The sequence below is a fragment of the Carassius gibelio genome, chromosome A14, assembly GCF_023724105.1.
Source record: "Carassius gibelio isolate Cgi1373 ecotype wild population from Czech Republic chromosome A14, carGib1.2-hapl.c, whole genome shotgun sequence".
In the NCBI taxonomy this organism is placed as follows: Eukaryota; Metazoa; Chordata; class Actinopteri; order Cypriniformes; family Cyprinidae; genus Carassius; species Carassius gibelio.
In genome coordinates, this window is record NC_068384.1 from 6,164,318 (window position 1) to 6,267,083 (window position 102,766).

General features: G+C 38.0%; 4 protein-coding genes across 6 annotated transcripts in view; 2 read left to right on the forward strand and 2 right to left on the reverse strand.

Moving 5' to 3' along the window:
- Positions 1-2,098: 2,098 nt before the first annotated feature.
- tmem216 (transmembrane protein 216) lies at positions 2,099-6,398 on the forward strand. 2 transcript variants are annotated; one of them, XM_052614372.1, is made up of 7 exons: positions 2,099-2,234; positions 2,300-2,949; positions 3,723-3,736; positions 4,491-4,584; positions 4,681-4,773; positions 5,713-5,914; positions 6,111-6,398. In XM_052614372.1, exons 2-7 carry the CDS (start codon positions 2,937-2,939, stop codon positions 6,124-6,126), a joined length of 432 nt encoding a protein of 143 aa, XP_052470332.1. In that variant the 5' UTR covers positions 2,099-2,234; positions 2,300-2,936; the 3' UTR covers positions 6,127-6,398. The 2 variants fall into 2 exon arrangements, with proteins under 2 accessions (XP_052470332.1, XP_052470330.1); XM_052614370.1 differs by lacking the exons at positions 2,099-2,234; positions 2,300-2,949 and adding an exon at positions 2,960-3,158.
- A 718-nt stretch (positions 6,399-7,116) lies between these two features.
- Positions 7,117-21,139, forward strand: pde6a (phosphodiesterase 6A, cGMP-specific, rod, alpha). Its single transcript, XM_052614332.1, has 22 exons — positions 7,117-7,696; positions 9,755-9,907; positions 10,136-10,225; positions 10,317-10,457; positions 10,551-10,625; positions 10,745-10,809; positions 11,587-11,653; positions 11,875-11,922; positions 12,049-12,198; positions 12,599-12,742; positions 12,934-12,999; positions 13,089-13,235; positions 14,312-14,419; positions 15,016-15,125; positions 15,828-15,915; positions 16,064-16,164; positions 16,294-16,401; positions 16,578-16,641; positions 17,176-17,250; positions 17,991-18,074; positions 19,087-19,255; positions 20,746-21,139. Exons 1-22 carry the CDS (start codon positions 7,220-7,222, stop codon positions 20,793-20,795), a joined length of 2,580 nt encoding a protein of 859 aa, XP_052470292.1. The 5' UTR covers positions 7,117-7,219; the 3' UTR covers positions 20,796-21,139.
- A 911-nt stretch (positions 21,140-22,050) lies between these two features.
- On the reverse strand, positions 22,051-70,132 carry ppargc1b (peroxisome proliferator-activated receptor gamma, coactivator 1 beta). The gene is made up of 12 exons (XM_052614890.1): positions 69,711-70,132; positions 40,881-41,072; positions 39,768-39,977; positions 36,716-36,838; positions 32,886-33,759; positions 32,020-32,065; positions 31,519-31,583; positions 30,063-30,519; positions 28,753-28,828; positions 28,495-28,613; positions 28,281-28,411; positions 22,051-25,807 (listed from the first exon to the last, which is right to left on the reverse strand). The coding sequence occupies exons 1-12, from the start codon at positions 69,789-69,791 to the stop codon at positions 25,716-25,718; spliced, it is 2,466 nt and encodes an 821-aa protein (XP_052470850.1). The 5' UTR covers positions 69,792-70,132; the 3' UTR covers positions 22,051-25,715.
- Positions 70,133-99,924: 29,792 nt separating this feature from the next.
- The window catches only part of arhgef37 (Rho guanine nucleotide exchange factor (GEF) 37), a 16,986-nt gene continuing 14,144 nt past the window's right edge, over positions 99,925-102,766 (reverse strand). For both annotated transcript variants that reach the window (XM_052614358.1, XM_052614357.1), the window contains exon 13: positions 99,925-101,573. In XM_052614358.1, coding sequence (XP_052470318.1) covers positions 101,364-101,573 — 210 coding nt within the window. In that variant the 3' untranslated portion in view covers positions 99,925-101,363. The remainder of the gene's footprint in view (positions 101,574-102,766) is intronic.

The following is a 102,766-nucleotide window of genomic DNA, read 5'->3' on the forward strand; positions in this document are numbered from 1 at the left end:
ACTTTTTAAGAAATATCTGTTTTAGGCTTACAATCAGGATTAGGAGATTCTACTCACAGCTATCATTTCCCCCTATTATAAGGACTAAATTATGGGTAGGGTTAGGTTTAGGGGTAGGGATTGATTTAAGTCTATTTTTTTGTACAACAATGTTGATCCAGGATCATCATAAGATGTTGATCCAGGAACATGTCTTGGCAAAATCATTGCAACCCTTTTTCTTCACCCTGAATCTTTTCAAGGTCATCCTGCAGATATACACCTCCCTTGCCACCTGAATTATGGTTTTTCCCTGTTGCATCTCTTTCACTGCTCTGTCCAACTCCACAAGAGCAGTTGAAGCCCTGTCTGTCTTCCGTTTATAAGTGCGTGGCATAATGGTTTTTTGTCTAAAATTAAGAATGCCACATAGTTTAAGTGCTAAAATGCAATAGTGCAATGTACAATTACAAATTAATAATGTGTTGAAAATAATCATAAGTGGGGGTGAGTTGTGCCACTGGCACAACTTAACCCAGGCCCTTTGGCACAAATCACCCCATACCCAAAAATTTGAAAAGCTAGCATGATCCAGCAGTTAAGAGCTAACATCATGCTAACTGTAGACTCATTGTGTAGTCTGGTAAAGCACTAAAACATGTGTGAAATGTTTTCAAACTTTTCTAGAATTGTTCAGACGCTACAATCAAAAAACCTAGATCATAGAAATTTTACTTTTAAAGGAAAAAAAAAACAGTTTGAGCTAAAATGTGATTACCTCTCATGCCTTGTGTCTCTCTTCTTTGGAGGATGAGTAAAATGGATGGCTTTTTAAAATTATGTGGTCACATGACCAATTTCTTCAATGGTTTTCCAGAAACAAGGGGTGGAACTACTTCCCCCCTGGCACAAATCACCCCACTCTCCCCTAAATGAAAGCAATCTGAATCATTCAGAATCAATTTCGAGAAACATACATACATTCATATATATATATATATATATATATATATATATACAAAATCTGAGCGCACGGATTGGAAATTCGTGGGCTAGGAATCCTATTAGGACATTTGAACCAGAAAGCCACAGCTTTGAAATGTTTTTAAAATGTTTTTGTTTATGCTCAACTAAAGTGAAATAATGAGCATATTTCCACTTCCACAGTGCGTCTTCGTGTTTACAGTGGTTGGCATCCACCATAGACAGTAAACTAAATGGACACAGCGACCCCGTTGGATTCAACGGAGAAAAATGAAGTAAATTAGAAGCATGCAATTCTCAGCATAATTTTTATGCATATGTATTTTTACTAAAACATTCTATTAGACGAAAAATGTTGCAAACTGTTTGTTGAATCAGTTTTTAATCTATTCATTAAGGCTTTCTGAACTTATTGCTGATATAGTCTGACTTTATCACTAGGATATTCTTGCAGTTTTACTCTTTATTGTTCATGATATGTTAGGTGCAGATTTTGTCTGTGTGATATATGTAGAATTATGTTAATTATGTTTCTATTGCAGGTGAAGAAGGCATTAATTGAGATGGTGAATGCTGCCAATCCTGAATGCTGCCGATCCTGCAAAACTTAAAGACGAGTGTAAAAGGCAACACATTAAATTAAGGTGGCAGAAACTTAAGGATAACAGTCTCAAAGAAATGCAGCAAATTGAACAAGGGGTAACTTGCATTTAAATTACTACTAATCCTTTTGTGCTTGTGTGGTCTGAAAAACACATTAGATATTTGATTCTTTTTCCAGCAAAGTATTGTCGCTGACTCTGAGACAGAAAAAGTTAAGGAAGATTTTGAAGAGAACAATAATGAGCCTTCAAGCACACTGGCTTCCAGTGAGGAGAGTACAGTAGTGATGGCAGAGACGGACGTCTCTGAAAAAGATGCTGAGGATCAGGAAAGAAAGGAAACCAACATGGACACAATCATGCAAACATCTAGTGATGAGGAGGTCAAATCCAAGGAAAATGATGAAACCAAGACGTGTTTCCAAACAGCGAATGTCAAGGTGGATCATATTCTTTTGGAATATACCAACTGGCTTTGGTCAAAGTTTTCAGATAGTGCTGTGCATTATAACTGATACTATATAAATTACTTTAATTTTAGGAATCCTCGAATTATGTTAACTCAAAGGCAGATGAGAAGCAAGATTCTGCAGCTGATGAAGGAAGCGGAATGAAGGCGGGAAATTCAGACATTGTGTCAGAGATGCAGAAACGTGATGGATCCAGTGGGTAAGAGCATGTAGTAAAGCACTCAAAGTCTTCTGCTCAACTGATCTCTTGTACTTTACCAACAGGTACAGAGTTTGTTCGGCCCCTGTGGTCGGTTATTTCTGCAGCTGCCATATATGCCAGTGAGGAAGAGGCCAAAAGATGAACACTTCAGGACCCCAATGCATCATCAAAAGCTGAAGGCAAACCTTCTAACTCCTAACTTGCATGATTATTTTGCATATCTGTCTTCAGTGTTCGATTAGACTGACATGTGTTCTCATTCCTTTTGTCTTAGGAGCAAAAGGAGCGAAACAGTTCAACATAAACAATGACACAGAACAGAAACAGCATGAACATAGCATACTGTATTGAAGTCACATCATAATATTTGTCAAATGATTAAGTGATTCATTAATAATGCAGGACTTATACTTTTTTCTATTACTATAGCCTCTGTTTTTCGTGTTGTCTTTGTGTTTCAGCAATGGTTTTATCTGGTAATCACTAAACAATTTTTTTAAATATAAAAACATGTATTTTCGTACACTGTATTACACTGGATTTAATTCATAAGTTAAACGAAATGAAGTAAAATAGTTTCTGCTCAAATAAAACACGTGTACAGTTATCAACGAAACGCCTGTTTTCTTCATGCGTGTTTTGATTGGATGGCTGATGGTTGTCTCCGCCCACAGTGTGCCGTTTCCATGACAACCCAACATGGCCGCACACGGTAAGTAGAAAGATGTTTATGATTTGATCCTAACTAGAGTAGATTTTAGCTTGATTTCGTCACACATTTCCCTATATTTTATTGTGAACAGAGCAAATGGCTTTCATGAAGCCGAATAAAACGTTTTGGTAAGGACCAAGCGATCAATTAATGATTCGAATGAAGGAGAAGCATCTTCAAGCTAATGCTAGCCGTTCACAACACTAACGGTACTGTCGTTTTGTCAATAAATATTTATTTACTCGAATTCTGGTGATTGCTTTTGAACCGAACATTTAAAGTAACAAAACTGCTGGACTTTGATGATTGTGCGTCATGGGTCGTTAGGATTTATCGCCAGAATTGTGAAATAAAAGTAGCACATTATTATTATTATTATTATTATTATTATTATTATTATTATTATTATTATTCAGTGACGTAAACTCGTTTCCAAGCTACCAAGTATTGAGGAAAAAAACCAATACATTTATTAATCAAATGCATATATGATTTATTTTCTTATTTAAAAATCAGTGTATTTGTATTTAAAAAGACGGATTTAATGAAAATGTGAATTGCATGTTGTTTACAGATGATGTAATTAGTTTCAGCATCATTTCTTAAAGTTTGCTATGTGATATTAATTACTGACATTGATTGTGGTCTGAGGTAGGTGCATTTGTGAGAGATTTATGACCAAAAACAGAAATAAACAGATAAAGTTACAATAATTCACTCTCCTTACATGCTTACATTGTTCATTAATTCAGTGTTTAATTTTGCTTTTGCAGGAGGACAACCTGTCGTATCCTTCCAATACAGTTTTCTGATTTACAGTGGCATGCGAAAGTTTGGGAACCCCTTGCAAAATCTGTGACAATTTAAATCATTTTAACAAAATAAGAGAGATCATACTAAATGCATGTTATTTTTTTAGTCATGTCCTGAGTAAGATATTGTACATAAAATATTTTTACATTTAGTCCACAAGACAAAAAAAATGCTGAAATTATTAAAATAACCCCACTCAAAAGTTTGGGCACCCTTGGTTCTTAATACTGTGTGCCGTTACCTGATGATCCTCGACTGTCTTTCTGTTTTGTGATGGTTGTGCATGAGTCCCTTGTTTGTTCTGAACAGTTAAACTGAGAACTATTCTTCAGAAAAATCTTTAAGGTCCTGTACATTTTTCAGTTTTCCAGCATCTTTGCATATTTGAACCCTTTCCAGCAGTGACTGTATGGTTTTGAGATCCATCTTTTCAGACGGAGGACAATTGAGGCACTCAAACACAACTATTTAAAAAGGTTCAAAAGTCACTGATGCTTCAGATGCATTAAGGGAAAACCTTTGAACACGATGAAGATGTCCAAAAATTTCTTATTTTGTTGAAATATTTTTTTTCCCCATTTAATTCTGCCCTTCGTAAGCAAAAGAAGATACTTGTATGTTTCCCGGAACACAAATTAAGTACAATTTACCTTGATCTTCAAATTCCAAAAGTTTTCACACCTCTATCTATATATTTGTTTATGTTGCTTCTTAACGAAGTATCTCAGTTGTCCTCCACACCACTGCAGATCCTGTTTCACTTGAACGGCTGGTATTTTGCAGCTTTCTTCATCGCTGAGATTCTTATGTTTATCTACAAAGGTGATGTATGGACTCAATAAATCATTGAATTGTTGAGATGTATGATTTTTATATACATGTGTATGACATAATCAGTGTTTGCTGTGCCATTTGCAGGGGTGATCCTCCCTTACCCACAAGCCAATCTGATATTGGATGTTGTCTTGCTGCTCCTCTTCCTGGGCCTGGAAACCCTCAGACTCTTCTATGGTCAGTGTGTGGGATGTTGTTTAGTGTGTTGATCTAGAAGTAGTTTTTATTTTATCCAGAGGATTAAAATCATCCTCGTTCAGAAGCCAACTCTTTGGAGCAGGGTTGTGCAAAACTGAATTCATAACATTGAATTGAAATGCCAGGAAGAGGAAGCGCATTCCCAATACAAGTTTTGCTAAATAATATTTATAATTACACTGTTCATTTAATACTTTATTCCCAGTCATTCGGCGAGGATGCATTATATTGTTCAAACGTGACAGTAAAGAAATTTAGAATTTTACAAAAGTTTGCTATTTCAAATAAATACAGATCTTTTGATCTTTAGATTCATCAAATGATTCTGAGGGGGAGGGGGGGAGTATTTCCGTTTCCAGCATAACTGTTTTCCACGCTTATATATATTGATTCAAAGAAATTTATTCATAGACATTTCAGAGCACAATTATTTTAAATTATAACGAAATCTCCCAATATCACTGTGTTTACTGTGCTTTTTAAAATAGAGATATCTTTCAAAAACATTGAGAAATCTTATCAACCCCAAACTTTTGAAGGAATGCTGTATTTCTCAGTCATTTAAATACAAATGCCAAAGTGATTATCACAGCATTCATTTTCATTTAATTCAAGAAAGTATGAAGTACGTTAAAAAATAATTAAACATTAATATCACGTTGATGAGTAATTACTATGAACATGGAAATAAATGAAAACCACTTATTTTACAAATTTAATTTGAATGCCTTGAATTTAAATCTGAATTCCAATTCTACATCCAGTTTAAATTCTGTGAAAATTCCGGTAACTGAATTGGAATTTAAAATACTTTCTCTGTTCAGTTCTCACCTGGATGGATGAATGTTGGATGATAATGATTGATTACCTGTTTGTTGTGCACACTTTGTACTGGTAAAAATGCATTCTGCCGTTCAGGCTGGAAGGGGAACCTGTGTCAGCGCTCTCTGGCTCTGTTTGTGAGTGTTGCTGTTCTGGTGCCCTGTGCGGTGCTGAGCGTCTACTACCTGCTGCTGCAGACCTTTGTGTTACGGCTGGAGGTTGTGCTCAATGCTGTGCTGCTCTGCTTCTACAGCTTTGAGCTGATTCTGGGGCTCATAACCCTCTCCGTTTTTTCAAGGTAACTACTTCTGTATTTTCTGTTTTTCAACATATTTATCCCACAGTTGCAAAGAGACATACAGGTTATGAAAAGATGTGCATTGAATAGAATAAATATATGGAAGTGGAAATTTAGCAACATAATTTTCAAGTTATTAGGCCTTTTAAAATACAAGATATTTACACTCAGCAATTCTTTTTCCACTCTCTTTCAGGGCCAACATTTATTAATTCCATCTGCTTTTTTGACGTCTGAATGAAAACACTGAACTGAATAAGCTTGCAGGCTTTCAGATTGAGAACCGTTAAGATCTGCAATACATTTAAATTACATAAAACAGACATTTCATTTGTACAGTTTTTCAAACAAATATAATAAGTTGATCTTGAGATGTTTTAAAGGCTATTTTCAGTGTACTCTGATTTTTTATAAATAATGCATTCTTAATTGCTATGTAAATGTATTTATGTAAATAAAGTTTGCCATTATTAGAGTGAAACAATTGTGTCATCATATACTTACTACACAAACACACACATACACATTTTTGAAAAATAAAACATTAATATCGTGAAATAATATTTGTACAATTTAAAATAATAGTTTTATATTTTTTTATGTAATTTATTTCTTTGATGCGCAGCTGTATTTTCAGCATCATTCCTCCAGTCTTCAGTGTCACGTGATCCTTCAGAAATCATTCTGATGTGCATATTTGCGGTTCAAGAAACATTTCTGATTATTATCAATGGTGAACACCGCTGTGCTGCTTCATATTTTTGTGGAAACTGATGCATTTGTTTTCAGGATTTTTTGATGAATAAAAAGTTACATTTCAATTATTTTTGGTGACATTACAAAAGTGTTTACAGTCACATTTGATCAAGTTTATGTAAGCTATTACGGTATTTTATAAAAATTATTTTCTTTAAAAATCCCACCAATCCCAAACTTTTGAAAGGTGCTTTATCTATTTGCCTTTTCACATACATGATACTGAAAGACAGTATTTTAGGTTTTGTAACATTAAATTAGTGACAATTCAGGCGAGCAGCAACCTCAATGTTAAAAGTAAAGTTCCTAATTTCCCAGATGTCTTAACTGTGTCAGGTTGTGCATGCTGTGACTGCTGTCAGGTGAATATCATAATCCTAATTACTATTGGACACAGGATTATGAGTCTCTTTAAAACAATCTCCAGTAATCCCAAGTGTTTCTCACCATCCTGCTGCCGAGCTGCATTGGACAACACCGAAGCTTTGGGCAGCTCTAACCCTGTATAGAAACCCCTTTCAAGTCCAACACTTCTCTGACAGCTAAGAAATGGCTGCAGTGGACAAAGATGTGGCTGAGAAGTTTTTGGACAGTAATCCAACTTTTGCCAAGCAGTACTATGACTCCAGGTTCCGGGCGAAGGTCGTCTCTGACCTTCTGGCGACCACCAAGAAAACAGAAGTGGACATCAGCTCTTACCACGACCTGAGCTCTATTGAAGAGTGCGAGGTCATTTTCGATATGGTGCGGGACATGCAGGAAAACCTGCAGATGGAGAGGGCCGTGTTCAACCTCATGCGGCATCTCACTTTTATTATGCGAGCCGACCGCATGAGTCTCTTCATGTACCGCCAGAGGAATGGCATAGCTGAACTGGCCACACGAATCTTCAACGTCCATAAAGATGCCACACTGGAGGAGTGTCTGGTGGCACCGGACAGTGAGATCGTGTACCCACTGGACACAGGCATTGTGGGCCATGTGGCCACCACCAAGAAGACCGTCAATGTACCTGATGTCACACAGGTAGGAGAACTACTCCTGATGAGGAACAGATAGTTCAGCTATCCACTCCTGTGTGTTTATGATTATGAAACGAAGTGCAATTCACAATATGACCTGTAGAGAGCAGTGCTGCGCTGCTCGTATCATGAGCAGTCGAAAAGGACTCAATATATGAAAATATCATGTTTATAAGCTCAACAGTTGTGTCTTTTCTGTTTTCATGAATCATATTATAACCAGCAGTTCAAATCAAACAAGCAAATCAAATAAATTATTACATAAGCATCCACACTCTCAGAAAAAAAGTACAATAGCTGTGATCAGGGTGACATCTTTTCAAAAAGCACACCTTTGTACCTTATTTTCTCCTAAAAGGTGCATATTAGTAGCTCCAGTGTAGCTTACATATTAAAACCTAAATAGTACCTTTTTAAAGGATATTACCATTAGTTTTCCCAGTGCTGATAAACGTGAGAAATGTGCAGGAGATGTTGCACAGACAGATATATATGACTCAAATCTCCCTCTCTTTGATTAGAAATTACTAACCATTTTTCAAAGAAACGGGCTGTTGCTTTTTGGTACCAAGTGTGCTTCACTGCTTCTCAGACAGCAATATGCTTTCCTCGGTAGTGCGCATAATATATATTTTTTTTAAATGTTGTTTTTTCAATCTTTGCATTATGTGACCGAAATACCAAGCGGGTCAGTTTGAAACCCTGGATTCGGCAACAGTTTATCTCAGTTTCATATGTCTGACAGATAGCTGAACTATCAGTATATCCACAGATAGACTGTTTGTAAATTGGAAAGGTGTATCAAGCTTCTAAAACAAGTGATTGATTTTGAACATTCTGAGTGAGATCTCTGTAACTCTGTTATTAGTCTGCATAAACGCAGGCCAGCGCGCTCCTGCAGTGAGTTCTGTTAAACTCTTTAATCTGAGCTGAATTAGAGCGATCCGGGATTAAATCTAAAGGTCAGTGTCTAACTCTGTGTTCCTCCAGTCAGCAGAATATCACTGCTTGCATTTCACCTTCCCTTTCTAGTGTCCATGTGAAACAGAATATAAAGGATTTATAATGTTTCAGAGACACCTGAAATGAAAGCAATTCAATAAAATCAGTAATGAATGTCTGATAATTGTCAGTTTAGGTTTTCATATTTGGATTTGGTTTAGTTGCATATTATTATGCATAATTGACTGTTATTGCTATAGTCAGTATAGAAGTGTTACCAAATTTAATTACATTTTATTTAGTCCATTTGTTATCATTAGTTAACTACATCAGTTTACATGGACAAGCAATTGTATTTGATAACTTTAACGAAGATTACACTGAACATTTGGTTACACTTTATTTAAAGATGTCCTTTTTACAGTGTAATAATATATTTAAATACTACTGATTAATTTTAATAACATTAGGATTAGGATTAAGTGCATACAACATACAACAAGGACAATGTGAAGTAGTGTTGCCAAATATGGCAACAAATGATCATTGTTAGTTAAAGTTAATGTGTTTATATTATTGTAAAGTGTTAATGGTGTTTTAATAGGTATTATAAGATTTTGTGCTCTCGTCATTTTGACCTGGAGAGAATAGTCTAGTTTTCTGTTAGCTAGTTAATTTTATTGCATTGGACTAAGATCTATTTACTTTGCTTACACAGGGGTATGATACACTTGTGGTGTTCCTAAAAAAAAAATGAGCAGATTACAATTAAAATGATTATTTATTGAATTTTTTTTTATGCTGTATTATTACGAAATATTAGATTCAGTATTTTAAGCAACTTGTTTTCTTTCAGTTAGCACGTTTTGTATTTCTTTATGGAACTGATTGATCATAGGCCTCAGTGATCTTAGCTAATGCCCCCAATTTATTGTCAAAATTATCCATAAATAATGCTTTTTTTCCATCAAAAACTGAGGTGCATAAACTGAGAAACAGACTTTTTCTCAGAACACAGCCCGCAATAAACAAACCTTTCTTTAAAGCTAAATTAAGCTATTTAACTGTGTATATCGGTGATGTCTTACCACAGTAAATTAAAATGTGCTTCACTCTCCAGGACAGCCACTTCAGTGATTTTGTAGACAACCTCACGGAGTACGAGACCAAGAACGTGCTCGCGACTCCCATCATGAACGGCAAGGACATGGTAGCCGTCATGATGGCGGTCAACAAGATTGGCGCTCCTCATTTCACTGCTCAGGATGAAGAGGTAGCATTCACTTACATCATCCTCTGTGATAGCGAGCATGCTTTGTGTTTATACTCCACAATAAGTCCAATTTGAAACGTAAACAATACCAGAAAGATTAATTATATGCATTGTGCTCCCCATCCATACTTTTAGTCTCAAATCCCCAGTGAAGCATTCTGATTAAACAGACTTCTACAGAACAGATTAAACGCTCTATTGGAGTGAATCGAACTCTGTGTCTTGTAGACGCTGAAGAAATATCTCAACTTCGCCAATCTTGTGCTGCGAGTTTTTCACCTGAGCTACCTGCACAACTGTGAAACCAGAAGAGGACAGGTGGGATTTCTGTCAGGTCGTGATTTAAGACTTTGACCCATAAACACTGCAGCTTCATGATCTTGTCATTTTCATCACATCTACATTGAAGGTGTTGCTCTGGTCTGCCAGCAAAGTGTTCGAGGAGCTGACTGACATTGAACGACAGTTCCACAAGGCCCTCTATACGGTCCGAGCCTTCCTCAACTGCGACCGCTACTCCGTGGGCCTCCTCGACATGACCAAAACTAAAGTGACTGGTTATTTATTCAATGCATGAAATATGCAGCTGGATTTGTAGCTCAAACATTATTGAAATATTGTATTTGTATTCATTTGTCTGCAGGAGTTCTTTGATCTTTGGCCTGTACTGATGGGAGAGGTGCCCCCTTACAGCGGACCAAAGACCCCTGATGGCAGAGTGAGTATTACGCCGAATATATATGTTTGGTTAATCGTGTTAGAGAAACACAAAACTACCCTGGATTAATTATTTTGATGCTGTCACATGTTTGACTTACGGTTTTAATTCTGCTCCAGGAAGTGATTTTCTACAAAGTGATTGATTACATATTGCACGGAAAGGAGGACATCAAAGTAATTCCGTAAGTTGATACATTTTATATTGCCTGTTAAATTTGAGATTCCACTTGGCATTTAATTAAGCCCAGTATTGCCACATGCATTATCATGCATCATACTGCATTACATGCATTGTAATTATTGTACCTTATAAACAGACAGATCAGGGTGTTTGTAAGGGTGTGTCAAACTCATGGATGGGCTCATCTAGGCCCTCCTATTGAACCAGGCCTGAGCAATAATTCATCTTCGAGTACAAATTTTAATATTCCCAGCATAGAGGCACTACCATTGCACTACCAAGAATGCATTTAATTGATCAATAGTAAACAGTAAAGACATTTATAATGTCACAAAAATATCTATTTCAAATAAATGCTGTTCTTTTGAACTTTGTTCATCAATGCACCCTTGGGGTAAAGAACACATATCACTCCACAAAATATTAAGCAGCACAACTCTGATTAACTATAACAATAGTAGGAATAATAATAAATGTTTCTTAAGCATTAAATCAGTTTAATGAGATGATGAGACACTGGAGACTGGGGTAATGATGCTGAAAATACAGCTTTGCACCATCGGAATAAATTACATTTTAAATATATATTTAAATAGAAATCAGTTATTTTAAATTGTAATATTATTTATCTGTATTGCTGTTTTTACTGTAATTAATACAGCCTTGATTTGCATGAGAGACTGTGTTTATTTTGTGTTTATTTTTTTTTACTTAGATGTACAGCCTAGAAAATAAAAATGAGATTTTCTGATCAGACACATGTGTATTTTCGTTACAGTAACCCTCCAGCTGACCACTGGGCATTAGTGAGTGGGCTTCCCACCTACGTCGCAGAAAACGGCCTGGTGAGAGTCTAGACCCTTATTCTCCTCTCCTACAGTAGCCACAGTAGTTGGAAGCTATTATGGTTTATAATGCTCCTGTCATGTGCACAGCGAGGGGGAATAGAATGTGCTCCCACACCGAAATGATGGATAATTGTAATTTTGTGAACCGTAATTAATCAGCAAGCAATGCCCTTTCTCAGTGAGCGTGCCTGCTGCTTTCTCTTCACTCTGTCTTACAGATCTGTAACATCATGAACGCTGCTCAAGACGAGTTCTTTGAATTTCAAGTGAGCTTACTTTAACTTCTCCCTCTGTGAAAGCCCTTAATAATCAATGAAATTAAATAAACAAAAAAGGAAAGCTGTATACCTCAGCTTTTTGTTTATTTACGAAAACCTGATGTATCCTGCCAGAAAGAGCCTCTGGATGAATCTGGATGGACAATAAAGAATGTGCTGTCTTTGCCCATCGTAAACAAGAAAGAGGAAATCGTTGGCGTGGCCACATTCTATAACAGGAAAGATGGGAAGCCTTTTGATGACATGGACGAAACACTAATGGAGGTATCTGAGGCCACAGTATAGATCAGTAGTGTGTCATACCTATATATATATATATATAGTAATGGATAGATCAGCAGACTCTGCATTATGCATCACTGAGAACATTTCATAGTGTGTTTGCTCCTTGAAAGTTCGCCATGTTCTTAATCTATTATGCTGGGCTTGTTGGATTCAACTAAAATGCTAAGCCAAAGTCTTCAAAAAGTACTTTGTACTTATGTGTCCGTTTTATCTTAATGCTACAGTCCACTGAGCCTTTCATTAAAGTTCAGTCATGTGGAGATGTGATGCTTTTTTTTTTTTAATTTCTAATTCATTTCCATCAGAATGGAAAGACTTCTTTTAATCTAAATGTGTGAATCTGAACTTGAATGTAAAAGTAATTCTGTATCTCTTTCAGTCGCTCACTCAGTTCCTGGGCTGGTCAGTGCTGAACACAGACACGTATGACAAGATGAACAAGCTGGAAAATCGCAAGGACATCTTTCAGGACATGGTCATGTACCACGTCAAGTGCAGGAAGGATGAGATTCAGAATATCTTGGTGGGTTCCTCCAACTTTATAGGATGTAGTCCACTAATTAAAGGAATATAAATTACACTACACTGGTAAAGCTGGTTAGAGCACACAGTATATGTGGAGAAGCACTGTTGTCATATATATCACTATGATTGATCATCACAGAAGAAGAGTCTTAGAATATCAGCCTAGTAAAAGTGATGTTTTTTGTTCAGAACACACGTGAGGTGTATGACAAAGAACCTGATGAATGTGACGAGGACGAGCTGGAGGAAATTCTGGTAACACACACACACACACACACACGATCATGGTTTAAAGTCTAGTTGTTTTCTAGCTGTTCAGCTCTGCTGTCTCTCTCTCTCTAAAGTTCGAAACACTGCCAGACTCGGAGGAATCCGAGATCTTTGAGTTTCACTTCTGTGACTTTGAGTTCAGTGAGTTGGATCTGGTGAAGTGTGGGATCAAGATGTACTATGAACTCGGTGTGGTAGACAAGTTCCATATTCCCCGTGAGGTGAGTGATAATGACACATGTTTCGGCCATATGTCTAACTCGATATTTCCAGAGGTTAGGGTTGTTCTGGGTGGACGTTTATTTGGGACATTGTTTGCTTACTGTATAAGACAGATCCACATGTTCGTTTTCTTAAAGTTAAGAATATTTCCAAATAAACATTTCTTAAACATGTTCTCATCTTTTCTTTCAAGATTGTTCTAAAGTCAAAACCTAAGAAGAATTTGAATCTTAAAAATCATTGTGACACTTGGTAATAATCTTATCTGTTTTACAGTTAATTGACGAGTCAAGTCAGATTTATCGCTGGTTTCACAATAAACTTTGCAAAAAAACTTAAAAATATCTTCATGCCTTATCGTCACATTCAGAGCTGAAATTAAAATACAGTTTATTTTTTGTGATGATATCAGAAATCAAGCAGCTAAGAAATGCTAAACAGTATATATCACCAAATGCAGATATAGTCGGACATAATTAGAGCTCCAATTTTATATAAAAAGCTGTTACTTTTGCAGTGAAATTAAATATGCTATATACTGTACTATATATCCTTTTATGTGACTGTACTATATGTAAAGTATGTGGGAAAAGTTGCATATTTTATTTTGATTTATCTTTTATTTAGCCAGGAGAATTCCATTGAGATTTCCCAGTCTCTTCTTCCAGGGAGACCTGGTCTAAATTATGTATACTCTGAAGAAACACCAGTCAGTGATGATATAAACAATGACATCACTTCCTTAGGAAGATTAGGTGAATCTGAACCTGGTCTGAGCCCCCCCTTCAATGTATTTTCACTCATTTAATCATTTTCAAAAGTAGATATAATTCATGTCTATAGCACAAACAGAGCAAATCGGGATATGCACCCAAGTTGAATTTATTTTAAAATAGCATCAGTGATTTATGTGCATTCACGCTATCAAGCAGCACTATTGCTTCTACCAGTCGTCTACAAAATGCACTAAATGTTTCAATGCATTCTCTTCAAGATGTTTTACTGCACATTGTACAATGTAAATACAACATTTGCAGTGCCTTGTAAGACGTAGCTGAAATTGATTTCTCTCTAGGCCCTGGTGCGCTTTGTGTACTCAGTCAGTAAAGGTTACAGGAAGATCACCTACCACAACTGGAGGCATGGCTTCAACGTGGGCCAGACCATGTTTACACTCCTCATGGTAAGAGAAAAACCTCTCAGAATGACATTTCAAATATTACCTAAAAATCTCATCTCAACCCCTCTCCGAATCTGCCCTCTCTTCAGACACAAGACCTCATCTTGCTCAGCAAAGGCTAGTAGTGAGGCCCTAGTTATGAATACATTGACTGTTCTCACCCCGCAAACAAGAAAAACAAACAAACCAGTCATGTTAGCCTTGCAACCGAGCATTTGATAAATTTGCCCCTGTGTTTGGTGGGTGCAAGAATCGTGGGCTTTTTTTATGGAATATGTTTAATGATACGGCCCATTTCCAACACATGTTCTCCGAAATGGCAGACAGCCTCATCTAATTAATCAGTCGAGTGTAAACCTGCTTCTGGTTAAGTCGTGTGTAATCACAGTGAGCTGGCCAGACGTCAGGGAGGATGGAGGGTTTGAGGGAAGGAAGAAACGCAAGCCAGGCTGCTAATGAGCCTTTCTCAGCGCTACTCCCATGCTTCACTAAGCCTAATGAGCCCTCGCTAGTCAGCCTCCTTGCTCTACAAGAGAACGGGATGTGTCTTAAGCAGGCTCCACCTTGAAGCCTATTAAACTTGTTCTATTGTGTCTCAGACAGGTGACCTGAAGCGCTACTACACGGACCTGGAGACGATGGCAATGGTGACCGCTGGGCTCTGTCATGATATTGACCACCGCGGCACTAACAACCTCTACCAGATGAAGTATGTACTCATTACAGCCAATGTCCCACTGCTCTCACCAAAGAAAAGGGTATATGCATTACAGGATTTAGAAATAAAGGTAGAAATAAGGTGTGGAGGTATTCTCATTTTTATATCACCAACACCCACTTTCCAGGGGTTTCATGCACCACTGGGGTAAGATGTGTCTAAAATAAAAACATGTTTAATGTTAAATGAACATCTGCTAAATCAGTACATGTTGTTTTTTTGTTTTGTTTTTGTTTTTTACATTTTTGTTTAGCATGCAAGCGGACAGAGGTTCAAATCTTGACCTAATATGCATTGTTTATTGTTATTTTTTAAGCAAAATTGCAACTTGACAGAGGAATATTCATCATTATCACAATATACAAAAAAGAAAAGCAGCTTGGACATTTTTAAAAAATATTTTATATATATATATATATATATATATATATATATATATATATATATATATATAAATGATCATGCTTACAGAACAATAGTCATGTTGGTCAAAATTGGTCAAAGATACAATTCTGTTTGCATTCAAAATACAGTTCAATCAAAGAATTAAAGAGCCAACATTTACATTTGAATCATGTTAAATTTATGCAGACTGGCATATCACATTGCATTATGGCGATTTGCATTAATTTTTTATCCAAAGTCTGTGACCTTCTAGGTTTTAAGATTCTGTTTCTGTGATGACTTTGCCAGGTCTGGGAATCCACTGGCAAAGCTGCATGGTTCCTCCATTCTGGAGAGGCACCATCTGGAGTTTGGAAAAACTCTGCTTAGAGATGAGGTAATGCTGAAAATGAATTATATTTCTGGGTGTTTTCATCATTAAAATGTTGAACTCTACAGACACATTGAGAATGTGCATCTAGTTGATAAGCCCATAAATAACTGCCAGCAGTTTCCTCAGTGAGTGAAATAAATTGTTTTCCCAGGCCTTAAATATCTACCAGAATCTGAACCGGAGACAGCACGAAACCGTCATCCATTTGATGGACATAGCTATCATTGCAACAGACTTGGCCTTGTATTTCAAGTGAGGATTTTATTTTTCAGCAATGTGGGATGTGCTTGGCTTTTGTGAATCATTTATTCAGAGTTAGTCTTGCAGTCAGAGCTGCACAAACGTGATTAACGTGAAATTAATAATGATGTGCCTCCACAGGAAAAGGACCATGTTTCAAAAGATCGTAGATCAGTCCAAGACCTACGAGAGCTGGGACGCTTGGACCAAATACATGATGTACGAAACAACTCGGAAAGAGATTGTCATGTAAGTGCACAGAGAAAAAAGCCTGTTAAAAAACGAATATCATCTATACTGACTGTTTGCTCTATAACCTGCATTATATCCTCGCAAAAGATCATATGCAGCAGTCTGAATTTGGTGCATTTTAGGGTTCATAAATATGAATTCACAGCATGGTGTTTTGGTTTTCCACACCGCAGGGCTATGATGATGACTGCTTGCGATTTGTCAGCCATTGCCAAGCCATGGGAGATTCAGAGCAAGGTTAGATATTCCTAATGCATAATGCAAAGTCACACGCGAGGCCTGATACTACAACAATGTATTCAAAAATGTAGGGCAGCCAAGGGTGTGACAGCATAAGAAAACGAAATCGCTGGCATAATGAGTCTGAAATCCCATTCATATGATAATGTATCCATGGTTGGGTTGTTTACATTCGTTGTTTAACACTTATTATTTTATGCATTTCACAGCAGACGGCAATGTAGATCATCTCACATGCGTGAGATTATATTCTGCCAGATGTCATGCATTTAAAAAAAATAAACATTCTACTTTTAGATGTTGTTGTTGTTATATTCATGCAAGTAGATCCCAGAAAAATGATAGAGACAATATTTTATGTTTGCAAATGGGACATGTGCCAGGTCTGTCTCAGTGGGAATTGTACTGTAGCGATTTTGAAGTCATTAATGGTCTCTAATGCACATTGAAATCTAGTTACATGCAAAATCCATATTCGCATATTTCCAAATGCATCTATAAAGAGAATGTATTACTGACTCCGTCCTCTAGGTGGCGTTGTCTGTCGCTGCTGAATTCTGGGAGCAGGGTGACCTGGAGAGGACAGTGCTGGAGCAGCAGCCCATTGTGAGAAAGCACCTGGAGTGAAGGGTGTTGGGAAGGGGCTGAGAGAAAGGGAATAAGAATGAAAAGTTCCCATGGGTCATGTCGTGATTTACTTCCTATTATGCGGAGCACTGAATCAGAAAGAGCGGTCACAATGGCCCAGTCAAACAGACCGTTCCCGAACTCGCCATTTTCCTTGGCTGTGATTGGAAATGCAGGAATGTAATATCTTTGAAATTTCTGTATTAGTTGCATGGCTCTTCACCATCACTGTGATTTCAGTTCAGAATCAGCAGTGTTTGAGTAGTAACTAATAATATTACAAAATCAGATTCCAAAAATGTAGCAATTGTAATTAGATTTTATTACATTTTAAAATGCTCATAATCAGATTACAGTTACTTCTTAAGGATTACATGATTACAAGTTATTCGTGCAATGGCATAATGACCATTTAAATGTCATGTAAATTAATTTGCGATTCATGCTTCTGAGTTTGAGGTGAAAAAGCACCTCTGTGAATTTTATCATGTTCATATTTTAATAATTTACCATGCTCACAGTTCTCAGATGTTGATTAATAGTCATGTGCTGGCAATTGCATAAGCATTGTATTTATTCATTTGATTTGACATTTTCATGACTTAATATTATATTTTCATCAACTCATTAACCCTCTAAAATCTACGCAGCCCTGGCAATCTGTAGGTTGTGGGGTTTCTTTTTGATAATGAATTAAGTACATGCTGTTTCTTTTCCAGCCCATGATGGACCGGAACAAAGCGGACGAACTTCCCAAACTGCAGTGTGGTTTTATTGATTTCGTCTGTTCTTTCGTTTACAAGGTGAGGCCCTCCATTTCGATTAGTAAACAAAACAACACATGGGACTTTATTGATCTACACTTCTAAATGTTCACAGGATCCAGACGAGAGTCCATCAAAAAGCAGATACATAATCAGCATAAATGCACAATGCTGGTCATGATCAGATGTCTGTATACTTGAGTTTTATTGACCTTGAATGTCAGAATGCAGGCTTGCTGGAATTAGAGAACTTGATGTGAAGAAGAGTCACAAAAGTACGATTTTGGGGAAAAACTGATTCGCACAGGGTTTATATTTTTTACTAATTAAAATAATTCACAAATGTCAAAACTTGATTTTCTGAATGTTAGTTAAGAATGTAATGTTGTAGGAGCACTTTGTATTTTCTACAACTTTGCACAATCAAACACAAACACGTTTTGAGAGTGCAGTGCTTCAAAGTCAGAACAGAACAGCAGACTTGCTTTGAAACAGAATGAATCGAATAAGCGATTCAGTGATTCCTTCATTAAGACAAGGATATTCTGCCAAACTATTGGTGGCTTCAGTTTCATATTTAAAGTATAATTTTATTTTTTGAACATTAATGTCATAGTATTGTGTATGCTCTTGTAATCAGTGTAACATGCAGTGTAAATGCATTCATGCCACCTCTGAGCTGCATTAAATACGCTTTGTAAATGTATTTAAATCTTCTTCAGATGTAACATCTGTGCCACCTCTGCAGTATCTACACATACTGATTACGTACGATTGGAAACAGCCCAGTAGTGTCTTGATATTCTAATTTAACTAATTCACTAAATGTAATAATTATGCATTTAATAAGTGATCAAATGCTATCATCCACAAATGAAAGACGAAGAAGAAAAACCTTTATCAATACTGTGGACTAACTACCCATATCATAAATCTTTAAGATTAAAATGCAATAATAAAACATCTAGTATGACCTAGAGGATTCGTATTTGCTCAACATTATACCCGCCTACGATCCTCCCTCTCTACTCACGCCCCGTCTCTCTTGCAGGAGTTCTCTCGCTTCCACATAGAGATCACGCCCATGCTAGAGCGTCTGTTGAACAACAGGAAGGAGTGGAACGCTCTGAAGGAAATTCATGAGGCCAAGGTAGCCAAGCTGGAAGAGGCCAAAAAAGCTAAAGAGGAAGTAAACGCTGCCGCCTCAGCTGGCAAACAAGGTAGTGACTCAAACAGTGTCTCGTTAAGAAATAGTTCATCCTAACATGTGGAACACAAATGATGTTTTGAAGAATGTTTGTGCTGCTCTTTTACGTAAAGTGGGTGCATAATGTAACAATAGAATCACAAAAGTCCATGTCTACTGAAGAGGACAAGATCCTTACGAAATTACACTGAGAATGACAAATGTAAATGCTGCAAATGTGCTTACCTTCCCTTATGAAACAAAAATATATTGCAGTATATTGGAAAATATCATGTAAGGTTAGGCATATATTCTTATATATATATCTTTTTTCCAATATATTGCAATATATTGAAAGTATATTTTTCAATATATTATATAATATATGTATCATCAATATATTATTAAATGTATTCAAATATATAATATATTAGAAAATAAAAAGGGGAAATAATATATTACAATATATCACAATATATTTTAAGAAATATATTGGTAAATATATTTTCCTTTCATAAGGGTTCAGGCCACACAAGATTGTTTCTTCATGGGAACAGATTTGGAGAAATGTTGCATTGCATCACTTGTTTAGCAATAGATGCTCTGCAATGAATGGGTGCCGTCAGAACGAGAGCCAAACAGTTGATAAAAACATCACAATAATCCATAAGTAATCCACACCACTCCAGTCCAACAAATAAATATGTATTGAGAAGAGAAAAGCTGTGTGTCTGTTGAACTGCTGCTTCCGGCTAAAATACAAGTCCTCTATCCATGGTATTGCTTTATCCAGTAAAAAAGTAGTTTCTTCTGAATCAGGAGAGAACTATGCAGAGATCAAACTCCGTTTACAAACAAAAACAGTGTTAACAAATATGTCAGTGTATTTTGATGTGAAAGGACAACAAGAAATTGACCTTTTTTCACTGGAGGAAGCGTTATTATTGATTATATTGGACAGAAACAAAAGTGTACAGTTAAAATGACTTTATTATGGATTTGTTTCTTACAAACACTGAGCTTTTCACTTCAAAAGATGCTAACTGATGGACTGGAGTGCTGTGGATTATTGTGATGTTTTTATCAGCTGTTTGTACTCTCATTCTGACGGCACCCATCCACTGCAAAGCATCCATTAGTGAAGTGGTGTGATGCAAAATCTTTCCAAAACTGTTTCAATGAAGAAACAAACTCATCTACATCTTGGATGCTTGGGGTCAAGTGCATTTTCAGTTTTTGGATAAACCATTAATTTTAAACTTGCACAAAGTTATTGTAAGACTTCATATGGGCCACTTCTGTTTAACTTTATTATTATTATTATTAAAAATAAGACAATGAACATTTTTCAAAAATTCACCTTTTGTATTTCACAAAAGAGAGAGAAAAAAAATACAAATTTTTGTAAAGAATTTTCCTAATAAATATTGTTTTAATTTATGAACAGTATGATTAAGGATGCATTTAACAAACAATTGACATGTCATTTATTCTTTTCCATAACCAAGTTCTCTTTCCTCACAGGAAACGCAGTCCAGCCAACATCTCAGTCCAAGACCTGTGTCGTTTCCTAGACGTCAAACTGCATAAAATCAGACAATAAGAATGTATGACAATGTACTGCTTTAATTATTTCTCTCCACAGGATGTTGTGTAACAGTTATTTACACTAGCCATGCATTTATAGGTAAAGGAAACCTTTTAGTGTAAGTAACAGACTAGTGCAGTGTCCCAGTGGCAATATCAGGTTTGTAAAGTTATACTCTAGTGACTATGGCTGAAAATCTACAGAATGGAGCATTCTTACATACCTAATAACAAATACTTGAGAGTATAGTGTGTAAACCGTTGGAAATTCAACATTATGTTTTTTCGGTATTTATATGTAGAAATGTATAAATAAACATCAAATGAGGAATTTCTGAGCTTAAAATTGTCTTTTTTATTATTATTATTTTTTTTTTATCGTGTTGCTGTGCAAAATAAGACTTCTGCCCTAGGATGCATGCATGTGTGTGTGTGTGTGTGTGTGTGTGTGCTAGTGCTAACTGTCCCACTGGGACATACATAACAGTCTTACAAAAGCATTGGATAACACCTAAGGGGTGTAGGCCTCATCGACTCAGAAGGAAGAGAGCTGATTGGCAGGACAGCAAAGAGGCATTTACGTCATGTCACAGACGCAGTCACTGCACGTCAATGGCTATGATGTCACGTCTTCTGCTACATTTACCTCACTCTCACAGCAAAGAGGTGGAGCCGAGAAAATCTGCAACCACTGCAAAAGCCAAAATTAGCTCTGACGTGAGTGCAAATACACACACCTACTCAGATAGATGTGCATCCCCCTCACACACACACACACACACACAGTGCTGTAGGGAATGATTATTCTGACATCTGAAACACAAACCAGCAGAGCGGCAAATTGCCACAAGCTCTCCGAATGGCTGTGTTAACAGTGCTCTCATTCAGCATGTTCTGCTTCATACCCTCAGTGAAAGGAACCGCCACAATTAGCTTCACCACCTAAAAATGTAGGCACTCTGCATGGATACAACACAGAATGCAACTAGCCATTGGCTGCCATTTCAATGCGGCAACCAATCAGAGGGTTTCCGGCTGAACTATTCTGTTTATGCAATGCGTAATGTCATTTGGAACAAGTGGAAAAAAAGTCAGACAAAAACCTCTTTCTCAAATTGCTATTCAGCACTTGTTCCAAGAATAGCATTGAATTCTGTGGACGGTTTTGATGTGGGTTACTGCAGCATCTATTAGGCATAAATAACATAGTAATGCAGTACATGAATGAATCACAAAGTTGAATGTTGTTCATTAAGGATTTTATTTTTTGGAGGCAAAACAATGAATATATGTACTTTTTTTTTTACAGTATATGAGGATCAGTTTCTACAATTTAACAATGTAAACAATCTCGGAAGAGAAATGTGTTCAGTTTAAAAGGAAGCCATCATCATTTTTTTTTTTAATATTTACATGAATTAAAATATAATTTATGACATCAAATAATTCCCACTATATAGATTTGAGCTAGGAAACTAGATTTTAGCAATTTAAAAAATACTGAAACGCATTTGTCTCCACATTCTCAAGATGTAGGAAAATCACACAATACCGAGAAGAAAATAAAACTAATACCATTTCAAGACTTCCAAGCTAAGTGGCATATAAATAAAAAAACAACGACAACTCAAAACATATGTAAAAATATAAAATCTTACTACAAGTATTTACCGAAAACTACATTAAAAAAGGAAAATCATAGCAAATTTGATAGTCATTAGATGTAAATAGTCAAAAAAAAAAAAAAAAAAACAGTTAATGAAGAAAAATGTATGCCCTTTGACTCAAATTTAGTTTCCACAAAAGAAAAGGTCTGGAAGCAGCAATACAATTCAACATGGATGTGTGATTCATTAACTGATGCTCTGGCACCACTTCTTGATAAAAATGATCCAACCTTCCCCGAAAAATAATCACGGCTGATTCAAGAGGAAAATTCTCCTATCTTGCAAGAGCATGTACTTTGTGAGCAACAAATTGCAGGGCCATAGATTAATTAAAATTAAAAATTAAAAGTGACATTTTGTATGAACTAATAAAAAAAAAAAACAGGAAAAAAATCACATGCGCTCTCTCTCTCATACACACACACACACACACACACACACACACAGAGCAGGGCCAAGTCAAACGATCATGACATTCTTGAAATGGATTTGATGTGATACCTCACTTCTCCTGTATCCAAACATCAAATGTACTTTTTGGTCAACTTGTCTAGCGATTGCTAAAATGAGGGCTGGAAAAATGTATTGCATTGAAGAAGGTTCCCTTTGGAAGTTTTTTTTTTTTATTATTATCATTTTTAATTTGAATCTGTACATTCTAGATTGACAGTGTTCGATGTATTGAAGTGTTCTGAAACACTGAATAAAATGGTCTATAACAAATTATATCATCTATATATTTATCTACACAAACACAAATATATATATATGTGTATTTATATAATCATATATATGTATATACCTTTTATAATATGGCTGTATTGAAAAAGTTTACTCAGTGAAGAAAACACATTGGATTGTACATGAGATCAGACAGGACTGATAGCTTTATTTTCCTCGAAGGTTTAAGGCTCTCCCTGTGAGACTATTTCCCTCCAAACGTCTGCCTTCTTTTCGTACGATCTGAGCCGTCTGCAATATACAGTACAGGATTCGATTACCCTTAATACAACCAACCTCTTCAGTAAAGCCTTCTGTTATAAGAAAAGCTTTCTTAGATCTCTCAGCGGTATTGCATCTCAATTGCATAAAAAAGAAAAACTTTTAATCTTAACCTCATTAAATAGAACCATTTCTAAAGGGACACTTTATACAACTGTGTTTGACTTATGAAGCCATATCAATGAACATTTCCCTTCTGGATCTCCCTGTATTGCTTAATGCTGCATCATCGGGTTCACCAACAACCAATCAGAGCCACCCTTTGAAACCACACGTTACCACATCGCTGTACAGCACATATCCATACATCTCATGTTTACACAAGACACAGTGCTATATACACATTATATACTTCTCCATATATATATATATATATCATGTAAACCAGCACATCTCTCACTTACTTTGTAGTATACATACTAAGCACAAACACTCATTCAGTTAAAGATCTTATAGGGCAAATTGGACAAAAGCAGCTGTAATATTCAGAGGTCTTGTCCAAGTAACAGCTCAGTACCGTAAAAGGGAAAGCCAAAAGGCACTTCCTGATAGGATACTTAAATACCAAATAAGGCGTTCTGTACTTAGTGTGCGCTCTAGTAAAAGTCGAAAGAGAATTCAGTCATGTAAACATTCAGGTATTGGGTGTGTTTCTGGGCTAAAGGGGAGAGTTAGGGTGTTAAGAGAGGCTGATGGCTCTCTCTAAACCAGCACACACACACACACACACACACACACACACATGCTCACAACTGCACTAGATTCACAGGATTCGAGGAGACCCCTGCAGAATAAAAGCAACAGGTCCCAGCATATAATAAGGGACGGACCCATCCCTAGACCCCGTAAAAGACACGGACGACACACAGTTATACACTGGTACACGTTTAGACTTCAAAAAACACACACAAAGGACAAAGAGACAAAAAAACCCGCAGATCGTCCCCTGTCAGAAAGGAGAGAGTAAAAAAAGAGTGTTTGAGCTTATAGAGAGAAAGAGTATGAGAGAGTGACATGTAAACAAAGCAGAGATACGACTGTATCTCTAATAAGATTGAGCTCTGGAAAGATCTTCCTCCTAGTTTACCGCCACCCTTCTCTCAGCAAAAGCCTGGAAGTCTGGTAGGGCTATGCTACTGGGAGTCGAAATGCTTAACTGTACTTTCGAATCTAGACCAATAGGATGGGAATTACAATCACATTTGTGATACATTACATTCTTGAAAAACGTTTCCGTCAGATTGGGATTCTGAACCAGATTGGGTCGCATTCTGACAAGTAAAACGGTAACCGCAACTAGAGAATTAAAGAGGAAGTGTGTAGCTCTGCACCAAACATAATGACTGTTTTCAAACAGGTTTCCAATTGGTCAGTCAAACAGAAAGCTCCACCCCTCAACTCACACCATTGGATGTGTCAGGCTGCTCAAACATCAAAAGATGTTTCGAAATTCTTTTTAGGATTTGTGTTTACTTAAACAGTTTTTGGGCTGGGATTGGAGTATTTTAAAGTTAAAAAAATGCCACACTTCAGCTTTAAGGTAGCACAATCGGGTTTGGACTCGGTTGTGTCTGACACCCAGCAGCAAAAGCCCCTTCCACACCAGAGGAGGGCAGAGGCCAGACTAAAGAAGCACTACCTCGTTTGAGTGCATAGATGAAATCAAGGAAGCACTAAAATTACAAAAAGACTACTCTTTTCTTGACTTAATTACTTGATCTGTAAACTCTACCTTGTAGGATTTTTTTGTTTGTCGTTTTTTTTAAATCCACTTTTAATCCATCGTAACACACACACACACACACACAGAGAGTTGAACATCCACAAAGTTTTGCTAATACAAAGCTGTTATTGTTTATATATTTGTACGACAAAACGGTGAAAGCACCTTGCAGGTCTAAGAAGAGTGACAAAGGGGTACAAATAAAAATAAAAAATAAACACACGCACGTCACAACAACCGATGGAAAAGAGTGCGGTTTGCTACAAAGCCCGAGCCGCTCGCAACATCACGAATGGCATCAAACACACACGAGAAGCAGCACTTGTGTCCAGTGTCTCAAAGCTGTTTCTGTTCCTTTGTAATCCTCTCGCCCCAATGACCTCTGATCCTCAGGAGTGACAAGGTCTATTTTTTTATTCCAATGTTCAAAATGTAAACATGAAGAAGTGCCTTGGTTGAGCTGCTGAGGCGAGTCTCGAGCAGGGCGTGACTCTGGAGGCGTGGTAAGGCGCGTGTCAGCGATGCAGGCTCCTCTGAGCCTCTTTCAGCAGAGCGTCAAAGTCCAGTGCATCATACTTGCTCTTCACCGGACCGGGACCCGCCTCATCTGAACGGCAAAAAACTCACAGTTAGTTTGTTACACTAAGGTCATCTGCTTTAAAAATTAAAACATTTATATATGGTGAAAAATATTTCCTGTAACAACAAATCATATAGTTTATCATTTTAAAATAATAAAAGTTTGTGCACATCTCTCTAAATTAATCTCACTAATTATTAAAATAATTTTAGATGTACATTCTATATTATATTATATTATATTATATTATATTATATTATATTATATTATATTATATGTAAATAAAGTAATAAAATACAAAAAGTACTATAATTGGGCTTGGCAAGATACTGGGAAAAAAATAGTTTGTTGTTAATGTCAAACTCAACAATATAATGGTGTAAAATTACCTGTTGTTTGATTTGTGTTACTTTACCATAATTTATATAGAATTATAGTAATTATTCATTTTGTATCTTTTGTTATTATGTTTTTGGTTTTCATGTTAATTCTAATCTAGTCTAGTCTAGTTTTAATTATGCTCGACTTAATTAAGTGCAACTTTTGATATAATAGATCATGATATCCTTATTAAATGTTTAGAGCATGTTCTGGGTCTGAGAGTGACTGTTTTAAAATGGTTTTATTCCTATTTGAAGTGAAGATCCTTTTCAGTGAGAATTGGGGATTTTTTTTTCCTCTTTAGTCTCTATTGATTTGTGGAGTTCCACAGGGCTCCATTTTGGGCCCTGTTCTGTTTTCACTATTTTTTGCTGCCTTTATGCCTTATAAAAAAAAAAAAAAAAAACATAGTATGTCTTATCATCTTTATGCTGATGATGTTCAGATTTATTTGCCTATTAGATCTAGAGGATCAACTTCTCATTCATCTTTGTTATTATGTCTTGAGAAGGTGAAGGGCTGGTTAAATCAAAAACGCCTACAGCTAAATGCGAGTAAATCTGAATTTAGCATTTTTGGCCCAAATAAGGTTGACAGTGACATAAATTATGTTTTAGGTACATGGACAACAAATGCGTAGTCCCAAATCAGGAACTTGGGTATAATTTTTAGCTCAGCTCTAACTTTTGATCATCAGATTAAATGTGTGGTGAAAAGTTGCTTCTTTCAGTTGAGGACTATTGCAAAAATGACATCCTTTTTGTCTGTTGCTGACCTTGAGATAGTGATTCATGCATTAATCTCATCCCGTTTGGACTATTGTAATGCACTTTTTTTGGCAGTAAGCTAATCTCTTATTTCAAAATTGCAATTGGTCCAGAATGCAGCAGCAAGGCTCCTTATTAGCTTAAATATCGGTTTCAGTATAAGGTGTTACTGCACGTTTTTAAAGCTGTCGATGATATGGCCCCAGAATATATTATGGGCTTAGTTCATATGAACTCTGGTAGACCTCGAAGATCATATAACTGCTTACTGTTCCCAGATCCAAAAACTCGCCTGAAAACGAAAGGAGATTTTCGGTCGGTGACCAAAGACTGTGAAATACCCTTCCACCTGACATCAGATCTGCAATCACAGATGATGTCTTTAAATCTCGTGTATGGCTTTTAATTGTTGATTTTTGGAAGATGTTATTTGTTCTGTTTTCTGTTTTTGTTCAATTTTTATTTATTTATAGTGTCCTTGTATTGTTGTGTTGCTGTACAGTCCTTTGGTCTACTTTGTAGTGGAAAGGGCCCTATAACAAAAAAAGTAGACTTGAGACTAGTTTTGCGGTGTGCTTGTCAAGTTTTATTTAATTGACCCTGAATTATATTTATTTGTTTTATTTAACAGTTACAGCACTGCTTTATTATATGGCCATTACTAATCAAACACTTGGCTCAGTGTCTGTAATATATTTTAGGATGATAAATCACACTTGTGCTGTCATTTACAAATTTACTCAATTCACTTCAACAAATCTTGGTTTTTCCATTCAGTTCATGCATTTCATTTTACTAATCTGCATAATGAGCCAGTGCATTTCTTTGAACATTAATATGATTTCAATATTTGATTTACTTTTGTATGAAAAACTATTTTTGAACTGTGTTACGAAGCAAAACCAGCGGAGTATCACTGATCAAGATACCAGCATCAGTCATTTACAAAACACAACATATATGTTGACAGCAGTTTTTTTCTAAACTATATTAAAGCAAACTTTAATATAGGCTAGATAGAACCTGATTCAGCACATTGAATTACACGATGAGTGTGATTTAAAAAATGAGCACATTTTCATTCTCATTGTCTGGAACTGACTTGATGTAATAGCAAGCGCTGCGGTGCACCGGCCTGACTATAATTAAAAATGCACCCTGCTTTTTCAAGCAGGTCAACCAAGAATCAAAAAGTCTTTTTTCCATTTAAATGCAAATGAAGTTGAATTAGGCTGTTTATTAGCTTAGATATGAGAAGACACCTTCCTCTGACTTCATCTGCCTCAGAACAGAGCACCAGACGTCTGATGCAAAGACGACATCAAAGAGAAAGAAGCTCTCTGTTCTCTTACCCAGATCTATGTAACGCTTCCTGCCGAACCGCTGGCTGCTGCTCCCCCCGCTCGGACCGAGCGAGTCCCACCTGTGCCGTGAGGTCTGGCCATCCTGAGACGGTCTCAGTGTGATCACCCCACAGCGCTCCCTGCAAAAACACACAGAAACATCAGCGCTCCATTCTCCCACTCAGGGCATACGCTCAGGGAAGTAGAAACAAATGGAACCCACTCGTTTTTGATGACCACTTTACAGTCCTCCGGACGGCCGAAGGCCTCGAAGCGCTTACGCAGCATGGACTGAGTGACGCTGCTCGGAAGGTTGTGAATGTAGATCACTTGGCACTTGTTCTGTGAATGCACAGCGGATTAGAATAAATACACTCGACGGCACTTAAAGGAAAAACGAATCAGACATCAGATGCATCTACGGCTTTGATAATGAGCTTAATGTTGCGACTAATAAAATGGGTTTGAAAACACGACCTACCACATCATTCTCTTGTCCACACTTTGTCTTGCTCCATTTCTCAGCTGCGCCGTGGCATGTCACAGAGCTCTCATCGCTGAAAGAAGCATGACGGGGCTGAGTTACTCAAAATGACTAATACATTGAAAAAGCATGTAGTTAGTACATTGCTCATTTTCAATTATTAAAGGCAGTGTTTGGTCATCTGCAACACGTCTATAGGACATTTGCAATCAGATGTCAAATACACGTTTAGAAGATGTCTTTAGGATGTAAAACTGACATTTTAAAGACATCTATCAAATCTGGGTATAGATTAACCACCTTAACTTAACCATGGGTTTGTAATAAACTGTAATAAACTTCTTTAATAAAACCATGGTTAATTTTCATAAGGGTGATATCTCTGATTTCCAAACATGGAAGTGTTTCATTCCCTGACACTCAAAATGATGAAAGCATTTCTAGTCTTCAAATTTTTTTTTTTTTTCATATTTAGCATTTTCTGTCTTGTTTTCCATTACAAATATCTAAACATTCTTGAATCAAGATACGTTTACTTGAAAAGAAAAATTACTGAATATATTAAGATACAAAATTCTTAAAATTAGAAAAAGAATTGCCACTGGGGCAAGAAAAAAAATCATGCTTTCCTTCTGAATTAAGAAGATTTTTTTTACCCCACTGGCATTATTTTTATGTTTGTTTTAAATAAAAACGAACCACATTTTGAAAAAAAATAATAAAATAATAATAAATCAGAAAATGACTTAATATCTTAATTTATTTTCTCAAGTAAATGATTCTTGATTTAAGCATGTTTAGATGTTTTTTACTAAAAACAAGAAAAATACTAAACAAAATAAAAATTTTTTTTTGCTGTGATTCTGCAAGTTTACAGTTTTTTTAACATCTAGATCACTGCCAAACATTTCTGATGTGATGTAGGAACTTTAACTCATACTGCGTTCACACCTTGTTGTAATTACTGTAATTACTAATGGCAAGCCTCACAATTATGTTTGCTTCCTCAGAATTATGCATTTCTTTAGCTACACTATTAAAACGAACATGTAATCTGAATAATCAATACACAAAACCAGATTAAAGGCCTGTTCACTGCTAGGATCACTGTAACGAGAACTGTATTAGCGTCTTTGTTTTACTTTCACTGTCTGCCGTTTTAAACACCCAGTTTAGTTGTCGATTAGGGACCCTAAGACATCATACACACACATTTGGGCTTCACATAAGTGGCGATCTATTGCACTTTTCAAAGTCAGAAGTTCAGCAAAATGCAACAGTGGAAAAAGCCCCGGAGTATTCAGTACCTGAAGGGGAGTTTGCAGCCGGGAGACGGGGGCGAACAGGAAACTGGGGACTGGGCGTCCAGCTCTGGGGTGGGAGACCGGACAGGTGAGGGTTGACCGGTCTGCTCTGGACCGGGCGAGGACAACACCACGGGTGAATCAGCCTCAGACCTTTGCTGGCGATCGGTTAGGAGCCTCTCCTCCTGTCTCTCCATCTCCAGTGTCTTGCAACTCTCTCCCAGGCCCAACAGGCAGTAATCGTGGTCCCCGTATGCACGTTGCGCCCCTTCCTTAGCGTCCATGTCGCCCGTTTGGCCCATCCGGCGCAGCTGGGCGTACAGCTCCGTCTGCTCTGGGAGCTTGCGTATGTGCGCCCGTGCCAGGCACGAGCTCTTGGTGCTGAGCTCAACTTTTCCGTCTGGTTTGAAGAGCTCGTCCTCCACTGGTTTATGAGGAGGTGTGGTGGGGGGGGTCAGGCCTGGAAAACACACACTCATTAATCACTACCACACACACATTGAATATCACCAAGCATTCTGTTATTAGCCACAGCACAGAATTAATGAAGCTTACAAAAGGAGTCATACATAATATGAAGCATGTATAATATATGATTACAAAAGATTAACTTGAATCACTTAAAAAGCAATTATCTCCGGTGCTTCTGCACATACTAACCTCTAAAACTAAGCGTTAAACTTCAGAAATCTTACATATGTAAAAACCACTGTTTGAAAAGTTGAGGTTGTTTTTGCTTTTATTCAGTAATGACACATTCAGTTGATTAAAAGTGAGAGTAAACACATTTATGACGTTACTAATGATTTCTATTTCAAATAGATTATGTCCTTTTGATTTATTTATACCGAAAATAAGAATCCTGTATAAATGTATAATAGTTTCCACAAAAATATTATGCAGCACAATTGTAATAAAAATAATAATAATTTTTCTTAAACAGCAATGATTGCTGAAGGATTATGTGACACTGAAGATTGGAGGAATGATGCTGGAAATACAGCTTTGCATCATTTTTTCTATTCAAATAGAAAACAGTTATTTTAAATTGTAATAATATTTTACAATATTACTGTTTTTGCTGTATTTTTGCATCAAATAAATGCAGCCTTGGTGAGCATCTCTTATCAAAAATCTTACTGGCCCCAAACTTTTCAACAGTAGCATTAATATGCAGAAGTCTTTTTTTTTTTTTACATAGATGCTTGAACTTGAGCTTAAATACATTTGTTTGGACAGGGTCCACTAACAGCACAAAGTCCTTTACCATTCAGTTCATTTAGACATTCGCTAGCCTAATTCAGACCCGTCATTGGCTACATTTTAAATCCTGTGCAAATACTGGCAAGCTACTAGCATGTGTGAGAACATATGAGGTGAATCAAGTGCTAATAGCTCACACAATGCCAAAAAACGACACACTTATAAAAAATACCCCTCACTGAGTGTGTAATATTACCTGCTGTGCCACACAGCTCCACAGAGAGAGTCTGCTCAAAGGACTTGTTGGCATACTGCGCGTCTCTGATCAGAGAAATACAGAAAGAGATTGCAGTCTATTAAACCCTTACATGGACAAGAAAAACAGAGATAGAGAGAGAGAGGAAAGGATGCAGTCTCAGCTACATGCATCAGATTTACTGTTGTGGAGGTCTATATTTGTCTACTAATGACATTTGGAGCAGGGTTTGATTGATCTCGGTTGTTTTACTTCACACCACGTCTGAGCTATGCATATGCAGAGAACAACAAATGACTGTAATTGGTAGAAGAACCTCAGGGCTATTTATAGAGAAGTTTTACTGCGTGAGACCTAGTGCTTTGTTATGTAAAAACAGCAACTCTACAAGCCTCCTCTAGGCGATTCAGAAGATGGACGGAGTCCAGCGGTGGTCTTAAACTGTCGGCCTGGAAGTGTTCCAGGGCTCACGAATAGATTAGATATGAATGAAACACACACCCGTTGGATTTGGACGCCAGCGGCAGACAGAGGCAGGAGCGTTTCTCTGCAATCAGAACAACAGACAGATGTTAGAGATCCCAACAGCACACGCAGTGCTCTCTGAATATTAAAATCATGCTTAAAGCTTTATTATAAGGTGTTCACATCAGCATTCGGTTTCTGGGTTCAAAAAAGCTACAGAACAAAAAAGTTCTTTGAGTTAAGATAAAGTTAAAATCTGCTGACAAATATAAACATATAAATGTATATAAATTATTCAATAAATCTATATAAATTATATAAATTAGATAGAACACATGTGTGGATGTGTGTGGGTAAAGGCAACAGTAAACAGATGTTTCTCTAAAAGAACCACTGAACTAAAATGTTAATAAAAGTTAATAAAAATGAATTTTTTTAAATATTAATAATTTATAATTTTTTTAGATTTGTATTTATTTTTAATTAATTTAATATAATGTTATTTTTGCCATGTGAAAAGAAAATATGACATTTGCGTGCACACTTAACCGTGGAAAAGTTTTCTAAATGTTAATGTTTTAATATGCATCTATATATATATATATATATTGGTCATTCAAGGAGACTCAAATTTATTAAACTATTTTTGATATAAATCTAAACTGATATATTTGATTATATTTGATTATTATTATCTATCTATCTATCTATCTATCTATCTATCTATCTATCTATCTATCTATCTATATATATATATATATATATATATATATTTTTTTTTTTTTACTAACAACAGATTCAGATGCACAAAAATAAATAAATAGTGTGTCTTTGTCATGTGAATCTCTAGTTTTAGGAGTGAACTTGCAGTGTTTATTCCTCGTGTGTTGTTCGTGTCTTACCGTCACTGCAGCGTGGGTTATGGGCTTCAGACGTCTTGTGGGAGCTGCTCCTCTGCCTGCTATCAGAAGGAGGCTCGGTGGGAGGATGCTTGACCGTGTTCTCCTCCTCGCTCGATTGTCCAACACTGGCTTCCGACCGGCCGCAGTTCACACGCACTCTCTTAGCGAATCGGCTGGGGAAGGAGGCCAGCCGGCGAGAACGCCTGACCGAGAAGGAGCCTTCTTCCGGCTCGGGGCTCTTGGGGCGCTTTGCGGCCTTGTGCGAGCTCTCGCAGTCCGAGTCTTTAGGTTCGGCTTTGGGCTGAAGGTCAGCAGGGAGGCGAGTCGCAGCCCCTCTGCAGTGGATATAAGGAGGGCTGTGCATCCTGTAAGGCTTGCTCACGTCAAAGGAGCTGACGTCCTCCAGCAGCTCCTTCAGCAGGGAGTGGGCTTTGATTTCCCTGCGGCGGGTGAAGGGAGCCCTCGGCTTGGTCAGAGGAGATGGTTTCTGAGGGATCACGGGAAGGCTGCGGGAGACCTGCGAGCTCTCAGGCTTGGCCTTACGCTCTCTGCGATCCCAGATGGCCTGTTTGCGTATGGGCAGGCAGTACGTGTGCATGTATTTGATGAGCTCCACTACAGAGTGCATCTCCTTCTCCGAGGAGAACTGAGGCTTTGGTGGCTCGACACACACCATGCTCTCGCCCTCGCTGCCGGACGACTCCTCCGAGTCACTGTCCTCTTCATCTTCCTCCTCTTCCTCTTCCTCGGTGTCAGCTGAAGGTGTGTCCTCGGTCTCCTGCGCGGTGGTCAGATGCCGGTGGAGCTCAGTGCAAAGACGACCGGAGGGCCTCGCCGGCCGTGGCTTACGCTCCTGTGTGCTTGATTTGTCCTTCTGCAGAGGGAGGACGAGACGTTTCATTCAATCTTTTGATATTAAATATAATAAAGCAACAAGGCTTAAGAGAATGTCCATTGATTGATTTTATTATGCTTGAGATATGCTGTTAGTCACATATCTGACAATGCTGTTGGGTCAATTTTAATATTTTTTATTCCACAAGGACACATTAAATTGATCAAAAGTGACACTAATTTATAAAGTTAAATGCTGTTATTTAGAATTTTGTTCATCAAAGTATCCTAAAAAATTTATCGCGGATTCCACAAAAAATATGAAGCAGCACAACTGTTTTCAACATTGATAATAGCAGTAAAGCATATTATTCTGATTTCTGAAGATCATGTGACACTGAAGACTGGAGGAATGATGCTGGAAATACAGCTGCGCATCACAGGAATAAAAATATTAAAACATATAAGAAATCAGAAAACAGATACTTTGAGATGTAATCCTATTTTAGTATGTTACTGTTCTTGATCAAATAACTGTAGAGTATATGAGACTCCTTTAAAAACCACTCATACACAAAGAAAAGCTTTTAAACGTAGTGTATAAATATTATACATACAGTATTGTTCAAAATAATAGCAGTACAATGTGACTAACCAGAATAATCAAGGTTTTTAGTACATTTTTTATTGCTACGTGGCAAACAAGTTACCAGTAGGTTCAGTAGATTGTCAGAAAACAAACAAGACCCAGCATTCATGATATGCACGCTCTTAAGGCTGTGCAATTGGGCAATTAGTTGAAAGGGGTGTGTTCAAAAAAATAGCAGTGTCTACCTTTGACTGTACAAACTCAAAACTATTTTGTACAAACATTTTTTTTTCTGGGATTTAGCAATCCTGTGAATCACTAAACTAATATTTAGTTGTATGACCACAGTTTTTTAAAACTGCTTGACATCTGTGTGGCATGGAGTCAACCAACTTGTGGCACCTCTCAGCTGTTATTCCACTCCATGATTCTTTAACAACATTCCACAATTCATTCACATTTCTTGGTTTTGCGTCAGAAACAGCATTTTTGATATCACCCCACAAGTTCTCAATTGGATTAAGGTCTGGAGATTGGGCTGGCCACTCCATAACATTAATTTTGTTGGTTTGGAACCAAGACTTTGCCCGTTTACTAGTGTGTTTTGGGTCATTGTCTTGTTGAAACAACCATTTCAAGGGCATGTCCTCTTCAGCATAGGGCAACATGACCTCTTCAAGTATTTTAACATATGCAAACTGATCCATGATCCCTGGTATGCGATAAATAGGCCCAACACCATAGTAGGAGAAACATGCCCATATCATGATGCTTGCACCTCCATGCTTCACTGTCTTCACTGTGTACTGTGGCTTGAATTCAGAGTTTGGGGGTCGTCTCACAAACTGCCTGTGGCCCTTGGACCCAAAAAGAACAATTTTACTCTCATCAGTCCACAAAATGTTCCTCCATTTCTCTTTAGGCCAGTTGATGTGTTCTTTGGCAAATTGTAACCTCTTCTGCATATGCCTTTTTTTTAACAGAGGGACTTTGCGGGGGATTCTTGAAACTAGATTAGCTTCACACAGACGTCTTCTAACTGTCACAGTACTTACAGGTAACTCCAGACTGTCTTTGATCATCCTGGAGGTGATCATTGGCTGAGCCTTTGCCATTCTGGTTATTCTTCTATCCATTTTGATGGTTGTCTTCCGTTTTCTTCCACGTCTCTCTGGTTTTGCTCTCCATTTTAAGGCATTGGAGATCATTTTAGCTGAACAGCCTATCATTTTTTGCACCTCTTTATAGGTTTTCCCCTCTCTAATCAACTTTTTAATCAAAGTACGCTGTTCTTCTGAACAATGTCTTGAACGACCCATTTTCCTCAGCTTTCAAATGCATGTTCAACAAGTGTTGGCTTCATCCTTAAATAGGGGCCACCTGATTCACACCTGTTTCTTCACAAAATTGATGACCTCAGTGATTGAATGCCACACTGCTATTTTTTTGAACACACCCCTTTCAACTAATTCAACTAATTGCCCAATTGCACAGCCTTAAGAGCGTGCATATCATGAATGCTGGGTCTCATTTGTTTTCTGAGAATCTACTGAACCTACTGGTAACTTGTTTGCCACGTAGCAATAAAAAAATATACGAAAAACCTTGATTATTCTGGTTAGTCACATTGTACTGCTATTATTTTGAACAAAACTGTACATAATTTTGCACTTTTTATATTTTTATATTTATAACTTTATTATAATAGTATATATTACATAATTAAAAAAAAAAGGTAAATCAGCTCCAATCACAATTTACAGAAATCGAATCCGATCTGAATGTTTTACAACGTTTTTAGCACTACAATGACAGAAGTAATAAATCTGAAAAATGACCCTTTTGAAATGGTTATAGTGTTAAGCTTTTGCTCATGGCATTGGTCAGCGCTATGTCGTGAGCTATCTTTTGTAACGCCCTTGTGAAACGAGCAAACACGCGAGGCTTGCAGGGCAGCTGAACCCCTAGAGTCTATTTCAGAGTGCACTTCGCTCTAAGGTTACTGTGACAAATGTGCCAAGGTTAGTCGCAAGATATTCTCTTGGTATCTGAGGAACTAGTGCTTGTTCTTTTAAGTAATCTCAAACCCAGTGAGCATTGCCCTTTAGGCTGTGGCTGTGCTATGACAGATGGCTGCGCTCAACACTAATGCGACAGCGGCCTTAGCCGAAGCCGAGCGAGTGAATGAAGAACCACAGGCTTCACAGGCTTCCAAACTTTGAAGCACAAATCCTCAGTGTGGTTTCTAAAGGCTGGCATACGCTAATGAGGCATTAGCATTGCTGAGGGGTAGTGAGTAGCATGCATGCTAACACTGAGGTTGTTCAATTATGTAAGAGTCTTCTTTGTCTTCTTGCGTCACATGTTTTGAGTTTAAACCACAGTCACAGCTGGAACTTCTTCTCACCTTGTGTACAGGCTTCACGGGTTTGACGTGCTGGCTTCTGCTGCTGTGGCGAAACACGCTGCCGTCTTTGTGCGAATCGAGGCCCGCAGGCACATTAGGGGGCGACAACAGGAGCTTTTTGAGCTGTGGAGGGAATGAGAGGCCAGGGGTTATAATCTGATGACCCATGGTGCATTTATAAATTACACACAAAATCAAGAAAGTTAGCATTCTGCACTTTCAGTACTCAAACACGACAACAAAACAAGCAGTTCTGTGCTGTAGCCACTGTAAAAACAAGACTTTAAAGTTACTAGATATTCGAGAAAATCTGAAATGCGAGTCCTAAATGACCAGCGCAGGCAGAGAAAGCAAAGTGAGAAGCAGCACAGTGTTGTTGAGTCCCTTAAGCGTTTGTTAATGTGCCAACTTGGCAGTTCTGTCCATGTCTCTGAGTGTCCATAGAGGAAACTGAAGAGGCGCCGAGGGTCTCAGCTTCTGTGTACCAAACCGGTTTAGCATGCACTGGCCATCTATGTCATGAAAACATGTGCTCTGCCGTCCCCATTCCTGGTTCTTCAATGCACCCCTTGTTTTGCACACCGACTGGCCTCATTTAGGGGCTGAGGTGTAACCGTGGCCATCACCAGCAGAGGGGGTTCTCCGCTCTTGGGTAAGATACACCCAGACTAAACTCTTACACTGAGACTCCAGGAGAAAAGCGAAGTTACACAAATCATCTAACAGAGAAATGCATCTGTCTAGACTTGTAACTTACAGGCATTTATTTTCTAGAATTAAATATTGTGAAAAGACTAAATAACTGACAGTAACTTAATTAACCATATTTTGTAACTTTACAATAAGGTTCAATGTGTTAACTTTAGTTACTGAAATATAAACATGAAAAACATGAAATAACCATAATACTCTCATAAAATCTATTAATCTTGGTGAATTTTATCTTTTTTATATACACTTCCATTATAAAGATTGTGATCAGTATTTTGTGTGTGTGTGTGTGTGTGTGTGTGTGTGTGTGTGTGTTAATATTTTATGATATAAATATCTTCTGCACACTAAGGTTGCATTCATTTGAACATAAATGCATTAAAAGCAAGAATATTGTGAACTATTATTACAATTTCACTGTTTTCTATTTTAATTATAATTATTATATTTTCAAAATAAAATAATAATAAAATTGAATTTTATACCATTTTAAAATGTAATTTATTCCTGTGATGCAACACAGATTTTTCGGCAGTCATTACTCTTCAGGGTCACATGATCCTTTAGAAACACTACTTTGAACCGTAGTGTATAAATAACATATTTTTAACATGTAAAGTTGTAAAATTTAGTATCAATGTATTATGAACACATTAATTAATGATGAATGATAGTATACAGTATTTATAAACCAATGAAGAATTGTTAATCAGTCTCAGTTAATGTATTAAATATATATATATATATATATATATATATATATATATATATATATAGCACATATAAATGTTTTGTTGCATGATAGTAAATTGTAGTTTTCATAGAAAAACTACAAACTGTTAACAATCTGTATTTACTGGTATTTCCAGCCCTAGTGGCACCATAAAAGTAGTCTTATTCTCAGAAGGATATACATAATTTTCATCAGTTTAAGGATAATTTCCCTCCTTCAGACGTCTCTTACACTCTGTAAGTTGGTCTTTTTTTGGTATCTCTGAGGCTATGATTATCTCAGTAATCATCAGAGTCAAACAATGCAATCCCAGAACAATGTCCGTTCTGAAAGGTATTGAGTGAAATATAAGACAGTAATAACCATAAGTACTACAAGTCTCTATAGCAAAAAAAAAATCACAAAACACAAGACAAACTGGAAAAACAGTTACATTACAATACAGCCATGCCAAGTCATTGTTCAGCGTTACAGGAAAGAGCAGTGAAATAAAGAAGAAAAGCTGTCCAACGGGTAATAACTGTTATAACTGGTTTTACAACGTACACAGATGAAATTGTTGGGGTTTGCGAGCTGAGAGGAACAGATAACAAACACACCAACTTGTTCCAGGAAGCAGTTTCTTTAGAAAGAGATGAGTAAAGAGTAAAGAGAAAGAAAAAAAAAGAGGAAAGAGCACTGTTGAGGATGTCCATCTTGTGACCTGAAGGAATCAAAGATCTGGGACGCAAATATTAGCATTCCCTTAAAAAAAAGAAAAAAGTACCATGGTATTACCATGTTTCTGGACGTTCTCGTGATGGTAATGCCATGGGATTTTCTGAAGTACACCACTGTTTAAAAGTATTTATTTGATCATAAACACAGTAAGGTAAAAAGGTGATATTGTTAAGTATAATTACAATTCTGTTTTCTATTTTAATATATTTTAAAATAGGGATGTGATGATGAACCGTGAGCCGGTTGTTGATCAGTGTATGTGACGATTCAAGACGGTTGAGATGTTAAAACCAATCGGGATTCATTTGGGTTTCCTCTAATTTTAAATGGAAATCGCTCAGGCACTTTCTTCACATGAAGATAATTTCGTCTGAGAAATAATAAAACGACACATCTTTATTTGAAACTAATATCTCATTTTGTTACTTTTTTTGTTTTTGTTGAGAAAGTTATATTGTAAATCGTATTGCATTGTGATTTGACTGAATCGTTATATCCCTATTTTACATATAAATCTTACTGACCCACCGTTTTGAATGGTAGTGTGCGATTTCAATAGCATGCTCTCCATACATTGCCATGGAATATATCGAATAGCATGCTATTGCCATCAGATACTATCACAATACCATGGTATCACCACAGTACTTTCTTATAAGACTCAGAAGAAGAGCAATGGGAGGTGTTGCAAAATGAAAGCCTAGAAAAAGCAGTGTCCATGTTCCACATCCCTGCCTGTGAAGAGGATTCTTGTTAGATCGTTGCTTAAAATGAAACAAAAAGCCCAAAATGAGAAAAATTCAGACCTGTGTTGCCTATCATACCCATGCTGTGGGGTAGTCAGAGGCCCATCCAAATCCACCTTAAACAGGAAGGAAGGGTTCTTACTAGAGATGGGTCTTCTGTCTCTGGGCTCAATGAGCCAGGGAGGGGCTCACTGTCCAAAGGGAGGTCATCTTCCTCCTCCTCCTCCTCCTCCTCCTCGCCCTCCTCAGGGTCGTCCCCCAGCGAAGGGAACACAGACAGACCCCCGACTCCATCCTCAACAATGCCGTCCAGGCTGTCTGTGAGGGCAGCGAGCAGTGCCGCATTTTCTTCCTGAAACAACCAGAAAGAAATGAAGGCAAATGCTCTGAAAAGCAAAGATTAGGAAAACCTACACTTACACAGTTAGTATACGTCTAGTATGTTTTTTCTCTTAAAAAGAAACAGTGGAGAACGACAGAGGTTATTCCTAAAAGAAGGGAAAGGCAGGATTGAAACCGTTGCAGGCTAGACTCAAACCTGCAATACCCATATGGGCACCATGGCTCAAAATAACAATGCCCTGACTTTGACTAACAGTTAGATTTCATCTTACACCACTGTTCTGTCATAATTTGCTCAACCTTCATCTTCGAAACTCAAATGAAATTATATATTCTTAATAATTGAATACTGTCCAGGCAAAAATGTCCATGCATCAAAGGCTACGACATAAAAGGCTTTTATTAACATGTATAGAAACATGGCTGAATGCATGTACATTATTCATGTCAAATGTGGTAAACGATCTATGAGGTTTATTCTGGCATAAAGCAAGAATGTTTGAGCTTCCTATGTCCATTCCTGATGTGCTCTATATCTGTGCATTGATCAATGCTTATATGTGCATAAAAGTCCAAATTAAATCTGTTCATCAAATAATGCAATCAAGTCGCTTCTGAAGACTTTGATTCATACCGATTTCTTTTAAAATGCCTTGTTTTACTTTTTGATGCGTGAAAATTTCACGCAAAAAAATACAAAACCAAGTGAATTATGACGGTATTTAAATTTTTGCATGGACTATCCCTTTAAGACTAATGCCTTTTCCAAACTTGCAGCCCTTCAAGTCCAATCTTGACATAATTCTACATGGATTAATTTCAAGTGCATCATTTGGGACAGAGACTTACTGAAGATTTACAAATACCACTAATCAGCACAATCAAGGCAGATGATTCAGATGATGGTTCCCACCTCGAATAGCTCTGGGTCTCCTCCGCTGTACTGTATGGAGGCAGGGGAGTGATCTGAGTGCCCGTCGCACCAATGCAGCTCACTGAGGCAGTTCACCGAGTCAAAATCACTGGCGTCCAGCTGCGAGAGGTCAAAGTCAGGGAAGTCAGCATCCAGGCGGTCAGCATCTGAGCAGACCTCCTCTTCCCCATACTGAGACCGAAAGGGAGAAAAAAATGATAGGTCAGAAGGCCATCATCAGAGGACACATCTAAAAAGAATGCACTCCGCCGTAAACGCTGGGAAATCAATAGAGATGCAGTGACTGTGAAGATCCTGAGCTCGTAACAGTCATCTGAATTAGTACTAACCCTCCGCACAACTTCATTACAGCTAATGAACTGGCAGTTAAAAGAAGAAGAAAAGCTGACCCTGGATTTAGCAAGGGTTGCACATCGCTGAATTAAAAACCATAGCTATGGGGTTTTGGGGTTGGTGTCAGAGGGAACTGCTAAGGAATAGAAATGACTTTTCTCAAGACCCATGCTTTATGTTTCGCGATGCTGCACTCCATCTAAGTATTTTTGAACATGCAAGCGTCCCTTTGAAACATGCGTCTGATTGGGGTCAGGTGAACCCGAACCACACTATTAATTATAGACCTTCCTTAAAACACATCAGTCCACTAGTTGTTCCTCTAGCTGATCTTAAAAATATGCCGTTTTGCACATCCTTTGCATGTGTGTGTCTGTGTCAGTAAGCACTGTGAGAAGGGAAGTTGTCTAAACCCCAGGGGTACGGCAGAAAACCACACGTGCCTTAATATCTCCATGTGAGCCAAGGAGTCTACATGTTGCACTGGGATCATTTGGCCCCATCCCACCCTTGCCTGTCTGTCTGTGGAGAGGATACCTGGAGGACACCTGGTGTGATGCTGCCTCGGTTTACAGGAGGCCGATGCATCAATATTCTACAAGGTTCGCTGTGATGCATTTTTGATGACTGTTTGCACAAATTCTCCCCTCTCTGTTTCACACAGATGATGATTGTGCTTATTCAGTTCCCTTTATTTTCTTACACTAGGCCTGGAATAGAGGTCACCAAAACGAACAGGCAACTTACAGAGTGCCATTTATGTCACTGTTTTAAAATGCAGTGAACTACAGCAAAGACTTTACGAAGACAGTCTCTAAAGCACATATTACCATCTGCTGAGCTCTGATGAAATGAGGTCACATACTGTAGCCCATACCTCTGCACCGTTTCAGCCCAATCTTATTATATCTGCAGTATTTTAATCTGCCTCACTAAGCTATTGTTGAAACATTCTTGAAACTGTGAGACTAGAGAATGATAGCAGTACATATAGCTAAACCTTGTGAGTTTACATTTTAATTTACATTTTATAAACATTATTATTTCATTGATTAGTTATTTGTATATTATATATATGTGTGTTCCTGTAGCTCAATTGGTAAGGCACTGCCTTATTAAGCACAAGGCTGGGGGTTCGATTCCCTGGGAACACATGACAAGTAAAAATTGATAAAAAATGATTGCACTGTAAGTTGCTTTGGATAAAAGTGTCTGCTAAATGCATAAATGTAATTAAAATTGAATAACAAATATTCAAAAGTTTGTGTTCGCTTCTATTTTTTTTAAAGGTTTTGAAAGAAATCTCTTATGCTCAGAAATGCTGCATTGATTTGATTAAACATACAGGAAAAAACAATAATATTGTTAAATATATATATTTTTTTTTTCAGAATTCTTTGATGAATTGAAAGTTCAAAAGAACAGTATTTATTTGAAACCGAAATCATTTGTAGCATTATAAATGTCATCACTGATCAGTTTGATGAATCAAAACAACAAAAGTATTAATTTCTTTCCAAAAATTGTACTGAGCGCAAACTTCTAAGCAGTAGTGTAATTAGTATGGCATATTAACCATATTTAACAACATCATATTTTATCATCATCATCATCATCATTTTTTCATATCATTCTTCAAATTTTCGCAGTCTAAAAGGTCACAAATTAATTTCCATTTTTACTTGCATACTATTATCCCCCTAATACTGTTCGATGTGCTTATTGAATTCATGCACATTTAAATCACTGTCAAAGGAATCACAGCAGGAAGGATTCTGGCAAAAGTTAAAAATTATAAAATTAATCGGGAATCCATTCCTGCCTGCAGTGTTTTGAATGAACTAGTTCAGATGCCCTGAAGGTGTTGTGCATGTGCACACGTGTGTGTACAGATGCAGGTGTAATAAAGGTGTTCGCCCATCATTCAGCATGCAAACACACACACACACACACACTTACTATCCTTTACACATCCCCTCACATGCCACTGACTCATCTCCTTCCTTTCAGACCCCTCCCCATGAGCACAAGAGCTCGGGCTAATCAATCTTTTTTTTTTTTTTACCAACATTTTTATTCTCTCTTGCTCTCTTTTTCTGTGTTATGGAGAGTCTCAATATCAATCAATAAAAAGCTCCTTGGGCTCTGAAGGTTTAAGGTCACGAGTGCGAGTGTGCATGCTGCAGTGTAGGTAGGGCTGGGCGGTGTGACCGTATATACCATCAAACAGAAGAAGTGACTTTGCATTTTTGGTTATACTATCAGTAAATCCATATGACCATATATTTATATATATCAATTTCAAGTATAAAAACAACATATTGCAATATTTACTGTTACAGTGACATAAAAATACTCATATTGTATTATTTATACCATAAAAATCTGGGTCTTACCACCCATCTCTATGCAACTGGAAGCCATAAAGCTCCACTGCTGCTGACGTTCTGTAATAGCAGCACATGTGACCTCTTATCAGCTGCACACGCTTCGTGAGGGAAAGCAGAAGAGATGCTGTTCACACGTGCTGGAATCATCTGCATAACTCACACGCTGATAAAACCATCGGTTCACCCCATTAACAGAGTACGCTGCACCCAGACCTCTCGGCATGATCATCACACTATTATGAGGCAACAAAATCCAGCCACATTTTCAATGCACCAAAAGAGATACATCCCACCAGTTAGCGCTAGACCGGTGCTATTAAATGAACAAAAGTTAATGAGCGTAGCTGACCTACTCGAGACTAAATCGGTAAAGCGTAATCAGTGATCTGTGTAGTCAAGAATGACCTTTACATTCACTCTCCATTAAAAAAAAAAGTTCCACGAATCTCTAAAAACAAGATCAGGCAGCGAGGGGTGAACTGCGTATGCATTTGACGTATACAAGTATGCATAGTGAGCCTGAGTCCAAGTGTGCATCAAGATAACACTCAAAAACAAGCACATAATAGCATGTAGGTTTAATGCATCAGTGTTAATATACACTGCATGGTACAAACAGCAACCCTAGTCATGTGGCTCAATACACAACCATGCAAGGCTGCTGACCCACTGTTGACTGTGTACTGGCATGTTTTCAAGCTGTATGGTGAATTTTATGAATACATTTAAGGATAATTAGAGGCAGAGCATGTAAAAAGCAAAAGAAAAGACACAAAATGTGACCTTTATAAGCTCGTTGTTGATCATTTCCTACTGCAGGGCGATCGAATGCAGCATCTGAGACTGAACGGCTTCTGGACACCACTGTTATCTGGGATTTCTGTTATGGATGGATAGATAGACTGATTGATTTGAGCACAATTCAGTTATGCCATCATTCTAGTAGAGCTGCAGGTTACTCATTCATTCCTTGCATTTAGGAGCTAATAGGCTCTTATCTGGGTGCCCTGTTCCCTTTGAGCCTACTGCTATCTAAGATATGTTATATATAGCCGTTATCCTCAGTCTCACGACTGGCACTTACACAAGCTGCTTGTGACGGGCCAGGTTTTGAATGCTGCCCATGCCAAATGCAGATGGAGCTAGTGGCTCTCTCCTAACCCTCCTACCCCAGAAACAAAGACGCAGACATGCACGCATGCGGCCCTTTGAGACACATCCTGCCTGGGCTGTTAAATGGATTCCCTCACGACTCAATCCATAAAAAAACTTGGGTGTAGTAGCTAGCCGGCCTCACACAGGAAGGATTTTGTAGCACCATTTCACCAGTAGCAATGGGTTCATGAGGTTCGCGGTACATCCTGTTGACCTCTATTGACCGTCTGACCCTTCGCTCACATGACCGTAAATGAAATAAAGATGATTGACTGTAGTGAAAAGAAATAGAGGAGATTTCCGTCAAGACCCATTCTGCAAATCCAAATTAACAGCGGGCGAACTGAAGTAGGGCAGTTAAAGGAAGATCTGGGCCATTCATGTACAGTTGAATGAACTGCTAAAAGAGAGATGCATGATACCTTAGTCTCAGATCTGGCCTTTCTTTTCTATCCGTCTAGGAATTAACTGTCTGCAGTGTCCACAGCCTCGCTATCCCAGCAGGCCACCTTTATATTCCCAATTCTGAAACCAGCCTAGCCCTTTAAATGTAGAGCTTACTGAACCCATTCTTCCTTCAGACCTTTGCTAACGATCCCCATGTAGTAAATTTCCACACACTCTCTGTTGGAATCCTAGACAAAGTTTCACAATCAAATGTTGAGACATTGGTTGATGCAATCAAAAATGACAAAAAAACGTTTTACCGTAAATTTGGCTGTTTCAATCTTCAACCTCATTGAGTCAGTGGGATTGACAGTGTTACATTTGGGTGTAGACAATTTATGGCCGTTTAGATTGCACTTCTTCAAAATTTCCCTTTTGATTTATCAGATATTCCACTCCTCAAATCCAGCTTAGAAACATTAGCTGTCTACTTCCATCAGAGACACCCAGAAACACTCGCTGTATAGCTTTCATCATAAAACATCTTGAGCTGCTCAGTGAAAAACATTTCAACATCGGCGTTGACAAGTCTCAGGCTGTGTCCTGGAAGTTTTCTGAGAAGCAATCTAACAGCCACAGAGGTCAGTTTTAATCCTGCTTAATTGTTTTCAGATTAGCCATCAGACTCAGTCTACATCTTGTAGGCTGAGACGGGTATCAAGTGCAAACCAAGGACAATGGCACTGGTCCGAGTAAGACGCTATTATGCAGAAAGTCTGAGAGCTAGTGCCCTCGAGCGCAACCCCACTTCAGCCAGGTAGGACAGTAATGGGATCTGATTAGAAAGCGGATTCTGTACTTAGAGACGGGGCTTTGATAGACGGCCAGTTCAGTTGTGAAGCTAGATTCACATGAGAAATGAAAAAAAGCTCCATGTTCAAATCCCAGCTGGACAGAAGACCCATTAAAAGCACTGCTATAAATGTCGATGTTTCCTGAAATTACACCCTTATAAACACATTATGCAAGCAATCAAGATTAAGTTGATATCCATTAATTATCACCAATCTACATGTTCTTTCTGTCACAAGTGTTTTCTAATGCATGACAGTCATTATTTCGGTCTGGCTGTTCTTAACTGACATCACTTGATAATCCATAGACACTAAAAATATGTTTGTTAAGTCCTTAACAAGATTTAGAGGTGTAATAAGAAACGTACGTTAGGAGAGGCCAAACATCACATGGGTTAATAAAAAAAATTGGTTGCAGGACAACAACAAAAAAAGACAATCAATCAGTAAATCTAGAAATATTGAATGAGGTCAAGAAGTTGGTCAAGTATTACCTCTGTGTGTCAATAAAACAGTAATAAGTAAAAAACCTGTTCAGGTATGGTGCATTATAATGCTTTATAAATCTTCATACTGACTCTGTAGTCTCCAGAGTTTGGTGCATGCGGGCCTCAGGTGTTATGTACTTCAGTTGAATGAATGGCCACATTAAGTGTAAACTGATAACATAATATTCATAACATTCTTAATTAAAACGATCCTCTGAGAAGATAAAAGAGGTACTCAAAAAACCAGTGCCTCTTAGACATTAAATATAGTAATTCTGCACCACACCAGTCGTTTGGCTGGAAATGGTATTACAAATATAGAGAATGCATTTATTGTATAATGCATTGGGGGCGGGGGGAGGGTTGGTAAAGCGGCTATAAGTGCATAAAAACTTATTGGCATTTTTTCTGCTTGAATATCAGCACTGATGCCTTTTTCATTCAATCCCACAGATAGGTGTTTTGGTTAGAAGATGATCCTAGTAGGAGAGACTGCTGCCAGCATCTGTTCTTCCATAAAGTCATCTCAGAGAGTGGGCGACTATGGGGAGGGGTGACGTTTGAACACTTAATAGAAAATCACAGCAACTATTATTTAATGTGCAGCTACTCTCATGCTCAGGAAATGTGCTATTCTTATCATGTCAGATCAACACTGTGTCTCAGAATCTCTCAGTGTCCAATAAATGAATCTGTTCTGTAGTCCTGCAATAAAAAAAGCAAAACAGTAGGGATGTGAAAAACTAGACATTTTCAAAAACCGCAAGTTTGGTAAATGTCTAGTCAACTAAACGGTCTTGGAAGCACTGGAAAATTAGGCTGGTTTTGGGTTTGTCTGACCCTGGTCAGATGAGTTCTCCTCCTTAAAAATAGTCTTCTGATGCAGCAATCACCAAAGACATCTGTCCCTATTGTACATGTAAACTGAAAAGACAAAAGAATAAATAAGGCCAAGATGCAAATATGTCGTAATTATGGCTGCTAAATGGATATATTCTCCAATTTAAATATATGACGCCGAGTCTCTCTGAAACCAAAGCTCTCAAGGTCACCCACAGTTCAATATGCACCATATTAAACATGAAAGCATACCCAAGCACTGATGTAAATATAGGCACGGGCGCATACATGAGAAGTCAATGCATGTCTGCAGTACAAGAAAAAAACACGAATGGGAAATCATCAGGAGATCCAGAAGGTAGTCAGCAATTCTTCCTCTGCTTCTAACCTGGATCCATTTCACTGACACAATGAGAGCACTAGTCTTGGGTTTCAGAGCCTTGTATAAGGTTGTTGACTGGTGTCACATTTTCCTGCAACGCAATGCAGAGACTTTGTCACAAGACTGTAGGTGCGCAACCCTTCATTATCTTCAACGGGGGTCCGTCGCTCTTCAGACCGAGGCCATTTTACCTGCAGTCACGACTGTGGGTGAGGGGAGGACAATACAAGCACTGTTTCCAGGCAGAAACCAGACAGCAGTATCTTAGGAAATTCAAACAACCAGAGAGAAATATCAGACTCACATTGATTACAGATTACCAGCTGACTTTGATGAAGATGTGAAAATAAAATAAAATAAAATGCTTGAACTTGTTTATAGATGGAGTTGCTCTCATTGTGTCTAATGTGTTCAATCTGTCCAGCTGACACAGATGGGATGAAGGGAATATGCTCAATTACACCTGAGAGAGAAAGGTAACATAGAAGGTAGATGCAGGGAGGCAAAAATGCAAAATTAGTCTTTTCAAACTCGGGTGGCCACAGACAGATCACGATGCCTGAGGAAGATGGCATCAACCCAACTTGTTTCTAATTCACTGGGAGCAGTCAGTGTCTGAGCTCTTAGTAGATGTGCATGGCGGTAATTAAATCAAAATGTATTTCTTGCTCACTCTGCTCACGCATGAGGGCAGAAGACAGTGTTTCGAAATATAAGTGACCATCTAGAGTGACCATTCCCTGCAATCTTGATAATAAGGTTAATCTGAGGCTGTTCTGTCCTTGTATTATTCTTCATGACGCATGTTTCATACTTGAAACGTGTATTCCTAGACAGGTTTGCTCCAGAAAACACCAACCCCATTTGGGAATCACAGCAAGAAAGCCTTAGTGCAAACACTACTGCAGCATTTAATGCAGGTCTGCAGTGACCATGCACAATGCAGATGATGCATGCTACACTGATGGGTGTTTTGAGATAACACTGGGTTAATAGGATTACATGCCTTTTTTTTCCATCTGTTGCGAAGGTCATGAGTCTGGGTCAACCAATATCAGCTCACGAACACCACTAGGGGCCAGTCAAAACCCTTAAATCTTCAGTAAACAGTCGCTCCACATAACCATGGAGTCAACATGTGCTTTGACATGATGAAGAACACTTTATAGCGTTATATATAGATGCCCAGTGTCTATTTCAGAGCATGCACATAAACTTGCAGTGTCAAGGAGAGAACCATGGCTCATAGTAAATGGCACTCTCCCGTAGGCCTTGGCCTCGGGTAAAAAGCCCCCAAGTCCTCCTTTGACTGCACCAAGTGTGCATCTCTAAGACTAAATATGGGAAAATATTTCCACTGCATTGGTCCAGTGGTTGCACTCCAGCTGTCCCTTAGGAGAATTGTTCCAATGCAGTGAAGTGGAAAAAGGCATGAGAGAGTTAAACATTAGTTCCTGAATTCAACCAGGCTATGCACAGCATGGTGGGTATTCAAAGAGGACAAAAAGAAAAAGGCTAAGAGCGCTGGTGCTAAAAACACAGTCGTGCAGAATGTCATGGCTACCGCCATTAATCTTGATCTCCAGTTTCTTCCACTGCTGGCCAAGGAGTCAAGGTAAAGAATATTCTCATTTCTATTTTAGGGGGTCACTCTGCAAGCACAGGGTTTGTTTTGAAATCCAAGAATAGACCCAAATGTCGAGGTGACCTTTGCTTGTTGCATCCAATGGTTGAAAGGACAGTGCTCCGACAGCTGTTCAAGTCGCAAACAGAACTGTGCGGCAGCGCTCTGATGTGAGAGGTTGTATTAAGAAAGCGATTCAGTATTATAAGCACAGCTAGTCACTGTGAATATATAGAATGGAAAATATGCTGTTTTGGCTATTTAAGCCAACTACGACACCGTTATGTTTTGAAGAGACTGTGAATGCTCAAACATCTGCGAACACAAAGGTACCATGTTGTAGTTCATGCTAAGGACATAGACCAGGGATAGCCAACCCTGCTCCTGGAGGGCTACTGCCCTGCAGACTTCAATTTCAACTCTGCTCCAACACACCTGCCTATTACTGTGAAGTATTTCTGAACAACTTGATTACAGAACTTGCTTCTTGTGTGCTTGTTTGGGGTGTAAGCTAAACAAGATGGTAGCCGCCCATCAGAGGCAGAGTTGGCTACCCCTGATGTAGACTGGCAAAATAAAATCATTGTGCCATCAACAAGTGACCTTTTAAGAAAAGTTCATCCATAGAAAACCTGCCTGGCAACTGCATCCATGCTGTTACTTTTCTGTGCAATAAGGCAGTGTTTAGCTTGCTTAATCTCCCCCCAAATACTCACTGCTGGCTTTCTGAGTCAGCACTGCTGCATGTGGTCTTTGGGCAAATCTTGAGTGGTCCACAGGTCATCTCTGCGGTGGCTTTCTGGGTGAGCTCTGAAGCGGGAAGATGACTCACCCTGAATTTCTAATGCTCAAACAGAAGGCAAAACCATCTGCCAGCCCTCATCTTTAAGCCATCATTTTAGCAGCAAACAGAGTTTGTTACTTGTACGATGTTCTGACATGAATTGTAAGCTAAGTGTCGCATCTTTGACCTTCACCTGCTGCTAGTCTCTAAATCAGAGCAAATATTAAATGCTGATTGTTTGCTTTAGTCTAATAAATATTAGATGGAAATACTGAACAGACTACGAGTGCATGTTTCAAAGAAATTTAGCAGATATTAGCACTAATCAACTAACTGGTAGCGATGCTGAAAGCACTGCAGTTCTTAGACTGGTGGAATGTGTTAGTGGTCAAAACAAACTGCATTTGAACTTCACTGTATTAGTGTTATTAAGGGTAATTATGGTGGGGTGATTCCTCCACTTCAGTTTCCCTCTGTGATAATGTGAGAGAGCTGTCATGTCAAGCACATTACACCAGCATAACACATGCGCTAGACTCAACCCCTGAATAGTAGGGGGACTGAAGGTTGTAACAGATGTAGTGCTAGGATTCATCCCATTGAAACACCACTGGCTGTCTCCTGTTTTCAGCTGCATTCTTACTAGGTGAAATGGCAATTTCACCATCCACATCCCTGTGGTGGTGCAAGGTTAATCGTTTTCCCAAACCCTATACTGTACTACACAGGATACAACAAACCATTAACTTTCAATTTATCTGCCTCTTTATCTGACAGTTCTTGCCCGGAGAGGATAAGGTGAGAAATTCCACCTGTTTCATTGTTTTATTTCCTGAAGACAAGAATTCCGGAAGAATTTCCTTTTTGTTGTGGAATGTTTGTAATGGCAAAAATTCCACAATTTTCCTTTCCACTATAACTGAAGGAAAGCCAAAAATATCCTATGTGTCCAACCTCTTATGACGGAACCACCTCCAAGAAGAACTTTTTTCTTCACATGTCTCCTGTAGATGAAGTGTATTGATATTGTTTCTTTTGATTTCTTGAAACTCATTATTTGGCAGAGCGGCTATGTCAATAGTGCAAGGTCTGAGGACCCCTCATAGCTTTTACACTATGTGTACTCAACCATGACAGTTCAAAGCCAAACTAATTCCAAGTGAATAAAATGCTAATAATAAAAATATTAATTTTCCTTTTGGCAGGCCAACAAGACAAACCCTTCCTCTACATTTTTAGGGAAATTTGTGTAGTTATGCAGTTCACGTAATCTTCCTCGTTTCCAATCTTGATTCTTCAGTGGCCACATTTGTTGAAAACTAGAAATCCCAAATGTTTGTCCCCCAACACAATATGTTAAAGAGTATAATTTTTGAGTTCCTTAGTGTCTGATCCATGTGCTAAATGCTTTAGGTGTTTGTCTGTCTATCAAAAGTTGTCCGGTATCATTCTGAAGCCAGACAGTTGGTCTGCCACCTGCACTCTTTCCTCAGTGTGAGTGCGAGTACATCGGATTTTGTACTCCATATCCCTTGACAACCCACAGTGTTAGTCTCAGCATTCCTTCCGGATAAGGTCAGGTCTTTCTGGTGCAAATATCAGGATCTCCAGCTTGGAACTACATGGGTAACAGATCTCTCCAAATCTGTTGGCATGGCACGGAGAAATTCCAGTATTACAGTAACAATACCTGACTCCAAGCACAAAACCCCACCAACCACATCTTATAGTCCACCCTGGGCAGTATCAGATTAACGTGATCTTTTCCTCTGGCAGTATCCATTAATAATAAAGACTAAAAGAGCAGGGACTGAATACGTTTTATTCCAAACAGCACAACCTTCAATGTACTGTGCATCACTTGGGCCACATAATAAAAGCCTTTAATAACTCCTAATGCTTAGCTGATCTTAAACCGGCTCTCAAATACAAAACAAAGAGCTTTAATTCAGCAAGGGCTAGTTTGTATCGAGTAATCCACTGACCTCACACTCTCCCCTAGAATCCTGCATGGCATTTGTTGTGCTGCTGTGTTAAGGAACATGAAAACACACAAGGAACTTGTTCATCTTTAAGGATCTAATGGGGCACTCAAAGGCCATCGAAAGAGAAAGGAAAAACCTGTAATTGGCTTTGATTGTGAGCTTTGAACTTCCTTGGCAGCTTTTCAGTTTGGATGGTTTTGTCGGGTTGTAGTGTTTCGAGGTACTGACTATGAGATATGCCCATCGTGCCAAAATATTCTGTCCCATTCATTGTTTCATAGTAATTCAATGAGGTTTGGTGCGTTTCAGCTACTGATGCCTAATCTTGTTGCTGAGAAACTGAAGTGGAACAAGGCCAAGCCTGGTAACTGATTTACAAACAACTCCACAATGGTTCTAGAAGGTGATTAATCTTAACCCATTCAGTCATTCTGCATTCACTTCACAACAAACACTCAGACTGGACCGGCTTTTCATTATCTTTTTCCACCTATTGCAAGAGTGCAAGGTCTGTTTTATGAAAAAGAAAGTTTATGTCACGCAGGTTATAAAACACACTAAAATATTGTGCTGTCAGTGCAGTGATCACATTTCACATCATTTGAGTGCTGGCCAAGGTCCTGGCCATTTTTCTGTAGCTTTTCAGTCACAGATGGAGGAATTAACTGCAGGTGTGAGTGCTTCCACTGCTACCTGACCAACTGAGTTGTAGAATGACTGATTCATTCTTTTAGTGGTCAGTCAGTGCCTTTGCATCTTACAAGGACCCTCGACTCAGCTGCTTTGGTCTCAGTGTATGAGAATGAGAGGCTAGAGGCGGCACTCATGTCCTTAGCCGACCCACATACACGTGACTGAAGTGAGAGCTGCATGAGGCACAAATACGAGGGAGTGAGGGGCAGAGGGAATTGGTGAAAGAGCAAATGCTAAAAAGAAAGAGATATTAGAGAATCAGCAAATAGCGAAGCAAGTAGGCCAAAGCAAAAGCTGGATACTTTCGATGGACAATTTTTTTCTCTCTCACTATATCTCGGTACCATTACAAGGTGCATCACATTGGTTCTTTCACAGCTCACTGCTTCCGTTCTCTCGCTTTTCCTTTTTTCCCAACATCTCCAATCCTCTTCACTCTCTTTGCATCAAAGCAGCAGTTTGTGAGCTGCTATCTGCAGCGCTTGTGTATAACAGACAGCTGTCACCTGAGGTGACTCCAAAGTGGGACATCAATTACCAAAATTCTGCTGATGTGTACAAAGAGTAGAGGGCAAACTCAGTGCAGGGACACATTTGCTCTGTTGCGTGGCAGCCAGATCCACACTACCTGTCCTTCCGTTGTCTGTTAAGAGTCTTGAGAAAGTGTTCCTCTTCTCCCAAGACCTATTACTCTTGTACGGCCCAGATTCATTATATGAGTATCTCACACACGTCATCTCCTCTTCCCACCATAGTCACTCTGGACATGAGCCAAAACAAATCCTTTGTGGATGGCATTCTTTAATCTCGTCTAGTGGTCGACTAATATTGTTTTTTTGACAGCCGATGCCGCTATCTTGGAAAGAAGGGGGGCAAATAGCCTATATAAAGCGATATAATTTTTTTAAGAATATTTATTAATATTTATGAAATTTTAAAGAATTTGACAATGGATTAAAACATAAATGTGTAATATAACAATACTTCTACTTTAGATGACAAAGTGTTTTTCACAAATAAATAAATATTTAATAAAAATATAATTCATAAGGAAGTAAACACTGTAACCAACAGGACAATCAGTATTCTGGCGCAATGACGCAATGTATTTTGTTTAAAGCACTATATAAATAAAGGTGATTGATTGATATTCTGGGAAGTTTGTGTGCATTGGGAATCATATCTTTCAAATAAAGCAAGGGTAACAGTCATTTTACATACAGCACACAGAGAAACATGGATATGACAAATGGCAAATGCTGGTCTGATGTGAACAAACACGCATGAGAAGCACATGGGGGAACACGTGAGAGACGCACTGAATGAAAACAAATTCACTCTTCGACTGCAGATGGTGCTAAACTACAGGAAATGTCCTTACCCTGGAAACCCCATAAATAAAGCAGCTTCTACTTTCTAAAACATCTTTAAATTATTTTAAATAGCCATTCAGATGTGTGTATTTGATATGATGTTCATCACAGTGCCAAATACTTAAGTATTAAGACTCAATAGGCTATATTAATCTGGACTACAACATGCCCTAGATATTGATTGAAAGTGTTTAGATTTTTTATTGTTAATTCACACTTTACATTAGGGCTTCATTTTTAACATTAGTTAATTCATTAAGTAAAATAAACTGCAAATGAAAAATTCATCATAACATTCATTAATTTTAGGTATTCCAATATTTAATAACACGTTGTTATAATCTAAAGTTGCAACTGTGTTATTTAATGAGCTAACATGAACTAAGACTTGTATTTTTTAACAAAAATTAATAACTTCTGTAGCAAATGTAGCTATTAATCATTTTTTTTCATATTGCTTTGTTTAACTGTTCTATCTGATTATTACACAAACTTCTATCCATATAAGACAGAACTGTTAATGCCGATGGCAAACAATAGGGAGAATGCCAGGTGCTACCGATTTCAGCACCGTCAAAATAAAAGTCAGGCATGCTTTCGAAATGACAATTCAAACACATTGGCCAAGCAGAAAAACGTATCAGCCGATGCCGATATTTGCTAAATGCCAAATATCGGCAGATATATCGGCATTGGGGATATATCGGTCCACTACTAATCTCGTCCTCCATCATGATTATCAATTACTCCATTGAAAGTGACTTAATGATTATTAATACATTGTTACACCAAAAAACTAAGTTAATTGGACAGTGAAATGAGAGACTGTCTGGAGAGCCTTTAGAAGAAAACAGAACTTAAGGCCAGAATATGCATTAGAGCAGCTGATAATGCACCAAATGACTCTGTAATTGCTGTGGCCATAAATGACTGAAATGTAGAAATATGAACTGCTTAAAACACTAATCTATGATCAGATTATTCATTATTTCCTTTGTGTTGGTTTGAACACTCATCATAGTTGTAATGTGGAATGGTTATTTCATTACAGACGCATTCAATCAAGCAAAGTGCCATTCCAGGCATCTCATCAATTAGATGAGACCCAGAGACAGATCGCAAGTGAAGACCTTGTCTCCTAGATGGCCATCGGGACCACAGAACCGGATGAGGCCTCTGCACAATCTAACTTTGCTGCAGCATGGATCAACCTGCTGGTTCGACTGGTAAGAGGAGAACTGGCCCCACCGACTGAGTCAATGTTTTTTCTCCATTCTGTCACTGATGGAGTTTTGGTTCCTTGCCGCTGTTGCCTCTGTTTTGCTTAGTTGGGGACATTTAATTCCCAGCGATGTCATCGACTTGATTGCACAGATTAGTAATCAGTGTAAAAAAATCCTTTAAAATTCCAACAAATCAGCAACATTAGCAAAGAGTATTCATTTGCTTTCACTTTCTAACCTTTGTTGCTGTTATCTCTTCAGAACTTTGGCTACTATCATATCCGTATGTTTAAACTCGGAAGCAATAATTCTAAAACATGTCAGCAATATTTTATTAACAATAAAAGTATGGCATTGAATCTTGTGATGAACAAATGCAGATAACAACAGACTCACACAAAAGCAGGGATAGGAACTGTAAGAAAAAATAAAACGTTACTGTTCCAGTTCAGATTCCACTTAATGATTTCACGGTTCCATCAAAAGTTTAAGTTTATTTTTTCTAAATTGTAAGTTTATTTTTAATAAATCAAACTGAATTGCCTCGAGATAATTTCAAAGCATACACAGCAAAAGTGTTTAGTACTTTCTATGCAATAAATCCAGCGGCTGCCATGTTTGGTGAATGTCACAAGGTCATAACATAGGCTTTTCTTTCGTCCTCAGCATGTGCTATTTATGCCTGTCAAGGTCTGGTCCATTGACACGCAACAGAAGCTATGACTCTACCCACACTTCCTGTACCTGTCCACAATGAGTCCTGTCACTCACACATTACGGCAAACTCACAGCTTATCTTTTATGATCTATAACTGCCATTTTGGGGGATCCAAGCATCTGTCTGAAACCGGTACTTACTAACTTGTAGCTGTAATTACTTCAAATTACCAACCACAATGCATCTATGTTATAAAGGCTGATTATGATTATGCATTGTGTGGGGACTTCTTGAAATATATACAATTATCTGAAAGTTGAATAAATAAGCTTTACATTGATGCATGGTTTGTTAGGATAGGGTAATATTTGGTCGAGATACAACCATAAAAAAAAAAAAAATCTAAATACAGAGAAAATCATCCCTTTAAGTTGTCCAGATGTAGTTCTTAGTGCATATTCAAAAATTAAGTTTTGGTAGGTAATTTACTAAATATCTTCATTGAACATGATCTTTACTTAATATCCTACTGATTTTTGCCATAAAAAAAAAATCTACAATTTTGACCCATACAATGTATTTTTGGTTATTTAAAAAAATATACCCCAGCAACTTAAGACTAGTTTTGTTCTCCAGGTTCACATACTAGTTTGTAGTTTCAACCTCAGCTGAGTGCAAACATGTGTCATTTGAGCTTGAAATTGTGCACAGTCAGAGACATTTCAGTTGAAAGCGTGCTCAAATGACAAGCCCTCAAACACAAGCCCCCCCGGCTACTTGCCAACGTCTAGCTGGGCTTCTGCCAGCACAATCAGCAGAGATGTCCTTGGGAGCCAAACACAACTTGAGGAATGCCTCTGTGACACATCATCACCGAGCTGCCAGGTCATTACTCACCTCTGCTAGTACTGCACTCATCATCTCAACCTGGTAAATCACCACATGCCCACGAAACAGCCCTCCACCTGCTCGCCGCAAGACCCTCAACGATCAGAGGATGTGGTCAGCATGTAAACAAATTTGCACGTAATTTACACACTCGCGACTTGAGCTACAGCCTTAAGATTCCACAATGATTCCTGGCCACAGCTTCCTTGCAGTGTCTGTATCTAATGATAATGGATGAAATGAACAATCTGCCTGTTTCAGGAGGCCATTGTGCCATTCTTGATGGCGATCAGCCTGCATCCCTTTATTTTCAGTGGCTGCGAGTGACATTTGGGTGCTTTTCATTACCGAGAGATGCGCTCCCTGAGGCTTGCAGGAGGAGGGCTGCCCAACCCATCTTCATCTCAGATGAGACCTCCAATGAGGAGGATTTTCTGAATAGCATCATAGAATGGAAAGCAATGTAATGCATGCATAAAAAAACATACTCAATGGATTTAAGCATGCATATTTGGCTTGCTTTGCAAAGTGGGCAAAGGGTCAAGAAGAATCCATCAAAATAGAAGTTGTAAAGGAAGATTAACCAAATGTGAGGAGATAATCAGTGCTTAGTGGTTAAGCTCTGGCGGTTCACAGGGTTAGGGAGCACTAGGTTTTACACTAGTTTTTGCCTAACTTGGCCTCTTTAGAGCCATTATCCCCTCTGAACTGGTGCAAAATAACTTTTTTCTTTTTAGGCCACAAAAGGCTAAAGGTATCAATATCAATCAAGTAAAAATACACTTCCGCTTGCCTTAAAAGTGGGTGTCAAAACCAGGGTGAAAACTGCTGATGGGAAGAGATCAGTGCTGAAAACTTGTTTATATGGTCAAACAGTCCTGTTAAAACAGCAAAGCCACTGAATCTGTGTTGTCGGCGTGCATGTGATTTTGGAGTTCGCACAGCACCATATTAGGAATAAGTACAGGATTGAGTAAAAAATAGAGACAAAGAGCATTCATTTCTCAAAGCGACAACTCCAGAGCCCCGGGAGAATCTGAAATCTAAGAAATATTGCGTCAATGGGTTCGAAAACAGACGCCGATGATAAGCTTCATGTTCTATCAATGCATCTGCTATCTAATCGTGTGCAAAAGCACATGTTCTCTTCCGTACGAGGAGGGGTACTTTGAACTTCACAGCTGTCTGATCAAAGGGGACGGTCTTTTGAGTTTCCACAAACAACCAATTCCGTGCTCTGTTGTCCCAATCCGTGCCTTCAAATTCAATCATGCCAGATTATATCCTACTATAGGGAGCCATAACACATGTAAATATAATCTGCCAGACAAAAGTCGAAGGGCTATGTAGCACCTGTTCTTTTTGATGCATCTGCCCCCCTCATTCAGTGACGTCTCTTTTCATCCCAAGCCTGCATCTGAAAAACGATGATAATTTGGCCTTGAAAAGAACCTGACCCTGGAGAGGATGGGAAATGTCCATCTCCCTCTCCTTATAACCATGAAACTGTGTGAAACTCATTTTCAAAAGCTCTGCAGTAAATCTCTGACAGGCAGGTTAAAACTGGATCAGGCTTTGTGACGAAAGCTGCACAGTGCACACACCCCTAAATCTTGCAGTAAATAAAACAAGACGGCTGTGAGGTGAATCGCGTCCGTCTAATGAAGGACTGACCTCATGTTCACCTGATTGGACATCCAGTGGGAGCTTTTTCCAAACAATACTAAATTTGTGGTCATCTAGATTGCTCACACTGGGATAATTAGAGCGCCAGCAAGTGTCAATGTCTGAATGACCCACGGAAATTGAGTTTTTCAACTTCCCTGTCCATGTTTTATTTTTTATTTTTATTTTTTTAATTTAATTTGAATTTTTCTGGATTCTGTTTTTTTATATACATATTCCTAGACTCTGTTTTAATCGTTAAAATAAAACATATTAATCAAAAGCATGTCTAATTAATACAAATCATCAAACTTACAAATCTTTAAGGCCCTATGAAATACAATTTGTTCTTTTTTTTAAAATTCAGTTTTATTATTAGAAACTTCTCGGATTTCCATTAATATTTTGGATTCCATTTTAATGGTTTAATTTTTATTAATATAATTTAATTTTTAGATACTGTGATTTAAATTGTTTTTAAATTTTTCTGGTAAATATATTCCTTAAAAAATTATGTTTTAACAAAAAAAAATTAGTAATAGTAGTAGTACTATCATTACATTAAGTAGCTGTGTGACCATGGACCACAAAACCAGTCTTGGGTGTAAATTTTTTAAAATTAAGATTTATTCATAATCTGAAAGCTAAATAAATAAGATTTCCATTGATGTATGGTTTGTTAGGATCGGACAATATTTATTTATAAAATATAAGTTGAATTCTTAGCAATGCATATTTTAGTAATCTAAAATTAAGTTTTGATATATTTACAGTAGGAAATTTACAAAATATCTTCGTGGAACATGATCTTTACTTGATGATCTTATATTATCTTACTTATCTTATATTTGGCATAAAACAAAAATCGATAATTCTGACCCATGCAATGTTTTTTTGGTTTATTGCTAAAATATACCCCAGCAACTTAAGACTGGTTTTGTGGTCTAGGGTCACATACATTTCTGTCAGAGTTTCTTCAAGTTAAACCAAACTTTTATTTTGAGGAGTTGCTACGAAGACCTTTACGTTTCTGTTCATATATGATATGACGATAGTTTTTTTTCTCAAAAGAAACGGTAAAATGCTCATGAAGTGACATTCAGAGCAGTTCTAGAGATGTATATGTGTTCATGTACTTGTGTATCGTGGCGGCAGAGGCTGAAAACACCACAAAGGTCACATGGGCTTCATTATGTGTATAGTAAACAAAACCTCACATCTGCATCATTCATTTCAACAGAGACACGAGAACATGAGAAAATTAAATTTAAAAAAAAAAAAAAAAAGCTACATCCTGCATGTTCTCAACAGAGAACATGCAGGATGTAGCTTAAAATTCACAGACACTAGCCCATATCAAGTCTCGATTAAAGTATACTGACCTATTTTTGATTTATTCATCCAAAATTTGGCAAATTACGTGACATTCAGCATCATGCAGTAAATTTAATTTTTATAAGTCGATTCTGCTATTCTATTTGCATTTTCCACATTGCTGAAATCATAGGGCCCTAAATCTATTTCACTCTGTTTACAAGCTTGTGTTTAAACATGTAGTAACGATTTGGAATGTTATTTAATGCAAGGAAAGCAGTGTCTGATTCCAAACCTATGTGAAAGTCTTTACATATTAATGTGTGTTACACATTATGAAAGCAAAACAGCCACTCCAGCACCGCGGATGCTGCACCGAAAGGTGCCGCCTAAGTCGGGAAAGCTCTGTGTCACCTTAAGAGCAACTTGATGTATTTGTGGAAGAGAGTGGGAGTTTACATCTTTAGGCTTTCTGTCATTGTGAATTAGTGGGCGTCAGGAATTGTAGGATGCACTTATACGAGTCAAAAGCTCTGCAATTGGAAAACAGGATGGCGTTTTTAGCATTCATTTACACACAGACGCTTCCTGCCCATGCAATTAGACATACATTTTTAAACTCTTATATTTTTAAACAAACACTCATTAGAATAATTTTAACATTGTCTTTAAGTCTGTAAAGACAGCCAGTGCTAATGTCCGGGCAACTGTACTCTCTAAAAAACATCTTCAGGTCCCCAACAATCCCTGTTTTATTAGGTGTATGTGTCTTGAAGAAACAAACACTCTAGTGTGCCTCATCCATCCTAATGACCCTTCCGTAAGAGTCGCCTCCAAAAACATTCCAGTCACTCCAAGAGCAAAACACAATTCTGTTGTGACGCTAGCAAAACAAAGCTGTACACTTCACATGAAAGACCATCACTACAACCCCTGCATGAGCCGACTTCTAAGTAGGCAGGATTATATGAGCTACCAACAGTTGGCAACTGTCCCGTGCCATGTGACTGGCTTCTTGTATGCCATCATGCCGGCTTCCAGAGTCCATGGGCATTTAAAAACTCAGATTTCCGTTTGAAAGCTGGGAATTTCACTGGAAAGCACAGTTTTCCAATAAAATCTATTCAAATCTGAGCTGTAGCTTAAAGCGTGAATCTGCAACACAAATGTTGCAGTGTGAAATCTGCAAAGCCTGCCTGAAGAACGATATAAGAAAAGAAGAAAGCACATTTCTAGAGACCTGTCACAAAAAGAGTGTCTGAGGTTTACTTTGGGTGAAATAACCTGAGGGAAATGCATTCAAAGAAATCAATATCCCATCACAGGCAGGTTAACTTCATCCACGTATCTCCAGCAATGTTTGTCTTCCTCATGAGGGACTCTTTCTGAGAAGAACTCAGACTTCTACTTTGTCCATGATGTGAAAATATGACGTGTAACATGTAAAGTTTTTTTTTTCTAAATTGTAAGATCTGTTTACACCTGACATTTCATACTTGGGGCCCAATATGACATGGGTTTGACCTCCTCTAGAGGTTAGGTAATGAATCCTCCACATAAATCTGGTGCAGTGGTTTCATAAAGGCAAAGCAAATATTCAAATGACTGTAATGAAAATGCTAATGTAACCCAGTGAGATTACTCCTGCATTTGTCCAGGCACAGATTCTAGAAATAGGATCACACACAGCTGCGCACACATCAGGGGAGACTCTGAAAAGCACATAGAGTACTGAGAAAGTACATGAAAGGGCTAATGGAAAAGGGGGAGAACAAGTTCTGTATAGTGGGTAGAATTCAATTGTTTGACATAGAATAAAACTGACTGGAATTTTCTCTAGCGATTGCTGACATTTTGCCCTGTGGCAATAAACAACTACTACATCCAGAGCTTGTCTTAGTTTATCTCACTCTGTTCGAGAAGGGCTGCCTAAGCCACAGATGGACACTACACTGTTGCCTAGACAAACACTGTGAATTTATAATTCATATCGGGGACATACTGCAAGTCAAAATTGAAGGAATATCGTCTGGTAGACCTCTACAAATCAGCCATCCATTCACTAATCTAAGTACCACAGTAATACAACATTTTTAGAAATAGTACAATGGTAATGCCAAGCCCCCTGAAGTACCGTTTAATTGCACGCGAATATAGCAACCATTCAGTAGTGCAGTTAACAATTACAGTCCAAAATGCTTATAGCAAGTTAACTTTATGAATCAAGTTTTTTTTTCACTTGACTCTACTTTTGCTGTGCTCCTGCTTTCACACTGATTTCCCAGATTACATCATAACACTCATTCCTTATTTAGACATTTCTGATACCTGTTTGGGAGCGTCTACAATCCAATCATTTGCAAGTCCTCACTAGTGAAAGGAATGCTAGTGTTTCAAAACCTTTGTACCCACCTTTGACACGTTCAAAACAAACCGGAATGTGGCGTCAGGCTTTTTACTACCCTGAAACAGCAGGAAAGAGTGCTAATAATTAATGTGGCACAAGAACAAGATTTAGAACCAGTTCAAGTTTGGTTCTCAGAGCATTAATGGAAAGGTGAATGAACTGGACAGTGTATAAAGTTCATGCACTCCGAGAGCAAACTAGTAACGCAGACAGCTGAAATTGCCCAAGACGGACAATTTCCAGAATGGCAGTCAATTGGCAAAGCTTTCCAAAGCAAAGGGTCATTGCTGAATTAGGTCACAGTCACAGAGATTTGGAGATGCTGGTGAAATTCAAGTTTTCTCATGGGGTGAGACACTCAGGTGCTTGCTAAATTCCGAATGGGACTATCGATGAACAGACACTTTCGGATTGGTAACTGTCTCAAGCCAGAACATTCTGTGAAGGAACACTGTGTATTGACTTTAGGGTTGCAAAGGGGCGGAACATTCTGGTAAATTTCCATGAGAACTTCATCTGGGGAATTTTGGAAATATTCCAAGTTTGAAATTTACCATTAATTTATGGGAACCAATTGGGAAAATGTATAAAACTATCATATACAAACATAAATATAAACATGTTGTTTGATCATAGGCTCACATGCATGCAAACTAATACAAACTTTAAAAAATGTTTTGTTTTTTTTTTTTTGTTTTTTTGAGGTGGAGGGGGTGCTGTGGTGCTTTTTTCAGGATTTATTCAAAACACATTCACATTTAGTCATTTAGCAGATGCTTTTATCCAAAGCGCCTTACAAATGAGGACAATGGAAGCAATCAAATTGACAAAAGAGCAATGATATATAAGTGCTATAACAAGACTGAGTTGGGCAGGTCATACCACCAGGAGGGAACATTTAATTTAAAAGCCTGTGAAAGTGAATTTGTGCCTCTTTGGGATGGCACAATAAAGCGAACGTCGCAGAACGCACGCTTCTAGAAGCACGGAAGTCTGAAGTAATAAATTTAGGTAAAGGGGTGCAGAAGAGCCAGTGCTGGTTTTGTAGGCAAGCATTAATGCCTTGAATCTTATGCGAGCAGCTATTGGTGGCCAGTGCATAAAGAGAGGTGTGACGTGCACTCTATTCGGCTCGTTATAAAATTAATCTTGCTGCCACGTTCTGGATTCATTGTAAAGGTTTGATAGAACTGACTGGAAGACCTGGCAAGTCATAACATTACAAAACACATGCAACTATAATATGACACACCAAAAACACATCTCCACTTGAATGGTTACTCAATCATCAAGACCAGATGTGGGTCCATTCCTGATGTTTAAAATAAAAATACCCGTGTTAACCAACAATAAGTATCAACTGACAAACATCAAAACCCTTTAAACCAAATTATTTGTAATTACACCTAAGATTTTTGATACAAATAATAAATGTGGTCTATAACGCAAGTCGTACAGTACTGAACATTTTTATGATACTTTTAAGTTGTTTTTGAAACCCTTCATAAGTCCACTACAAGCATCTACGTCAGAATACAAACAACATATGATTAAGGCTTATTTATGGCCTAATATGGGTGAAGAGCTGATCTAAAGATAGAGTACTAGTTTTCTCCTGGGTTCAGATAATCCTGCTGATTCGTTTGTGTACCCGTGTGTCATTAGTGCTGCTTGGTAACAGCTCTTAATTATCATCTTATTATAATCAACAAGACCACCAATTAGTGTCCACCAAATTAATCATACTAGCAAGTCAAAAATGACTAAATGAACAAGGAATATGAAATATACTTGCCATATTTTAAATGTAGGCTTTCAGGACACACCTATTGCAGGTGACAGGTCTATGTTTCAGTTACTTGCTGTTACGCCATAGACTTGCGTTTAATGATGCCTACATGTTCCCATTTGCCCACCGTGAGTCCCTGCCAGTCTGAGCTTGCCATCCTCTGATGTCACGCTGCTATGGTAAAATTGGTACGCTCCCTTCCTATTCAAAACATGCGGAAATGTCCTTAACCTCACCTGCTTTCTCTGCTGTGTCTGACATAAGACAAAAGACTTAACTCTTAAAACAATGAGCCTGAATATAGGACAAGAATCTAAGTTCTTGCATAATATATAAAAGATAGCTCAGAAATGTAATCACTGATTGCTGGTGATATAAAACTGAGTAAAATTGTTAATATGATTTTAAAGAGATTTTTATTGGGCCAGTAAGTTTCCTGAAAATATCATTATCAGTAGACTTGAGTTGGAAAGTTTGATTCATTTATGTGAATCAGTTTAGTAGAACTGATTCAAACTCTGATTCATTTGAAACCCTCCATTTCAGAGCAAATAAGCTATCAAATATTGTTGAAAGGCTGAAAAGACATCATTTTTTGCCAAATCACTCCATATCACTTATATGTGTGTGTCATCTGATCTAAAGACAGGGACCAGATAATAAAGACCATCCAGAGTTTTATAGTCAGGTACATTTGAACTAAAGCACACTGTAGGACTGTTTCTGTGCTTTCACACAGTGTACAAGTGGGGGTTGATATGATATTATAATAACACACCTGCAACTTTGTTTAGGTTGCAAATATACAGGCCAACCTGCATCCATGCAAATGCTTCCTGCAAACTCATGCTTACAACATTGATTTAAACCACTTAAATTGAGACCAAACAATACAAGAAAATCACATATCAGTCTAATCTGAGCCATGTGAGTGCTTCAGAGATTAAGATATAACCGTATGCCCCAGAATACAAAGGTTGTTTGCAACTTCTCTTTCAGCCGAGGTCAGATTAGGACACCTGATCACTGATAAGTGTGTGCAACTGCTGAGACATAAAACAACAGCAACATGATAATGCCGGCATGAAGCATTTCTCCAGGATACTGCATAAAAATGCAGCGAAAGCTTTAATCTGTCTCTAAAAAATGAGCGCTATTAGCCAAGACATATCCAAAGTGATAATAGTGAGAAACTGAGAAACTATGGCATTGAACTAAACGGCTGCTTACAGATGAAAAACCATAGCTCATCCAAAAATGTCAAATCTGATGAACTATTCACACTACGTCGTTCAGGAAAGAGAAGGAGAAATCCAAAATAGGTGACATTTTTAAGAATATCCTGGCTATTCTTCTCGACTTATCAACATATCATTCACAACAAGGACAATAACAATAAAAATAATAATAGTAGTGCCTTGCCTCCGGCAAGCACCACTAATAAAGTTTTAATTGCCCTAATTGTATGAGAACAGTGAAGTACACACACCACTATGAAAATGATAACAACACAATGTAACAACACGGTTTGAAATGATTTCAGAAACACTTTTTCCACCTTATGAACGATTAAAAACATTTCTATGCAATCAGAATGTGCAAGAGAGTCAAGTCAAGTCACCTTTATTTTTGTAGCACTTTATATAATACTGGTTGTTTCAAAGCAGCTTTACAGTATTAAACGGGAAAATAGTGTGTCGATAATGCACGAAGACAAAAACAGAGAGTCAGACGAGCAAATGCTCAAGCATTTTAAGTGGCAAAACTGCAGTGGGGCTTTATATTAAAGTGTAGATGCTTAAATAGTTATCGGTATATTTATCTTTATAACTACCGTTCATGCTGTGGACGGGTCTAGGCCTTTACTCTCTTATGACTGAAAACTAATATTTTTAAATTGCTTTTAAACAAATTCTTAGTAATGCAACCCTTTGCAATTCACGATGAGCTAGTCTTACAGTCCTGTTGCACAGCATTATCTTCTAGAACGATTTGTCCATTCCACAAAGCATGTAACTTCATTATGACACAACAAAAACATCTCCACTCTGACAGTTATTCAATCGTCACACTTAAAAGACCGGGAACTGGGTCAATGGTGCATAACAAAATCCGCAGGTAATTGCATGGAAATGATTGACAAGTGCATTCTTCATAATTTCTACTTTTGTGTTCTACAGAAGAAGCATGCAGGTTTGGAACATCATGAGCTATTTTTCCTTATTTTTTGGGAAGAACTACACTTTAATCAATAGTTAATGCCAAACGATGTACAGAAATGTTGATGTGATGAACATAGGCATCAATTACAGACCACACTCATCAAGATCATCTACAGTTTATGTTACAGCAGATTGAGGACTACTATAGTTAGAGAAAACATCCTACCCTTGGTCCCATTATCAGACGACTCAATGAAAGGGTTTTTTTTTAACCTTTGATGCCAGTTGAGCTCTTAACTGATGATGGATTACTATAGTATGGGTACATTATTGATATCAAGGCCCTGTCTTTCCACAGTCTTTCCCTTTCAGTCCAAAATTGACATTGATCTGTTACAGAGCATTCCCAGGCTTCCTCACATCCCCAAAGAGAGATGGAGGAGCCAGATGATGGACTCTGGGGCTTCAGAAGAGGAAACAACCCTTCTAATAAATAAAAGTGTGCCCTGAGCAAGGCATGAGACAGCGCTGTAAAGTAATTGGAGTGAAAAGAGCAAAATATAAACTGACGATCCAGAGGCTGAAGCCAATTTATTGAGCCACATTCAGAGGTAAAGTCTTTCTGTGAAAACCGAATCAAATTATTTTCCTGTGATGTTTTATGGTATCTCATTTTACTCTCGCTCTCAGTGGACTTCAAATGAATAGACTAAAAATGTGCAATTTCTTCAAATCTGATGTCAAGTGAATTCCAACCATGCAGCAAACTCCTACCAGAACATCTAAAGCATCATTTCATTGCCGCTGATTTGATTTTATGGTTCGACTTCACAGCGATCAAGGCAAATGATAGAGAAAATGCTTCAGTAAACAAGCAGACACGGAGTCAATTGTCTGAACTCGCTGTAAAGACCATGTCAACCCTGCATATTTATGATTTCAAATGAGCATAAAATGATGTGTGGAAATGAGGGGGAGGCCCGGCTGACTGACAGGAGCTGGGGGTGGAGGGACTCATTTCATGGTGTAAATACATTTGCCTGACTCTGTCAAGTTAGGTGACTCAGCCCCTATCACGGAAGCTGAACACATAGTACTGCAGTGCTGCACATCACGACAACCGCGAGCTCGCCTGAAAACTGGTGCAGTGGGATGGATTTCAAAACCTTAAAATGTTCCGATTTTATGCAGTAAATGTGTAAATGTCAACAGCACAACACAAGTATTCACTGAGGGGGGGGGGAAACTGAAACTGGAATGCATGAAGGTCTTTTTTCCCACAGCACTAGTGACAGACCGACATATCTACCAGGCCGATAAAATACCAGCTCATATTTGCCTATTCTGAGATTATCAGCATCTGCCAACAATCATGGACACTTAAAAAAATTGAGTGGAAAAAAACAGGTATTTACTATTTACAATTAGCCCTTTGCTGCAAAGCTCTTGATTCTGATTGGCCAATCAGAGATTTCAATGACAACTCATTCAACTCAACTCAACAAATAAATATTTTAAGCAATCATTTAATACGTGAGACAACAATACGATCGCAAATCATTATTTATCTCTCGACTCTCATGCAATAATTTAAACTCAAATCAATATTCTTTTTTTTTTTTTTTTTTTTTTTATAAAATCAATATTCTATTTAATTATCTGGTAACAACAACAATGCAATAAGTGGGAGATGGTCTTTAAATTTCACCACGTAATACAAAACATGGAATACGCTGTAGCCTACTGGATAGGGAATTTAGGAGATAAGACAGTCTCAATCAAATTGTGTATTCCTCGAATAAGCACCGTCCGGCACGAATGGCATTTTTGCATGCATGTGAATACTGCTTATAAATGAAAAAGATGCGAAGCTCGCGCTCTTCAGTGGCTAGAGAGAATGATCCCGCCTCGCGCTGTTCTACGTCTCTCAGCGTCGAGCACATGACTGCAGTAACTGTGTTCTGTAACTCAGTCACGAGGATGGAGTACTATTACACTGACCAGACAGCGAGCTCAGTCCAATAACCCGAAACGAGCACATTTACAGCTCTAATAATATTCACACTGGCACGAGGACACAGGACAACATCACCGAGCATTTCCTCAAAGCGTTCAAATGTTACGAAAACGAGTCGACGCCTTTCAGTGACGCCGGACACATCGTTCACAGAGCGCGCGATTTGCAAACATGCACGAACTGACGATTTAATTTATGATACGAAAATTAGTTTTCCCCGGCACGTGCTAAATTTTGAATTTAAAATAATTAATCAATGCACCGCATTCTTAACCTCATCCTTGTCCTAAAATCTCTAAGTGTGGAAGTATCCGTGTTTCGAAGCAGGCTTTTGAAGCGTTGTTTTGTAACTCCCTATTCTACGCGTTATGTATCTATAAATAAACACTTTGCGATAGTCTGCTTGACATGAGAAGTGCAGAACGCACAGCGTTTATTTATTAATACCAACAGCACACACTGGCACATGATGCAGAGATCGCTTGACTACTTCTAATTAGCATCAAGCTCGTTTTGTAACAGTTACGCAAACGCTTACGAAAACAATGCATTTCGTAAATTGCGTAAGTTCCGTTCTCTATACAGATATACACATGTATAACACCTATAAGCATACATTTTGTAAACATATGCTACATTTTATAAAGGCCTTCAGTGCTGCATATCAGTTTTTCAACTGTACAGCCTAAGTGATATAATGCACTCGGTTTGAAGCTTTATTAGCTACAGTTTATCTAAAGAAAGCAGACCAGGTAGGAATATGAATTAAACAAATACTGATCGCCTCTAATAACTGCACTAACAGTAGTAATATGCACCGATTAATAATTATGCGATGCAAAAAAAAAAAAAATTAAAAAGAGAGGCAATACAATCTAAGTAAAAAAAAAGAAAAAAAACTGAAACCCCCCATAGTTTTCAATGTCTATATTCATTTTCATCTACCTCACAGTGAACTCGTACGGAATCAGAGCGCATATAATGTATAGGCTATATTATCAAGCAACTAAAAGTCAAGTCCACCACAACACCCACGTGTCACATACTCTCACACACAGACCGGGAAATTACTGTGGTTTTTGTCAAACTGATGAACACATCTGAACTTATTCTGTTCCGCATGTGAAGTTATTCACTTTCGCCTAATCGCTAGCCCTCGAACGCAGACTTCAAAGGAACGATTATTTGTCTATAAGTCACTTTTCGCATAGATGCATTATTTCCTGTGAACTCCACGTGAAGCGCAGACGTCAGGGACTCCAGACGCCGGCTGAGACGCGCTGACAGCATCGCCGAAATGATGCGAGTATATCGCGCCACGGACAGTTGCATGCTAAAATACACCCGGGGGAAAAAACAGCCATGCGTATGCCTTATCCGAAATGGTGCATGGCTTACCTGGCTGCCGGAGTTTTCAGTCAAGTAATTGAAGACAAATGAAGAGAGCTCGTCGTCTAACAGTGAAGCGCAGTCCGCCATCTTCCAAAGAATGAGATGAGAGGAGCCAGAGAGCGCTGCTATACTGCTCTCCCCGCGTGCAGTGAGATCTCCAACCGACCGAGGGCAGTGTGCTGAGGTGCCTCAGGGCTTCCCAATCATTGCTGGATTAAATAAAACTGCACAAAAGTGAATTCTTTCAAGGTGTAGGTGTGTTAAACACAGGTTGGTGGCTGAAGAAGGATGTGGGGACTATGCTGCAGGATGCATGTTCCCAACTGTAACTGAACCTGCTTCTGCTGTCTAGATTACAGTGTCTATGACTCATTTATGATGCTACTTCATGACGCCTAAAGTCCATGCTTTGTGTGGGTAATATATACTGACCATCCTTTTACCATATAGCATCTCAGCAAGCTTCAGCATTCTGCTTATGGTGCTCAAAACCAGCCACTGTTAATATAGTCATTTTATTATTATTATTTAAATGTACTAGAGAGTCTATCGACTTATGCTGAGGAAGAATGTAGCTTATCTTTAACTCTTGTACTACAATAATTAAAATTATTATTATTAAAATGTAATTGAAAATTAAATGTTATAGATGAAAAGCAGATGCACTGCTGACTTTAGGCCTGACCCTAGATCAAATTACGAGCTTATGGTGATAAAGTTTCATATATGAGTAACGCATTAAAATCTATGTAAACAATTGGGGGAATCACCCTGTAATCAGCGGACCCATTGATTGGCTGATCTTGTCGAGTGTCGTTTTCTTACAAACTTTCACTACTGCATGTGGGGATTTTGAAGAGCTTAATTAAAGTCATTCCATTCTGAGTGACATCCCAGAAATCACCACCTGACTGTTACTCAAGAGAAGAGGCAACTCTGCTAAAGAAACCATCCTATATTTGATTCACATTAAAGATATAAATCTTATTGGTTGTAAACATTTCAAATGGCATGCAAACCAATACAATTAAATTGTCAAACCCTTGACATACTATTACAACAGCCCAATCTGAAATGACCCCAAGGTCACATCAGTCTATTGAACTGTGTGCTGTCTAGCTGGTTATCATCAACCAAACAAATATTGTTTGAATGTTTGAGGTCAGAGAGAATGTTTGCCTCTTTGAAAACACTGTATAAAAACAAAATATAGGTTGTGCTAATTCTTAGAGCAAAAATAAATAAATAATAATAAACAGATAAATGTAGAGGGGACAACAGTTATAAAACCCAAACATGCAGTGACATTCATAGCTGTATTTAGATGGGAACTTCAAGACTGTTACTTAAAGCCAACAAGCCCACCTTCCATAAGAGTGTGAAAGGTCACTGAGGGGATTTGACAGCCCTGAGCGTCTGGTGGGTGTCTCTGACAGCTGTCAGACTGGAGGAGTTTGTTCTGTGCTGGAGTTATCAGTCAAGAGAAGAGTCCGTTTCATCAGTCATATCATTTCATTGATTATGCCCTGATGTTTGGAGGTCAACGACATTGTGCCTTCAGCTGCAGTTGTCCAAGGACAGCAATCAATAGAATTCACACATTGTTTCCCAACACTGAAGCATGCATTACGTATTTGTTCATGTTTTTGTTTGCTATGAGTAATGGGAGCGCATACTGGACTTTGAATCCATGCATATTGCTGAAATCACTCACGATTGGTTATGACTAGAAGGTGATTTAATGGGGGCTTCTGTGTGAATGGACGGGGCACTGAGAGAAGACAAATCAAAGAGCACCGAGGACTGTAGCAACTTATTTATGAAGAGTGTCATGCAGGAACACTGGGTTCAGTTTAAGAATGACACTTTCAGAGTGCTGAAGTTTTGAAATGGCCTGTTGTTGAATCCATATTTTAATACACAATATGTTAATTGTGAAGTATATTCAGTTACACTTTAGTTTGTGGACCAATTCTCACTATTAACTATTAACTGACTTTTGCCTCAAACTCTGAATTGCACTGCAAGGATTAAGCTATCAGCACCTCAAAAGAGCAAGCTGATCCTGCTTCAGAGTTACTGGAGCATTTTACTACAGAAATATGTGACTTCATTATATCCTGAAGGGTAAAGTCTAACTTGCAGAATGGCCGAGTCACAATGTGCCACTGTGTATGGAACAGTTACAAGCAATCTGAACTGCAAGGCATAGTTAAAAAAAAGCCAGGTCATGATTGGAGGAAATGCCCGCTACACTACGGATATGCAAAGCTGAACACGCTGTGATTGGCCGGAGCTCCTCCTGTCTCTGTGCATAGTAGGAAAAGGAGCGTGTAGAGTAAAGCAGACTGCATTAGAGACTCGCTTCCCCTAGCAAACACGTGCATGCTCATCACATGACCCCCTTTTCCATTGCTGGTGCCTGACCATGTATAATGCTTATGCTTGCTATATCGAAATGAAAATGATGATTGCACAGGTGAAAGTTGAAAAGAAAATGGTCTAATCTTACACAAATCACCCAACAATCACCCAAGGTTACAAACAATTTCACCAGGCTAGAGAAATTTTCCATAAATATTCATTTTAAAAGGAATAGGGAGAGCATGCCAATGCAAAGTGTAAGATATTGCCTATTTGCAGGTGCATGTATGTGAGAGATATATATGCAGAAACCTATTCTGAAGAAATTACTACACATCAACCAGTAAAAGCATTATTTTTGCCATGTAGGTTCATTCTGAAAACATTTTTTTTATATGAATATCATCATATTGGAAGAGTATACATCATATATATATCAGTGGGTCTCAACCACATTTCTGCATATAAATATATATTAGAATTCATATATATATATATATATATATATATATATATATATATATATATATATATATATATATATATTGACTGTGCATCGGTGTAGTACCTGAAAAAGCACAATAAAATAATCTTAATATTTGATTAACCGAACCTTGGTTGAGTGAAATATGTCTGAAATATTGACTTAAAATAATGCAACAATCTCTGTTTGGGTGTATATTGATTTTGGGTATATGCACACACAAAAACACCCTCCAATACAGCATATTTCTGTACAGTATATGTCTTCTGGGAATAGTTCCAATCCAGAATGGAAGTTTGGATCGAGAAGCTCAAATCCTCCGACCAAATGCTTCACTTTTATCTTTGACCTGGACTATCTGGAATTCCCCATTATTCTAGTGCGTATCAAAACAAGGGGTTGCTTTAGACAGAGGATAGAGGCCTTTTCTGTCTGGGATCTGTGGGCGATTGACCTGGGGGGGCCATGTGCATTGGTTTGAGAGTGTCTGAGCCTTAGTCATCACAGCATGTGTGTACACTGCTGCATGTGTGGCATTCCATCACTAAACCTACAAGAGTCTTCAAAGACACACCCATCAACACCTTCACAACCCCAACAACTTTTTCTATTGTAATGAAGTGTGTTTGTGAACTAGACTGTGGAAACTGACTAAATTATGCATTTACCAAACTTGTAGCAACTGGCTTCTCCCTGTCTGCCTGCTCTATTTCTGCCCGTTTGCAGAAAAGTCGGTGGCTGTTGCTGCAGCTGAGCAATTATCATGCCTTGCATCAATATAGGTAGGAATGGTTGACGCTGCAAACCACTGGAAAGCAGTGTGACACTGAGCTACAGATCTCAGGCCTAGCGTCCTTTTGAAAGTTGTTGACATGTGACCATCACAGTATTGGACAGCTGTGGGGTAGAGATCAAAAGGACATGCCCATCATAGTCTATCAGGATCTGACAGATTTAGTCTCCTAACACGCCTAGAGAAGGTGCCAGCTAAAGCTATCTAAAGGGCTCCCTTAGGTCTGTTGTCCACCCAAGCAATTAAAAATTAATGAGTATGAAATTTCCCATACCAGGTTTCCTTTCCAATGGATCTAAGTGACTAGAACAAGACTCTTCTGTACTGCACTAGTAGTTTGTTTTAGTTGTAACAATTATACATTTGGCGGATGCCTTTATTGACTTTATCAATCCATTCATGGCATAGATTTTGTCCCTATACAGGCACTTGATTCACTAACTGTCTGCCATTTTGAAATGGTCTCATCATACAGGGTTGATTGGGGTATCAGCTGGGTGTTTGTTTTGTGGAGTATCTAGTGTTATCAGGCCATGGGAGAGGTAATGCAATAGTCTGTGCTGATAGTCCACCTGGTGAAATGCTGAGTGTTCAGTCAGATCCCGCCCAGCCAAAGTAGGCCATATTAGCATTGGAACCAGTGCTACGTCACACGGCCTCCCGTGTTGATTTATGGCCATGAGCACCAAGTGGGGCAAATGGCTTTAATCCCCAAAGCACCACTTCACAAGCTCAGTGACAAACATGTTTAAAAATATTGGAAAAAGCGCTTAACAATCAGAGTCATAAACATTGATCCTGCTCTATGAGATGGAAGACCTTCTTGAATTCCAAGCTCTTGGATACAAGCAGAGGCACACACATGTATGAGCGCACCGCATGAGAAAGCCCACACTGAAGTGGAAAGCTCTATAAAACACCATTGCCAAATGCAATAATTTGCTTTTTGAAGGACATATCATCTTAGAAAGAGGACAGATGGAGAAGAAGGCAAGAATGGGAGGAATTTTTTTTTTACATTTATGCAATCTTTGGAAGCCCGGGGGCATACCTGGAGATATCGTAGGCATATCTTGACATTTACATGATGGGGAATTATAAACAGAGCAGGGCTCGAAGGAAGGCTTAACAGTGCAAAGGTAGTCTCTCTCCACATGTGACATTCACACCAATTTTATTTTGCTCACGACTGAGCTGTAGGATCACATCACTCACAGTCCTCCAATATCCACCACCAAACTCTCACTTTCAAACACATTTAGCAAAAATGGACTATGCAAATGAGTTCCACACAATAGCTGGTGATTAGCCAAATGCTTGGTCGCTTTGAGCCAATCCCAATAGTACGACTGCAGATTGATGGAAGGAACTGACCCCGAGCCTTTCTCTTTCTTTTCGCTTCTCTGCACTTCACTGCCACACTGGAGCCAAGAGACGAAGGCCCTGATAACTGCACCATCTTATCAGAGAATTGCACTCCCTTGGTGCTGAATCCATGGGTAATTGAATCACGTACAGGGCTATTTGACTGATTGTGAATGGTATTTAATAATGGGACAGTCAGGGGGTGACTGAGCATGCAGGCTTCTTCTTTTAGAAGGATGCTCGTGGTCCAATCCTTGCTGCAGTGGTTTGTCATACAGGGATTATACAACAGCTACAACTCACTTCATTTCACCTTGTGCTTACCAAGCAGGAAAATGGAGCTAAATATAAATGTAGACGGCAGCATCTCTGGAAAGGTCAAATATGCATTTGCAGCAATGAAGATTATCGCATGTAAACGTGACTTAGTTGCAGCATGAAACTCAGTCCAAGGATGGGAATCTTTATGGATTCTTTATGTAAGAGGTTTCACAGATTAGCTTTTCCCTAAAGATGATCTTTCCTCCCATTCACATCAAAGCCTAAAAGAGCTTGATGTGTAAATTTCAGACTGCTAAGACTAGCTCCTTCATAACCCCTTTCACTGTGATGATGAAACAGGAGAGTTTGACACTTGACACATTGGGTGAGCTCCATCTCCATGCTGTTTGTTTGAAATATCTTATAACTTATATTTAGTCTCTGCATTACCATCTCATGTGACTTGGATGATCCTTGACAACCAAAACAAAGCCGTTCATCTTTTCTCAGGATCACACGGCTGGAGGCCACGCCGCTTACATGCCAACACTCCGGCAGTGTTTTCACCAAGTGCCGTACCCAAAGCAACTTTATTAACACACAACAAGCCTCCAGCAGACCGATTTGCTTACTGATGGGGTTTCCATTGTTCACCTTTTCCATTTTCAAGCATAGTATAGATTGTCCCTTATCTGGAACATATTATAGATGTCTTGCTTCATGCAGAATACTACTGCAATTAGGAATGGGTCACTATTCTAATTTCTGCATATGGGGAAAAACATCTTATGCAATGTCAGTGTCTTTGATTTCCTATGTCTGTCTCTCTCTCTCAACAGCTGCTGTTGGAGGTGGACCAGAACACCAGCTTATAATATCTGCATTAATGTAAGCACAGCTCCGATGGGTAGGGGGAGGGTCTTTGGATCCAACCATCAGTTCATCCTGCCTAGAGGATGTCAGCCATCACAATGTAATTAATGTGTGTTTGCCCATCTGTTAAGGTACATCCTCTGACCTTAAACCCCTTGCTGTTCTCCCTTCCAGTTGGCCAGAAAGTTTGAAGGCTTGGTCGGTAGAAAAGTGAGATGAGTTAAGAGGAGAGAAGAGAGAGGAGAGTTGAAGGAAAATAATGAGGCTAATAAAACTGAAAGAAAACAGGTAAGGATTAGATTTATAACATACTACAGCGCATTGCATACTCCCATTGAAACAAAGCCTAACTCGTTGTGACCTGCTGTTATGAGATGAGAGCTTTTGCAATTACACAAAGATTATACAGCACATGACCCGCTGAGAAATCCCCAACCCCATACAACCTGCAAAAGCCAAGCTTACACAAAAAAGCAATTCAAAACCTGGACATTTCATAAAAGCAAAGCCAAAAAGCCAGAATACGAGGGAAGTAGGATTTTCCCTCTTGAGGGGAGTGTGAGAATCAGTCGGGCTGAGACAGGTCTATGACAACACACTCTCACAAGACAAGGAAGTGAATCCTGATTCATCTGCGGAGGAGGAGGAAGTGCAGCAGGTTTAGGCAAGATCACCCCGGCAACGCAGACATGGCCATCGAATACTTTAATAGAGACATTCATCTTTCTGTCTCGCATGTTTGGACAAATCAAGAAAGCTGTAACATAATTCTGCAGACTGGTCCTATGGATCATGATAGATACGGATTTGATATTAAACACTGAATTAAGCACAGTCTATCTTAACAGACATTATGGTTTTCAATTTCTGTTCCTTCTGCGGTACATAAAACTCGTCAGGCTTGTTGACCTCTGTTCATTGTGATAGAGAATCAGGCCCATCCTTTTCAAGAACTGTAAAACTGGAGTGTATCTGCAGTGTAACTGAACACTTATCAAATTTCAAAGCACTACATATTCTTAGAAATAATAAAATAAGTATAAAATAGCTTTTGAAAGAGACCAAAGGGTAAAGAGCATGTGTGCCAATAAAGACTGTATTTACATCACCTTTTACTAGTCAAGCTTTGTGATATCTGCAAGAAAACAAGGGAAACCAAAAATGAGAATCAAAGGAACAGAATCTTTGAAGATGTTTTCTGCATGTTTATTTCTGGCACTGAACAAATGCAAATGCAGCTAATTGTGATTTGATTTTACTTTCATTGTGATTTCTAGTAATTGTGTGAAAACACACAATTTTATAGTTAATTCCAATAGATATTTAGGTTAGCATGTTGCTAAGCTAATGACAGTTTTCTAAGCATAAAAAGATATTTGGTAAAACAGATTTTTTTTTACTAAACGTTGTTTTTATTGATATTTTATTGTATTAAAGTAATACATATATTAACTACTGATTATGAATTGACATTATTAAAAAATATAAACAGTTTTCACAATGCATTCTGTGATTGCCTTTACCACAAAGCATATGTGCAATGCTGCCTTAGAATTTGCCCATAAATAGGCATCTAGACTCAAAGTCAAACTAGCGTGTGCATAATTTAAATTGTTTTACTGTGTGTCTTGTAGATGATCTACAAATGAACTGTATCAACCAAGTCATGAGATATTCAAGAAGCCAAGTTATACATTCAAGACTGCCCTCCACAACATGCAACCTCGATGACTGGTTCGCATTCATTATCTTATCTAGCCACAGTAAATCAATCTAGTGATAACCGTTGAGTCATCGAGGAAGCGAAAGAAAAAAAAAATCATGACCACTGTTGGTTATTGTCTACAAAAGAAAGTGGAGCACATGAAATGATTCCAAGATGCTGTTCTAATTCCTTTTATCTGCAGATCATTATTCACTAATGCTTTTCTGCTTTCTGGATGAATACCTCAGAGAATGTCGGATACAGAAATCATTTCACATAGAAGTCTGGCGTTAATGGACACCTGTGAAGGTACTGAGAGGAAATGTGGATTGTTTGAAACCCTGTTGACCTCTGAGCTCTGTTCCAGATGAGGGAATAGGTGTCACAGTAACTGCACTCACATTTTTTACGGCAGCTCCAAATCACAACTGTCAGATTCTCTCAGTTCAAAAAGGATCAAATTGAGATTTAAGAAAGCTCTTGTTGGTTTTTGTTCATTTAGTAATCCGCCCTGGCTGAGGTAGGTCAAAGGTCAGCCTGCTTGGTCCAACGGCACATGAAAAACATCAGTCAGCAACCCACGCTCAAAACACTTTCATTACTCAAGGACAACTGCCACAAGTAGAAGGTTAGTTCCAGACGAATGGCCCAACATTCCAGTCGTGTCACTCCATGTCTCAGGGTCAGGTGCTCAGAAAGGGTGACCTCCAAGCACCATTTACCTCACATCCTGTGTTACATGTGGGTGTCCCATTCCAGCAGCGTCTTGAATCATGATCTCTGTTCAGAACAACCCTCTCTTTTCCTGAAGTGGCTCCTCTGATCTCCCCAGGGAAGCACTGAGAGAGACTCTCGTTTAGGTCAGTGGAGCAGCAGCCCACAGATCAATGGCTGTGCTGTCACATGGGGAGGACGATACTAGTGAAGATGATGAGCTTCCATCTAATTACATGACAAGGCCGCTTCAAGGCCGCTTAGACCCTTATTCACAGCACTTCTGAAGGAATCAGCATGCATTCCGATGCGCTAAAGCAGGTGTTTTATGAGAAGGAAATACATGGGAATCAAAGCTAAGAGTGCAGCACATGTGAACAAGATTTTTACATTTTCTCGCCACCATGTTGCAATGGCAGTTTAAGTCAAAAGAGCACACCCATACATTTTCAATAATATTTAGATTTAACTAACACCCCTTTATTGTGAATCTATGCATATTTGGTAACTCTTTATAATAAGGTTTGCTAACATTATTTAATGCAATCATTTTCATAAAGAACAGAAGCAAGGAACAATACATTCAGTTTTACTAATTTAAGTTTTATACTACATGCATACATTTTTATTTATCATAATTGTACTCAAGTTGTTCAACATTATTATTATTAACATTAGTTAATAATAATATAGAATTATTTTACTTATTGGTAACACTATTTCAGTGTGTCCTTGTTACATGTATTTACATTTATTTATGCATATTTGCAAGCAATTAACACTAAACCAAACCCTATACCCAGTTCTTAGTGCATGTTGTGTAATTACCAATGGTGTGTAGGCAGAGCTAGATTACTTACCAGTTTTAGTCTGTTACTGATGCCAATACATGACAAAAATTGTAGTTAACATTATCCATTACATTACACATTATAGGTAATATAATCAGACTACATAACTCTGTCTAAATTTAAAACAATCAAAATAAAATTATTTAAAAAATATATATTTTTTTTTACCTGCATGTCATGTGACCATTAACCAAAACTCAAAAACTGACTTTTTAACACAGAACTTAAAGACTTTCTGAATATATGTAAGGAAAATGTAAAAGATGAAAAGGAATAATTACAGGACGATTAATAAATTATGAATAATTTATTGCTATTGTGTGAATATTATGTAATCAATAAAAATTTACTGTAGTCTGATTTTGAGAATATAATCTAAATATGAGTACTTAATTTTTGGACTCTTATTATGCAATCCAGATTACATGTAATCAGTTACAATGCAGAACTTGCCCTATAACAAGGGCACATTCATATAAAGTGTGGCGTAATTATGTTTTTAAAATTGTATGTTTCTGTATCTGTATTTGACTAAATTTGTTCAAATATATATACAAATATATATATACCCACAGCTGTACTTTTCCTACTGACCACGTGACTAACTTCCCAGGTTATTTGGACAGTTGGATCAGAGGGATTCAAAACAAGAGCGTAGAGTCCTCATGCTGAGGCTCTGTGGCCACGCCCCCAGCCACTCCCCCTCCACTCTCGCTTGTTATCACAACGGCATGTAAAGGTTAAATCCAGCATAGTTTGTATAAAATGTACACATGGCTGATGAAGCGCAAAACAGACCTCACATGATTTTTAACCATTTGCAGGTGTCACAAACCCATGCTGGTGTGTGGGTAAAACCTGTCTGAAGCAGCTGTGCTTGTGTTGGGTTGATACGAGAACCTTACGGGGCTCACATCTTGGTGCAAGGATGAAGCAGTGCTTCACATGATCTGACACGGACAGTTCAAGTCATGCCGAGCATGCCTGAGATTTCAGTTGTTTACTTTCGCCGGTCTCTCTCGCCTTAGCAGGCTGTGAACAGTTTCCCTGTGAACTGAGAAGAACAGAAAACAAAGAACATAAAAGCACATGGAGTTGCACACACATGCAAACAGCAGGTGTAACCAACAGATGCAGCTCCATTAGATTAGCTCATAAAGCAATGTTGTGCTGGTAATGTGAGGAGCTTTGAGAGTTAATGTGACTCATGCATCTCTTTCGATCACACGGATGTGGAGGGTGGAAAACACTCGGTGCATTTAACACAGCAATAATAGCACGGTCCGAGCAGCTGTGCGTGCGCGTCTTACGCTTCTGGTTCTGTTTAAAGTTTAATCACACTCAAGTGCATGTAGTTTGGCTCCAGTCTGGCTGTTAGTACACAGAGAGCAGAAGGGGATTGTGTCAGCAGGGATGTGCATGCGTGCCTATTGTCATGTCATGTGATCTGCTCTGGAAATAGCCACCTGTCACAAAGGAGGAATGGATCTGTGTGCCCTCTACGGTATGGTGGAAATACAACTCTCAAAGGTGAACCTCAGCCCCCCTCTATTCCAGAAATAACCCATGTAATATCAATGTCCCACAAGCAGCGCTACAAAGAAAGGGAAAGGAACGAGTGATTGACGTGCCAGGAAAAAGAGCAGGAGAGCTGATTCTGTGAGAGCAAGAGAGATACAGTTTCAGGGGAAGACAGCAGATTCAGGCCTTGAATGATTCAGTACTGCAGATCAGGGACGTGGACGGTGCATCTCTACTGCATGTATGTTTACAATGAAGCCCTGCAAATGTGTGCATCTGTGAATCAATTCTTTTTTAGATATTTTATTTCAAATTTAGTTTCTGCTCTTCCTGTGTGCAGACGCGGTCATGTATTTGGAGGAGGCGTGGCTTTGGAGAGTGATCTGCAGGGAGGGCGAGATCTTATGCTTTCAAAGCTAGCTTGCTATTGCTAGCCTCTCAGAAATCACCCTACCTTACAAATTCCTAGAAAAAAACCATCATGACTGAATTTACTCGGAGATCATCGCACAATCGCAATACCGACAAAAAGCATAGCACACGAACCCGAAGTCTGTAGATATTTCTCATATGTGATGAAACCATTCAGTTGTGGCTTAGTGCAAGAGTTCAGCTGCTGAGAAAAACTCAAAGGCAGCATCTTGTTAACACTCCTCCAAGTTTTCAACCTGCTAGATTCAGTACTTTGACTTCGCGGGTGAACAGCAGGAGAGATGATGAGCCAGACAGACTGTGGGTGAAAAGTATTTTAGAAGAAGGAGTGAGAGAGAGAGATGCAGTGTCTTCTTCCTTTCCCTTGCCCTCCCTGTGGAACTGTTCCTGTTCAGAACAGAGTGTCCCTGCATTAGCTCAGCACTCAGTGCTTCCAGCGAGCTCAGCGAGATGCACAGTGTAGCCCAGGCAACACTAGTCACCTCAACATTTAGCTGAAGGCTTCTCATTAGACACAGCGCATGCCATGCACCTGTACATCAGGAGGAAACGCTTTCTGAAGAGTTAGCATACACACACAGAAACCTACTTAGACAGAGGTTTGATTAGCACTTCAACTGTGTCTCAAGAATCAGTGAAGCAAAGAAATGAAATAAGGCACATGTACTTTTATACTATTTATATGTATGCTGTTCAAATGTTTGAGGTCAGTAAGATTTTTTTCTTAGTGAAAAATTACAATTGTTCAGCAAGGATGCATTAACAAACGATTTCTGTTTCAAATAAAAGTTTTTTTTTTTTTTACTTTTTTTTCTACATACTCAATAAAGAATATATATATATATATATATATATATATATATATATATATATATATATATATATATATATATATATATATATATATATATATATATATATATATTAATCAAAAAGGTAAATTAATTTTCACAGATATAATTTGAAATATATTAAAACAGAAAACAGTTATTTTAGATTGTAATAACTTTACTGCCCAAGCAAAAAAAAAATTGTTTCCTTCTAATGGAGTAATGCAAAAAATCAAGGGCAAATTTTAGTGTGTTAGTTTGTAGTAAGAATGATTTGTATGAAGACAAACATTTTAAGCGTTTCTAATGGTTTTCATAGTGAATTATGCAACTACATCCAATAAAGGAGTGACTATATCTTTGTCTTTATCCTCTGTAGTGATTAAACACGGATATGTATGAGAATGTGTGTGTGTTTCTGTGGCATGTGGGTGGTACGGCTACACTGACTCACTTTAGCAGAGACCAAAACGCTGATGACTAATGGAGGGAGACGCTTGAGGGCCTTGAAAAAATAGCAGCAAAGAAACAGAAGAAGAGGTGGGCTTTGAAAAATGCATGCACCCCAAACCCTACACTGCCGGGTTTACCTCAACTGCTGCATTTCTCATAAGAACATGCTGATGTTTTATTGAGCAGCACAGTTCCGGTCCAGGACATAGAGGTCACTGCATCAATGCAGTCAGCTGAAATAGCCAGAAGTCAGAGTGCACAAACACGCACGTGCAGCAAATACTTAATTAAGCATAGCCCTAAAGAGCACTAAAACCTTTCCTCTAAGTTAAACCAGCATTATGGCATTAAATATGCATGTCCTGTCTGGGATCTTTTTAAGAATGTGAAATTGAAAAGTAAACAGGAACAGCGTCGTGCTCACGCTGATCAGACGTATGGGTGGAGCAGTCTGGTGCTATCAAAGCTATGTAGATCATTTATGACAGGGGCGTTTCTTACAACAGTCAAAGAGGGATTTTATTTTACTTAAGCTCATTGTAGTAAAAGGGTTTGGCTGTGTTTGGCAATCTTCTAGAGAAATCTGAAATGATGTTAGAGTATATAAGGAGGCTATAAAGGAGAAGAAGAAAAAAAGAAAGTTGACTTAAATGATTAGTTGATGTTAATTTATTCACCCTCAGGTAATCCAAGATGTACAGTAGGTGACTTTGTTTCTTCAGTAAAACAGTAAAGAAGACTTTTAGCTGAATCTGTGCTCCTTGGTGATTCATAAAATGCAAGCCAGCGGCTGCCCGTAACTGAGAAAAAAGTAAAAGCATGTCAAGAAGCACAATATTAATACTATAGGCTCCTGACGATATATATTGAGGTCTTCTGAAGTGAAACGTGCAGGGAACTGATATTACCTGTAATCCTGAGCCTCGGGCAAACAGGGAAATTCGGTTATTTTCCACAAACTGGTTGTTTCAGACTAGTTAATTTACATAATCACACATAGATAGACAATTGTATTATTAAAGCACCAAATAATGATGTGAAACATGGATGATTTGTATGACTAAAGCATATAAAGTGAATAAACTACAATAGACTACTGTCCAATAAACTAACAAATGATTCATTCATCAACCAGATATCCCTCTTTGGATTACAGGTGAGGATGTTGTAAATAATGTTCAGTTTCTTTTTAAATTTATAACAGGGCACAAAATAATCGTTCTGACAGCTAGACAAACATTGGATAACCTATGCATTTTACATGATGTCACACCATTTGGGGTAGGTTGTCACAATAGACTTACATTATACATTATACACCTTACATGCTTTTTAAAGAGTGAAACAATCATAAATCAGCTGAAATGTTGGTAACAGAAATATTAAACAATTGTTTTGACCTACAGATAATATAAGCTTGTGTATAAAATTATATGCAACAACTTTAATTAATAGGACAGAATTCACTAATGATTCTAATTTAAGAACCAGATGTTTTTTATTTGACACTAGATCTTATAGTCAAAGTTATACATGCCCCAAATCCACCACATACATCATCATCTATGGGAAGTGAAAAACAGCATATTTACATGCTAATGCTAGTGATTTTAAAATCCAGAGGTCACAGCAGTCTTATCTGGGAGATAATCATTTACAGATTGTGCTGGCAGCTACAGACTCACCTACATCCTGGTCTTTACTGTTTGTTAATAGTTTGCTTTGAATTAGCTATGTGAAATTCTGGTTGACTTTAGCATGAAGGGCAAGCAGGTGATAAACAGGTCGAGGAAATGAAGGAGGCCGAAAAACAGGACCCGTACACATTAACTAGCAAGCGACCAAGCAAACGGTCTGTTGCTGGAGGCTGTGCTGTCATAACAACGTTACAAGCTACGCTAGCTCACGGGATGGAAAAAGAATCATCCTTGCTATATCCTTGCACACAGCACATGACGTGAGACGGTGTCTGATGTCACGGCGGGATACGCTCTGTGGGATTACACCGTGCATCAGCTGGGAGGATGAATTAGGCAGGATAAACATCTGCCTGCTTGCTTATCAGATTAGAGGCCAGAGGAGGAGGTTTGGAAATATGGAAAGGGGGTATGGCATTATGATTATGATTACACTTAAAATGCATTTATATATTGTAGCAGCTAATTAGAATTCAATATGCCCAGTCAAGTTTTAGATCCAAAGCAAAGGACATCGGTGCACCAAGGAGCTGTTTTGCAGCGTCAGGTTTTTCCCTAGCTGTGACCTGTGAGCTTGGAAAGCACAGGAAGACTGTCCTGTCCTGTCCTGCCTTTGCTGAGCTGTGTATTGCCGGACCGCTGAAGTGGGAATCCATTATTCAGCTCATGGGGAAGGGCAGCTCCATCTCCTGGGATTAAGAACTCAGCTCTGATGAGCACACAACGCTCTCCACTGACACACACACACAGAGCACAACAGAGAGCCAGGATGCAGGGACATGGAAAACACAACTCCTTCACACGAGTGCATCCATTCTGGAGTGAAAGCCTGGATATCTGGATCAGAGCATCTAAACCTTGAAGGCGGCTCTCTATGCAGTACTAAATGCATATAATTCATAACACGTACATGCAATGCAGGCATGTACAACATATAGCAGTAAAATGACATATTTCTTTTTTTGTGACGAATGCAGGATTTCTCCAATCATTTTGTCGTGTTTTTTTTTTTTTATATACAATGGCCACATCACAAAAACCAAATCAACAACTGATGCATAAAATCTTTTCTTTTTTCTTTCTGATAAAGCATTACACTGGCATGTATGTCACAGTTAGAAAAAAATATCCACTTTAAAGGGATAGTTCAATGCAGAAAATTTCCTCACACAGTCACACTCAAGTCATGCTAGATGTAGATGAGTTCGTTTCTTCATCAGATTTGGGGAAATGTAGCATTGCATTACTTGCTCATCAATGGATGCTCTGCAGTGAATGGGTGCCGTCAGAATGAGAGTCCAAACAGCTGATAAAAGCATCACAATTATCCACACCACTCCAGTCCATCAGTTAACATCTGGAGAAGTAAAAAGTTGTATGTTTGGAACAGTGCTTTAAGTGGCCCATGAGGGACATCCCCTGAGGTAACAACAACTATATTGAAGGGCTTTAAACAGCAGTAAACAGGCAACCTTAATAATAAATCATTTTATTAGTTTGTGGATTTGCTTGAGCTAGAAAGAACTACTAAACATAAATAAAATGTGCAAAAGAATTTTGAAAAAATACCCTTAGAAAGAGCTACTGCATTACTGCATTCAAATTTCCAAACTGACTCAAATGATTCGTGAACCAGCTCCGAACTCCCGAAATGACTCAAATGAATCACGCTCCGAACTCCCGAACTGATTCAAATAATTGGCGATCCCCAAACTGACTCAAACGATTCGTGAACCCGCTACGAACTCCCGAACTGATTCAAATGATTCGCGTTCTCCAAACTGGCTCAAATGATTCGCGAATCCACTTTGAACTCGCAAAGTGACTCAAATGATTCGCGATCCCACTCCGAACTCCCGAACTGATTCAAATGATTCGCGATCTCCAAACTGACTCAAATGATTCGCGAACCCGCTTTGACTCCCGAACTGACTCAAATGATTCGCGAACCCGTTTTGAACTCCCGAACTGACTCAAATGATTTGCAAACCGCCTACGAACTCTCGAATTGATTCAAATGATCCGCGAAGCCGCTACAAACTCCCGAACTGATTCAAATGAATCGCGAACCACATACGAACTCTCGAATTGATTCAAATGATCCGCGAAGCCGTTCCGAACTCCCTTATTGATTCAAATGATTTGCGATCCCCAAACTGACTCAATGATTCGCGAACCCGCTCCGAACTCCCGAACTGACTCAAATGATTCGCGATCCCGCTCCGAACTCCCAAACTGACTCAAATGATTTGCGGACCCGCTCCGAACTCTCGAATTGATTCAAATGATCCGCGAGGCAGCTCCGAACTCCCGAACTGATTCAAATGATTTGCGATCCCCAAACTGACTCAAATGATTCGCGAACCCGCTCCGAACTCCCAAACTGACTCAAATGATTCACAAACCTGCTCCGAACTCCCAAACTGACTCAAATGATTCGCGATCCCGCTCCGAACTCCCAAACTGACTCAAATGATTTGCGGACCCGCTCCGAACTCTCGAATTGATTCAAATGATCCGCGAGGCAGCTCCGAACTCCCGAACTGATTCAAATGATTTGCGATCCCCAAACTGACTCAAATGATTCGCGAACCCGCTCCGAACTCCCAAACTGACTCAAATGATTCACAAACCCGCTCCGAACTCCCAAACTGACTCAAATGATTCGCGATCCCGCTCCGATTTCTCGAACTGATTCAAATGATCCGCGAAGCTGCTCCGAACTCCCTTTTTTTGTATAATGATGGATAAACTAATTGAGCATTGTGCCTGACACTCCAAATTCCTATATTTTAGACATTATAAACTCAAATCATGTCATGTCCATTGATTTCATTTAAGTAGCTGTGTCTTAAGAGAGAAAGTGGCCAAAAAATAAAACTAGTGGATAAGTCCTGATCACCGTGTCTAGATATATTTTGTTAGAATAACAGCTGACTCTACGGCATACTTAACTTACTTGATTCCTGTGTTAGGGGGTGGATTTGGGCATCATGTTACCTCCAGGAAGAGTTTTGGGAAGGCAGCACAAAATGTTTTTGTTGTTGTTGTTGTTGTTGCATCAGCATTTCAGCATTGCTTCACCTTAGATGAAGTTTAATGAAGGCTGGGAGTGTGAGCAATCGATTGAGTTATGTGACGTTATCAAAATCTCGACAGAGAGTGTTGCACGATCAATACTAAAAGCACGAATCACAAATGCAAAAACGTCTTATCTTTGGGAAAACATCCAGCAGTTGCTTTAACCTACAGAAGCGTTAAAGCTGTAGTGTATTCAGCAGCAGTGCTGATTAGAGGAGCATCTGTTCGGTTAGAGTCATGCAGCCTACAGGTGTTCCAGGAAGGTGTGCTATTCATGGCGTCTCCTCATCACTCATCACATACACAGATGTGGAGAGGGCTTTCAGAAATACCAGACAGCAGCTTATGTTAAATTATGCCTATATTAAATTTAGATCGTTAGTTCATCATTGAGGTTTTGGAATGACAAACAGCTTTGGTTTGAACCAAATGGATGATATCTTTAGCTATGTTCGGAAAAAGTTTTAGCATACCGTTTACTGCATATCATACATTATAATGTGCATACAGCAAACAAGATTTTTAAAAAGCAGTATGTGTAATATAAATTAATTCACAGTACGGTGTATACTATTGACCATCTGGTTGTTTAATTTGTCTAACGAGCTGTGTAGTCCTTTGTATTTGTACTGTAATTTTGTGCTTAAAAAATACTTTTTTGCAGTTTCAATAAATAATGAATCAAAAGAATAAAAGATCCCATGTCACACTGGGCAGATGCATTGCATTGTGGTACATGGTATGCATATTTGGGCAAATTAAAAAATTTGGGTAATTCATTATTCAGTGTATTTCATGCATAATAAAATTTGCATTCATATTTGTATGCATACTGCAAAAACAGAACAGCCATAGAAAAGTACAAAATAAATAAATGTAGTATGGTTGTACAGATACAACATCACCACCATTCAAACAGCAAGCGTATTCAGCATTGATCATAATAATCTTGAGCAATTCTAATCAGCATATTAGAATGATTTCTGAGGGATCATGTGACACTGAAAACTGGAGTAATGATGCTCAAAATTCAGCTTTGATCACAGGAATAAATTATATTTTAAAATGCATTCAATTAGTAAATAATATTGTTAGTTTAAATTGTAATAACTGTAATAATATTTCTCACAATATTTCTGGTGAGCATGAGAGACTGACATTAAACTGATATTACAAATCATTGTTTAATTTTATTTTGCATTTTTACTCCAATAATGTCTTAATTTTTGTAAAGTAATTAATGAATCCACAAAATGTTAAAAATTTGTTCACCATCTTATTTGTCAGACTAGTAATAAAGGCGTAAAGTGCATTGCATCATGTTATACAGCAGGTCAGGTAAAGGTACTTTAGATAGTAAATCTTATAATAAATATATCAAAATAGAACAGTATGGACAAATACATTGACAAAAGAAAGCAATGCAGTTGGGAAATTTGCTGAAATATTTGTGTGACATTTGGACAGGTAATGAGTACAGTCACAGGACCAAAAGCTTAGTGCTGACAAATCTACATTTCATCATTCTTTTTCCACTGTGTCAATGTTTCACTGGACTGGTTAAAGCTGAGGATGGAAAAATCTCATCCGGTACTCTGCCGGACACGACGTCTGTCGATCATGATGTAATCAAATCAGGCTTAAGACTCTTACCGAAGGCTTTATAAGAGGGCTGGGTTTGCCATTGACAGAGCAGACCTGGATGGCTGCGTGATCTGCTGCAGTGCACTGCAAATAGGGAGGGAGAAATGGAAAGCAGTTTCCTTGCAAGCCATAATCTGACGCAAATCCCAGCAGGTCAGCAGGGAACTGAGGTCAAGCGTCTGTGGGCACTGAAATGGCTCTGTATCAGTTTATGAAAACTCGCCAGGGCTGTGCTCACGGCTGACCTGCCTCTCAGTCTCCATACTGACAGCATCAACAGTAAACCGAAGCAGAGTGACGCTTGATGTCATTTCACGCTGATAAACTGACTTGAAGTTCCTGGGTTTTAGTGCTCCAAAAAACGGGAATGATTTTCGAGTTCTGCTCACGGATATCAACTTTGATCTTTCATTTCTTTGCCTCCTCGTCATTTTCCCATTTAATATCAAGGAGCTGTTGAGAAAATGACTGGTTAATTTGCCACAGGCGGGAAGTCAAGGACAGGTTAACCTTCAGATATGCTGTGCTGCCTCAGCAAGTGTGAGGATGCTTTATTACTGCCATGATGGAAAAGCATTATCTGCTTGCTGTGATTCTCAGGCAGATTAATACAGATGAGACACATAAAAAGGGGTATATTTATTTGTTTTGCCGCAAAGGCAGACAGAATGGCACAAAACTCCCCCTAGTGGTCACATTTCACAATAGTAGTCCACAAATACTGCTCCAGACAGTAACAGCAGAAATCACTCACATGAAGGAGGATGAGAATGTCACCTGAGGGGATTCACAATTCCTGCTTTAGCTTAAAGGACAAGCTGTTATTACAGAAATGGCACATTTTAATATACTAATATTTTATATTCAAGCACAATAGGATTTATACATTCGGTATGCTTGATTACAGTAGCTTAATGCAAATTCATAAAGTTAAAATGAGCAAAAGGACTTGGAATATTTTAGAGAGAAAGTTAATTTTCCTTCTTGGCTTCTTGGGTTTAGTTTATGTTTTAATCAACACCGGTTTAGACGGTGTTTTCATTTCAAGTTGTCTCCTGCAGATTATTTACAGTGAAAACAGGGTTTTGTTGCCGGCTGTGTTTACACATAAAGCATATTACAGTAGGGGCAAAACAATAAGTCCTGTGTTTGCAGAACACTGTGCACTCGTCCAGAGGGGCCGGTTTCAAAAAAGGCAGTAAATGCCAAGATTAAACTCTGAAATTCCTTCATCTGCACCGAAGACTGTGCTGGCGAATTGAAACAGGTGTTTCTGGCAAATTCGATTACTGGGTGACGAGCCAAAGGTGACCCCAAAGGTGCATAAACAGAGAGGTCTAAAAGAGCTCTATTGCAGTGGTTTGTGGTTATCACGGGGAGCTGTAATCTGTCTGGGTTGCAGGCTGCATGGAGCTCTGCCCTCACGACTGTGACCAATGACATTTTTAAAGCAGTTGCATTCCTGGACTGTCAGCGTTACTAAGAGTCTGACCTTGAGCAGTAGGGCAGCTGGTACGGCGAGTGTAAAATGAAAGGTTACTTAATGAGATGAACAGAGAAGAGTAACGGGAGACAGAAACCAGACCTACAGAGGGGAAATGAGATGATTAAATGGTTTAACAAATGAGTGAATCTCTTGAAATGAAGAATGATTGGAAGTGCTTGCAAAGAAATGCTTTATTATTATTAATACTTGCTCCTACTTAAGGATTTAAACTGAATAACTTGACCAGTTTTGTTTGTGCTTTGGATGTGAATACTACCTCAAATCATGTGGCTGGTTAGAGGGAAGTACTTGTGGTATTGATGCTCTAGCAACCGTCCAGAATATCCCAGCAGCCATCTTTCAATAGACTAACAACCTCCTAGAACATCCCATAAACCACCAGAACACCCTAGCAACAACCTATCAATGCACTTGCAACCACACCCTAACAACCACTTTTCAATGCAAATGCAACCACCCAAAATATCTCAGCAAACACCCGAATACACTAGCAATGACCTAGCAACACTAGCATCCACATAACTACACCATAGCAATGACCAAAATGCACCAACAACCACGAGAACACCTATCAACCACCATCAGTGCCAATTCAGAACATCTTAGCAAATCACACTGTGTATTCTAAATAATCTACTGTTTTATCGTTTAGCTTTAAATATTCAAATTATATAATGACCATGGAAATTAATTTGCGATCCATGCTTCTGAATTTAGGGACAAAAGCACCTCTCTGTCAGTTAAACCATGTTAATATTTTAATAATTTAACTATACATTCCCTGGTGTCGGTTAATGGCCACATTGACATGCAGACGATCATAAAAAAAAAACATTATGTAAAAATGTGATTTTATTTATTAATTTATGCATTTTTATGACTTAATTAAATATCTTTTCATCAACTCATAATCCCTCTGCAGTTCTTTATTTTACTTTATTTTGGGAAAACCCTGAAGTTATGTAATGTTTAATGCATTTCATGATCTTGATAAAGAATGGACTACATAACATATACTCTTGTTAGGTCAAAAGTAATCTAAAAATCCAAAAGTAGTCAGAATACATTACCTAAAAGCAGTAATCTAGATTACATTACTGACAACAATGTCCGTCATGTAATCTGTAATCGATAACAGACTACAGTTTATAAGTAATCTACGCAGGGCAGTGATTGGATGCTTTTGGACGGACAGGTTTACTGACGCTCAAGAGTGCTGTTTAATGGAAGCAGCTCTGTGGAGTTTCCATGGCAGACCGTTAAGTGTTTACACTCTGTTCTTTGTTAATCTACACTGCCTTTCCGCAGAACATTCTCAAAGTTCCTCAACGCTATAGTTCTCAAAACATCGCTAAACAAAACACACAGTCTAGCATCAACAGCTGAACTCAAACAATGTCTGGTTGTTTTCCCAGCAGGCCCATTAAGGTGAGGATGGGAAAAGCTGCTAACTCAAGAACAAGCAGATGATGGATTTAGGAAGACAGGAGTTGGTCACATGATCACGTGTCTCAAAACAAACACACCGTGAGATCAGAATCGGGCTGAGTATAGATATGAGATCCACAGCAGCATTCCCTCCCCTCTCCCATCTCCTGCCTGGATGCTTTCCCAGCCAGCTGCCTTTGGGAAGGTGAACGACACGGCTATTTTCCTCACACTTGTATGAAAAGATTGAGTGTGTCAGTTTTCAAAGAATGATGGCTGCTGGTATTCACACTAACAGCAATAACAGCTCACCTCCAGCACTGATGGGAACAGTCCTAAAAATCCTTTAACGGATCTGGATATTAAAAGCACATTAGTATGTTATGTGTAAACCAGGTTAAAGAGATGGGTCTTTAATCAAGATTTAAACTGCAAGAGTGTGTCTGCCTCCCGAACAATGTTAGGTAGGTTATTCCAGAGTTTAGGCAAAAAAATAGGAAAAGGATCTGCCGCGTGCAGTTGATTTTGATATTCTAGGTATTATCAAATTGCCTGAGTTTTGAGAACGTAGCGGACGTGGAGGATTATAATGTAACAAGAGCTCATTCAAATACTGAGGTGCTAAACCATTCAGGGCTTCATAAGTAATAAGCAATATTTTAAAATCTATACAATGTTTGATATTGAGCCAGTGCAGTGATGACTGGACCGATAAGGTATGATAAGGTCATACTTCCTGGTTCTAGTAAGAATTCTTGCTGCTGCATTTTGGACTAACTGTAGTTTGTTTACTAAGCATGCAGAACAACCACCCAATAAAGCATTACAATAATCTAACCTTGAGGTCATAAATGCATGGATTAAAATTTCTGCATTTGACATTGAGAGCATAGGCCATAATTTAGATATTTTTTTGAGATGGAAAATGCAGTTTTACAGCTAGAAATGTGGCTTTCTAAGGAAAGATTGCAATCAAGTAGCACACCTAGGTTCCTAACTGATGATGAAGAATTGACAGAGCAGCCATCAAGTCTTAGACAGTGTTCTAGGTTATTACATGCAGAGTTTTTAGGACCTATAATTAACACCTCTGGTTTGTTTCAGAATTTAGCAGTAAGAAATTACTCGTCATTCAGTTTGTTTTATATTGACTATGCATTCCATTAGTTTTTCAAATAGGTGTGTTTCACCGAGCCGCGAAGAAATATAGAGCTGAGTATCATCAGCATTACAGTTAAAGCTAACACCGTGTTTCCTGATGATATCTCCCAAAGGTTACATGTAAAGTGTGAAGAGTAGCAACCCTAGTACTGAGCCTTGAGGTACTCCATACTGCACTTGTGATCAATATAATAGATCTTCATTCACTGCAATGAACTGATGGCGGTCATATATGTATGATTTAAACTATGCTAATGCACTTCCATTAATGCCAACAAAGTGTTCAAATCTATGCAAAAGAATGTTGTGGTCAATTGTGTCAAACGCAGCACTAAATCCAATAAAACTAATAGAGAGATACACCCACGATCAGATGATAAGAGCAGATCATTTGTAACTCTAAGGAGAGCAGTCTCAGTACTATGATATGGTCTAAATCCTGACTGGAAATCCTCACAGATACCATTTTTCTCTAAGAAGGAATATAATTGTGAGGATACTACCTTTTCTAGTATCTTGGACAGAAAAGGGAGATTCAAGATCGGTCTATAATTAAGTTCTTTGGGGTCAAGTTGTGGTTTTTTGATGAGAGGCTTAATAACAGCCAGTTTGAATGTTTTGGGAACATATTCTAATGACAATGAGGAATTAATAATAGTCAGAAGAGGATCTATGACTTCTGGAAGCACCTCTTTTAGGAGCTTAGATGGTATAGGGTCTAACATACATGTTGCTGGTTTAGATGATTTAACAAGTTTGTACAATTTTTCCCCTTCTATAGTAGAGAATGAGTGGAACCGTTCCTCAGGGGATCTATAGTGCACTGTCTGATGTGAAACTGTAGCTGACGGCTGAATGGTTACAATTTTATCTCTAATACTATCGATTTTAGAAGTAAAGTAGTTCATTACTGTAGTAAAGTAAAGTAAGTCATTACTGCTGTGATGTTGGGAAATGTCAACACTTGTTGAGGCTTTATTTTTTATTAATTTAGCCACTGTATTGAATAAATACCTGGGGTTATGTTTGTTTTCTTCTAAAGAAGAAAAGTAATCAGATCTAGCAGTGTTTAATGCTTTTCTGTAGAATAGGTTACTTTCCCGCCAAGCAATATGAAATACCTCTAGTTTTGTTTTCCTCCAGCTGCGCTCCATATTTCGGGCAGCTCTCTTTAAGGTGCGAGTATGCTCATTATACCATGGTGTCAGACTGGTTTCCTTAACCTTCCTTAAGCATAAAGGAGCAACTGTATTTAAAGTGCTAGAAAAGAGAGAGTCCATAGTTTCTGTTACATCATCAAGTTGTTCTAAGGTTTTGGATGTACTAAGGAATTCGGGTTACATCAGGAAGAAACCTTAAAATTTAGAGGATATTAGTTTAGCAAGTAATGATTTGACAGAAATACTTAACTGTAAAAGGAATATTCTGGGTTCAGTGACGCAATGTTGAATACTAATAAAAATTATTTCCACTTGACCCTAATTTTCTAAAAAAAAAAAAAATGCATAATTTTAAAATATATTAAAAGATTTTCAAATATATTAAAATAGGAAAGTTATTTTTAATTGTAATAACGATTAACAACATTACAGTTTATACTGTATTTCAAAATAAATGCAGCCTTGATGCGCATAAGAGACTCCTTTCAAAAATATTAACAAAAAACAAGGAATACATAAAACTTATCAAAATAACTGTAAAACTCTGAAGAACATTACAGCTTAAATAATATATAAACTCTAACAGAAGCATTTATGAAAATGCTTTTATCAACTTGTAAGCTTCACATTTCTACTTTTAAATTTCTATAAATATTTCCCCTATTCACTTCACTGTAAATGCTTCACCATAATCTCCTCAAGCATCTAAAACACATCGACCCAATGAATGGGATGCAAAAGCACTTTCTTTCCAAAGGTACATCATATGCCCTTATGATGATCGGAGGAAGGACAGGTTTCCATATAACATGACAACCGCAGGAACATTGGATATGAGGGCGTGAAATGGACTCTGAAAGGTCAGCAGATCTTACCTGCGTGGGCGAGCGGATGGGTCACTTCATTCCCATCGCCATTAAGATCTCCATTTGGAGCTACAGCTTCCTTTATGGCTATAATCTGCCTCATGTGTTATCAAATAGATAGAACAGGGTCTCTATCCAAACTGCATTATCATGCAACACAGAGAGCGTCTGCAAAGCTGAGTGGCTTCTTCAATCAATGCTATTGGCTGCTAAGATAAATCGAGCCTTGCCAAAGTGTTCTCACAGCTTGACAGCGCAAAAATATTACACAATATAAAAGTTTTAAGATTGCTGCCATTAGAAAACAACCTTGAGAGGGATGTAACAATTACTGCATTTTCATTATGAGGTTTTTGTGCTAGTAGACTAAAATAAGTTGCATGATTTGGGGAAATGTTTAATGCTGATTGTTTTTTAATATAAATTTTGATTTTGATTTTGATTTAAAATGTGTCCTTCAGAAAAGCAGCTACATGGCTTGCAGTGCATGCACTTTTTTGATTTTATATATATTGTTATATAATTGTCTAAAAAAATCAATCAATAATCGAATAAATAGCACGCAGATTATAAAATCTGTGACACTACATTACACACAGAATATGTCTCCCATTCAACAGTCAGCTACACGACTCATTCAACATTGCGCATAATGATTAGTTACGTTATTGCATTATTCACAACCAGATAGTTAAAGCATCTAAATGGTTTGATCTCACATTCAACAGAGTTGCACAACTTATTCAATATTGCACAAAATTATCAGTTAAGTTAATAAGCTTTGGCATAAAAACTATTCCTTAATCTGTTTTTGGGGGGTTTAGAACCCTGTACCGTCTGCCCGAGGTTCAAAACGAGAATGTCCTGGATGAGATGGATCCTTGAGGTCTTTTTAATAACAACAACAACAACGTTTCTTCTCATTATTATTATATTAGTATTCCTACTAATTATTATTATATTACTTCATACAAATGTTATATTACTATTGTAATATTACAACGTAAAATAATAATAAATAATTTAATTTAAAAGAATCTAAAATTACTTTTGTATTTTTTTTAGAATAACTTTTTTTATAAAAAATTTTTTGACAACAACCTGTTTATAGAAGAACTAAGAATTACTAAATGTTTTAATTGTTTTTGTGTGTGTGTGTGTGCGTGTGTTAGTAGACTAAATAAGTCTGATATAAGGGTTGCATGACTTTGAAAATATTTAGTAAAAATAATATTCATAACAGCAACATCAAAATTGATTATAAAAATTAATAATGGCATTAAATAATAATAAAAAATATTATTATATTAATATTAATAACAGTAATAAATATTATTATTATTGATAACAATACAATAATAATAATAATTCATTGTTTGTAGTACTGCAAATACTAATACTTATATTACTTACAAATATTAAACAAATTAAGACTACTTTTATACTACTGAAATACTACTTAAGTATGTTGTATTTATGATATATATATATATATATATATATATATATATATATATATATATATATATATATATATATATATATATATTATAGCACAAGGGGAAGATGGTTTAGCACATATGTTCAAAGTGTCTCAAACTCAGAGTACATGCACAGATTGTTTGTGTGGCGCTGCATTAACTATGGACCAAGCTGCTCTATGACACTGAAAACACTGGATTGTGAGATTAATCAAGCAGCCCAATCTGGCATACAATAAAACCAAAAACAGCAGCACTGAATGAGGTCAATTTAAGAGTGAGAGCTTGCACGTGGAGATGTTTCTCAGATCAAAGCATTCAGACGCAACACATTTTAGATTCATGTGGTTTAAAAATAAGCAACACCCTGTAAACTGAGCCTCAGACAAGAAAGATAAAGCATCCTATCAATTTTCCAAAGGGGACATGCGCTGCAAACTAGAGCACTTGTGAACATGACCCCAAAACATACACACCCTTTCTTCCAAACGTTTAAAGTCCTCCACCCCTGTTAACACCTGACATCATTGACATTCAGGACAAGCACTGTTTACAAGAGCCTGAAAGAAAAGAGCAAAGAGAGGTGGAGAGATCTGAGACAGGAATCTATAGAGGAGCGATACATATGCATTGAATTCACGGCAAAACATGCCTTAATGTTCCTCTCCAGAAATCAACAGAAATTACACTCAGATGCTACATTTAACAGTGTTTTTTTTTTATTTAAATCTGGAGAAAACATCATGCTAACATCTGATGGAAAACTAACAGAGACGGAAAACTCATGTTTGGATCCTCATTGAGCTGATTTATTGAATCTGTCCTCACCTGCTCTTGCTGGACGGGATCCACGTCTACCTGATCACACACTTAAAGGCCAATAGGATTTATGGAAGTGAAAGTTCAACGGTCCAGCATGTATGAAGGTCAACATGTTAACAGTCCGTGAAAGCCCAGCAAATACACGTTCATCTTCTCTAGATGTCAATATGACGCATGTGCACATTATCGTTTCATAACATTATTTGATTTTGAATTCATCTCCATGTAAAATGCTAAGACTTTCACATTGTATGCTCTATAAATACACAAGCCTTTAATGTCAGATAGGCATGTTTGTCAGGGCAATGAAACATTAAACCGTGACCTATGAACTAAATAAACTTGTAGTTCAGTCTTCTAAACAGCTGCGTGATCTGTTGAGTCTACATTCCCTCACACAGAGGTCGCTCAAGGAGTCTCGCTGCAATTCGGAGTGGGCCCTAATGGGAAAAGCAGATCACATGCATCTTTGCTTGTACTACAAACTGTGCAGTCCTCCATGATGAGGGGCTTCAGCTCCAGCCAAGATGAGCTTTGGTTAAGGTTAAAGTTGGTTGTGCTACAGATCAGCTGACAGCCCTAACACAATCACAAAAAAAGTTACTAAATACAGTCCCAGCATTATGCTGGACAAAGCCATGGTGTCTATTTCTACAGCACAGCTTTTGACAGGTCAGCTGACACAAGCTGTTCTGTGCTGACCTTCCTTGACAGCAAGAGTATTCCTGATTATGCCGGGAAAAAAAATTCTTCCTGGATATTGAATACGGATCTGTTTCCAATCCCTCACCCAACTCACACAAACATAAAACCTTATCTATAAATAAATCAAATCTAAAATCTAAAGAGTATTTTGTCTTTTAGAGTAAAATATTTTAAACCATTATCTTTCAAATAAAAGATTCATTTTGAGAATGTAATACAATATTTACTCAATTTTAATAATGTAACCTTTAACAGTGATTATATTATATAATTATTTTTCATATAGCATTTTTTTCCTTTTTAACAAATCTCATTATTTATTTATTTTATTTAAGCTTAAAACAGGAAAATACTATTTGTCATTATATATTAAGTAATTATTTTTAAGTTAAATTCAATTAAAAATATTTTCATATTTTTATGCATTTTCGCTTCTTAAGGAAATTATCGTTTTAAAAATAACCTTTTTTATTTTTACTAGAAAACATAAATTCTGAGACATTTATACTAACATGATATGTATTTACTATTAATACAATAACATTAACTTGATATTTACTTACATTTTTTATCTAACATTATTTAATTAGGATATTCAGATTATTTCCAGGTAATACATAACTTTTTTTTTTTTACCATAATTACATTTTGTTCTTGTTTTAACCATAAATACCTCAAAATAATGTTCTCAAAAAAAAAAAAAAAAAACCCAAATAAATAAAAATAAAAATCCCAGTGGGTAGGAATAACAAACTCTGAAAACATTCATATCAAGTAATTGAATCTTGTTTAAAGCATCTTCAGATATTATTACTGGAGGAAAAAGAAAAAAAAGTGCCCCCAAAATAGCCAATAAATGAAATTGTGGAAATTAGGTTTAGTGCAGACTTCTAAAACCCCTGCTGCTTGGCTCATCCTCCCTTCCCTCTATAATATGAACACAAACAGACATCTAATGCAGGAGCTGGAATAGAGGCGCTAGGTTCGCTTGCTCTCCCACAAGGAAATGCTTCATAGTATGTAATGTTATGAGGGATATAATAGATCTAATTACCATAACATTTCCCCATGGCTCATCAGCTGAGACGGAGAGCATGGCCAAAGCACGATTTGATGTAATGTGAGAGAGAGACACCTCCCACAGGAGAGAGAGAGAGAGAGAGAGAGAGAGAGAGAGAGAGAGAGGCCGCTGCGGTCCCCAACTGCTCCATCAGGGGGAGCCGACATGGGGCTATTTTTAGACCATTGAATAGAGAAATGTATTTATAGCGCTTTGAGTTCTGTCGCATAGAGGAAGTGGAAGCTGTGGGGGTTCAGTGCATCAAAGCTCTGCTGACAATCAGCTCTTGATGGAACCAGGAGAGATTGACAGGCAGCATCTCTCTCGGACGTCGAGCCTGCAGCGTGACAAAACATCATCAGCCCTGCCGTGACATTTACACATTCTCAGAGGAATAGCTGAACTCGGGCTAAAAGCGGCCTCAAACCAAATGCACATCTCCAAAATAAAGCTCTGCAGCAGACGGAAATACTCTGCTTGGTTTGCGTCAGGGTTTTAATCTGCTGGGCGTAAATAGAGCACTCAGAGGTCAGGCGGAAACACTCAGCCAAAGCTACTTGATGCTTCTGACAAACAATTTCTGGTCACGCGTCTCAGAATATCAGAAGAAAAAGAAATATGAGATTGATTGCAGAGGGTCTGATGGGTTAATTCAGGAGTGATTTGATTTAATGACATTTGGAATAAATAAAATAAATATGTACAGATGATGCCATATACAGGGGATGGTACCAGCAGGAGGACAGCATCCATTAGATGAACTGCCTCTCACTAGATCCCTCTTAAAGCGACTGTGAGGATCAGGTGAATAATACATGACTCTGTTTGGAGGATTAAGGCAGCAATGGCAGTCTTCACAATCACAGAGGGTGCTCTGGTGCCTCCAGTGGACAGCAGAAGCAACTGCAGGCAGGTTCATGACGGACAATGCAGCAAATCATCTGCACTCTTGAATCTTTCGATATGGGTTGAGTTCTTCATCACAGAGGTTATGAGGTCACTATACAACACAATGCAGCAGCCAGTGCTGAATCTGCAAGCAAGCGTTCAACATCGTTACACTGTCTTCAACATCCACCACACAGTGGCTCCAAAGAGTATCTGGACACTTAAGACACAATTAAAAATGCATGAATGCCAATGCATATATAAGTTAATATCAATCCAACCAGCAGCTGCAAACAAACCACGAACCTAGGTGTATATCATCATATTAATTATGAACTACTAACGTTGACATGATTGACTGATACTGATTTTTCTCAAAGCTGATATCTTTAAAAGCAATTACATTTATAATTGTTTTAAGGTAATATTTACAAAATTTGAAGAAAAAAAAAGAAAAAAAAGGTATCAATATGAAATCTGTAAAATAAATCTGTAAAATAAGATTTATTCTTCATATTGCAACTACTTAATACTGTATTACAGTACTGTACACTGTAACCAACAGTGCACTCAGCAATCTTGAATGTTTGTGTGTACTTGGAGTCCTATTTTATCAAATAAAGACCAGCTAATGCTAATTAAATATAAAGTGCACAATTAATATGACATGAATATGGCATAGCAGCATGGTGTTTCATCACTGTCAAAATAAAAGTCTTCCAAAACGTATTAAATCAAACATAAAAAAGAAAATCTAATATCGGTTGCTATTGGCATTATATTGTTTTTGCCTACAATTGGAACAGTCTATCATTTTTAATTTTTCAAACTTTTTATTGTGAAAAATTCTGCTTTAAAAATACGTTGGAGCCTTAAAAAATAAATAATAATAAATGTCACTTGATATTTAATTGATATTTTGCAATCTATGCATCAATGACATTCATACATTTTAAGCATATCTCAAGTGTCCCAAATACTTGTTAGATCCACTGTAAAAAATGTAATAACTAAAAACCATCAAGTATTATTCAAATGGTGCACAAGTAGGAATTTTGTGAGAATGTTTTTGAAAGATCTTGTCTTCAAATCTGCATGTTAGTTATCTCATGTAGACTGGAAACCAGTGCAAAAGAGGTCCGACTCATAAAATGAGATCCAGCAGTAAAAACCCAGATATTCTCCATTTCTTCAATAGCAATCCTGCCAAAAGAGTCATTCCAGTGGACAGCTGGACCAAGCAGTAATTGTAGGAAACAGCACACTCCACCAGCAGCCATGTGCTACAACAGCATGTCTGCTGGCCCTGCAGCTCTTCTCTGATTGGATAAAACCATCTCCAGCAGTAACAACCCCGGGCAAAGCAGAGATCAAGTATATGGACGAGCACTTCACAGCAGGGCCCAAGCACCACTCCAGAACATACACCAAACCAAACAGCAGCCATCGCGCCTCACGAGTGCAGAGCCCTTCAGGGAAAGTGTTTGGATACTGGCAGGAGTTGATGGATATTCTAGCGATAATGGAAGCTGGGTGAGGTGATCTCAGAGGGGAGGATGGTGAGGTAGTTAGAGGGGACGTATCCTCTCTGGCCACGCGCCTCCACCAGACTCCAGTCCTTGTTTCCACGCTTATCGTGAGGCTCCACCACCCGCACCTGCTCTCCGGCCCGCAGAGAAACCTCGTGAGCGCTCCTCGCAGTGAAGTCATAGCCCGCATACACCTGCAGATAGAGAACGGAGAGTTTCAGTGTGCTGCTGGAAAAAAGTTACCTTCTGTTAGATTTGAAAAACTAGAAAAACTAGATGAAAAGCACACAATAAGCATTGCTAAAACCCACACAAACAGCAAAACTGAACAACTGAGATCTGACTAGAGAACGGATGCACTTTTCTTTTTTAAAATGCATTTTTTTAGATTCGAAAGTTAAGTGCTATTCAATGTGTGTTTTCACATGAAATTAAAGTTATCAATGGGTTTTGAGACAGTAAAAGAGATCTGAAGAAAATCTGAAATGATAAATTAATTGAAGTGCACCCCCTTGTGGTTAATTTCAGTAATGCCTTATGAATCATGTTTGTCAGTGACATTTATTTTTCATATTAGCTCATAGAGTTGTAAACAAACCCCCCACCTCTGAAATGTTAAAGTCACAGTCAAACAGATGTATCAGCAGATATTTTCTTCTGTATTGTGGCAAGCATTTAACTGTGATGGATTATCAAGAAATAATCATATAAAAAATAAATAAAAGAAAGTATGATGGACTGGGTTCTGTGCAATGGCTGAATGGAAGAATCATTCGTAATAAGATCATAATTTTTTTTTTACAAAATTATATATATATATATATATATATATATATATATATATATATATATATATATATATATATTTTTTTTTAATGCATTTTTATGCATATTATCGATCTTATTACGAATGATTCTTGACAAAAATATGACAAGAATAATTCATAATATATAAAAAATTAATAAACATAAAAATTATTAAATTAAAACAACAAAAAGGGACAGGAAAAAAATATTCAAAAGGACCCGAATCATATTTAGTATTTTTTGGGAGCCATTATGCAACCACTACACCAGTCACATTTTCTTCAGAAAATATCGTATTTGACAATAATAATAATAAATAATGCTTTGTAAATGCAAAGTTATATAATTTCCACTTGAGGCAACAAATCCTGGAAATATAATACATCTGCGAGTCGTAATAGCGGTCTGTTTATCATTTGTCACAATGATAAACAACCCGTGAAGACTGACTAGAAAAATTTGTCATATTTTAACATTTGTGTATCTCCCACTGCCCCAGTTTCTTAAACTTGAAGCCACAACGAAAGGACACCTTTTGACAGGCAGATAAATCGGTGTGTGTGTGTGTGTGTGTGTGTGT

Excerpts from the sequence above, each read along its gene's own strand:
- ppargc1b (XM_052614890.1), bottom strand. The coding sequence starts at position 69,791 with ATGGCGGACTGCGCTTCACTGTTAGACGACGAGCTCTCTTCATTTGTC. Across the intron at positions 39,978-40,880 it reads GAGACCCAGAGCTATTCGAG|GAAGAAAATGCGGCACTGCT; the intron begins GTGGGAACCATC and ends TGGTTGTTTCAG. Across the intron at positions 28,829-30,062 it reads GGCTGCAAACTCCCCTTCAG|CGATGAGAGCTCTGTGACAT; the intron begins GTACTGAATACT and ends TGCTTCTTTCAG.
- pde6a (XM_052614332.1), top strand. The coding sequence starts at position 7,220 with ATGGCTGCAGTGGACAAAGATGTGGCTGAGAAGTTTTTGGACAGTAAT. Across the intron at positions 10,226-10,316 it reads GTGAAACCAGAAGAGGACAG|GTGTTGCTCTGGTCTGCCAG; the intron begins GTGGGATTTCTG and ends TCTACATTGAAG. Across the intron at positions 18,075-19,086 it reads TCTGTTCTTTCGTTTACAAG|GAGTTCTCTCGCTTCCACAT; the intron begins GTGAGGCCCTCC and ends TCTCTCTTGCAG.
- tmem216 (XM_052614370.1), top strand. The coding sequence starts at position 3,134 with ATGCTAGCCGTTCACAACACTAACG. Across the intron at positions 4,585-4,680 it reads TCTTATGTTTATCTACAAAG|GGGTGATCCTCCCTTACCCA; the intron begins GTGATGTATGGA and ends TGCCATTTGCAG. Across the intron at positions 4,774-5,712 it reads AACCCTCAGACTCTTCTATG|GCTGGAAGGGGAACCTGTGT; the intron begins GTCAGTGTGTGG and ends TCTGCCGTTCAG.